Raw genomic sequence first — 126,482 nt, 5'->3', positions numbered from 1 at the left:
CACACCAGAGAGACCACACACCACACCAGACACCACACACCACACACACCATACCAGAGAGACCACACACCACACCAGAGACCACACACATACCACAGAGACACACCACAGAGACCACACCACACAGAGACCACACACACCACAGAGACCACACACCACACCACACCACACCACACCAGAGACACCACACACACACCACACCACACCACACCAGACACCACACACACACCACACCACAGAGACCACACACACCACACCACAGAGACCACACACACACACCACACCACACCACACCAGAGACCACACTACGTACACCACACAACACAGATGACACATCACATTACATACAACATGCACACAACACACTACATACACAATACACATACAGACCACACATCACACCAAACATGAATACACATCATACACACCACACACACACACACACGGCTTGGGGCAGAGGCACTTAGCATTCTAGAACCCCGTGAAGTCCTTGGGCCCCTAAGTTAGGCCGCATGTAAGTCCTGCTAAGGGGACCAGGTGCACAGATTTTGACTTGTCCAGAGTCCCAACAGAATGCAAAGGGTGACTGTGTGTGTGTATGTATGTATGTAGTACGTATGTACTGAGCACTAGGTGACCACACTGTGACACCCACCCTGCCCTGGTGACAACAGAACTGGTTTCCAGGGTGGCCTGTTAGTGGGTTCCTGCTGTGATGTCACCGCTACCCGACGCTGAGCTCACCTTCCTTCACCTCTGAGCAGTGGGCACCTGGCGGCCTCTATGGGCTGAGAGCAGATCCCTGCACTTGTACACCTGCCACATTCGAAAGCCGGGGGTCACAATCACACGTGGACCCACCATGCGCCACACCTTGGGGCCTTGTGTTGGTCTGTGCTGCCTTTCCATCCAGACATCATCTCAGGAAACAGAAACAAGAGATCAGAGCATTTACTTTTTATGTCTCTGGATCTCCAGCTGCCAGGTTTACTTGGCCAAGTATCAATAGATGATATAAAGTGGCTTCTAAAGAACTGGGGCCTGGCCATTTTCCCCACACCCCATGAGGGAAACTGAGGCAGCAAAACTCTTGGCTAGGCAGATAGCAAGCCCCGAGCTGAACATATGATGGACATAAGTGGAAAAAGTTAACAAAAACTTACTATCTTTTTTTCTCTAGAGCACTACTCAGCTCTGGTTTATGGTGGGGTGAGGAATTGAACCTGGGACTTAGGAACCTCAGGCAGGAGAGTCTTTTTGTATAACCATTATGCTACCTACCCCTACCCCAAAAGTTGATTTTTTGTTTTTTCAACATTTATGAGAAAGGAGAAGGAAAGCAGACCTTTACACTGGGACATGCAATACTGGAGATTGAACTCAGGATCTCATGCTTAAGAGTCTAACACTTACCCACTGTACCACCTCCAGAGCTGCTCTTAATCTTTTGGTTTTTGTTATTTTGTTAGTGGGCTGATACCTTGCACAATTTCACTGCTCCCAGGCCACTTCTTCATTTAGACAGCACAGCACAAGAGGTCCGGTGTGGTGGTACCTGCTGGTGGGAGTCCTACCCATGGTTTACCCCACCTAACTTCAGCCCTTTTTAAAACATGGGGACACTGAAACTTCAGATGAAGGAACAAGCTATAAGGAGTAAAGCAAAAACACTTTGGCAGTTCAGGGCTGGGCTTCCGGCTGCCTGTTAGCAAAGCCGAGATTTAATGGTTTCAGCCATGTGTTTAACCAAACTCCAGTTAGACACCCTGCACATTTACATGCTGATATTACAAAATATAATAATAAATTAAATATATATATGTATGTATAAATTTCTAGCACCCTCCCTCCTGGTCATTTGGTCCCTTAAGCTAGACCACATCTGATATTACTATTATTATTTTTTAAATGTTCTCTTACATTTATTTATTCCCTTTTGTTGTCCTTTTTTTTTTAATAGTTGTTATTGATGTCGTCATTGTTGGACAGGACATAGAAGTGGATAGAAGAGGGGAAGACAGAGAGGGGGAGAGAAAGACAGACACCTGCAGACCTGCTTCACCACTTGTGAAACACCTCCCCTGAAGGTGAGGAGCCGGGACTCAAACCCGGATCCTTGTGCCCGTCCTTGCACTTTGCGGCATGTGCACTTAACCCCGCTGCGCTACTGCCCAACTCCCCACACCTGATATTATTATGTGTTAATATATAAAATACAGGGCCAGTGGGATGAATAAACTCACTTGGATAATGTGCTGTTTTGCCATGTACATGACCCAGGTTCAAACCTGGGCCCCCACCACACTGAAGGAAGTTTTGGTGGTCTCTTCTGCTCGTTCTCTGCCTCTATCTTAAAAAAAATAAAGGGAGGCAGGCGGTAGTGCAGCGGGTTAAGCACATGTGGTGCGAAGCGCAAGGACTGGCGTAAGGATCCCGGTTCGAGCCCCTGGCTCCCTACTATCTGCAGGGGAGTCGCTTCACAAGTGGTGAAGCAGGTCTGCAGGTATCTGTCTTTCTCTCCCCTTTGTCTTCCTCCTCTCTCCATTTTTCTGTCCTATCTAACAATGACGACATCAATGGCAACAACAGTAATAACTACAATAAAAACAAGGGTAACAAAAGGGAAAAAATTAAAAAATATGACATTACAGTAAATATGTGTTTACTATATCAATTTTAGAATTATATATGATGTGATTATATATTTTTCATTTTATTTATTATTGGATAGAGACAGAAATTGAGAGGTGAGGGAGAGACAGATACCTGCAGACCTTCCTCACTCGCAAAGCTTTTCCCCTGCAGGTGGGGACCGGGGGTCACACACGGCAAAGCAGTGCACTGGCCAAGTGAGCTACTGCTGATGCTCCTTTTTTTTGCCCCCAGGGCTATTGCTGGGGCTCGGTGTCTGCACTACCAATCCACTGTTCCTGGAGGCCATCTTTTCCCTTTTGTTGCCCTTGTTGTTTATCAGTGTTGTCGTTACTATTATTGCCGTTATCATTGTTGGATAGGACAGAGAGAAATGGAGAGAGAAAGACAGACACCTGCAGACCTGCTTCACCACTTGTGAAGGGACTCCCCTGCAGGTGGGGAGCCGGGGGCTCGAACCGGGATCCTTACGCTTGTGCTTTGTGCCATATGCGCTTAACCCGCTGAGCTACCGCCCGGCCCCCTGACGCTCCTCTTGATGGCTAAGCAGTTCCGTTTTGTTTCAGGGACAGCATCCAGAGAGAGAACCAGTGGCCAGATGGCACTGTCTCCTGTGCTCTCCAAGGGACGCTCAATCAATGTGTGAGGTGGAGGATCCTATCCCTTGGCCAGGAATGAAAGACGGCAAGAGTGTCCCTGTCCTTCCGAAACACTAGCCCTCAGGTATCCTTTCTGGAGGCGGATGGCAAGGACCAGGGCACTTTCCTGAACCAGCAACAGTGCTAGCTTCTGAAAGCAGAAGCTACAGATACAGACGGAAACCCAGTCAGCAAGCACCACTTACATCCGAGGTGGCACTTCCCTCCCTCACAGCCAGGGATTATGGCTTTTGCCTTATCTCCTTCCTGATCTCAAACAAGGAGTAATAGTTCACCCACAAACCAGACTCAAGCATAGGCGGGTATATATAAATAGAAGGAAAAGAAAAAGGCCGCCGGGAACAGTGGATTCGTAGTGCTAGCAGGGTCCTAGTGATAACACTAGTGGCGGAAACAGTTAAGTGCTCTGGGAGGTGGCACAGTGGCTAAGGCATCGGGAGTCTCAAGCATGAGGTCCTGAGTTCAATCTCCCACAGCACATGTACCAGAGTGATGACTGGTTCTTTCTCTCTCTCCCTCATCATTTTTCACAAATAAATAGATCTTTAAAAAACAAACAAACAAACAAACAAACAAAAAAGTGAAAATAAACAACTCAGTCTAGGGATTGGCATGACAGTCATGGTCAGGGTAAAGTCCATTCTGAGGCCAATTCAGTGTTAATGGGGTATGGATGCAATGTAGTAAGACTCGGGTTGAGCCGCGGGTCAGGCGGGGCATGTGAGAACTATGGCGGTTAGCTTCAGGAGGGTGATGGCACAGAACCTTGGTGGGTGTGGTGTGGTGTGGTGTGGTGTGTGTGTGGTGTGGGGTGGGGTGTGGTGTGGTGTGTGGTGTGTGGTGTGATGTGGTGTGTGGTGTGGTGTGTGGTGTGGTGTGTGTGTGGTGTGGTGTGTGGTGTGGGGTGGGGTGTGGTGTGTGTGTGGTGTGGGGTGGGGTGTGGTGTGGTGTGTGTGTGGTGTGGGGTGTGGTGTGGTGTGTGGTGTGATGTGGTGTGTGGTGTGGTGTGTGTGGTGTGTGGTGTGTGTGTGGTGTGGTGTGTGGTGTGGTGTGGTGTGTGTGGTGTGGAACTACATACCCTGTAATCTTACGTAAAGCCTTGTGAGTTACTACTAACCACAAATTAAAACTGGCTCATAAAAAATAATTTAAGTGGTCCAGGAGATGGCGCAATGGATTCTCAACCACGAGGTCCTGAGTTCAATCCCTGGCAGAGGATTGAACCCTGTACCAAAGTGGTATCTGGCTCTATTTCTCCTCATATCTTTCTCATTAATAAATAAATAAAATCTTTAAGAAAGTAATTCAAGGGAGTCCGGTGCTAGCGAAGCGGGGTAAACACACATGGCGCAAAGCACAAGGAGCAGCCTAAGAATCCTGGTTCGAGCCCCTGGCTCCCCACCTGCAGGGAATCGCTTCACAGGCGGTGAAGCAGGTCTGCAGGTGTCTATCTTTCTCTCCCTCTCTCTGTCTTCCCCTCCTCTCTCCATTTCTCTCTGTCCTATCCAACAACGACGACATCAATAACAATAAAAAGCAAGGGCAACAAAAGGGAAAATAAATATTAAAAAAAATAAAGTAATTCAAGAGCAATTGGTTTCAGAAAATTCGTTCTAGGTGGCCCCTTTCAATTCCAGTTTATATTGGGTTGTCAGTCAAAGTCACACATTTTTTTAATTTATGATTTTTTGGTATTAACTTATTCCCTTTTGTTGTCATTATTTTGTAAAAAAATATTTATTCATTTATTTTCCCTTTTGTTGCCCTTGTTCAGTCCTTGTGCTTCGCACCACGTGAGCTTAACTGCTACGCTACCGCCCGACTTCCACTGTTTTATTGCTGTAGTTGTTGTTGTTACTGACGTCACTGTTGGATAGGACAGAGAGAAATGGAGAGAGGAGGGGAAGACAGACAGGGGGAGAGAAAGATGAGACACCTTCACAGCCTGTGAATGTTTGAACCACACATTTTTTCCAGCAAGATTATCACTGGGGCTCAGTGCCAGCACTACAAATTCACTGCTCCCAAGTGATTTTTTTCTCCCACAGCCCTATTTTTGATTTGATAGTACAGAGAGAAATTGACAGGGAAGATGAGAGGTAGAGGGAAAAGACACCTGCAGGCCTGCTTTACTACTTATAAAACACCCCTCGTAGGTGGAGATTGGGGGGAGTGCACGGTAATGTGTGCACTTAACCAGGTGAGCCACCACCGGCTCCCTTTTTCTGTTTTTCTAAGTCTCTTTCTACTTCCACTGCTACCTCTCTTGTGAAAAGTCAGAAATCTGGAACTATATATAAGTGTTAGCAACTAAACTCATTGAAACCAAGTTTCAGTTACACCTACCTGTGCATGCCCCAGGTCACTAGCCGTTTGTGGCTGCTCCTCTGAAGAGATGACTTCTCCACTCAGGGTCCAGGCCCCCCACCCCAATGCTGTGAAGATGCAGGCTAGGGACACGTTCTGCAGGGTTAGCTATGAGGACATCTTCCTGCCTTCCGTGGCCAGTTTCAGAGGGCTCTGTTGCCTGGCAAAGCATGGATAAGGTCAGCTAACAAACTCTCTGAGCCTACGGTCTAGAAGGAGGAAAAAAGACAGGGCAAAATCAGTTTATCTTTGTTCTTGTTACATTTTATTGGCATCACGTTCATCTCTTTACAGAAGAACTCGGCCCACACCCTAGAATGCAGACCGCTGGAAAAAGGGAAGTGCCTCTTTAAGCAAGCTACTGTGCAGGGGCAGGTCCTAGGGGCAGAACTGCCAGGGTTCCACACCAAAGAAACAGGTTAGTCAGTGATGGGCGGTGTGAGGATGGGGGTGGGAGAGAAATGTCTGCTAGACTAGGGATACCACGCCTTGAGGGGAGTGCCTTCTAGAACAAAGGTAAAATCACTAGGACAGATCTCTTAGGACTTTCCCTTCCCACTTAGATGCTGATCAAATAGGGGAGGTTTGAAGTATGGAGCAGAGGGGGAGAAAAAAGAAGAAACATGAATTTTAATTTCTGAAACAACAGCCATTTTTATCCATTGTACATACCACTGTATGATGCAAATCAATCTTTTGGAAAATTTAGATACAGAAGGAAACTAGATAATTTCCCCCTGGAGAGATGAAAAGCTTTTTGGCTCTTAAGTCTTTGATAAAAGGAGTACATAATTCTTGTATCTACTGTACAGAATACTGCCTCTAGCTGGGTTTCTGAACTCGGAGTCACTAACTCTTCAATCCAGACAGGGTTCCACCCTCCATCTTAGACGCCTGCATGACAGGACTTAAACACATAATCCACGAATTTCTTACACTAATTTATACATTTTTAATTGGTTGCATATATTAACATGTACTATAAGACTTTTTTTTTTCCTAAGAAGCATTACATAATAAATGGGTACTGTAAAAAGATCTGATTAGTTAAAAGTAACAAGCATTAACAGATACATACAAAACTCAGCCTGATCAGGCTGGGTGTGAGCCTGTAATGAAGCATGGGGCACCAGCCTTCCCAGTGGGAGCTTTCATAGGAGGGAGGGGTTGGGGGGTAGAAAGGGCACAAGACCATTAAAATTAAAAAAAAAAAAAAAAAAGCAAGAAAGAAAAAAATCGAAAGAACTAATTAGACACAAATTGACTGTAAACAGTTTTCTCTCTCCACTGGACAAAAAAGTATCACGTCTCTGATGCTGACTCTACACCAGAACGATTTCTACAGCGGTCTGTCAGGCTGCCATCCCAGGGCTGATGTGTGGGTGGACAGACCTCCTAGGCCAGGACAGGAGTCTGTCTGCTTGTATCTGGTGTGTGTGTGTGTGTGTGTGTGTGTGTGTGTGTGTGTGTGTCTGGTGGTGTTTCTTTTGGCAGCGGGGTATGAGAGATCACTCTGTTTTGTTTGGAGGAGGACGGGGCTTGTGTTGGAAGGCCTAAGTGTGTTCTTGGTTCGTGAAGGACTCTGCTCTGCTCTCGCTGCCCCTTCAGCAACTGCAGCTTTCAGCGGAGGCCTTAGCCCGGTCATTCTTGTCCAGTTTGATGGGTTCAGGAAATTCATTGTACAGCTCTACCTCTGTTTCCTAGGGAGAAGAGAGGAAAGGCCTTTTACTCAGTGCATGTGGGGACGCATTCCTGGGCTCAGCTCTGGTGCCTAAGTGGCACACGTTCACCTGGGCATTGAGCAGTGGAGACAGGGCCATGGCAGAGGAACTCCCACCTCAAAAGGCTGAGCAAGAAGACAGGTGTCAGCAGGAACAGCAGCAACTGACACTGAGCAGTGCAGGACAGAAGCCAATACACGCCACCAGACCAGGATCTGGTGCCCCAAGGAGCACAGAGTGCTCACAGATGCTTTCTGTATGGTCTCTTGCAGATGCCAACACAAAGAACTCAGGCTTTACATGGCCTGGACTGGAAGAAACTCTTAAGCATTTCTTTGTCTTTTTTTGCCTCCAGTTATCACTGGGGCTCCGTGCCTGCACTAGGAATCCACTGCTCCTGGAGGCTATTTTCCCTTTTGTTGTCCTTGTTATTGTTGCTGTATAGGTAGGACAGAGAAAAGTCTAGAGGAGGGAAAGACAGAGAGGGGGAGAGAAAGACAGATTCTTGCAGACCTGCTTCACCGCCCGTGAAGTGAGCTCCCTGCAGGTGGGGAGCCGGGGACACGAACTAGGATCCTTACACCAGTCCTTGCACTTCACACCATGTGAGCTTATTAACCTGCTGTGCCACCACCAGGCCCCTGTCTTTTCTTTTTTATATGATTGGATAGAGAGAGAGACAAATTGAGAGGGGAGGGATAGAGACAGAGACAGACAGCTGCAGCCCTGCTTCACCACTTGTGAAGCTTTCCCACCACAGGTATGCATTTAACCAGGTGCACCACCACCTTGATCCCAACCCTCACCTTTTTTTTTTTCTCTTTAACCAGAGCACTGCTCAGCTCTGGCTTACAATGGTGCGGGGACTGGACTCAGAATGTTAATCAGGTGATGCGGAGGTGGCACAGTAGATAAAGCACTGAACTCTCAAGCATGAGGTCCTGAGTTCAACCCCTGGCAGCACATGTACCAGTGTGATGTCTGGTTCTTTCTCTCTCGCCTATCATTCTCATTAATAAATAAATAAAATATGTATATAAAAAAAGAATGTTGATCAGTATTTATACAAGGCCACAGCCTGGGTGGCCTCTACACCGTCCAAGCAATCCACTTCCCAGTTTGCCTCTCATTTCTTTTTATTTTTAAGATTTTCCTTATTTATGAGAAAGATAGGAGAGAGAGAGAACCAGACATCACTCTGGCACTTGTGCTGCCAGGGATCAAACTTGGGACCTCATGCTTGAGAATCCAAAGCCTAATCACTGCGCCACCTCCTGGACCACTGCCTCTCATTTGTGTGGGATCATTCTGTTTCCTTTTTCTCCTAAATGCTGTAGGCTTAGAAAGCCTGAGGCAGGTGAATACGGTAGCGGAGGGACTGTGGTCAGTGGGACTCTCACTGTGTCAAGACGCCATGCCAGGTCCTGCCAGAGGAGAATCAAGGGCCACTGAACACTGAGCAGAGTGTCAGGAGTGTTTGAGGACCAAGAGGTTATGAACGGGATGTTTCAGCGCATTCAAAGTCCTCTAGTAAAAGTAACTAGTCGAGGGGCAGCAGCACACCGGGCTGAGCACACACAGTGCAAAGCGCAACAACAGCGCAAGGATCCCGGTTCGAGCCCTCGGCTCCCCACCTGCAGGGAGTCACTTCACAAGTGGTGAAGCAGGTCTGCAGGTGTCTGTCTTTCTCTCCCCCTCTCTGTCTTCCCTCCTCTCTCCATTTCTCTCTGTCCTGTCCAACAATAGCAACAACAATAACAGCAACAACAAGAAAGATGGCCGCCAGGAGCAGTGGATTCCTAGTGCAGACAACGAGCCCCAGGAATAACCCTGGAAACAATAAGTACATAAATAAAATTCAAATAGCTACGAAAGTAAAAACTTCTAGAAATTAAGTAATAAGGGGGGAGTCGGGTGGTAGTACAGCGGGTTACGTGCAGGTGGCGCAAAGCGTAAGGCCCAGTGTAAGGATCCCAGTTTGAACCCCTGGCTCCCCACCTGCAGGAGAGTCTCTTCACAGGTGGTGAAGCAGGTGTCCTTCTCTCTCTCCCCCTCTCTGTCTTCCCCTCCTCTCTCCATTTCTCTCTGTCCTATCCAACAATAATGACATCAGTAACGACGACACTAATAACTACAACAATAAAACAACAAAGGCAACAAAAAGAAGTAAATAAATTATTTTAAAAAAAGAAAGAAAGAATAGTGGGCGGGGCAGGGGGACTCATACCATAATGGTTATGCAAAAAGACTCATGCCTGAGGTTTGCAAGTCCAAGGTTGAATCTCCCTCCCCCTGCCACCGTAAGCCAAAGTGAGCGGTGCTCTGGCAAATAAAAGGAGATAATAGCTGGGGCAAGTGGTAGCACACCTGGTTAAGCACACACACTAAGCTGTGCAAGGACCCAGGGTTCTTTGGTTGTTTTTTTTTTAACATTTTTAAAAAATTATCTTTATTTATTGGATAGAGACAGCCAGAAATTGAGGCGGAAAGGGGTGCTAGAGAGGGAGAGAGACAGCTGCAACACTGCTTCATCACTCGTGCAACTTTCCCCTTTTGCAGGTGGGGGCTGGGAGCTTGAACCCAGGTCCTTGTGCACGGTAATGTGTGCGTTCAATCAGATGCGCCATCACCCAGCCCCCAAGGACCAGATGTAAGCCCTCGCTCCCCACCTGCAGGAGGAAAGCCCGCTCCAGCCGCGGTGAAATAGGGCTGCGGGTGTCTCCCCCTTTTCCTCCCTCTCAATTATTTTTTTTAGACTCATGCCTAATGTTCTGAGGTCTCGGTCTTTTTGTATTATTGTTTATTTTCCTTTTTTCCTTGCCCTTGTTTTTTATGGTTATTATAGTTATTGATGTTGTTATTGATGTTGCTGTTAGGACAGAGAGAAATGGAGAGAGGAGGGGAAGACAGAGGGGGAGAGAAAGACAGACACCTGCAGACCTGCTTCACCGCCTGTGAAGTGACTCCCTTGCAGGTGGAGGGCAGGGGGTTCGAACTGGGATCTTTACACTGGTCCTTGCACTTTGCGCCACGTGTGCTTAACCTGCTGCCACCCAACCCCCCCCCCAATTTTGTTCTTTCTCTATTCAATAATAAGTAAGATTTTAAAAATAAAATGTAAAAAAAATAAGGGGCCGGGTGGTAGTGCAGCAGGTTAAGCACACATGGCACAAAGCCCAAGGACCAGGGCAAGGATCCCGGTTTAAGCCTCCTCACTTGCGGGGGGTGGGGGTTGGGGTGGGGTGGGGTTGGGGTGGGGGGGTGTCACTTCACAGGTGGTGAAGCAGGTCTGCAGGTGACTATCTTTCTCTCCCCCTCTGTCTTCCCTTCCACTCTTGATTTCTGTCTGTCCTATCCAACAACAATGACGGCAATAACAACAAGGGCAACAAAATGGGAAAAATGGCCTCCAGGAGCAGTGGATTCATGGTGTAGGCCCCAGTGATAACCCTGGAGGCAATACATAAAATAAAATAAAGTACAACAGAATAAATGCCTATGCTGAAGCCCTAACCCCAATTGAGGTGCATCTGAATTAAGAAAGAAAGAAATGAAGGTTAAATTAGGTACTGAATGGGGACCTGATCTGACAGGACTTGTGCTCTTGTAAGCAAGACAGGCACAGGAAGAAGCACAGTGAGCAAGCTGGTAAGAGAGCTGGCATTTCAATTTGAGTCTCTCTCCTGGCCCTGTGAGAACAGAAATGTCTTCAAAATAAAAGGGCAGGTATTGGCAAAGCAGGCACCTTCCCAAGTGAGCTAGAATGAAATTCTGAGTCTAAACGGAAATTGGGCCAAAATAACCCAGGGGTGGAGGACCAAAGGGGAGACTTGCTTATCATAGTCAAATTCTTAAGTAAAGAAAGGCAGGCAAATAAAGGTCGTGCAGGCAAGGGCGCCACAGATCACCAGAACAGGCGGAGAGACCAGAAACAGGCTGCGTTATGCAGGGATACTAACCGCAGGGCAGCAAGCAGTCTCTGCTTCTTCACCGTGCCGCTGCTCAGCTCTGGGTTCTGGAGGTGCCAGGGATGAATCTAGGACGTTGGAATCTCAAGCATGAAAGTGGCTTTGTATAACCACTACGCTATCTTCTGGGGCCCAACAAAGGAGATATTTTCCTTCCTTTCTTTGCCTCCAGGGTTATTAATGAGGCTTGGTGCCTACAATACGAACCCACTGCTCCTGTTGTTGCCTTGTTGTTGTTATAGTTGTTGGGTAGGACGGAGAGAAACAGAGAGGGGGAGAGAAAGACAGACACCTGCAGACCTGCTTCACCGCATGGGAAGCGACTCCCCTGCAGGTGGGGACCTCAAAAGAACTTTTTCATCTACTGGGTAAGTGGCCTGTTTAACAGGGAGCTACTAGTATTCGAGACAACTAGTTACTCTCTAAAAGGTACTTGTAGCAAGCACTGCTTCACTACTTGTGAAGCTTTCCCCTGACAGGGTACAGGGGTCTTGAATCTGGGTCCTTGTGCAGGGACCTTTACCGTCCTAAGGCTAAATTAGACAACACATAAAATCTGAGATGACATATTCAACTGAAAATTTAATTAAAAAAACAGAAACACCAGGACCCCTGCTCTTTTTTTAAAAATATTTATTTTCCCTTTTGTTGCCCTTTTTTTTTTATTGTTGCAGTTATTGTTGTTGTTATTGATGTCATCGTTATTGGATAGGACAGAGAGAAATGGAGACAGATGGGGAAGACAGAGAGGAGGAAGATAGACACCTGCAGACCTGCTTCACCGTCTGTGAAGCGACTCCCCTGCAGGTGGGGAGCCGGGGGCTCGAACCGGGATCCTTATGCCGGTCCTTGTGCTTTGTGCTACATGTGCTTAACCCGCTGCGCTACCGCCCGACTCCCCAGGACCCCTCCTCTTAATCTCTAGCCTGAGGTAGGATTTTTCTTTGAAAAATTTCCTTTTTCCTTTTTCTTTGATAGAGATAGGAAGGCAGAAAGGCAGAGACGGTGAAAGACACTACACCACCACCGTTTCCTCCAACACAGTGGGCATCAGGCTTGAATCTGCTTTGTGTACATGGCACAGTAGCACATTATACACATTAGCTATTTTGCTGGCCCTTATTGTTATTAATGAGAAAGAGAGAGTGAACTAGAGCCTCACTCTGGGACATGCGATGCTGGGGACGCTGGGGATGGTATCCAGGACCTCATGCTTGAGAGTCTAACACTTTGTTCACTGTGCCACCATACAGCCCCTCTCCCCCGTTACTTTCCTCTCTATGGATAAAGGATATGTAACAAGACAACACAGTTGGAAAAATCAGGGGTAGATATCACAATGGTTATGCAAACAGACTCTGACGCCTGAGTCTCCAAAGTCCCAGGTTCAATCCCCTGAACCACCATAAACCAGAGCTGAGCAGTGCTTTGGTATATAAAAAAAAAAAATCACTTGCAATGTAGATGGAGTTTCAATTCACAAAGAGCTCAGGGGAACTGGCAGGTACCCAGACAAGTTCTATATTTTGGCATCTATAGCAGAGCAAATCCAGATGGCCAAGCCCCAAGAGAAGGGCTCAGAGAGACCAGCAGCCAGACGGAGGTACTGTTTGCTTACTGAGAGGGAGGCTAGACAGCTCTCATTGCTACAGGAGCTGAAGCATTACTGCACTTGGGAAACCAAACTGAGAGGCCCCCTAAAAACATGCCATCTAGGAGCTTATTCCTGAAAGGCTAGCTTTGTGGCCCTGAATCATTATATTAAGGCTACAGGGATAGCAACACTCAGACAGAAAAATTCTCTTTCTTCCTTCCTTTTTTAAAAAAAATATTTCTTTCTTTCTTTCCTTTTGTTGCCCTTGTTGTTTTATTGTTGTAGTTATTAATGTCGTTGTTGGATAGGACAGAGAGAAATGGTGAGAGGAGGGGAAGACAGAGAGGGGGAAAGAAAGACAGACACCTGCAGACCTGCTTCACTGCCTGTGAAGGGAACCCCGTGCAGGTGGGGAGCCGGGGGCTCGAACTGGGATCCTTATGCTGGTCCCTGCGCTTAACCCGCTGTGCTACCACCTGATTCCCCCCTTTCTTTCTATCAGAACACTGCTCAGCTCTGGTTTATGGCAGTGTGGGGGGCGATTGAGCTTGGGACTCAGGCAGGAAAGTCTCTTTGCATAACCACTATGCTAAACCCCCAACCCCAGAAAATTTTCAAGGACTAGAGTTTGAGTCCTCAGTCCCCACCTGCAGGGGAAAAGCTTTGCAAGTGGTGAAGCAGGGTTGCAGGCGTCTGTCTCTTTCCCTCTCTGCCTCTCCCTTTCTCTTGACTTCTGGCTGTATCTATCTAATAAGTAAATGCAGATAATAAAAAATAAATAAATAAAGGGGGTCGGACGGTTGTGCAGTGGTTTAAGAGCACGTGGAACAAAGGGCAAGGACCTGTAGCCGCTGTGTGTGTTGCCCATGCCTGTTGATACACACTTTATCTCTTAAACCCCACATAATATAATATAATATAATATAATATAATATAATATAATATAATGTAATGTAATGTAATGTAATGTAATGTAATATAATATTTCACACTCTGCCAGAGGACTGACGCTGCATCAAGACTGACCTTAACTCACTGGTCCTGGCAAAGCTGCCAAGTCAACTGAGCCTTTAGTTCAAACATGCCAACAAGAAATAATGCCTGGGAGTCAGGCAGTAGCACAGCGGGTTAAGCACACATGGCGCGAAGCAAAGGACTGGTGGTGGAGACCCCGGCTCCCCACCTGTAGGGGAATCACTTAATAGGCGATGAAGCAGGTCTGCAGGTGTCTCTCTCCCCCGTCTTACCCTCCTCTCTCCATTTCTCTCTGTCTTATCCAACAAGGATGACATCAATAACAACTATAATAATATTACAACAATAAACAAAAGGGAATAAATAAATATTAAAAAAAAAAAAAAAGAAGAAGTAACGCCTGTACCCAGGAGGTAGTGTAGTGGATAAAATCTTGAGCTATCAGGTGTAAAGTCCTGACTTCAACCCTTGGCATCCCATGTGCCAGAGTGATACTATAGTTCTTTCATTAACAAACAGATCTTTTTTTAAAAGGTTAACTCTTGTGGTCTGGGAGGTGGCACAGCAGATAAAGCACTGAGTTCTCAAGCATGATGTCTCGAGTTCAATCTCTGGCAACACATGTACCAGAGTGATGTCTGGTTTTCTCTCTCTCTCTTCTCCTATCTTTCTTATTAATAAATAAATAAAATCTTTTTTTAAAAAAGGTAACTCCCCCCCCACAATAAGGTAAACAACAGAAACAAGAGAGAAAAAGCAGGGACTAGGAGATGGCTTCGTATGCACAAAGCCCTGAGTTTCAACCCTGGGACCATGAGAGAGAGCTGCAAAGACAAAACAACTCTCCACGAATGGTGGAGAGTGCACTCTGCCCTTGGCATCCATCTCCTTCTCTGACGGGGGCTCAGCAGTAGAAAGTGCACATGCGACCTGGGTTTTATATCTGGCACAGTAAGAAAAGAACAGAAAAATGCAGGGAAACTTTCCTCCAGGAATTCCTAGGTCTGCTGGTAACCTTTTTGGTGATCAACTATAATTACTGCTAAGAACGATCAAAGGAAGTCCATCTCATTGCATTCTTATTTTACAGACAAGGGAAATAGGCTCAGATGTAACTAAAACAAAACAAACTAAACCACTTCATCCACTGACCCACAAGGTGACACAGTGGGTAAAGCACCGGATCCTCAAGAATGAGGTCCCGAGCTTGAGTCCCAGAACTGCATGTGCCATAGCGATGATCTGGCTCTCGCTCAAAATAAATAAATGTGTTTTAAAAACGGTTATGCTTGAGACTCTGAGGTCCCAGGTTCAGTTCCCAGAATCACCATCAGCCAGAACTGAGCAGGGCTCTGGTGTGTGTCTGTCTTTCTCATTAAAAAAAAAAAAAAAAAAAAAAAAAAAAAAAAATATATATATATATATATATATACACACATACACACACACACACTTTACTTATTACAAATGAGAACCCAGAATACCACTGTAGAACATGTAGTGCCAAAGCTCAAACTGGTAACTTTAGGCATAAAATCTGATGCTCTGCCAGCTGAGCCATTTCCCCAGATGCTAATAAAACCTATACAAATGAACAATCCTTTATATTATGATGGGCAACAAAGCTGGGATTCAAGTTCATCCCTCCTTAAATAGAAGGAACCCCTGAGCAGCTTCCTAGTGGCCTGATCTGATACAACACGCCCAGCTAACAAGGGTGGTCTCAGCTACAGTGTTCATTGCCCTCCACCTCTTAGATTATTCTCAAATAAGTGCATTACCTTTCCAGAGTTTTTCTAGAAACATGGAAAGGAGAGTGAGCCGGGAGAGCAGACTAAGGACCCGGAAGCCTGGCCGGAGCTAGGCAGACAGCCCATCACCAGGGGGAGCCAGAGAGCTGCAGAACCCTACCTGCTTAAGTGCGTTCCTTGCAATCGTCTGGAACGCCTGCTCCACATTGATGGCTTCCTTGGCACTGGTTTCAAAGTAAGGAATGTTGTTTTTGCTGTAGCACCAGGCCTGAGCCCGCTTTGTGGCCACCTGGAAGAGGAAGAAAGGTACACAGGCACTTAGAGGAGAGGCGGCAGGCACTGACTCAATCCTCCCCAGGAAAGACCAGAGCTCCTAGTCCAGAGGGAGCACTGGTGAGGGGACAGACTTAGGGGATGAACAGACCCGCACCCTGCTCAAGGTTACCAGCTGGTATGCAAACCTAAAGCCCTTTCTGTCTACAATCCGTAGCTTCTGACTCTTAGCTATTCTGAACAGCAGCTGGTGTAACGAGTAAGGATCCAGCCCAAGAAGAGCTGAGTCCTCTGTGGGGACCTCCCCACACAGGAAATGCCCTCCAGCTTGGTCTTAAAGCTGCCGGCCCTCCTTCCCTATTACTGCTAAGCTATGTCACCTGAGCCATGTGTCGCAGAATTCTGTAGTTCGCGTGACAGCCTGCTTGTCACATACTCCAGCTATGTGAGTGTAAACCAGAGCAGTTTTCCTCAAAATCCAAAACAACCTGTGGCACATAGGGAGCCCCCCACACCCCCAAGGCTGAGAGGCCATTTCAGAGTGACAGACTCTATTCCTTCCTTTAAAGTGCAGAAAGGAGATTGAGGCCCAGCAGGTAAGAAAGTCACAGCTGCTTAGAGATAACATCGGGATTTTCCCCCTTAAATTTATTTTAATGAGAGACAGACACACACAAACCAGACAGAGCACAGCTCAGCTCTGGCTTATGGTAGTACTGAGTGGAGACTGAACCCGGGGCACCTCAAAGGATCAGGTATGAGTGTCTTGCATAACCATTATGCCATCTCCCCAGTCTACAACGTAAGGATTTAGACCAGGTCTCTTAAGCAAGGTAGTTGGCTTGAAGGTTAAGTCACACTCCTATAGGAACTTTCCAGAGTAATTTTGAGTTCAGCAAAGAATGCTTTGAAATTATCAGGCACCCCAGGAGGTGGTGACAGGAGAGGAAGCACAGCAAAGAGCCAAGTGGTCAGTTACCATTTCCCAAGCTCCATCTGGGGACCAAGCAGCACTGTCATCTGATCCCAGAGCAGCTTCATTATTTGAGTGAAGTATTCCCAATTAAGAGAGAACAGTTTAATAATCTGCCTTTACCCTTAAGTGAAGAGCGTGCAGAATACCACATGGCCTCAAGTCAAGTCACCTCAGTGAGACAGGGCAACAGCCAGGACAGGCAACACTACAAAACAGACTTGCTGCTTTGATAGCATAATTTCTTTTCTTTTTTTTTTTTTAAGTATTTTATTTATTTTATTTTTGAGAGAGATGCAGAGAGAAAAAGACACAGAGAAACACCAGAGCACTGCTCAGCTCTGGCTTATGGTGGTGTGGGGGATTGAACCTGGGACTTCGGAGCCTCAGGCATGACAGTCTGTTTGCTTAACCACTATGCTACCGACCCCCGCCCGATAGCATAATTTCTTTCTTTCTTTCTTTCTTTCTTTTTAAATACTTTTTTTTGCTAACATTATTTTTTACTTTTGATCTTTATTTATTGGATACACAGCCAGAAATCAAGAGGGAAGGGGATGACAGAAAGAGAGAGAGAGAGAGACACCTGCAGCACTACTTCACCAATTGCAAAGCTTTCCCCCTGCAGGTGGGGACAGGGGGCTTGAACCGGGTCCTTGAGCATTGTAGTAGGTATGCTCAACCAATGCACCACCACCCAGCCCCGATAGCATAATTTCAGTGGGACACCATTTCGGATTTTCAGTGTTTCTTTTGCCATAGGAGAAAGCCAAGATGGTGTGCCATTACTTAGGTTAAGGGCGCAAGGGCCCACACCTAGTTAGTTATGCTTCCTCCCTACCCACAAGAGGAGTGCAGACACAAAGACATATGTGAGGTTCAGGCTTTTAAACAGCACCTGCCAGTAAAAACTAAACTAAGATGCCCTTTCAACTCCGCAGCCTAAGGAGGGTAGGCACAGACGTCCCCACGACAGACGTGACCCCGCATCTTAGCACTCACTTGTCTGTTCTCCAGGTCAATCTTGTTTCCCAGCACTACGAAGGGGAAGTTTTCAGGATCGCGGGGACTGGCCTGGATGAGAAACTCATCTCTCCAGCTATCAAGGGTCTTGAAAGTGTTGGGGGCAGTCACATCAAATACCAGGACGCAGCAGTCTGCGCCTCTGTAGAAGGCCACCCCAAGAGACTGGAACCGCTCCTGTCCTGCTGTGTCCCAGATCTGTAAGAGGCAAAGGCATTTATTCTCTGGGGGGTGCTGGAGAGAACACCAGGAGAGGGGAGGGCAGAACATGATGGGTAGGGGGTCACCTCTGGTGATTAGCAACTTCAGAACCAGCATACCCAAGTCAACCTTGATTGAATTCTGGGGCGTCAGGCATTTCTGTTATCTGGAGTTGAGTGCGAGTATTTACCTGGGTAAATACCGATTTAAAATTCAAACTGTAAACCGAAGATTTATGTACTCTGTGAACTTTCTGGGGTATGTATGTGTGACATAAATGCAGACAGGTGATTACTCACTGGACATCTAAATGTACACATTTTATTGTCTGTAAAGTTTGCCTTCAAAAAGACGAGTATATTGGGCCACGTGGTAACACACTGTTAGGTGGCCACATTACAATCCGCAGGGACCTAGGTTCAAGCTCCTGGTCCCCCTAAAAACTTCAAAGTGGTGAAGAAGTGCTATAGCTATCTACTATTTATCCCTCCCTCCCCCCCATTCACTCTGTCTCTATGCAATAAAAAAAAAAAATACATATATATATAAGACTGTTTTTTTATAATTTTCTTTTATATTTATTTATTTTCCCTTTTGTTGCCTTTGTTGTTTTTCACTGTTGTTGTAGTTATTATTGATGTTGTTGGATAGGACAGAGAAAAATGGAGAGAGGGGAAGACAGAGGGGGAGAGAAAGACAGACACCTGCAGACCTGCTTCACCACCTGTGAAGCGACTCCCCTGCAGGTGGGGGCTCAAAGTGGGATCCTCACGCCCGTTCTTGCACTTTGCGCCACATAATTTAACCCGCCGTGCTACCGCCCGACTCCCAAGACGAGTATGTTTTATTGATCGTATGCTTTAACTAAGAAACAAGTCAAGCAAAACACTAAAGATAGTAGTCAAGAGCAAGACAATGAGAATGTACTCTAGAGTAATTCAGTTTTTAATTCAAACAATAGCAGATACTAGTGGCCAGCTCAAAGAACCTCACATCATTCACGAACATGCTCAAGAGCAGAGTGACGTCCTTGGTGTCCTAGATCTCCTGCTGGCCCTGAGGATGGTCCAACAAGGCGGCAGGTTTAACAAATGCACCGAAGGGGCCGGGCAGTGGCACACCTGGCTAAGCACACACATCACCATGCATGAGGACCTGGGTTCAAGCCCTGTCCCCACCTGCAGGGGTAAAGCTTCATGAGCTGTGAAGCACTGTCGTAGGCGGCTCTATTTTTCTCTCCTCTGTTCTGTCAACTTAAATGAAAAACAAAGATAAGTGTGCCTTAGTCAGAAAAAAAGTTATTTACAGCTGACATGGTGTTTCAAGTGGTAACTAACTTCGTTACTGTGAGAAATCACTTAGCTCAGCATCATGAGAACCCAAGCCATCCCTACAGACAGACTTCAGTATCATATCCACATCACCAACCGAGATTCAACCCAGAAGGCCTAGGGTTCAAATCAAATGGAATGAACTGAGAGACTGGAGTTTTATTCCCAGAACCCAATGCTACAGAAGGAAGGCCGCAGACCTGCTTCACGGCTCCTGAAGGCCTTCCCCCTGCAGACGGGGGCTGCTGGCTTGCTCATGACAGCATGTGCAGTCAACCGGACACAGCGCCTGCAGAACCCCACATTTAAGACTAGACCCAGAGAGACCAAAGCAACACTTCACTCCAGCACTTAAGGAGCCAGGGATAGGACTGGAGGGCCCACCATGCAAAGTGCCTGCTCAAACTCTGCTGAGTCACCTCCCCGCGGAAGTAGAAAGCCCCGAGAAGTGCATAACTCCTCCCTCAACAATCTGCGACACTACCCCTCTACCCAGTGCTCAGCTAGGTGTGCGGTTTCTCTTTCCTTAACTGTGACAACACTACACTATGTAAACCACAGCTTCCAAATGTTACCTTTTAGGTATTCAAGCACAACCAAGATCCTTCAGTTGGTCCTTGCGCTTTGCGCTAAATGTCAACTTTTAAAGGAGCAGCAGCATAACTGGCACTTGACTCTCAGCCTTTGTGGTAACCAGCAGGGATGGACTGTGTTCTGAGAGAAACTGTTTGTATGACTTTCTGCCCCTGCTGAATACCTCTTCCAGCACCCTTACCATCTTTCTGATATATATATATATATATTATTTTAATGAGAGAATGAGAGAGACTGAGAGTAGAGCACTACTCAGCTCTGTGGTTTGTGCTGTTGCTGGGGATTCAATCTGGCTCCTCAGAGCCTCAGGCATGCGTCTTTTGCATAACCATCATGCTGTCTCCCCAGCCTACACACTTACCTTCTTAACAAAGATTCTACAAGATACACTTGAGGTAGAAGAAAAGTGATTTAGAATTAGACCCTAGTGTTAAAAATACTACCTCTAACTAGTATTTGGAAGCCAAGAAACAAACTGTGATTTAATATTTAGGAAAATATCAGTCAGTCAGTAACTGTTGTTAGGCGGGTGGATTCCTTGTGTTGTTCCAGAAGGAGCAAAAATCATGTATATTTTATTTTTTTTACTATTTATTTATTTATTCCTTTTTGTTGCCCTTGTCGATTTTATTGTTGTAGTTGTTGTTATCGATGTCGTTGTTGGATAGGACAGAGAGAAATGGAGAGAGGAGGGGAAGACAAAGAGGGGGAGAGAAAGACAGACACCTGCAGACCTGCTTCACTGCCTGTGAAGCGACTCCCCTGCAGGTGGGGAGCCCGGGGCTCGAACCGGGATCCTTACGCCGGTCCTTGCGCTTTGTGCCACGTGCGCTTAGCCCGCTGCGCTACAGCCCGACTCCCCATAAATAAGATATGAGTCGGAAAGACATATACTTTGCTCTCAACACCTCTCAGGGCCTGGTATTTATTTCTTTTTACTAGGAGGGTTATTGCTGGGGCTCAATGCCTGCACAATAAACCCAACACTCCCAATATTCTATTTGATTCTTTGCCCATTTTTAAAAAATTATTATTTTTTTTTATAGAGAGAGAGAAATTCAGGGATGGGAGAAGGAAGTGAGAAAGAGACGTCATAGCACTGTTCTACTGCTTGCGAAGCTTCACCCTGCAGGTGGGAGCCAGGGACCTGAACCTGGATTCTCACTCACAGTGATGTGTGCGTTCAACCTCAGCCCAACAACTACCGAGCCCACGGCCGTTTCAGCTGGCACAGGAGGGAGCTTTCTGGCTGTGTGGTAAGATTTTCTAGGGGCATTTTATACCCCATGATCCCTGATGATATTTGGTCCTTTTCTATCTACTATTGTTTAAAATTCACCCCTCTGCTATTCTTTGTCTCTTTTCTCTAGTTTGCTCAGCTTTAACGGTTTACTGTTTTCTCCAGCTGTGTTTATTCTGCAGTTTAACAGCTCATTTAGTTAATTTCAGTGACTTTTTTTTTCACTTCTTTAAAGTTCTAAGTTTTCCATATCCTCATTTATTAATGTCCCCTTTCATTAGTTTCTATTCCTTTTTTTAAAAAAATCTGTAGTCATTGTGGATATTTTTTGTGGTATATTATTTCCTCATGTGGCTGTGAGCTCATGTTCAGCTCTGAGATTGTCTACAGAGTGGCATTTATTTATTTATTTTTATTTATTTATTCCCTTCTGTTGCCCTTGTCCTTTTTATTGTTGTAGTTATTATTGTTATTGTCATCGTTGTTGGATAGGACAGAGAGAAATGGAGAGAGGAGGGGAAGACAGAGAGGGGGAGAGAAAGACAGACACCTGCAGACCTGCTTCACTGCCTGTGAAGGGAATCCCCTGCAGGTGGGGAGCCGGGGCTCAAACCGGGATCTTTACACCGGTCCTTGCGTTTTGCGCCACCTGCGCTTAACCCGCTGCACTACAGCCCGACTCCCGTGGCCTTTAGTTTTACGAAGAGTGACAGGAATGTCTAAATTCTTCCATACAGAGATTTCTGTACTGTACAAAGCATGAACTTGGAACATAAGCACAGTGCAGCTAAGGTCCTCCAACCAAGAGGCAAAGATGAAAAAGCCGCAGTTTTTTTTTCACACTCAAGCTCTGTCACTTCCTGTGGATAAGATTTTCAGTTCTGTTTTCACATCTTTCCAAGGCCCTACCTACATGGGTGTCTCTGTCCTAGGCGTTCTCAGTCTCACCTCTTCATCCTTTTTTGCCCCCAATGACTAAGAAAACTTTTTTTAAAAAAAGCAACCAGCATACTGGCTCAGCTCTGCCAAAGAAACATACACCCAGCCAAAAAGATCTATGTATGCCTATGTTCAGAGCAGCACCATTTGTAACTGAAGCAACCTAAGTGTTCAACAATAGGAGTGGCTGAGTAAGTTTTGGTACATATACACAATGGAATACTGCTCAGCTATTCAAAATAGTGAATTCTCCTTCTTCACCACATCTTGGATGGGATCATGGAAGTGAGATTAGCAAGAAAGATGAAGATGGGATGATCCCACTCATAGACAGAAGTTGAAAAAAAAAAAAACAGAAAGGAAAACACACAGCAGAATTTGGACTGGAGTTGGTGCACTGCAGCGAAGTAAAGGCCTCTGGGGTGGGGGGAGTGTTCAGGTCCTGGAATGTGATGGAGGAAGTAGGTGGGGGGTTAAAGTGTTATGTGGAAAAACCGAGAGGTGTTACATGTGTACAACTACTGTATTTTACTGTGGATTGTAAACCATTAATCCCCTCCTCCCAAATAAAATAAAGAAAAAAACAAAAACAGCACTGCTCAGCTCTGGTTTATGGAGATACTGAGGACTGAACTTGGAACTTTAAGAGCCTCAAGCATGTCAACCCTATGCCATCTTCCTACCTGGAGAAAAGCATTCCATCAGTTATGTCCTTGTAGTATGTTAGCGAAAAAGCATGACGAAAGCCCCTGGAATATCTGAATTATCACTAATTTTTAGTTTCCACTTTCCTATATTCTGGAGTTACCCCTCTCAAATTCCACTGATTTCTCTATTTATTGCCACTAGGCTTATCACTAGAGCTAGGTGCTGGAACTACAAATGCACAGCTCCCTGAAGCCATTTCTTCCTTTTTTTTTTTAAAAAAAAAGATTTTATTTATTTATGAGAAAGATAGGAGGAGAGAGAAAGAACCAGACATCACTCTGGCACATGTGCTGCTGGGGATCGAACTCGGGACCTCATGCTTGGGAGTCCAAAGCTTTACCACTGCACCACCACCCGGACCACTTTTTTTTTTTTTTTAATATTTATTTTATTTATTTATTCCCTTTTGTTGCCCTTGTTGTTTTTCATTGTTGTAGTTATTATTGTTGTTGTCGTTGTTGGATAGGACAGAGAGAAATGGAGAGAGGATGGGAAGACAGAGAAGAGGAGAGAAAGATAGACACCTGCAGACCTGCTTCACTGCCTGTGAAGCGACTCCCCTGCAGGTGGGGAGCCGGGATTTGAACCGGGATCCTTATGCTGGTCCTTGTGCTTTGCGCCACCTGCGCTTAACCCGCTGTGCTACAGCCCGACTCCCCACCCGGACCACTTTTCCTTTGTTTTTTATCTATCTATTTTTAAAGAATTTATTTATTTATTTATTTATTTATTTATTTATTTATTTATCAGAAGGGTAGGCAGAGAGAGAAAAAAAACCAGCCATCACTCTGCTACATGTGCTGCCAGGGATTGAGTTCATGGCTGAGAATCCAGTGCTTTAACTACTGCGCCACTGCCCGGACCACTGTCTGTCTTTCTTTCTATTTTTATTTGATGCCCTTGTTGTTTTTTTTATTGTTGTTGTAGTTATTATTGTTGTTGATGTTGTCATTGTTGGATAGGACAGAGAGAAATGGAGAGGAGGGGAAGACAGAGAGGGGGAGAGAAAGACAGACACCTGCAGACCTGCTTCACCGCCTGTGAAGCGACTCCCCTGCAGGTGGGGAGCCGGGGGCTCGAACCGGGATCCTCACACCAGTCCTTGCGCTCTGCGCCACATGAGCTTAACCCCCTGGCACCACCGCCCGACTCCCTTCTATTTTTATTTGATAGGAAAAGAAAAATTGAGAAGGAAGGGTCCCAGTGACAACCCTGGTGACAATTTTTTTAAAAAAAACACACTTCTACCCATGACCTATATCATTATTAAAATACGAAAGGGCCGGGAGTCGGGGGCAGCGGGTTAAGCGCACGTGGCGCAGAGCGCAGGGACCGGCTTAAGGATGCCAGCTTGAGCCCCCGGCTCCCCACCTGCAGGGGAGTCCCTTCACAGGCGGTGAAGCAGGTCTGCAGGTGTCTGTCTTTCTCTCCTCCTCTCTCCATCTCTCTCTGTCCTATCCAACGACGACGACATCAATAACAAAAACAATAATAAAGAAACAAGGGCAACAACAGGGCAAATAAATAAATAAAATAAAATACTTTAAAAATACATAAGGGCCAGCAAATAGCCCACTTGGATAGTGCACTGGTCACCATGTGCAAGGCCCAAGCTCAAGCCTAGGACCTACCACACTGAAGACAGTTTCATGCTGTGGTCTCTTTTACTCTTGCTCTGCCTTCTCCGTCTCTATAAATAGCAGCAAGAACAAAGGAATACAAATAGGACATTTCGCTGAGCCCAGTGCCTGCGAGAACTATAGGGAATAGCAATTGTATTTCTGTCAAAAGGTTTAGCTTCCTGGGGACACCATTTCACAAGAGAAAGGAGCAACTGCTGTGGAAGCAGGAATTCCAAAAGCCAGCCAACGTCTGGGCTCACTCTGAGTTGGAGACTTCAGGGTGAGTGCATGTTGTCACGAAGGCCTTGCAAGGAAGCAGGTCATATGCATGGACATGACTGTAAGAGCAACTGTGACTTGAGAGCTTTGTCAAAAGACAAACAGCTGAAGAATAGTTTAGACCCAGAAATACGAAGGCTTTCAAAAAAATCATTTCAAGTAATCAGTATTACTTTCATTCTAACCTTTGAAAAGGAAGTTCTTGGAAGATTAAACTAAAACACTAAAAAAAAAAAAAAAAAAAAAGACTGGCTTAAAAGAAACACAATTTTGGCAGCAACTGATAGGACAGATAAAAAAAAAAAAGGCAATTACTTTAACAGTTTTAATAAGAACCAAGGAGAGACATAAGGATAGTTATTGGCTTAAAATACTTAGAAAGGGACACATTAGACACTTTAGAGACATAAATTTAAGAGAAACAATAATAAAAAAAAAAAAAGGGAAGTTCTTGAGCAAGAAATGGCACAGTGTTTAACCCTCAAGCTTGGGGTCTTTTTAAAACTGTATTATCTTTACTTTATTTATTGGATAGAAACAGCCAGAAATCTAGACAGAAGGAGGTGTAAGAGAGGAAGAGACAGAGACACCTGCAGCCCTGCTTTACCACTCCCAAAGCTTTAACTCTGAGGATGGGGGCTGGGGGATAGAACCCAGGTCCCTGTACATTGTAACATGTGTACTCAACCAGGTATGCCACCACCAGGTCCCAAGCTTGGGGTCTTGAGTTTGAGTCTTGGCATTGCATCTGCCTGAGTGATGCTTTAATTATTTCTTTTCTCCTCATAAGTAAATAAACAGCAGCCCAAATATGGCTCAGTACATAAGCACTCGACCCTCACACAAGAGGTCTCAAATTCTATCACTGAGAGATATGGTGTTCTCGCTCTCATAATTAAACATTTATTTAAAATAATAAAAATCTTGGGGGCCAGGTGGTGGCATACTTGGTTAAGCATTCACAATATAGTGTACAAAGAAGGATCTAGGTTCAAGGCCCTGGTCCACACCTACAAGGGGAAGCTTCATGAGTAGCGAAGCAGGGCTGCAGGTGTCTCTCTTCTCCCCTCTCTACCTCCCCCTCTCCTCTCAATTTCTCTCTGTCTCTACCCAATAATAAAAAATAAATAATGTTTAGAAAATAAAAATCTTGTGGGCCAGGTGGAGGCGCGCGCCTGGCTAAAGCACACACACTACAGTGCACAATGACCTGGGTTCAAGCCCCTGCTCCCCACCAGCTGGAGGAAATTACATGAGTGCTGAAGCAGAGCTGCAGGTGTCTCTTTGTACCTCTCTCCATACCTTCTCCTCCCCCGTCAATTTCTCTCTGTCTCTATCTAATAAATAGATAAAATTAATTTTTTAACCTTAAAAATAAATGGGATGGGGGAGATAGCATAATGGTTATGCAAAGAGACTCTCATGCCTGAAGCTTCGAAGTCCCAGGTTCAATCCCTCACATCACCATATGCCAGAGCTGAGCAGTGCTCTGGGAAAAAATAAATAAGATATAGGTGTTATAAAAACATAAAAAAGGGAGTCAGGGGAGTCGGGCTGTAGCGCAGCGGGTTAAGCGCAGGTGGCGCAAAGCACAAGGACCGACATAAGGATCCCGGTTCGAACCCCGGCTCCCCACCTGCAGGGGAGTCGCTTCACAGGCGGTGAAGCAGGTCTGCAGGTGTCTATCTTTCTCTCCTCCTCTCTGTCTTCCCCTCCTCTCTCCATTTCTCTCTGTCCTATCCAACAACAACAACAACAACTACAACAATAAAACAACAAGGGCAACAAAAGGGAATAAATAAATAAAATAAATATTAAAAAAAAAAAAAAGGGAGTCAGGCGGTAGCGCAGAGGGTTTAAACATAAGGTTAAGCAAAGTGCAAGGACCAGAGTAAGAATCCTGGTTTGAGCCCCCAGCTCCCCACCTGCAGGGGAGTCACTTCACAGGTGGTGAAGCAGGTCTGCAGGTGTCTGTCTTTCTCTCCCCCCCCCCCCGTCTTCCCCATCTCTCTCCATTTTTCAGTCCTATCCAAAAAACAAAGACTTTAATAACAACAACAATAAAAAAACAAGGGCAACAAAAGGGAATGAATAAATATTAAAAAATTTAAAAAAAATAGGAAATTATTGTGGTCCAGAGGTGGTGCAATGGATAAAGCAATGGACTTTCTTGCAATGAGGTCCTGAGTTCAATCCCTGGCAGCACACATACCAGAGTGATGTCTGGTTCTTTCTCTTCTCCTTTCTAATAAATAAACAAAATCTTAAAAAAAAAAAAAAAAAAAAGGAAGTTGTTAAATTTGAACTTTGGAAATGCAACAGAAACATACTAAGATATCTTGTGCAATATTTAGTATATATTTATATTAAATCTTCTAACTTATTTCTCCCCAACCAAATTATCTGAAGAAATGTTGATTTACACAAGTGTCACAGGCATACATAGTCAACACACCTCACGGACCACCAAATTGTCATTTGTAAACTTACTTATATTAAACAATAATTCAGTATTTATCTAAAATTTGAACTGAACTGAGTGTCTTGTACCTGGCAACGTAACCCACAGTCACTTTTATTATTATTTTCCCTTTTGTTGCCCTTGTTGTTTTGTTGTTGTAGTTATTGTTGTTGTTGATGTCGTCGTTGTTGGATAGGACAGAGAGAAATGGAGAGAGGAGGAGAGAAAGACAGACATCTGCAGACCTGCTTTACCACCTGTGTAGACACTTCCCCTGCAGGTGGGGAGCGGGGGGCTTGAACCGGGATCCTTACGCTGGTCCTTGTGCTTTGCGCCATGTGTGCTTAACCCGCTGCGCTACTGCTCGACTCCCCCACAGTCACTTTTTATCTGCAAGTGGATCAGCGGGACTTAAAGAAAAGGAAGGGAAAATGCCTGGCCATAAAAAAAGAGTCAAGGCTGAATGAACTGTGGTGGCTGGCTAAGCTGGCAGAGCTGAAGCATGCACTTACCTGCATTGTAACTAGTCTGTCATCCACCATCACCTCCTTCGTCAGAAAGTCTGCTCCTATGGTAGCTTTATACTGGTTACTGAACTTCTTGTTCACATACTGGTTCATGAGTGATGTCTTGCCAACTCTGAAAAGGAAGAAAACTTATGAGTCCAAATCAGTTAGGAAGGACTAGAAACTGGCTCGGATACTTGCCCCTTTGAAGGAATCTGTGTCTTAAAGAACCACTGTCACAAAACAGTGCCAACAAACTTCCTACTGTTATTTTTCCCCTAATGGGGCCTCTGTAATTCCACAGCTCCTGGAAGGTTTTTTCCTCTTCTCTCTTTTCAATTTCAAATATTTAAAGAGAGATGCCAAGGCACCACGCCACTGTTTATGGGGCTTCCCCTGGAGCCAGGCACGGTGCTCCCACAGGGTGCTGAGGGCTCATCCCCGGCCCTCATGTATGGCAAGGTGCGTGCTCTCCAGGGTTACTTACAACACTACTCATTTCACAATGTACCTTCTCTTAGCCCAGGAGGTGCCACAGTGGATGAAGCCTCTTGAGTTTAACCCTTGGTATCGTATGTGTCAAATGAATGCTCTGGTTCTCTCTAAAACATATTTTTTTAATATTTTATTTATTAATGATAGGGATAGGAGGAGAGAGAGAAAGAACCAGACATCACTCCGGTACATGTGCTGCCGGAGATTGAACTCAGGACCTCATGCTTGAGAGTCCAACACTTTATCCACTGCGCCACCTCCCAGACCACTCTATTTTTTAAAAAAATGTTATTTCTCGGGGCCAGGCAGTTCTATCTGGCAACAACAACAGCAATAACAACAATAAAAATAACAACAAGGGTGACAACAAGGGCAACAAAATAAGAAAAGTGTCCTCCAGGAGCAGTGAATTCATAGTGCAGGCACCGAGACCTAGCAATAACTCTGGAGGCAAAAAAAAATAAAGTGAATACAATGAAATAATTAAAAAATGAATAAAATTCTTTAAAAAATGTAATTGCTCTGTGATACAGAGGTGGCGCAGTGATCAAGCTTTGGACTCTCAAGCATGAGGTCTTGAGTTCGATCCACAGCATGTGCCAGAGTGATGTCTGTTTCTTTTTCTCTCCTATCTTTCTCATTAATAAATAAATAAAATCCTTAAAAATAAATTTGTAAAAAAACAAGTAATTTCTCCTTGGATTAAAACTTGGAGGGCCCAGGTTCAATCTTCAGCACCATGATAAACAACCTAAGTGGCACTCTGGTAAAGATAAGTCAAATAGGGAGTCAGGCAGTAGCACAGAGGGTGAAGCGCAGGTGAAGGACTGGCGTAAGGATCCCGGTTCGAACCCCGGCTCCCCACCTGCAGGGGAGTCGCTTCCCAGGCGGTGAAGCAGGTCTGCAGGTGTCTGTCTTTCTCTCCCCCTCTCTGTCTTCCCCTCCTCTCTCCATTTCTCTCTGTCCTATCCAACAATGATGACATCAATAACAACAACAATAATAATTACAACATGGCCAACAAAAAGGGAATAAACAAACATTAAAAAATAAGGAAAATAAAAAATAGGGGCTGGGTGGTGGCACACCTGGTTGAGCACACATGTTACAGTGCACAAGGACCCGGGTTCAAGGCCCTGGTCCCCACCTGCAAGGGAAAAGCTTTGCGAGTGGTGGAGCAGGGCTGCAGGTATCTCTCTGTCTCTCTCCCTTCCTATCACCTCCTTCCTTCTCAATTTCCGGCTGTCTCTAGCCAATAAATAAATAAAGATAAAAAATAAAATCTTGGGGAAAAAAAAGTCTAAAAAGAAGGCCAGTTGATGGTGCACCCGATTGAGTGCATCTTACCATACACAAGGACCCATGTTCAAAGCCCCAGTCCCCACTTTTGAGAAGCTTCAGAAGTGATGACCCAGTACTGCAAGTGTCTCTCTTTCATTCTACCCCCCACCACCCTTTTAAATATTTTCTATCTACTTTCCTATGTATTTATTTTGCCAGAGCACTGATCAGCTCTGGTTTATATGGTGTTTCGGGGAATTGAACCTGAGACTTTGGAGCCTCAGGCTTGAGAATCTCTTTGCATAACCATTATGCTGTCTACCCCCTGCCCTTTCTAACTCTCTATCTCTCCCATACATCTCAGTTTCTGTCTCTATCCAATAAATAATAAATTTTCAAAAACTGTTTATAAGTTATAGTAAATATAATTCAGTACCACAACTATTAATGTTTTTGCCTTCAAGAAGGATGTCAGCCAATAGTCAGGTTCTAAAAGAAGCTTCAGCAACAAGATCACTCACTCCACCATTCTAAACATATCCCCATGGTTTCTATTCAGACCAAGGAAGTCCTGGCAGGAAGCCACTGGCTTTGAGCAGTCAGCTAACCTGTTGTGTCAAAGCAAACCAGTATCCCACCAAACCAGAATCTACTGCAAAGGAAGACGCTTAAGGATGTTTCTCTCTTTTTAAACAATTTATTATTAATAGACAGAGAAAAATTGAGAGGGGAAGGGGAGATAGTGACGGAGAGAGACAGAGAAACGCCCACAGCCCTGCTTCTCCACTAATGAAGCTTGTCCCCCCTGCAGGTGGGGTCCAGGGGCTTGAACTTGGGGTGCTTTCACAATTTACATGTACACTTAGCCAGGTGAGCTAGCCCTGGCAGGGATGTTTCTCAATAAGAACACTGATGAGTAAGACCAAAAGAAACAATGTGTGATATAGTGTGTGTGTGTGTGTGTGTGTGTGTGTGTGTGTGTGTATGCGTATGCACTAGTGACGTTGGTTAAGACAGCCAGGTGGTAGATAACATAACAGTTTTCCTCACAGCAAATAAAAAATATCACCTTCCTTTCTTTTTTATTTTTATTTGTTTGTTTATTTATTTTTCCCTTTTGTTGCCCTTGTTGTTTATTGTTGTAGTTGTTGTTATGATGCTGTTGTTGCTGGATAGGACAGAGAGAAAAGGAGAGAGGAGGGGAAGACTGGAGGGGGGGGAGAAAGACCTGCTTCACCACCTGTGAAGGGACTCCCCTGCAGGTGGGGAGCCAGGGGCTTGAACTGGGATCCTCATGCTGGTCCCTGCGCTTCACATGCAATTAACCCGCTGCACTATCGCCTGACTCCCTACTACCTTCCTTTCGTACAAAGAAATACATTCCTCTTCGTACACAGAGGACCTGGAGTCTAAGATGATGCTTTCCAAAACACGCCACTCATTGTAAGTTTCTGTCTCTATCCAATAAATAATAAATTTTCAAAAACTGCTTATAAGTTACAGTAAATACAATTCAGTACTACAACTAGTAATGTTTTTCCCTTCAAAAAAAAGGTTTGTGGGAGAAGCCAAGAAATTTGTCACCGAACCAGGTCAGGTGATTCTCTTCAGGAAGTTTGGTTGATACAAGATTAAAAGTAGTACCAGAGGAAAGTGACAGCAAAAGGAAGACAGCAAGAGAAAGGAAGACAAAGAGAGCAATCAAGAGGCCTGGGGCGTAGTTTACTGGCAGAGCATCTGCCTGGCTTAAGAGGGGTCCTTGGTTCACTCCCGCACATGTGCTGCCGGGGATTGAACTCAGGACCTCATACTTGAGAGTCCAACACTTTATCCACTGTGCCACCTCCCGGACCACTGGACCATTTAAATCTCTGTTGTGTCCCAAAGCAGCAGGAAGATTCAGGGCTCTAAATTCGTATATCAGGGCAGAAACTTGAAAATGTCAACAAAAGGTAAGAATTACAAGAGAGGGAGTTCAAGCCCAATTGTGTTGGTTAGTTCAGACTTAATGAGACACTTACCCAGAATCCCCCAAGATGATAACCTTCAGCAACACTTTCTTCCTAGAGGTCATCCTTCAAACTAAAAAAATAAATAAATAAAAGGAAAAATATTGTGAGTGCAATGGAAATACTGAGGTGAACATGACATAAACATCTACCATGAGAACAAGTACTAAGGGAGTCTGGCTGTAGCATAGCTGGTTATGCTCAGGTGGCGCAAAGCGCAAGGACCGGCGTAAGGATCCTGGTTCGAGCCCCAGCTCCCCACCTGCAGGGGAGTCGCTTCACAAGCGGTGAAGCAGGTCTGCAGTTATCTCGCTTTCTCTCCCCCTCTCTGTCTTCCCCTCCTCTCTCCATCCTATCCAACGAAGACAACTTCATTAACAACAATAATAATGACAACAATAAAAAACAAGGGCAGCAACAGGGAATAAATAAAATAAATAAAAAAGAACAAGTACTAATTAGGGAACAACGCAAAGTGAACTGGGATTCTGGAAAGCCTATTTCCCTTATTGTTCCACCACCCAAGGTTCGTGTCTATGTGCTCATGGAGGCTTCCCCTAGTTCTGCAGCACACGTATACCCTATGCGCCCCAGGGCCGCAAATGGGTCATGGCACAGGCAAGGCAGATGTTTGACCAGGTGAGCTATTTCACTGACCCCAGCAAGAGTTGTTTACTTTATTTTTATTTATTTTTTATATTTATTTTCCCTTTTCTGACCCTTTTTTATTGTTGTTGTTATTGATATTGTTGTTGGATAGGACAGAGAGAAATGGAGAGAGGAGGGGAAGACAGAGGGGGAAGAGAAAGACAGACACCTGCAGACCTAACTTCACCACTTGTGAAGCGTCTCCCCTGCAGGTGGGGAGCCGGGGGCTTGAACAGGGATCCTTATGCCGGTCCCTGCGCTTTGCGCCACATGCGCTTAACCCACTGCGCCACCGCCCGACCCCCAGTGTTACCTATTTTTTTAAATATTTATTTATACACTTTTGTTGCCCTTGTTTTATTGTGGTTATTCTTGCTGTCGTCGTTGTTGGATAGGACAGAGAGAAATGGAGAGAGGAGGGGAAGACAGAGAGGGGGAGAGAAAGACAGACACCTGCAGACCTGCTTCACCGCTTGTGAAGGGACTCCCCTGCAGGTGGGGAGCCAGGGGCTCAATCCGGGATCCTTACGCCAGACCCTCTGCTTTGTGCCACATGCGCTTAACCCGCTGTGCTACTGCACGACTCCGTTTTTTAAAAGAACTTTTTTTTTTTTTTTACCAGAGCACTGTTCAGCTCTGGCTTATAGTGGTGTGGGGGACTGAACCTGGGACTTTGGAGCCTAGGCATGAGAGTTTGTTTGCATAACCAGTATGCTATCTCCCCTCCGCCCAAAATAACTTCTTAAAAAGAAAGAACCAGACATCACTCTGGTACAAGTGCTGCTGGGTATTGAACTCAAGACCTTATTTGTGAGAGTCCAGTGCCTTATCCACTGCGCCACATGTTGTTTTTTGGTACTGTCACTGGGGCTTCCTTAATACAAGCTGTCTTTTTCAGATAGAAAGACATAGGCACTGGGGCTGGGCAGTGATACACCGGGTTAAGTGCACATAATACAAAACATAAGAACCAGCACAAGGATGTCGGTTCAAGACTCCAGCTCACCACCCGCAGGGGGGTTGCTTCACAAGTGGTGACGCAGGTCTGCAGGTATCTTTCTCACTCACTCCCTCTCTATCTTCTGCTCTTCTCTCAGTTCTCTGTCCTATTCAAAAGTGGAAAGAAGAAAAAAAATCCGCCAGGAGAGGTAGATTTGTAATGCTGACACCGAACCCTAGCAATAACCCCGGAGGTTAAAAAAATCAAAGTATGGGGCTGGGCGGTAGCGCAGCAGGTTAAGAGCACATGGCACAAAGTATAAGGACTGGCATAAGGATCTCGATTGGAGCCCCCAGCTCCCAGCCTACAGGGGGATCTCTTTGAAGGCGCTGAAGTATGTCAGCAGGTGACTTTCTTTTTCTCCGCTTCTTCCCCTCCTCTTCCATTGTCTGTCTGCCCTATACTAGATAGATGGGGGGAGGGTTAGCACCAAAGCTTCCTTCAGTGTGCTAGTGGCCAGGCTGTAACCTGGGTACTGCTCATGAGAACGTAAGCACTACACAAGTAAGCTATCTTGCTTGGCCACCCAAGTGTTTTTTTGTTTGTTTGTTTTTGCCACAAGGGTTATTGTTAAGACATAGTACATACACTATGACTACACTTCTCCTGGATTTTTAAATTGTTTACTAGATAGAAATTAGGAGGGGAGGGAGTTGGGCGGTAGCGCAGGGGGTTAAGCGCACGTGGCATGAAGCGCAAGGACCGGCGAAAAGATTCCGGTTCGAGCCCCCGGCTCCCCACCTGCAGGGGAGTCACTTCACAAGTGGTGAAGCAGGTTTGCAGGTGTCTATCTTGCTCTCCTTCTGTCTTCCCCTCCTCTCTCCATTTCTCTCTGTCCTAGCCAACAATAACTACAACAACAATAAAAAAACAATGGCAACAAAAGGGAAAATAAATATTTTTTAAAAATTAGCAGGAAAGGGAAAATAGAGAGGGAGAGAGGAACCTGCAGCCCTGCTTCCCCACTTGTGAGGCTTTCCCCCTGCAGGTGAAACGAGGGCTCGAACGGGATCCCTTGTGCACTGTAACCTGTGCGCCCAACCAGGTGCACCACCACCCGGTCCCCTAAGTTGCTTTTTAAGTCAGCAGAGAGGTATAACCTCTATGATCCATTATCCGCAGTCTCCCACCACTCTTACCTTGCTCTCAGGAACACCCTGACCATGATACCACATTTTGAGTTAGAGAGTTGGGATATGTTTCAAGTTCATAGAATGGGAATTTAAAAAAAGGGAAGAAAAGCTGCTGAGGATCTTTGCAAAGGAACTCATGGACGATTTTTAAACTGGAAAAAGGCATTTGCTTTTATGGGTTGAGTTTCAGCTTCAGGGGTACCCCACGTTCTACTAACCGAAGACTCTAAATGCAGGGTACCCCGGCTTCAGGCTTGTCTCTTCCTGCAAGTCTGCACGTGCAGACACCCAGCTCCCCTGTGTGGCACCTATGATGCTGAGCCTTGTTCCCATTTGCCAAACTCGAGCCAGACTACGCCCAGAGCGGCTGGTGATGCCCAGATGGTTCCTAGCACCCAGACCTCTATTCCACCCCAATAATCCTAGAAACTACCTGACGATGCAGACTGGAGGCTCCCTAGGTCACCACCAGAGCAGGTGTATACACCCCAGTAATCTCAAATCCTAGTAGTTTCTCCCTCCCAAGCAACTGTCTACCTTGGTTTCCATTATAGCGTTTTATTACTTTCAATTTTTTTTTCTTGCACTTGATAGGACAGAAATTGCAAGGGTGTGGGGAAGGTACAGAGGGAGAAATGCCTACAGCACTGCTTCACTGCTCATGAAGCTATCCACCTGCAGGTAAGGACCGCAGGCTAGAAACCTGGGAGCATATGCACTCAGCCAAGTGTGCCATCACTCAGACCATTCGTTCATATATGAGAGAGAGGACAGAGATAAAGAGCAGAGTACCGCTCACCTCTGACTTACGGTGGTAGTTTGGGGGATTGAACCTGGGACTTCAGAGGCTTATGCATGAATGTTTTTTGCAGAACCATTATACTGTCTCCAATGCTCCACTATAATCCTGATGTCAAGTATTCGAGAATTTACAGGCATTCATAGCTTTTACTTTTTAAACATTTTCTTCTTTTTAAAAAATATTTTACTTATGAGAAAGACAGGAGAGAGAGAGAACCAGACATCACTCTGGCATATGTGCTGCTGGGGATCAAACTCAGGACCTCATGCTTGAAGAGTCCAAAGCTTTATCACTGCGCCACCTCCCGGACCACAGAATTCATGGCTTTTATAAAAAAAGAAGTCCATATTGGGCAAAGTAATGCCATACAGAAATGCCTTGGACTTCTATCTATGGAAACTTCTTCAAGACACAGCAGAAAGTTTTATTAGATTCACTCATAAGATCATCACAGACCTGGCTTCTGAGCAGGGCTAGAGTGGGAACAGCTTGCCATCTGTTCTTGCTAGGGTCCACACAGGGGACTCATCAGGTACAGGAGACTATATGGCTAAAAACCCCCAGTCTCAGAAACCCAGTCTCTCTGACAGCTTCACTAGCTGTGCAGGAAGAGTCCACTCACACACAGGAACCACTGTGCTCGGTGAAGCCCGAACTTGGGGAACCATCAGAACAGATCCCTGTGGAAATGCAATTAGCAACCAGGAGACACTGTACCAGGAGCAAGACTGCCCAGCAACAGATGATTATGACTTGATAAGGTTGCCAAGTTAACAGCTAGAAAGTTAACCTAAGGTCAAATTCTCATACAAGGGATACGGCAGGTACTGTTTAGGGGTGGGATTACCAAGTCAACGGAAGGATTTTCCAAAATTCCACTGTTGGCGTGGTTAGCAAGAAACTAGGGCTTCAATAAGAAAAACAACTACTTTTCTGAGACAAAAAGAAAAATTTCCAATAGGAAGTCTGAATGTAAAGATGTGAATTTCCCCTATTTAAACAGTTCCAAATAACTTACAGAAACTTGATAAACTAAAACACACAAAGGTATCCCCCCAAAAAAGAAAAGATCCCCCCTCAGGTAAAAACACTTATCAGTGTTGGGAAACATGTTATAAAAGCACAATATTAACAATGTGGAGCTAGAATGGAACTGAAAAGAAGACAGCCTCCTGAAACGAGTGATTTTACAAGGATAGCATTTTTTTTAAACTCTTTTTTTTCTTAAAGATTTTTTATTTATGAGAAAGATAGGAGGAGAGAGAAAGAACCAGACATCACTCTGGCACATGTGCTGCCGGGGATTGAACTCTCGACCTCACGTTTGAGAGTCCAAAGCTTTACCACTAGGTCACCTCCCAGACCACTCAAGGATAGCATTTTAAGAGTGGCAACCACAAAACCGGTGCCAACTAAGAATCTTACATCTCATTTTCCAAAAGATTCCCAAATGAGTAAAGATTTAAAAGTAGAAATGGCTATCCATGAAGCTGAAAGATATACACACATATTTTTTCTGGATTGTGAGATTATATATTTTTAAAACCTATTCTGTTTTAAGAGCCCCTAATTCTTATATCTTTTTATTATTAGACAGACAGAAATTGAAAGGGGAGAGGGAGATAGAGGGAAAGAGGCAGAGACACCTGCAGCCCTACTTCACCACTCATGAAGCTTCCCCCCTGCCAGCGGGGACCAGGGGCTTACACTGTAAGATGTGAGTTTCACAAGGTGTGTCATCACCTGGTGCCCAGGGCTTTTGTCTGTTTTTAACCAGAGCACTATTCAGCTCTGCCTTATGGTGGTAACAGCGGGGTTGGGTGGTAAGGGGGAGATTATGGCGGTTTGGGATTGCACCTGGGACTTTGTAGCCTCAGGCATGAGCCTTTTTGCATAGCCATTATGCTATCTACCCCTGCCCCGGTTTTTAAAAATTTATCTTTTTTTTTTTTAAGATTTTCTATTGAATGGAGACAAAGGGAAATTGAGGAGGGAGGGAAAAGAGACACCGGCAGCCTTGCTTAACCACTTATGAAGCTTTCTCCCTGCAGGTGGGGACAGGGGCTTGAACTGGATCCTTGTGCACTGTAATGTGTGCCCTTAACCAGGTACTCTACCGCCCGTCCCCTTAATCTACTTCTTTTAACTAGAGCACTGCTCAGTTCTGAGTTATGATAGTGCTGGAGAATAAGCCTGAGGTGCTGGAACCTTAGTGGTAAAAGTCATTTTCCAATATCCACCCCCCACCTCATATTCTAAAGGCTCCCAAACCTTTAGAATAAAAGCTTTCTCCTAAAACCTTTCTAGGGGCTGGGTGGTGGCATACCTGGTTGTTCTAAAGGCCTGGGTTTGAGTCCTCTGTCCCCACTTGGAGGGGAAAGCTTTGCGAGTGGTGAAGCAGGTCTGTAGGTGTCTGTCTCACTATTTCCCCCTACTCTCTTCATTTCTGGCTGTCTCTATCCAATAAATAAAGATAATAAAAAAGTAAAACCTGTGTGTGGTCCCGGAAGTGGCACAGTGATAAAGCGTTGGACTCTCAAGCATGAAGTCCTGTGTTCGATGCCCGGCAGCACATGTGCCAAAGTGATGTCTGGTTCTCTCTCCTCCTAGCTTTCTCATTAATAAATAAAGTAAAAACCTTTCTAGAACATACAATCAGTGGGGAATATGTTATGCATGTACAAACTATTGTATTTACTGTTGAATGTAAAACATTAGTTCCCCAATAAAGAAATAAAAATACAAAAAAGAATATACAGTCAGAATCTATGTCTGCTAGCAAACCAAAACTCATCAGTGTGGTTGGGAATTACTTTTTTTTTTAACTTCATTTTCTTTGATAGGACAGAAAAATTTAGACGAAAACAAGAGAGGGAGAAGCACACTTGAAGTACTGCTTACGGCTTGTGAAGCATTCCCCCCGCAGAACTCAAGCCCCTGTGCACCATAACACATGCACTTAGCCAGGCTGGTCATGCACACCCCCTCCCCCCATTTGGAAAGAATTCTTTGTAAGAATGAGTAGTGTTTGGAGGAAAACAAAAAGTTTGTCCCCAGAGCCACTGTTGGTGCTGTGCCCGCATGATTGCACTGCTTCCAGAGGACTTTACTTTTTTTAATTCTTTTATTATTGGATAGAGACAGAAATTAAGAGGAAGGGGTAGAGTGGGAGACAGACACTTGCAGCCCACTTCACCACACGTGAAGCTTTCCCCCTACAGGTGGAGACGGAGGCTTGAACTGGGGTCCTTGTGCACTGTAATGTCTGCACTCTACCAGGTGTGCCACCACCCGGCCCTGAAAGGTAGCACAGTGGTGTGGACTCTCAAGCATGAGGTTCTGAGTTCAATCCCCAGCTCCACATGTACCAGAGTGATATCCGGCTCTTTCTCTACTATCCTCATGAATAAGTAAATAAAATCTTAAAAGTAAATAAACAAAAAGGTGAGAAACAGAGGGGAAATTAGAGAAATCCCAGGGCAGAGGGTAGATAGCATAATAGTCATGCAAAAAGACTCATACCTGAGGCTCCAAAGTCTCAGGTTCAATCCCTGAAGCGCCATAAGCCAGAGCTGGAGAGAGAGAGAGAGAGCGAGAGAGAGAGATCCCACACACAGCACTGCTCCAAAAGCTTCCCCTGTGCAGTTAGGTGCGCTCGTACTGGCCAGGGTGAGTGGCCTCCTGGGCCACTGGAATAAACTCTTAGCAGCACTCCACAAGCTCAACCTATTCTTACCCTCAAGTATGTTTCTCATGCAGTTAAGAGGCAGAGTATTATTCTGTTAGGTGGAAAGTAGTACTTTCCTGGTTTCTTAATCAGAGGAGCCAGCCAACTAGCGGTAAAGAGAATAAGGTAAAGATGATCAGGAATGGTGTTCCAAGCTCTGGGCAGGAAAAGGAAAGGCAATGAGATCTTGGGAGGCCTGCTAGAGAAGACCAAAGTGTATGTAGTGAATGGTGGTGAGAACAAAGGACTGGGTCTGGCAGAAAAGAGACGGGTGAGAACACTGAAAGCTTGGATTCTTGGGGAAGAATTTTGTGTGCTGCTCAGAAATAGGGTGACTTTGCTCAAGTGAAGGTTCTTGAGATTTTAGGGAGTCAACAGTTAAAAGGAGTTTGAAAGCTAAGTGTTAGCACGGACATCACGTTAACAGTGCAAAATTATAGGAATGAAACCAAACCAGGTGTTTATCATGCCCAAGGCCACACCACAATCATAACAGTGCCTCTGACTCAGGCAGACAGGCCAACTTTAGGAAGCCACTGACTTGAGGTCAGTAGCTACTTTCTGTGATGTGTGTGTCTGACATTATCATCATGGCACAAAATGTTTCCATTAATAAATGTTGAGGCAGTTAAACCAGCTCATTTTCTGTAATTCAACGCATCTGGTGTTTCCAAGTTCACCGTCTGTAAGCAGATCCTAACTGATGACTTTGCTACTACCATTCTGTCCCTGTCTTCTCCCATTCCTGTGCTTACCAAACTTGCATAAATTCACCCACAAGCACTTTCTGCTGGTGGTACTAACGGGGTGCAGATCTTGCCTTCACATGATGGCAACTGCACTGTAATCTTTTCTCACTGTACATAATCTTGCCTCGTTTTAACTACATTCCCTTTCCCCGTTATGAACATCAGGAGTGCAGATTTCAGAATATGGACAACCCCACACTAAAAATTCCTATATTGCTTGCTACTTGAGGTTTTATTCCTTTTTCCTTCTTGCACTGGTCCCCAGGGTTATTGCTAAGGCTCCATGCATACATGTCTCTCTTGCTCTCACCACAGGTGTTTCCATGTGGTGGTTGGAGACCCAAACTTAGGTCCTTGTGATGTGTGCTTGCCGGGAGAGCTAGCTCCCAGCCCTATGTTTACTTCTAGTTAAGACATGAACCTACATGATCTTACTTTTTTTCCTTTCACACACTGGGGTCTACTGCTGGCAGATTCTTGCCCCCACCACCTTGAATTTCAGTAACAAATGTAGAAGCAAGTAAACACAACACTGCTCCACCACTCACACCAAGCTCAGTGTCAACGCATCTTGACTTCATCCAACGATGGCGGCTCAGACTTGGAGTCCTTGAACAATCTGAATGTGCGCTTTACCAGTTTTCTTCCAGAGCCCACATATAAAATTGTCAGCATATTCTGGCCACTCTCTTGAATGTGTTACTATACAGTGGTAAAAGTATGACTACCCTAAGCAGCCTTGCAATGTACAAATGGCTTCCAGTATAGTTGATTTCCACCGTGGCACCAGCAGCTGAACATCTGTCCCTGTCCTTAGGTCAAGGAGGCTTATTATGTGCACTGTTTGTCGGAGTCAAACATTTTAAGCTGTTTGCATCTCTTCCCCAGTTTTAGCTAGACAGTGAGTTATTTCTTTTAATATTTAGACACACAAGGTCTAAATAGTGCACTGGAAAGGAATTATCAAAGAGACACCATTTCAGAAGTATAGGCTTCTGGGCAAATCCAAAAGCACTACTCTCAACTTCCAACCATGCTGGGAGGTGGGTGGCAAGGTGGTATCAAACAGACAGCACATGTTTTGCATGTATAAAAGGCCCTGGTTTTGATGACTGGCGCTGCTCTGGTATCTCTCTCTACACAGAGGCAAGGGTGAGGGGTAAGGATTTTGACCAGCAAGAACCTGTCCGTGACCAGGTTGTGAAGTGGGTAGAACACTAGACTTTTGTGTGTACAGTGAGTTGAATTTATCTTTTGACGACTCCATGCTCTGTATATTAGAAGACCCAGTAATCATCTTGTCTTCAAAATTTAGGAGCTTAAATTAACAGTTTATTTGTTGACAAGGTTTTTTTTTTTTTTGGGGGGGGGGGCGCATCTGAAGTCACCTACTGTGTTGGTTGTCAAGCTAAACAGTGCGGTCTGTGGCAGGCAATCTCTTTTTAACTCTCCAAATTAGGAGCCCAGACCATGCAACAGCACAAAATAACCACCACTTACTGGCTGTGCTTATGCCCAGCACATTACACTTACTGTTGACACCCAGCTTTCACAACATGCCTGCAGGTAGACAGCACACAGGTGTTCACTTGGTTCTCACTAATTTTGAGGTGTGAGGTGAGTACCTAATCCAGATTATAACTCCCTTTATCTAAATTATTGTATTTGTGTTACCACCAAAATCCAAAGGGTATTCTGTGCTTCATAGTAACTCCCAGGAGATAATAGTGTACAAAGTAAGCCTAGCACGAGTTGAGAACCTGAGGCCAAAGGACAGGCACACGGAGCTTATAGTGCTGTTCCCACCAGTGTACACGAGACTTTCCCACAATAATTTTAGCTGCAATGCATACTTTCAGTAGGCTGGGTATATGTAAGAAAAATGAGAATGTGTAAATTAGTGTCAGGGTTTAAGTTTCTTGCCCTATGTGTGTATATTTGAGTTTGATCCCCAACAAAGCCCCCAATAAGTATGAATCTGCTGTTATTAATATATTCCAACAAGCTGTTAAGGTAAATGTACCCAGATTAAAACCTAGTAATCCTATCTCTGGTTGTCTATGATAATTAGTCTTGTTTTACTGTGGTTTGAGAAACATCTAATATTATCTTTAAAAAGTAGGACTAACTTTAAAAAATGCTATAGTTTTGATAAGACCAGGCAACTTCTTTTAATTCTAATTGTTTATTAAATCAATTAAAATTAAACTGTTTTATCTATGAAAATGTTTAATTGTACTTAACTTTTGCACAAAGAAAATTCCAGGCCCATATCGTTTTACAGATCATTTCCCCAAACACTTAAGAAGAAAAAAAAAAGAAAACAATTCCATACATAGTCTTAAAAATTAAAATGAAACTTGAACAAGAAACTAGTCTGGAGTGAAAGCAGCCAGCTCAAGTGTTACATCTCTGGGCTAGGGTTTGCATGTTACAGCGTTATTTGTTACAGCTGGAGAGTTACAGCAGGTGTTGATTCTGAGCTTCCGAACTGCAGTTCAGAAGACACAGAGGCCAAAAGCACTTGAACTGTGTGTTCAAGTCCCATGTGGAGAGCACATTTTTAAAAAAGACATTTATTCAGCATCAAGATCAGACTATTACATTTAGCAGTCAACAGCATGGGTGCAAAAGAAAATCTACATTGAAACACTTTTGTTGGAATGCTTTACACTTTCCACAGAACAGCAACTAAAATACTAACTTGTTATACAATCAGTCACAAACACAGTCCTCTAGGGTTTTTTGTTTTGTTTTGTTCCCCCCACCCACCCCACACAGAAGAATATTGTCTAAAACATGTTTTCTTTATAGTAGCTAGGCCCTGTACTCGGCTGAGTTCACAATCTGTTGTAACCTGTAGATTCCTATCACTTCTCTGGCCCTTCTCTCCTAACTTCTCCTGGCAATTAATTAAAACCTTCTGCCACCGCCATAACCACTGCCACTGGAACCACCATAGCCACCTTGGTTTCGTGGCTTGGCAAAGTACTGACCTCCAACACCATAAGGGCCAGAGCTTCGACCTCCAAAGCTTCCTCCTTTCATGGGCCCAAAATTTGAGTACTGATTGTAGTAAAAATCATAATAGTTTCCTCCACCTCCAAAGTAGCCTCCATCATGGCCAAATCCATCATAGCCATCCCCACGGCCACCATATCCACCACCACCTCGACTGCCACCAAAGCCACCTTCACCACTAAAGTTTCCTCTATAACCAAAATTGTCGTTCCCACCAAAACCTCCTCCATAACCACCACCATAGTTCCCCGAACCACGACGAGCTCTTTGGATGGACAAAGCACTAGCCACATCTTGCTTAGATAAGGCTTTCCTTACTTCACAGTGGTGGCCATTCAGGGTATGGTATTTCTGAATGACGATCTTGTCAACAGCATCATGGTCATCAAAGGTGACAAAAGCAAAGCCTCTCTTCCTGCCACCACGATCGGTCATGATTTCAATCACTTCAATCTTCCCAAACTGCTCAAAGTAATCTCTCAGGTGATGCTCTTCTGTGTCTTCTCTAATGCCGCCGACAAAAATCTTGTTCACAGCCAGGTGAGCACCAGGTCTGTGAGAATCTTCTCTGGATAGAGCTCTCTTGGGTTCCACAACGGTTCCATCCACCCTGTGCGGTTTGGCATTCATGACTGCATCTGCCTCTGCCACGGTGGCATAGGTGACAAACCCAAAGCCTCTGGAGCGCTTGGTGTCTGGGTCTCTCATGACCTCACAGTCAGTGACCGTTCCCCATTGCTCAAAATGGCTTCTCAGACTATCGTTGGTGGTATCAAAATTTAAACCTCCAATGAAGAGCTTGCGCAGCTGCTCTGGCTCTTTGGGAGACTGAGACTTAGACATGATGGTAGGTAAGGGAGAGAGCTTTGTGATGCTCACTGAGAGGCTGGCTTGACAGCTGAAGTAGAGATCTTAAGAGATGCTTACACAGCGGCGAGATTCACAGGTAGAAAAGTTCTTGGTCGTTGTTCGGTCACAAAATGGCAAGACCAGGTAAGTTCTTTTAAAATAAATTTGAGAGACAAAGGGAGAAAGAGATAATAAGAAGTTGGATTCCTACCCCACAGGAATTTAAGATGGAAAAGAAGAAAGTCAGAAAAAGAGCAGAATTTTCAACAAATGTTTTTACTCAGCCAATTTCTCAAAGGCACTGCTAGTGGGTCTTGGAGGAGGCAGCTGGGACACCCTTTGCAGACAACTTTTAACATGTCATAAACTGAAGGAGAGGTATAGATATATCGATATATGCTGGTCACAGAAGGCAGGTTTTCTGGATGGACAGGGATCCTATGTAATGAGTAAGTAAGGGACAGCCAGCCAGTTGGTAGCACAGAGAATAAGGTCACACAGGTTTGATCCCCGGCACTGCATATGCTAGAATCATCTTGCTCTTTTTTCACTTCCCCTGCTTTGGTTTTTAAAATAGCAAGTATAGGGAAATTAGCTACACAGAGATCTCAGATCAAACTGCTTTTCTTTTTTTAATTAGTGGATCCTTTTGATCGGGCTAAAAGGTGCTGGGGAATCAAACTTGGGACCTCTCATATACAAATAGATTTCTTATCACAATGCTTCAGCAATTGTCTCCAGGCTTAGTGTCCTATCTGGGGAAGGCGGATGTATTTCACCTGGAGAAATACTCAAAAGTTAAGACAATGTGGTGTTACACATGGTTTTTTAAGTTTTTTTTTTTTTTTGGGGGGGTAACGGGTGTTAAAGCAACGGCCACTTAAAAGCCAGGAAATGTTCTGCAAGAAAGAAGAAATCGACAGATTGCCTTAAGTTGAAAATAAAAATGTCACCGAAGTTCAAAGCCCAAGAGAGAGGCAAAAGAAAATAGTGTTATTGATAACAATATACAGAAAGCTACAGAGTTAACGGTAGCAGTATGTCCCACGGACAGGGTAACAAAAGACTGAGATTGAACATGCTTAGAAATCCCATAACAAGATGGTATAGGCACCAAGAGTGTGAGAGGTAGGTGGACCTGGCCATACCCTTCAAGAAGTACCCAGAAACAGGGAACCTAATCCTCAAAAGGGACAGTGACAAGATTATTAAATCTGGGAACAAAGGGGATGAGTGGATGGCTTTAACCAGACAGTTTAATGTGGGATTATCAAGGCAGTTTGGGTGAGCTCAGGATGGTGCTGGTGTCCTAGCAATTGAGATAATGCTTTTGGAACTGAAAGCAGAATCGAGCAACTGGTCAGGACAGCTACTATTTACTTCCGTGCTCAGCAGGCCTTTCTATAGGCAAATATTTAAGCCGTCTTTCCCTTTTACTAGTCTCTGCCTTGGTTTTATTATTCTGTTCCCTGCCTAGAGTACCTTCTGTGCCCTGAAGGTTAGTTCTTGATTTACCTTCACTAAACAATGTTTTAGAATAATCCTAAATAGAAGGACTATATTTGGAAGGCACTAGGGTTGTCTATAGTCATTTATCAATTTCCCCCCTCACGCTACCTTCATCAAAAAGTCCCTAACCTCCCTACTGCCCAAGACAGATTCAAGGTCCCCTGCCAGTTTCCATGCCTACACATGTGGTCCAGGAGGTGGTGCAGTGCATAAAGCATCGGACTCTCAAGCATGAGGTCCTGAGTTCAATCCCTGGCAGCACATGTACCAGGGTGATGCCTGGTTCTATGTTTCTCATTAATAAAATCTTTTTTTTAAAAAAAGAAACGCCTGCACTGTACAGATCAACAGGGGCTTTATGTCATTGTACCTACCCACTATAGCTCACTCGAAGAGGTGGGGCAAGAGGAAAGCAGGCTATCCCTTTCACGGATTAGAGAATTGTTATTATTTACCAGAGTACTGCTCAGCTCTGGGTTATGGTCGTACAGGGGATTGAATCTGGGACTTGGGAGCTTCAGGCATGAGAGACTGTTTGCATAACTATTATGCTATTTACCCCTGCCAGGGTGGAGAATGAAGTGCAGGGCTCTGCTATGGGGACTAGCCCTCAAAGAGACTTTATTACTGAACCAGAGGTCTCTAACAAAATTCTGCCTCTTTATTGTTAATTTATTTGCCACCAAGGCTTTTTGTGTGGCTGTGATTTCATCCCTCTTCAAGGCCTTCCCTTTTAAAAACTGCGGGGCTAAAGGGGGAAGGAGGCGGGCGGGGGGGGCCCACAACACTGATGCACTACTCATGAAACTTTCTCTGGTGCTGTGCACGGCACTCCCAATTGGTACTAGAGGATCAAACCAGAGCCCTCACACACAGTACAGTGTGCACTCTATTTGGGTGAGCTACCTCCCAACACCCCCATCCCATAACATGTTCTATTCATTAGATATGCGTTATACAAACCAGAATACCACTACAGTAAATGTGATATCCTGGATGGAGCCTGGAGCCTCACTCCAAGCCCAGTGCTCTAGGACAGGTTCAAACCCCTGGCAGTTAAGCAGCATCAATTTCTCTTGGTCATTTCCTATTTGTCTATCAAAGAAATAAAAGACCTGCGGACAGGCCCGGAGAGGGGGAGGATTTTCAATAGTAGTGAAGCAGATCTGCGGGTGCCTCTTTCTCCCTATCTTCTCCTCTCCTTCCCCTTTCAATTTGTCTGTCCTATCCAATTAAACACAAAGACAAAAAGCCACCAATACTGGTGGACTATCTGCAGGTACCTAGTCCTAGCAATAACCTTGGGGGCAATTTTAATGGGGGCCTGCAGGGGAGACATGCCAAGATAGTTCAGTAGGCAGAGCAATTTTACTACGCTGGAGGGCTCAGGTTTGAGTCTGTCACCACAGGAGAGTACCATGCATGGCACATGGGGAAGATCCATGAACAGTTCTGCGGTGCTGTGACTTGTTACCTTCTCCGTCTGAAATTTAAAAGGGAGGGGAAAGCCCTCTGGGGAGTAATGGAATCATGCTAGCACAGGGCCGTGGGGAGGGCAGGAGTGGATGGGGGCCGGGATGGGGTGGGGTGGGGTGGGGTGAGGTGGGATGGGGTGAGGTAAGGTGAGGTAGGGTGGGGTGGGGTGGGGGTAGAAATAGGGCTGTAAGATAGCTCACCTGGTAGAGTGCACACTTTACCACGTGCCAGGACCTGGGTTCAAGCTCCCAGTCACCACAAAGGAGACCATGCAAAGGGAAGCTTCACGAGCGGTGGAGAGGCGCTGGTGTCTCTCCTTCTCTCTGTCTCTCTCTGTCTCTCTGTCTTTCACCCTCTATCTGGAAAAAAAAACAAACAAAAAAGAGTCGCTGGAAGTGATGGTATTTTGCAGGCACGAAGCCCCAGCAGGAAGAAAGAAAGATAGACAGATATGAAAGAAAGACCAGAGCATAACTCAGTTCTGGATTATGGTGGTGCCGGGGAGTGAACCTGGGTCTAAGGACTTTTTAAAAAGATTTTTAAGGAGTTGCCCAAATATTTAATGAAAATCTTAACTCAGCTCTTTCTGTACAGAGAAGTTTACTTTTATTTGGTTTCTGCCAATGTAATGAAGAAATATTTAAGTATTTCCTTGACAATCAACCCTTAGATAATCTCTTCGCATATTTGTCCATTAAAAAGTATCAACAACAAGAATCAGACTAAGTAGAAATCATACAGGATGCATAAGTAACAAACTGTTATTCCCTCAGCACCACATATGCCAGTGAAGAGCTGTTTGCTCTAGTCTCTCTCATTAAAAACAAAATAAAACATTAAAAAATAATAATTAGTGGCCAGGAGTATTGCTTACCTGGCAGCTCAGTAAGATCTTACCATGCGTGAGGCCGTAGGTTCAGCCCCAGCTCCACATGGGAGCACCACAGATGGCACCAGGGTAGTACCACAGGTGGAACAGTACTATGGCATCTTTCCTCTGAATCCCTCTCTCTCTCTCTCTAAAAGAAAGAGAAAACTGGCCCAGGAAAAGATGTGCTCAGTGTGGTGTCAAATCTGCAAGGTCTAGGCACAGCATAAAAAATACTGTTACTGAACCAAGACCTGTTACATTTATTTCAAGGGCGATTTAATTACCTTAGTTGGGAGGAGAGTTAGGTAAGAATTCCTTCAGGAAGAACCAACTGAACCTGGATCTGAAGGAGGAAAAGAGAGCAAAGAGTTGTCCTGGCAGAAAGAACAGCACATGCAAGGCCTTTAGAGCGAACAAAAACCAGGAGATGGCTATACCATGAGACCTAGTAGGCTATACGAAGGTTAATGCAGTGGTTGGAGACCTTTCCCTGCATGCCTGTGTTGGGGGAGAGAGAGAGAGAGAGAGAGAGAGAGAGAGAGAGAGAGAGAGGGAGAGAGAGAGTGTGTGTGTGTGTGTGTGTGTGTGTCTGTGTCTGTGTGTTTTCTCATTCGTTCTGGAATAGCAGGCCTTACAGTGAACCAGATAAAGACTATAAAGACTATGGTTATAAAGCACCTAGGCGGAAATGGTGTCATTTGTAGAGGACATTGTTTAGAACTGGACTGGACTGCACTGGACTGGACAACAAGAACTTGCCAAGGAAATCACTTGGGCTTACATTTAGTGGGGAACTGAGCAAAAAGGGAAAGAAATCATGTCAGACAAGTATAATCTAGTGTGACCTTGACATAAAGAAATGACTTCTAATGCTCAGTGCTTTTAAATGGCAGGCTCCAGCAATTGGCATGTTAGCTCAATTGGTTAGCGCGTAGTGCCAATAATAAATGACAAACTCCCTAATGTGTAAATGGGTGCATGGTTGACCCAGACAGAAATACAGATGTGGTAAAGAGTCTAACAACTTTCACTGCAGGGAAACTGTAAACTAGAACCCAGCCCTGGGACAGAGGTGGCATGGAGTAGTGAGGAGGACCAGTGGAAATGTCTTCCCTTATGGAATGTTACACTCTGGCAAGTCCCAGAACTACGACTTTAAGAGATACAAGGACCTGTTGTATTTTCAAATTCAAATTTAACTGTTTGTATGTTACAGTTTACAGGAAAACAGTAAAAATTAGTAAGTCAGACAAATTTTATTTTATTCCTATAAAGTCCAACACTAGAAGGTCTGGCATAATCAAATCTTTTTTTTTTTTAGTTTTAATTTTTTTGCATTATCTTTATCTGGTTCTCTCGCTTTCTTTCTCATTAATAAGTAAAATCTTTAAAAAGAGAGAGAGGGAGAGAGAAACAGAGACATCTGCAGCCCTGCTTCACCACTTGCAAACTTTCCCCCCTGAAGGTGGAGACCAGGGGGCTCATACCTGAGTCCTAGGGTGCTGTATATATCATATGCGCTCAAAGCAGGTACGCCATCACCTGGCCCCAATCAAATCTGTTTTTAAAATTGGGTTGTACTTTATGACTTAAATCTACCAACAGATGCTGGTACTCAAATGGGGTGTCAGCATTCACTGGACACGGAGGGCAGTATGAAAAGTTGTGGTTGGCTGTCCTAACCTTCTAGAGTTTGCTGCCTAGCCATTAAGCTGACATTACTACCATATAGCACTTTAGGATTTTATGAGGGGATGGGGTGGGGATGACACACTCAGGAAGAATACTGAACACTGTCAAAAACAAGACTAGATAGATGGCTGTCCACAAATGCCTAAAAATGAGCGTTCAGAACATTAAAATTAACTGGTGTTTTTCAATCCCTAGCATGCTTCAGAGAAATCCCCAGAAAGTACAGGGAAAGAGTTAAAAGGACTTAATTGAGAAAGAGCAAGAGTGTGAAGTGTCATGGCTGACAAGTGGCTCAGTGGTACATGTGGGTTTATAAGACTAACATGCATGAGGTCCTGAATTGATCTCTGGCACCACGTGTCAAGTGTTCACTGGATGTGTATGTGCAAAATACTGAGACGTGTTCCAGTTTACGGTTCTCCTTTAATGGTTCTAGTCAAAGATTCTTCAGGAACTTGAGGTCACAGCTCCCACTGCATGATAACTAGAAGCAGAAACTCCCAAACTCACAGGGTAATGACTAAGTGGCTATACCCAACACCAAGGAAAGAAAAATGCTAGAAATGTACCTAATTTAGGTAACCTGCTTCCAAGGCCTGAGAAAATACCACAGTGGTTTAAGCAGACTTTTATGCCAGAGGCACTGAGAGGCCCCAGGCTTACCTCCAGCCTCCAAAATAAATCGAGTGTTTTTGTAAAAGAAAAGATGGAGGAGGCTCGGGGGAATGGCCAACCCTTCACAGGATAGGTGATGGAACAGTGGGCTAAAATCATGGGTCTGGGGTCACTGACTAGAACAGCATCCAACCCTATCTCAAAGCCAGCTGTTTGCTTTTAACTGTTCCCGCTTTCCAACAGCGATTAAGAATCCTCACAAGTGACATAGATTTAACAGTGAGATAGCAGCATTCCACATAGCACATCCAGTACATAAAGGCTTTTCTAACTGCAATTTTTTTTTTGGGGGGTGGGGGTTTTGTCTGTAACAACTATTTAGCCTCAAAGATTTCACTATCCCAGTCTCTCATACTACTTGACAATTTTTTGCTATGCCCGTATGTCTAGTTCACTGAAATGTTTGATGCCCTACTTATATTTCTAATAGCCCAGACTTGAACGTTGCCTAGCATCATCTATGTATCAGCAGTGATGTAATGGCTCATACATTCACTGTCATTTGAGCAAAACATATGGCCTGGCCAAGATCAACAGAAGGAGAATTACTAAGTAGGCGCTGAGTAACTAGGTGACTTTTCCCATGTGCCGATTTGTTGTATGCTCCCACTGCTTTTCAGGGATATCACAGGTGCACAATCCCTAAAATTATGGGCTACTGTTCTTGGCTCTACTGTGATTGCTGGACCACTCAGACTAAATATCCTGTGCCCCTGACATTCCTGTTCTCAGCCTCAAGCATCATGTCCAATCACACGGCCCTACTTTATTCAGGAACAGTTGTCGCTGCTAACATACTAAGTTCACATACTTGTTGAATGCAAAGTATTACTAAGGTAGATACTTGGGTTGATCTAAAGAAAACTGAAAACACTTTTACTTTGGAAGTAGTCCGCTGTAATTCTCTATAAACTTTTAGTTTCCTGACACTAAAATAAAAACCTCAGTGGCCAAACTCACCACCGCTTACTGGACATGGGATTTTTTTTTTTTAATTCCTTTATTGGATAGAGACAGCCAGAAATCAAGAGCAAAAGGGGTGATAGAGAGGGGGCAAGAGAGACCTACAAAACTGCTGCACCACTTGCAAAGCTTTCCTCCCTGCAGGTGGGACCAGGGACTCAAACCCAGGTCCTTGTACATTGTAACATGTGCATTCAACCAGGTGTGTCACCACCCAGCCAACAAGGGATTCTTTATTCTAGAAATTAAAGCCAGATAATCGAACAAAATCAGAACACCTTAAACTCAACTATAACGGGTACTCTGAAGTCATTTTTTCCTCCAATTCTTAACATTGCCACCAGGTTCATTGCTGGGACTCACTGCCTGCATTACAAATCAAATGCTCCTGGTAGGCATTCCCCCTTTTAAACTAGAAATTTAGAGGCAAGGGGGAGAAAGACTAAGACACTTGCAGCACTGCTTCACATATTGTGAAGCTTCACCACACAAACATCCCATATGTGGAGGCTTAGGGTCATGAACCTCAAGTAAGCTAGAGATGCCAAAGCCCAGGTAATGTGCTCCGTGTTGCATGCACTATGAAAACAAGTAAGTTGAACAGAAAGGGTAGGTTAGATGAAAACAAGTATGTTCCTCTCCTGCCTAGTGAGAGGGGTGGGGACTAATGTAAGACAGATGCAATCAGAGCTGTTTTTATGTTTTGTTCTCTTTGAAAAAAAGTTCAAATGAGAACAGGAGGAAAGCCTAACTGGAGGCAGTTTGCCAGTCCCATCTTGACACAAGCTGAGGCCAAAGGCCAGGCTACAGACTTCCCCACCACCCTGACACTGCTGCTATTCTCCAATGAATGCTCTACATGCAAGGGGGTTCTAAATTTTAGTGAAAGACTCTTCAATGGCTGCTGGGTCTCCAGAGCAGTCTTTTTTTTTTTTTTTTAAATATTTATTTATTTTCCTTTTTTGTTGCCCTTGTTTTTATTGTTATTGTAGTTATTGTTGTTGTTATTGATGTTGTTGTTAGGACAGAGAGAAATGGAAAGAGGAGGGGAAGACAGAGGGGGGGAGAAAGATAGACACCTGCAGACCTGCTTCACTGTCTGTGAAGTGACTCCCCTGCAGGTAGGGAGCCAGGGGCTGAAACCAGGATCCTCAAGGTCCTTGCACTTGGCGCCACGTGCGCTTAACCTGCTATGCTACCGCCCAACTCCCCAGAGCACATAAAGCTATTCAATCTGGAAGACTATTTTCTACAAAAACTGAGTTTTGGTGTTAACTTTTGCATTATCACCTCTGCAGAGAATAAAATCAAAGGAATAGAAAACGGTGGTTGTACATTGTTATCTCTCTTCAACACTGGAAACGGGGGTTAAGAGTTGGTGGAGAGTAAGCTAGAATAGCAGACTCATATCCAAGGGTCTATGGCATTTTAATCCCTAAACATGTCTTCCAAAGCAGACACAAGGAATACAGGTGTACAGTAAATTCAGGTTTCTAGGAAATTGCAACTTAAATGACATATACAGAAACCAAGTTCTCCATGTCGTTTTATCTAATGTTCTTTTATTATAACATTGACAGGGAGGATCTCAACACTGGGAACTGTGACAACGTATGCACTCTCATTAACTTAGGCTAGAAATCAATCTTCTAAGATTTTGTACCCTTTTTTTATCCCCTCTCCAACCTTTTTCGTCTCTAATACATCTACAGCAAAAACCTATCTGGGCGGCTAGGACACACAAGGTGAACATGGACATAAGTATTTTGCCACCCCTCCGGGATATAAATTTTATTAGCTTTAAGTTAAAGAAGTGTTATTAGGCACCAGGTAGTGGTGCACTTGGCTGAGCGCTCACACTATAGTGTACAAGCACTTGGGTTCAAGTCCCTCTCTCTGTCAAATCTATGAAAAAAAAAATTTAACAAAGAAAAAGTATTATATTTTATAAATTATACTGTAGCAAAACATGTAACACAAGATTACATAAATCATTTCTGGGGGCCTCTATACCTACACAACTCTACCTTCTTTCTGGGAGCTTAAACCTGGGTCTTCATGCATGGTAACATGTGTGCACCACTGCGTGAGTCATTATTCAGACCCTGAGGTGTTTACTTAAAATCACACCTGAAAATAATGGGTTAAACATGGCTTTGAGTCCAGGGGAGGAATATTCTACAGCAAACCCTTCATCCTTCCAACTGAGCAAGAGCATAATAAATGTCTATTCGTGATCACCACAGATAAGCAGGCGTCAGCATAAATTAAAAGTATTAAATGTGTGGCCCGGGAGATGGCGCAGTGGATAAAACATTGGTCTCTCGATTATGAGGTCCAGACTTCAATCCCCGTATACCAGAGTGATGTCTTGTTTTTTCTCTCTCTCCTAATCCTCTCATTAATAAATAATTTTTTTTTAAAGTACTAAATGCCTGATTGCTTTCCAGTAATAACTAAATTAAGAATTATTCTTAGGGGCCAGATGGTTGTGCATGTCGCCTAGTGCACGGTCATGGGGGTCAGTCATCTTCTCTCCCCTCTTCTCCATCAAAAAGAAATTGAAGTAGGTGGGGAATGGCTGCCAAAGTGGCCTCGCAGTGCTAGCAACGGGCCCAAGCAATAACCCTGGTGGCAAGGGGAGAAAATACTCTTCAGATATTTTATAATATAGTGAGTTCTGTATGATCAGGCCCTATTCCTACAATTTAACTGAGACTCGTCTAAAAACTGAAATATTCTCTCATGCCTAAGACTCAGGTTCAATCCCCTGCACCATCATAAACCAGAGCTAAGCAGTGTTCTGGTTAACAAAAAGGGGGGGGACCTGAATTATGGGCTAGCAGCTATATTATTCCAAGTCATGGACCTTGGTTTCAGGGTCTAAATGGGGGAGAAAAATCTTCACCAGAGGACTTTTTTAAAATATTTATCTATTCATTCCCTTTTGTTGCCCTTGTTTTATTGTTGTAGTTATTACTGATGTCTTTGTTGTTGGATAAGACAAAGAGAAATGGAGAAGAGATGGGGAAGACAGAGAGGGGGAGAGAAAGACACCTACAGACCTGCTTCATCACCTGTGAAGTGACTCCCCAGCAGGTGGGGAGCCAGGGACTCAAACTGGGATCCTTAGGCTGGTCCTTGCGCTTTGCACCATGTGCACTTAACCCCCATGCTGCCGCCCGAGAGGAAATTTTCTTACTCAATTGATCTTTCTATTCTATCCTCCAAATACGAGACAAGCCTATCTACAGTGGAGAGCAATCTGCTCACTCTACCTGAGTCAAAATGTTAATCTCACTAAAAAAAATCCTTGGGGTCTGGGGGTTGTGGCATGGTGCAAAGCAGAAGGACCTCAGTTTCAGCTCTGGGCCCCCACCTGCAAGGGGGTCGCTTCACAAGCAATGAAGGTCTGCAGGTGTCTATCTCTACCCATCTGTCTCCCCTCCTCTCTCAATTTATCTTATCCAACAACAGCAGTAACTAATAATAATCATAACAAGGGCAATAAAAAGGAGGGAACTGGCCTCCAGGAGTAGTGGATTTGTAGTGTACACACCGAGCGCCAGTGACAACTCTGGAGGCCAAAAAAAAAAAAAAAAAAACTCATGCACTAACAGTGCTTAGTCCAGTGTCCAGCATCCCTTTTTCAGTTAAGGTGACACTTAAAATTTACCTTTACATCAGGATAGATGCGAAAACCTATGCTCACATACAAGTTCAGCTATTTAGGTTGAACAGGAAGCATGAAAGGACAGAATGCCACAAGTTGCACAATACTTTGCTTATTTCAAAGGCTACTGCATTACTGAGGAACAAAACACAAACTCCGCTTGAAGACTTTGGTAATATAAAGACCCAGCTGCCCTGTAAGAATACACAGCTTGCCTCAGTGCTATCACTGGTAAATATTTAAGGGAAGAAGTACAGGAAAGGGGAGGAACATTCCTAACGACTAGGCTGGGTGCACGGCTTTCTGATCGAATGGCAGTGCACTTGCTGGGGAACAACTATAAAGATGTTTAAAACATGGTCACTTCATTTTATTCCTCTAGTTAGGACAGGTGCTTTAGAGGAGTTTCCTTGTTACTGCACAAAACTTCAATGTAACTATGAAATCGTATTTCAATATTAGAGATCTGTCAATTAAGGTGTACTCTAGCTTTCACTTTGGAGGTGTTTGGGGGGAAAAAGATATTGATCTTAAAATTCCTCATTTGTAAGAATATCAGCAGGCAACCATCACCATTTCCAGCATTTTTTCATCGTGGCAAACAAAAACTATACTGATTAAGACACAGTTCTCCATTGGGGGGGGCATCATACAAACTTGAAATTTAATGCTTGGCTCACTTCACATGGCATATCTTCAAAGTTCATTAGTACTATAGCATGCATCAGAACTTTCAACCCTGTATATGGTGAATAAGTTATGTAGATACCATAGTTTACGCATCCATTTACTGATGAAGACACAGATTATTTGTTTGACTGCTGTGACCAACAGCAGGAGTAAGAATAAACTTAACAATCAATCATGTCTACAAGAAGGAAATTCCATAAAATCCCAAACTATGAACAGCAAAACAGCTCGTGGATGGTGAGCTACTTTGCCATGTTCCCAATCCAGATTTGAGCCCAGCCCCCACCGGTTTGAAGGAAGCTTCAGGTGTTGCGGTTTCTTTCCCTCTCTCTCTTGCTTTCTATCTGCAAGTCAGCCTGGAGCAGTGAAGTCCTGGAGATGGGGGAAAAGAAAAGAACAACAACAAAAATCAATGTATGAGTATCTTGTTTGAGATTCTAGTTTCAAATCTTCAGAGTAAATGTCTAGTGTGAAACCTCTGGACATAAAGTGACTGTACACTGAACTTTCTCTTTTGAGTAGAAGAGAGGCAGAATAACTGAGGGAGAGACCACAGCATCAAAGTTCTAACTGTTGAGTCATCATCTCCAACACATCTGCACTTTTTAAGGAACTACCAGAACTGCTTCCCACAGCGATCGTACCATTTATATTCCCACCAGCAGTACATGGGGGATCCGATTTCTCCACATCCTTGCCAAAAGAAGGAGCTACAAGTAATTATGTTCTTGTTGATTTGATTTCTATTTTCCTAATGTCTAACATTATGTTATACATTTTATATACATACTAACCATTTGAATATCTTTGGGGGAATGTGTATTTAGATCCTCCATTTTAATAACACTGTTCTTGAGTTTCAAAATGTTTAAATATTCTGAGTATTAATCCCTTATCACATTTTGTTAGTTCTAAAGCCATTTACCTCCTGCACTTGACATTTTTCCCAATCAAGTTGCTTGCTCTCAACTTCAAAGTATCAGGCAGCCTTCTGTGTACTATTAGTGAATATTCTCACATTTCCTAACGGCCAGGAGACTCACTCAGTAGTGAGCATACCTTACTATGTATAAGCCTCAGCACGGCATGAGAGCAATACAGTTAACAGTGGAAATTACATGGATGGTGGGAGTGCTGCCTCCCTCTTTGACCATATGAAAATTAAAAAAGAGAGAAAGAGAGGTAGGTAGGTCCCGGAGGTGGCACAGTATATAAAGTATTGGATTCTCAATCATGAGGTCCCGAGTTTAAGAATAAATTCTTTAAAAAAAAAAAAAAAAGGATGAAAGTACCAGCCCAGGAGTGGTGGAACTGCACATGTTGTGAAGTCACGGCACAGTAAACCTAAGTAAACAGATGTGCGGTTATGGGGCTAAACTGTGGCACACCTGGTTAAAAGCACGGCACCACACGCAGGGACCCAATTCAAATCCAACCTGCAAAGGAAAAGTTTCATGAGTGGTAAAGCAGGGCTGCAGGCATTTCACCACCCCACTTCTCTTTCACTACCCACTCCCCCTTCCTTCTGAATTTCTCTGTCCTAGCAAATAAAAATTTTAAAGTTTGAAAATGTTCAAAAGATGTTTAAAATATGTAGCTGATCTGACATAAGGTACAGATTAAGTTATGCTATTTGTGTTTATTAGGTTTAATTCTTTGATTCTGGGGGGGTAAGAGTCAAAACAAAGCAGTTCACAGTTCATTAGTTCTACATAGGACTTACTCAAATGAGATAAAAGCTTGTTTTCAAGGTGTCCTGTACCACTGGACTTACCCAATATCATTACCTATCCATACAATACAAAAGAACACTGTCCTGACATCTATCAAATATTTCATACTACACCATCCCTTTTTGCTGGCTCCTTATGCCTTAGGCAAACAGATTTCTCTAGGACAGGAACTTTGTAGAATCCCCCCCCGCCCCGTTAAGATTCTAGACACATCAAAACATCGCTTTATCTTCCATATTCCATCCATTTGTCTTTTGATGCCAGAAATCAAAGGAGGAACCTCCAGTACAAGCTCTTTACTTTCAGTCATCACTAAAGCCACCAGAGTCCCAAGTGGAGTTTTTCAAAAGCTGCCACCTCTCTAATGATCAAATACTGAAATAGAACCACAGCCACAGGACTCGGCCCTTACAGAAGACTATTCTATGCATGATTTCATGCAAAAATAATTAGCTATACCTTTAAAAGACACCAAGCAAGAGAAAAAATAGCTGGCAGTCCCAGAGTAATTTCCTGTGAAAAGAACAGTAGTTCTTCCCAATTTATACTAATGTTCTTTCAAAAGTCCTACAACCTAGGACTGAAAAAATCATCTCCATCTCTGAAAATAAATTTCCTCATGTTACAAGTAATCCCCCCGCTGCCACCCAAAAAAAAAAAAAAAAAATCAGAGAAAAGGTTTCACCACATCCCAACCTTTTTTTTTTAATTACACTGGGGCTTGGTGCTGTCACTATAAATCCACCACTCCAAGCAGCCATCATCCATCCCCCTTTTCTCTCCTTTATCTTTTTTATTGGACAAAAGAAATTGAGAGGGGAGAAAAAGATGGAGACACCTGCAAACCTCATGAAGCTTCACCCCCTGCAGGTGGAGAACGGGGACTTGAACCCAGATCCTTGAGCATGTTACTATGTGTGCGTAACTTTGAAGGCACACCACTGCCTGACCCCCTCATGTAGTGACAAACAGAATCTGCACCTTATGTGATTAGTGACAGAAAGCATTCACCTGGAGTGAGCTTATGAAATAACTGTGGGGTTGGGAGAAGACAGCCCCACAGTTTGCAAGTTATGCAAAAGACTTCACATCTGAGGCTCCAAGGTCACGAGTTCTATCTGCAGCACCCCAAGCCAGCACTGAGCAGTGCTCCTGTCTGTATCTGTCTCTGTTATCTTTCTATCTCTTTCATTAAAAATAAATGAACTGAAGGGACAGATAGTATAATGGTTATGCAAAAACACACTCGTGCCTGAGGCTCCAAAGTCCCATGTTCAATCCCCTACACCACAAGCCAGAGCTGAGAGTGCTGACTAAAAAAAGTTAGGGGAGTCAGGCTGTAGTGCAGCGGGTTAAGCGCACGTGGCGCAAAGCACAAGGACCGGCATAAGGATACCAGTTCAAACCCTGGCTCCCCATCTGCAGGGGAGTCGCTTCACAGGCGGTGAAGCAGGTCTGCAGGTGTCTATCTTTCTCTCCTCCTCTCTGTCTTCCCCTCCTCTCTTCATTTCTCTCTGTCCTATCCAACAATGACGACAACAACAATAAAACAACAAGGGCAACAAAAGGGAATAAATAAATAAAATAAATATTAAAAAAAAAGTTAGATCCCAGTTTGAGCCCCCAGCTCCCCACCTGCAGGGGGTCACTTCACAAGTGGTGAAGCAGGTCTGCAGGTGTTTTTCTCTCCCCAACTTCCCCTCCTCTCTTGACTTCTTGCTATCCTATCCAACAACAATGTCAATTAAAATGGAAAAAAATGGCCTCCAGGAGCAGTATTCATAGTGCAGGCACTGAGCCCCAGTGATAACTCTGGAGACAAAAAAGAAAAAAACTATTTTAATGAAGTAACTACGCTTAAGTATTGCAAGAAAGGAACACGAAGATAGTAACGCATGAAATGCTTCAAAGTGATATAAACATTAAATTTAAGAGCTGGAGGTGGTGGTCTGGGAGGTGGCACAGTGGATAAAGCACTCAGAGAATCACACCTAGTGTGATTCTCAACCGTGAGTTCTATTCTAGTTCTATTCCTGGCAGCATGCGTAACAGAGTGATGTCTGGTTCTTTCTCTCCTCCTGTCTCTCTCATGAATAAATTCTTAAAAAAAAAAAAAAAAAGCTGGAGAAGACAGCATAATGGTTATGCGAAAAGGCTGCATTGACTCTAAGTCCCAGGTGCTAGCCCTACCAAAAGGTAGACACTACCAAAAGCCAAAACTGAGCAGTGTTCTGGTAAAAATAATCAATGGGGTCAGTCAGTGGCACACACCGGGTTAAGCACACTTCATACGAATTGCAATGAACCACGCAGGGAACCCAGTTCAAGCCCCCACTCCCAACCTAAGTAGGGTCACTTTCACAAGAAGTGTAACTGGTCTGCAAGTGTCTCTATCTCCATCTTCCCTATCTCTCTCAATTTCTGTTGTATCCAGTAAAAAAATGGGGGGAGGGAGTGGCCACAAGGAGCAGTGAATTCCTAGTGGGGCACCCAAGGCCCAGTAAAAACCCTGGGGGGGGGGGCCGCCAAAAAACACGCGCGCACACAAAATGAGAATCTTTCTTAAATTGTCTCTGGGAGGGAGTCGGGCGGTAGCGCAGAGGGTTAAGCGCAGGTGGCGCTCGCTAAGCATAAGGATCCCAGTTCAAGCCCGACTCCCCACCTGCAAAGGAGTCGCTTCATAGGCGGTGATGCAGGTCTGCAGGTGTCTGTCTTTCTCAACCCCCCTCTGTCTTCTCTCCATTTCTCTCTGTCCTATCCAACAACAACAACAACTATAACAATAATAATAAAGGGCAACAAAAGGAAATAGAGATAAAAGAAAAAAACAATTTAAAAAAATTGTCTCTGGGATAGGAAAGGCCTACGTATAAGAAGAAACCCAGTGGTCCGGGAGGTAGCGCAGTAACTAAAGCAGTGGACTCTCAAGCATGAGGTCCTGAGTTCCATCCCTGGCAGTAAATGTCATCAAAGTGATGTCTGGTTCTTTCTCTCTCCTGTCTTTCTCATTAATAAATAAATAAAATCTAAAAAAAAAAATACAGAAAAAGAAGACAACGGTTATCTGTGGTTCCAGAAGTTTCTGCATCAACCAACCCAAGTCAAGAGAAACAAAATAGTTATGTTTAAAATACTCAAGTCACTGTTCTTGGCTATATAGTTCATAACTCGGGTTAAAGAAAAACCTTGTTCACAAGGGGCTTTAAAGGAAAAGAGGCAACTCACACCAGGTGGTGATGCACCTGGTTGAACGCACATTACAGTGCGCAAGAACCCAGGTTCAAGTCCCCGGTCCCCGGTCCCCACCTGCAGGGGGAAAGCTTCACAAGTGGTGAAGCAGTGCTGCCAGGCCTCTCTCCCTCTCCCTCTCTATTCCTCCCCTTCCCTCTTGATTTCTGGCTGCCTCTACCCAATAAATGAAGATAATGATAGTAAAAGATAGGAGAGGGGCCATGCAGTGGCGCACCTGGCTGAGCGCACACTTCAGACTGAATAAGGGCCCAGGTTCAAGCCCTTGGTCCCCACCTGCAGGGGAAATCTTCATGAATGTTGAAGCAGAGCTGCTGGTGTCTCTCTCCTTCTCCATCCCCCTCCTCTATCAAATTCTCTCTCTATCCAATAATAAATAATTTTTTTTAAAAAAGGAGAGATAGAGGGAGTTGGGTGGTAATGCAGTGGGTTACGTGCACGTGGCGTGAAGCGCAAGATCCGGCATAAGGATCCTGGTTCGAGCCCCTGGCTCCCCACCTGCAGGGGAGTCCCTTCCTTCACAGGTAGTGAAGCAGGTCTGCACGTGTCTATTTTTCTCTCCCCCCTCTGTCTTCCCTTCCTTTCCATTTCTCTCGGTGCTATCCAACAATGACGAATTCATTAACAATAACCACAACAAAAGCAACAAAAGGGAGTAAATAAATAAATAAATAAATGAGAGAGAATGAACTAGACATCACTCTGGTACATGTGCTGAAGGGAACCTCATGCTTGAAGAGTCCAGTGCTTTATCTTCTGCGCCATCTCCCGTACCATGCAAAATAATTATTTTTAATTATGTACTGACAAGGAAATAGTTATTATTATTTTTATTACCACCAAGCACTGCTCAACTCTGGCTTATGGTGGTATGGGGTATTGAACCTGGAACTTGAGAGCCTGAGGCATGAAAGTCTCTTTGCATAACTATTATGCTATACCCCCACCCAAAAAGTTATTAAAAAAAAAAAAAAGCAAATTACAGCAGGGGAAGTAGGTTAATGGTTATACAAGTCTTTCATGCCTGAGGTCCCAGGTTCAACCCCCAGCACCACAATAATTCAGAGCTGAATAGTGCTCTGGTCTTGTTCTGTCTCATTAAAATAATTTATCTTTAATCTTTTAAATGTTATTTATTATTGGGAACAGACAGAAAAATTGAGAGGGGACAGAAAGACACCTGCAATTCTTCACCACTCATGACTCTTTCCCCTTGCAGGTGGAGACCAGGGGCTTGAACCCAGGTCCTTGCACACTGTAGTGTGTGTTTAACTAGGGGACCATGACCCGGCCCCCTTTAAATAATTTAAGTATTTTATTTATTTTATTTTTGAGAGAGATGCAGAGACACACAGCAAGAAACACCAAAAGCACTGCATAGCTCTGGCTTATGGTGGTGCAGGGGGATTGAACCAGGGACTTCCGGAGCCTCAGGCATGAGAGTCTCTGCATCATCATTATGCTATCTACCCCCACCCTAAATAAATATTTTTTAAATCAAGTTAGTGGTTTGAGAAGTGATTCACTATATCTGCATGTATAATGGCCAGGATTGTGCTACACTAACTGGAGCAGTAACCTACAGTGTCTCTCATAAAATAAATCTTCCATGTATGGGAGTAGCACCCAAATTATTCAGGTCAACAGAGAACCATTCACTTTAAACCTAAGACACTGTTTCAGCAATTTAGATGTGAGTTCTTTTAAGGAAAAACTCTACCAATAGTGAGATCACCCTTGACCTTCTAAAGAAATTAAGGGGCAGGGCTCTGTGAAGGTGGATGGCTTTTCAAATGGCTAAGAGGCTGTCGGTTAGGATATTGCAAAAGTCAGGGGCAATCTCAAGAGTATGAACATAGATAGGCTGGAGAGACAGCAGGCTCATGAGGACTGTGTGTGCAGCCCTGGTTCAAGCCCTCCACTAAGTGCTGTTGTGTCTCACCTTCTCTGAATTAAAAAAAATAAATAGCACTGGTTACCAGAGAGAAAAAAAAAAAGGGAGGGAGGGAGGTTAGTAGGATACACATTCCTAGAGATAGCTGAGTGCATGAGTCGACACATCTTACAACACAAAGTCCTGGATTCAATCCCTAGCGCCACACAGAGCATGGCGCCATGAACATCACCAAAGGGAACTTCATGGACAATGAAGAGGTCTTTTGGCAGTCCTCTCCTGCCTCTCCCCTCTATAAGGACACAGAGTAAACTGAGCCAGGGAAGCAGCTCAGACACATGGCAAATGTGGAGTCCTGGATTGATCCCCAACACTAAATAAAATTAAGATAAAATAAAGTACCTGTACAAAGTTCATGATCAGTCAAAGGTAAGTTAAACATCAACTAATACTAGTCAGCCAGAACATGCAAAATAGACCTATTCTAGCATGAGTAGAAGGAAATTCAATTTTTAAAGAACTCAAAAATCCACAGCAGTTTGGGAGGTCATGCAGTGGCTAGGGCACTAACAATGAGAACCCAGCTTTGATCCCCGTATCACATGCACATGTTCTGGGTGGTAGAGATAGCTTAATGGCTATGCAAAATGGTTTTCATGCCTGTCCGAAGGTCCTAAGTCACAGGCTCAACCCTAGCAACACCTATTGTCAGAGCTGAGCAGTGTGTTCTGGTGGAAAAAATTAACTAATTTACTTATGGTAGTAGTGCTCCTGGTTGAGCGAGCACGTGTTACAATGTGCAAGGATCCAGGCCGGGTTCAAGTGCCTAGTCCCCATATGCAGAAGGAAAGCTTTGTGAGTGAAGCAGTGTTGCGGGTGTCTCTCCCTAGTATCCCTTCCTTCTTGATTTCTTTTTCTTTTTTTTTTAAATTTATTTATTTATTTATTTTTCCTCCTCCAGGGTTATTGCTGGGCTCGGTGCCTTCACCATGAATCCACCGCTCCTGGAGGCCATTTCCCCCCCCTCTTTTGTTGCCCTTGTTGTAGCTTCGTTGTGGCTATTATTATTGCCCTTGTTGACCCAATTCGTTGTTAGATAGGACAGAGAGAAATGGAGAGAGGAGGGGAAGACAGAGAAGGGGAGAGAAAGATAGACACCTGCAGACCTGCTTCACCGCCTGTGAAGCGACTCCCCTGCAGGTGGGGAGCCGGGGGCTCGAACCGGGATCCTTACGCCGGTCCCTGCGCTTTGCGCCACATGCGCTTAACCCACTGCGCCACCGCCCGACCCCCTCCCTCTTGATTTCTGATTGCTGATTGTCTCTATGGAAAATACTAAATCATGGATGGAGGAGATAGCACAATGGTCATGCAAAGAGACTCACTCTCAAGCCCGAAGCTCCAAAGCCCCAGGTTCAATCCCCCCACACCAATATAAGACAGAGATTATTCGCACTCTGGTAAAAATAAATGAATGAATAAATAAATAAATAATGGCTGGGTGGTTGCACACCTGGTTTAGGACCATGCTTCAAGCCACCCACTTGCAGGAGGAAGCTTCATGAGTGGCGAAATCATGGTGCAGGTGTCTCTCTCCCCTCACTTTGTCTTGTCAAACGAAACAAAAAAATTTTTTTCCCCTTGAAAACTGATTCCATGAGGGCATAGGACTACCTGCTCATTAGACAGAGCCATTCTGCTTTCCCAACCCCCCCAGTGCCTGTAAGTATAACTCACAGGCAACAGACTCAACCCATGACACATTTTGTGCTTCCCTCCAACTCTATGGTTGTTGACCATGGTAAGTAAACAGGCTGCAAGACCAAAAAAAAAAGAAATCTGGGGGGAGATGTGGACTAGCCAGAACTTTCAAGTACTGTTGGTGGAAGTGTAAACTGATGAAACAACTTTCGAAACTGCCTTTGCATACCGTCAAAGGAAAATACACTTTTTAAATTTCTGACTAGAAAGCTAGTAAGCACCAGCACAGCATATGTCAAAGTGGTGCTCTTAGGTGGTATCTCATGAAATGAGCAAATAGTTCTTCAAAAGCAATGGTGTCTGGTCTCCACCATCTTGGCATTTTTGGTGTCAAAGAACCTGGAGTTTCTGAGCTGCTAGGCTCTGTAGTCAGCTACTTCATGACTCCCTTAAAGAGTGAAATTACAGGCAGCGGGTTAAGCGCAGGTGGTGCAAAGCACAAAGACGGGCATTAGGATCCCGGTTTGAGCCCCCGGCTCCCCACCTGCAGGGTTGTCCCTTCACAGGGGGTGAAGCAGGTCTACAGGTGTCTTTCTCTCCCCCCCTCTGCATTTCTCTGTCCTATCAATAACAACAATAAAAACAAGGGCAACAAAAGGGGAAATAAATAAATATAAAAAATTTTAAATTAAAAGTGAAACCACATGGTCCAGGAGATGGCGCAGTGGATAAAGTGCTGGCTTCTCAAGCATGAGGTCCTGAGTTCAATCCCTGACAGCACATGTACCAGAGCGATGTCTGGCTCTTTCTGTCTCCTTTCTCATAAGTAAAACATTAAAAAAGAAAAAGTGAAACCACAGGAGTCGGGCAGTAGCGCAACAGGCTAAGTGCACATGGTGCAAAGCTCAAGGACTGGCACGAGGATCCTTGTATGAACCCCCGGCTCCCCACCTGCAGGGGAGTCGCTTCACAAGCAGTGTAGCAAGTCTGCAGGTGTCTATCTCTCCCTGTCTTCCCTCCTCTCTCCATTTCTCGCGGTCCTATCCAACATCGACAACATCAATAACAACAGTAACTACAACAATAAAACAAGGGCAACAAAAAGGAATAAATAAATATTTTTTTAAAAAAGCGAAATCACAGAACAGCCTCTGGGAATGACTTCCACAGCACCATGTTAAAAATGGATTTTATGGGGCTGGGTGGTGCCGCACCTTGTTGAACACACATTTCAATGTGGAAGGACCCAAATCAAGTTTCTGGTCCTACCTGCAGGGAGAAAGATCACCAGTGGTGAAGCAGGGCTGCAGGCGTCTCTCTCCCTCTCCTCTCAATTTCTATCTTTAACCAATAATAAAAAAAATATTTTAAAAAACTATGGAAAATATATATTGGTTGAGCCCCCAGCCCCCCACCTGTAGGAGAATTGCTTCACAAGCGGTACAGCAGGTCTGCAAGTCTCTCTCTCTCCCCGTCTTCCCCTCCTCTCTCCATTTCTCTGTCCTATAGCCAACATTGACGACATCAATAACAATAAATCAAGGGCAACAAAAGGGAATAAATATATATATGGGCTGGTGATAGCGCACCTGATTATGTACACATAGTACTAGGTGCCAGGACCCGCGCTAGAGTCCCCATTCCCCATCGGCAGTGGGGATGCTTTACAAGCAGTGACCCAAGTCTACAAGTGTCTTTCTCCCTTTTCTGATTTTTTGGCCTCCAGGGTTATTGGTGGGGCTCAGTGCCTGCACTGGCAAACGCTAGAAGAAGTGCCTGCACAACGAATCCACTGCTCCTAGAAGCCATTTTTTCCCCATTTTGTTGCCCTTGATGTCGTCTGCGAAGGGACCCCATGCAGGTGGGGAGGTGGGGGCTCGAACCAGGATCTTTACGCCTGTCCTTGCAGTATGTGCCACATACGCTTAATCGGCTGCGCTATCGCCCGGACCCGCTTTCTCCCTTTCTATCTTCCCCTCTCAATTTCTCTGCCCTATCAAAAAAATGAGACAAAAAAAGTGGCGGATTAATAATATTGGCACTGAACACCAACAATAACCCGGAGGCAGAAGTGAATTCAGTACTTTGTCCAGTATCACCTCCATGGCAAACAAACCTTATTCTGAAACTGGATACATCAAGTTCTTCACCTGTCACACTAAACATTTGAAAAATAGTTTCTTGATTCCCATCAGTCACTGAGAAGTCTGGAGGTCAAAGATCTAGGAAGGTGTCTGGTTAATCTTCACATATTAACTCAGTCTCATTAAAACCAATCACTAAAGTATACATTCATGGGAAGAAAGTGAACACTCTGATCTTCCAGTTAATTAATAAAATCAGAGAGAAGTGCCATTTTAAATAAAAGGTACTAGGAGAAACTTTTACGGAGTCAAATGTTGAGGCCTCTAAAGTAATAGTGTTTAAGAGGCACTGTGCTGTGTTCCAGCAGACCTAGATTAGAATTCTAGTAGGCGGATCATCTGACCACCCAGCCTTCAGCTTTCTGATGCAGAAATAAATGCTTACCCTCCAAGCCTATGGAGTTGTGAGCACCAAATAAAACCCTATGGAAACTGTAAGCACCACAAATGTTAAAAAGCATTTAAAGGTAAGTATGTGCGAAGGTTTCTACAGAAACACCAATAATGCTCTTTAATACATTTAAGAGCAGCTCTTGCAGCCTAGAAGGTGGCATCGCAAATACAGGGCAACTGCCTCATGCCAGGCCTGCAATCCCTGAATTGTGTATGTTGTAGTACTCTGCTTCCCCTCTCTCCCCTAAAAAAAAAGGGGGGGGAGCATAATGGTTATTCAAATAAATTCTCATGCCTAAGACTCTAAAATCCCAGGTTCAATACCGAGCACCAGCACAGCCAGAGCTGAAACCCCGCCAGATAGTCCAGCACTATTTGGGGGTCCTCAGATCTCAGTGTATGGATGTCGTTTTCCACTAAATCTATGCTGTTAGCAGCTTTGGTTGTGGTTTTATTTATTATAATCTTCATTTATTGCATAGAGACAGCAAGAAGTTAAGGGAGATGGCGATGATAGAGAGGGAGAAAGACAGAGAGACACTTGCAAAGCTTTCCCATGCAGGTTGAGGAGTGGGGGCTCAAACCCAGGCCCTTGAGCACTGTAACGTGTGCTCAGGCAGGTGTGCCACCACCCTGCCCATTTTGGTTTTATAGTACACATTTACCATGCATGAGGACCTAGATTATAGTTCTGGGCCACTACACAGGACATCCTGCAGGAGCGAAGTCAAAACTCCTTCTTCCACTGCTTTTATCTCTCCCTCCCCTCTAGAGGAAAGAAAAAAAATGGCTGCCCGGAGTGGTGAGATCATGCAGGGTGATAACCCTAGTGGCAGTGGTGGGGAGACACACACAACACAGAGAGAGGAAGAAGGGAGTCCGGCAGCAGCGCAGCGGGTTAAGAGCAGGTGGCACAAAGGACCAGCGTTAAGGATCCGGATTCAAGCCCCGGCTCTCCACATATAATGGAGTAGCTCACAGGCGGTGAGGCAGGTCTGCAGGTGTCTGTCTCTCTCCCACTGTCTCCCCTCCTCTCTCCATTTCTCTGTCCTATCCAACAACAATGACATCAATAACAACAAGAACTACAACAATAAAACAAGGGCAAGAAAAGGGAATAAATAAATATAGAGAGAGAGGGAAAGAAAACCACCACAGCACTTCCTCCCACACAGCAGGGCCAGGCTCAAGCCCAGGCTGTTAGCATGCATGGTAAAGCAGGTACACTATCCAACTGCACTGTTTTACCAGCCCCATCACTTGTTTTCAAGGCTAAATCGTTGTGGGGCCAGGAAAATAGCTCACTTACACAGGTATGCTGCTTTGCCATGTATGCAACCTCAAGTCCAAGCCTGGCCCTACCAAGCTGAAGGAACTTTGGTCCTGTAGTCTCTTTCATTTGCTATACTTGTCTCTATCTTAAAAAAAAAAAAAAAAAAAAAAGTAATGTATATTATATACTTAAAATAACCTATCATTATAGCTTGGACTTACACTTTCAAAATTAAAACCTCAAAAGTTAATCAATTCTTGGGGAAGCAATTACAGAAGCCAGACCTTCCACCTTCTGCAACCCACAATGACCTTGGGTCCATACTCCCAGAGGGATAGAGAATGGGAAAGCTATCAGGGGAGGGGATGGGATATAGAGATCTGGTGATGGGACCTGTGTGGAGTTGTATCCCTCCTATCCTATGGTTTTGTTAATGTCTTCTTTTTAAGATAATTAATTTAAAAAAAGATAATTCTTAAAATTGAAGTTGCACACAAAAGTAAAGGTTGGACACCAATGACAACTATTTACCATGCATTTTCTAAAGTATTTCTAAACTGAGCTGCCTCTACTTGAATGGGTAGGGGAGAAGAGAAGTACCTTTACTGTATCTGGCAGCAATCCCACTAAAGCACATTTTCAGATCAGCAAGTTTAGAAGTCCTAATACTGCCGAAGTCCCTGGTCCTAGGGCATCAGGAAATGGACCACAAAGTCAGTCAGACTGATCTCCAGAGAAGTTATGACATCACCAACAGAGAACCCTGGGCAAGGTTTGAGCTCCCTACGTTAAGATCTGCCTCTCCAGACAAATGAGTAAGGCCAATACTGTATGTCATCACTGGAACCAACCCCCAGCTTTCTTCCTCCCCCAGAGACATTTTCCAAGTAGCTATTCTTAAATTTGGAAATCACAGCCTAAGAGTACTAAAACTGGAACTAGCTGGAGACACTGCTAAAAAACCTGATCTGATTTCACCCAACACACTTTTACCTTTGATTGTCAATTACATTGACCACAACCACCATTAAGAAATCTCCAGGGGTGGGGGGGGATAGTATGATTATGCAAAGACTTTCCTGCCTGAGGCTCCAAGATCTCAGATCTCAGGTTCAATCCCCCACACCACCATTCGCCAGAGCTGAGCAGTGCTCTGGTAAAAGTAAAAATATATTTTTTTAATTTCAAACATAAATGCAAACTAGTTTTCCACATTTGGTGCCATATGTGGGGAAGGAAGAAGTGGAGGAAGACATGCGAGCAAATGTCTAAATTTTGACACGGAGCAAATCGTTTCTTTAGCCAACTACAGTTATTAGAGGGCATCAACGAGTGTCTGACAGCACACAGGAATGGGCACCTAAGCATGCAACGGGCACCTCAAGTAGGAACCGAGGGTAAACAGAAAGCCAGTAGCCACAAACATCGGGGAGGAGGGAAGGACAGTTAAATTTCTAAAGCTTTATTCTCCTTCCGAAGATGAGATCAATAAGGGAGAACTGAGCAGTGCTCTGGTGAAAGAAAAAATGTGGCTTCACTTGGCAGAAATTCAATTCAAAGTCAGTTCACTATGGAGGAATGCTGACTATGGAGTTTGGGGGTTTAGTTGGCACACACTTGCCAGCTCTAGTGTAGAACACATACGTTCTTCCCCCCCAAAATAGTTGCTTACAGTTACCTGAAGATATATACTAATCAAACTATTTTTAGAGTGCTGTCTACATTCCACTCTCTTGTTTACTCATGTAGTTCTACCACAAATCCAAAAGTCAAATCTACTTTTAAACAGGGAGGACAGCTGTGGGACATGGTTTTTACCTAGCATGATACTGGTACTGTGACTGGTAAGCACTACATCAATTTTTTAAAATATATTTATTAATGAGGAAAACAGGAGAAAGAACCAGACATCACTCTGGTACATGTGCTGCCAGGGATTGAACTCAGGACCTCATGCTTAGAGTCCAATGCTTTATCCACTGCACCACCTCCCAGACCACACAGAATTCAATTTTTTTCTTAAAGGGGCCAGGTTGTGGTACACAGTAAGTGCCCAAGGACCCAGGTTCAAGTCCCTGGTCCCCACCTGCAGGGGGAAAGCTTCACAAGTGGTGAAGTAGGGTAATTTCTCTGTCTCTATCCACTAAAAAATTAAAAAATAAAAACACTAAAAAAAAATTTTTTTTCTCCAGGGCAGGGATAGATAGCATAATGGTTATGCAAAGAGACTCTCATACTTGAAGCTCCAAAGTCCCAGGTTCAGTCCCCCACACCACCATTAGCCAAAGCCAAGCACTACTCTGTTTTTTTTTTTTTCTTTGATGGTAGGGCGGTAGCCCAGTGGGTTAAGAGAACATGGCATGAAGTGCAAGGACTGGCGCAAGGATCCGGGTTCAAGCTCCCGGCTCCCCACCTGCAAAGGGGGAGGGGGGTGAAGCAGGTCTGCAGATGTCTTTCCTCTCTCCATTTCTCTGTCCTATCCAACAGCAATAACATCAACAACAATAACAACTACAACAATAAAACAAGAGCCACAAAAGGGAATTAAAAAAAAAAAATCCAACATGCCAAACATGCCTTTGCTCAAAAAACACTAACACCTGCAGTGCAAAACAGCATTTACATGGACCCTTCCCTAAGTGAACAACGAAGCCACTAAAGCAAAGTGCTGAAAAGTTATTCTTCCAGGGATAGGACCAATTAAGACACTACAGCACTTTTATTCTTTTCAAAACTAAGTCTAACAAATGCTGTTAAATTTACCAAGACCTACAAGTCAGCCAGAATACTAGTCAGGATTGCTACAAGAAAGAACTCTTGACAAATTCATCAGCCAAGCTATACCACAACAGAATTCCTGGCCATGACCACTCAGCATCTGAAAATTTCTTGAAGACGAGAACCATGCTTACCTCCCTGAGTCAATCCCCAGTAATGACTGATACATGGAAGCTACTAAAAAACATCTGGTGAATGAGGAAGAGCTCCTCATTACTCTCCTCTAAATAAAAACATTAGTTAAGGCTACCATACTTATTACTCATTCACATACAATTGAGTAGCAAAGTTCAAAAAGAAAAAAAAAAAAAAAAAACGGACACAACAGGGTGGTGAGTACTAAATTTTAATTTGGACAGGATATTCAGATGAACTCATTTCCCACTTCTTAGACCCAAGTGAACAAGCTCTCCCAAGTCTGAAGAGACAAGTACTAATAAGAGAATTTATTAATCCAAGGATGGGAAATCATGTGGCTAATCAGCTGCTCGAGTCACAAGAGACAAGAGGCTGTTCGTTCAGAATCCAAAGAGAAGTTACAGGATTCTCAACAGAAATTAAGAACCAATTGGCTGGGCACTCGTGAACTAAGGTTTTAAGAGGCTTTCCACAATGTTCGGGAGACAGCACACCACACCACACAAACAGAAAGCCTTACAATGGTGAAACAGTACTGTGATGTCTCACCCGCTGTATGGAGGAGAGGGCATATGCTCAAAAGGAAATTAAAAATAGAGAGGTTCACACTGCAAGATCATGAAGTCTAACTCACTTAGAAAAGTAACAAAATGATTTCAAACCTCGGATAAATTTATCACAATTCAAGAACTCAACCTATACATAGGTCCCGTGGCATAAAAAAAAAAAAAAAAATCCGTTCCAGGTCACAAGTGCAAACAGTATTTGCTATTTGATGGCTTTTAAGACTGAACTACGAAGGCAGAGGCGCGTTGAAAGGACAGCGGCAGAAAGAAAAGCGGACAGACAGACAGCTGGCGGCCACAGTCCATCACACACGAGGGGTATCCGGAGGCCGCACACCTGGGCTTAGCCCTCCTCCCCGGCCACCGTTACTAGCTGCGTGACCCCGGGACAAAGAGCCCAAACTCTCAGTTCGGGTCCCGAGACATACACAAGGGAAGGGAAGGGAAGGGAAGGGAAGGGAAGGGAAGGGAAGGGAAGGGAAGGGAAGGGAAGGGAAGGGAAGGGCGCAGCACTGGGGCCGAGAGGCCAGCGTGGTGGGCTGCCCAACGGACAGAGGGCGCCAAACGTCTGTTCGCCGCTGCTGTTCCCAACGTCCCACTGTCCCCTACCGGGTGGGCGTGGGGCAGGGTCGCGGCCGGGCGGGATGCGGACACACACCTCCCCTCCGATCCGATGAGCTCGGCGTTGGGGTTTTGTGTTGGTTTGTTTTTTTCGGTCTGATTTTGGGTTTTTCCTTTTTAGTTTACGTATTTTGCTTTTTCAGACAGAAACTGAGGCAGAAGTAAAGGAAGGCCCCACAGCACCCAGGCTTCCCCCAGCGCGGATTCGCGCGGAACAAAGCGGGCCCCCTCCCGGGTGAGCTATGGGGCCCGCCCGGCCCCGCCAGAAGTTTGGGGGGGGAAAAAAAAAAAAAAAACTTGAGGCGGCGAGGACGGGAGCCCGCTCGGGACAAAAAGCGCCCGGCCGCCCCCCGCCCCCCGCCGCGTCTCACTCGAGCGCGAGCGAGCGATCGCGGCGGCCCGGACCACGTGACCTGACGCGCCGCCAGGCCGCGGCGGCCGTCCGTCGGGGAGCCTCTCTCGCTAACGGGGCCCGGCTTTCCGGCCGAAGGGACCGACGGGAAGGCGGCTCGGCCCCGGGGGCCTATCCCCGGAGCGTCCACGGGCGGCGGCGGAGGTCGGTCCGGGCCACTCGGTCGGCCCGCCGCGGCCCGAGGCCTACACCCCTCCCCCCGCCCAGCCCGGCGGTCACCCGCGTCAAAACCCGCCCCGGCGCTCCGGCTTCGCGGCCGCCGAGAAACGAGGCGTCGGGGGGCCGAGAACCCCGGGGCGGCTGCCCGGCCTGAGGGGACGCCCGACGACCTCTGACCCCTCCCCGGCGGGCGCGGCCCAGACCCGCTCCCCTAGCCCGCGAGGCCCGGGCACCCGGCCCAAACCGGGGCCGACGCGAGGCCCGGCGGCCGAGGGGCTGCGGCGGGGGAGGGGAAGGCGGCCAGGCCGCCGGCCGGGCCGGGCGCGCTGCTCACCGCGGCCGCTCCGCTGAGGGCTCCGGGCCGGGCGCGTCGCGAGGGCTCCCGCCGAAGAAGAGGTGCGAGGGGAGGTGGGGGGACGGGAGAAGTGGAACCTCGGGTACCAGTGAGCTCCTCCGCTCGCGCCAGCCGCCTACGCCGCCGCCGCCAACGCCGCCAACGCCGCCGCCGCCGCCGCCTTTATGGCCAAGACTCCGACTCCGCTCCCACTTCCGCCGCCGCCGCCGCCCCGAGCGGAAGTGCTCGTCACGAGACGCCGGACGCCGAGGCTGCGGAGAGAGGCCCCGCCTCCACGCCGCGTCACGCTCCGGCCGCCTGGGCGCGGGCCGGCGCCACGTGGTGCAAACATGTCTGCCCCCCCGGTGGCCGCCGCCATGTCGGAGACGCCGAGCGAGCCGGGCGGCACCATGTTGGACGCACAGACGGTCGCCTCAGCCATTCTGAGGGCCGAGGAATGCGGCGGGGGCGAGGCTGAGGGTAAACGGGGCCTTCCAGCAGCCTGCCTTTCAGGAGCGCGCTCACTCCGTCCACCAGCCGCCCCACTGTGCGCCCCAAGCTCTCAGAGCGAATAAAGCTTGTGCACAGAATGGCTTTTTCATTTCTATCTTTACTATCATTATTTTTTCTTAACGCCAGAGCCCTGCTCAGCTCCGGCTTATGGTGGTGTGGGGGATTGAACCTGGGGCTTGGGAGCCTCAGGCAGGAGAGTCTCTGCATCAGCATTATGCTGTCTGCCCTCCGCTATTTTTTTTTTTTAATCGCATTTTTATTTACTGGATAGGAACAGCCAGAAATTGAGAGGGGAGGGGGACAGATACCTGCAGCCCGGCTTCACCACTCGCGAAGCTTTCCCCCTGCAGGTGGGGACCGGGGCCTCGAACCCGGGGCCTTGCGCGCTGTGATATATGTGCGCTCAACCAGGTGCACCACTACCCGGCCCCACAGAATTGTTTTGGATTTTGATTTTTTTAAAAAAAAACTGTAATGACTACAATAATCAGATTTTTTGTTTTGTTTTATTGATTGATTTATTTATTGGATAGAGAGAAGTCAAAGGAGAAAAGAGAGAGAGAGAAGGAGAAACAGGCGAGCCACCGCCCAGCCCTCAGAATTGTTTGTTTGTTTGGGGGAGGTGTTTTTTGTCCTCACTGGAGCTTCACTGATCTATAATGAGTTTTTTAGATAGAAAAAGAGAAGAAAGACCAGAACACTGGAGCTTCCTTTTATTTATTTATTTATTTATGTATTATTTCCCTTTATTTATTTACTTATTATTTCCCTTTATTTACTTTTTTTTTTTTTTTTTTACACCAGAGCACTGCTCAGCTCTGGCTTGTGGTGGTGCAGGGGATTGAACCTGGGACTTTGGAGCCTCAGGCATGAGAATCACTTTGCATAACCATTATGCTATCTACCCCTGCCCCCTTTATTTACTTTTTTATCTATTATTGTTTATTTTGACCAGAGCACTGCTCAGCTCTGGCTTATGATGGTGCGGGGACTGAAACTGCGTCTTTGGAACCTCAGGATGCGAGTTTCTTTGCATAACCTTTATGCTGATCCACCTCCACCCTGAACCTTCTTCCAGTGCTGTAGAAACTGAATAGGACCAGAGTCACACATACGACAGAGCAAGCACACTATCCCAGTGAGCTATCTGACAGATGATGCCCCCAGAAAACTTTATTTATTTATTTATATTAATCAGAGTACTGTTCAGCCCTGGCTTATGCTGGTGCTGGGGATTGAAGCTGGGACCTCAGAGCCTCAGGCATTAAATGTTCTGCATAACGATGATACTCTTCCCTACCTGAGACCTTAATAGTGAGAAATGAGATTGCAGGTGTCTGACAAACCTAAAAGACTCAGGAAAGACACCTAACCTAAATTTACTTAGCATCCATTGTGCCCCTATTTTGCATCTCCACTTATCTTCCCTTTGGTCACTTAAGGAAAGAGTATTTTCACCATTCTGCGAGAGGGAACTAGGACCCAGTACAGGTCACCCGGCCTGGCTACTTTGACTAAGAAGTAGAGAGATTTGCACCAAAGACTTTCTGATGCCAAGCTGATCTTTGTAGTACACTGCAAGTTACTGCACAAACTGAGTAGCAGAGTTGTGGAGAGACAGAGGTAAATTCAACATTATGAAGGGCCAGGCTGTGGTGGTGCACAAGGACCCAGGTTCAAGCCCCTGGTCCCCACCTGCAGGGGGAAAGATTTAGGAGTGGTGAAGTAGGGCTGCAGGCGCCTCTGTTTCTTTCCCTATCTCCCCCTCCCCTCTCAATGTCTCTTTGTATATATATATATATATAGAGAGAGAGAGAGAGGGAGAGATCTTTTCTAAAAAGATTTTATTTATTTATGAGAAAAAAGAGAAACAAAGAGCCAGATCACGCTGGTACATGTGCTTCAGGAGACTGAAGTCAAGGCCTAGTGCTTGAGGGTCTAATGCGTCATCCACCGGGTGGGGGGGCGCCTCCCGGACCACCTCTCCCAATGGCTGTCTGTCTTCCTCCAGTAAATAAAATGTAAAAAGAGCTCAAGGTCTCTGACCTGGGCGTTAATACAGATTCGTGGGCCCTACAGGTTCGTCTCAGCAGTAGAGAACGCGGGAATGCGGGACTCGGGCGGGGCGCCGGCACACTTGGTCGAGTACATACGTTACAATGTGCCAGGAACCGGGTTCCAGCTCCCAACCCCCACCTTCAAGAGGAAGTCTTCACAAGCAGTGAATAGTGATGTAGGTATCTCTGTCTCTCTCCCTCACTGTCTCCCCTCTTGACTGCTCTCTGTCCCCTATACAATAAGTAAATAAATGGACGGTTTTTTAAAGTGTATGTTTTCTGTTTATGAGGCCGATTCTGATCCCCAGCACCACAAGGAAGCACCATCAGCAGTACCAGGAGAACTCTATGAATGGTGAAGTATTTTGTTATTTCTCTCTCTTTTTTTTTTTTTTGCCTCCAGGGTTATCACTTAGGCTCTGTGCCAGCACTAGGAATCCACTGCTTGTGGAGGCTATTTTCCCCATTTTGTTGTCCTTGTTATTGTTGTTATAGATGTCGTTGTTGTTGGATAGGACAGAGAGAAATGGCGCGAGAAGAGGAAGACAGAGAGGGGGAGAGAAAGATAGACACCCGCAGACCTGCTTCACCGCCTGGGAAGCGACTCCCCTGCAGGTGGGGAGCCGGGGGTTCGAACCGGGATCCTTACGCCGGTCCTTGTGCTTTGCGCCACCTGCGCTTAACCCGCTGCGCTACCGCCCTCGAACCGGGATCTTTACGCTGGTCCTAGCACGCCACGCCATGTGCGCTGCACTACCGTCCAGTCCCCTTTTGGTATTTCTCTTTCTCTGATACTCCTTCTCCTCCCACCCCCACCCCCGCAAAGATATAGAATGGAAAAAAGGTGAAGGAAGGAAGGAAGAAAGGAAGGAAGGAAGGGATGGAGGGAGGGAAGGTTGTAGAGGTCACATAACAGTATCACACATTTGTGAGCCCTTTTCATTTCTTGGGGGGAAAAAAAAAACTTAATTTTTTAAAATATTTATTTATTTTCCCTTTTGTTGCCCTTTTTTGTTGTTGTAGTTATTATTGTTGTTGTTATTTGATGTCGTCATTGTTGGAGAGGACAGAGAGAAACGGAGCGAGGACGGGAAGACAGAGAGGGGGAGAGAAAGACAGACACCTGCAGACCTGCTTCACCGCCCGTGAAGCGACTCCCCTGCAGGTGGGGAGCCGGGGGGTCGAACCGGGATCCTTACGCCGGTCCTTGTGCTTTGCGCCACGTGCGCTTAACCCGCTGCGCTACAGCCCGACTCCCAACTTATTTTTTTTTTAACATATTTATTACTGAATAGAGATAGAAATTGAGAAGGGTGGGGGAGTCGGGCGGTATCGCAGCGGGTTAAGCACAGGTGGCGCCAAGCGCAGGGACTGGCTTAAGGATCCTGGTTCGAGCGCCCGGCTCCCCACCTGCAGGGGAGTCGCTTCACAGGCGGTGAAGCAGGTCTGCAGGTGTCTGTCTTTCCCCCTCTCTGTCTTCCCCTCTTCTCTCCATTTCTCTCTGTCCTATCCAACAGCGAACAACATCAAGAACAACAATAATAACCACAACAGTAAAACAAGGACAACAAAAGGGAAAATAAATATATTTAAAAAGGAAAAAGAAATTGAGAAGGGTGGGAGAGATAGAAAGAGACAGAGTGACACCTGCTTCACCATTCTTGAAGCTTTCTCCCTGCAGGTGGGACCAGGGCTGTGAACCCAGGTCCTTGTGCACTGTAATGTGCTTAACCAGCCTGATCCCCTCCCAAAATCTTTTATATTAGGGCTGGGAAAATACCATAATGGCTATGCAAGGAAAAAAAGACTTTACTGTGGTCCGGGAGGTGGCGCAGTGGATATAGCATTGGACTCTCAAGCATGAGGTCCTGAGTTTGATCCCCAGCAGCACATGTATCAGAGTGCTGTCTGGTTCTTTCCCTCTCTCTTCCTATGCCTCTCATTGAGAAATAAAAATATTTTTTTTAAAAAAAGACTTTACTACCTGAGGCTCAAGTCCCCACTGAGCACCACCATAAGCCAAAACTAAGCATTCTTTCTTCCTATTCTCTTCTCTTCCTCCTAATTTTTTAAAATATATACATTTTTATTTATTCAGTGGGGAAAAATAGGAAGAATACCAGTAACCAGAGTATCCTCCATACTAGAGATTCAACTCAGAATCTCAAGCTTGAAAATCCAATGCTTTAGGCTAAGTAAGCAGTTGCTTGGTTTAAAAGGAAAGAAAGAAGGGAATCAGGCGGTAGGGCAGCGGGTTAAGCACACGTGGTGTAAAGTACAAGGACCAGCATAAGGATCTGGGTTCGAGCCCCGACTCTCCTTATGTAAGAGAGTCACTTCCCAGGCGGTGAAGCAGGTCTGCAGGTGTCTGTCTTTCTCTCCCCCTCTCTGTCTTCCCCTCCTCTCTCCATTTCTTTCTGTCTTATCCAACAACAACAACAATAACTACAACAACAATGAAAAACAAGGGGAACAAAAGGGAAATACTCTCTATCCCTCTGGGAGTATGGACCCAGGGTCGTTGTGGGATGCAGAAGGTGGAAGGTCTGGCTTCTGTAATTGCTTCCCCGCTGAACATGGGCATTGACTGGTCGGTCCATACTCCCAGTCTGCCTCTCTCTTTCCCTAGTAGGGTGGGTCTCTGGGAAAGCGGGCTCTCTCCATTTCTCTCTGTCCTATCTAACAACGATGACATCAATAACTACAACAACAATAAAACAATAAGAACAACAAAAGGGAAAATAAATAATAAATCAATCTCTGCCCTAACAAGGATGACATCAATAACAACAATAATAATAACTGCAACAATAAAAAACAAGGGCAACAAAAGGGACAATAAATATTTTAAAAATTAAAAAACAAAATAAGAGAGAAAAGTTGTACCCTGCTTTTAGGACAGAAGTGTACCCTACCAAGCACTAAAAACAAGCCATGTTTTAGCATTCTCTCTGCAGCTGTTCTGCATGACTGATGAAGTTCTCTGGGGTTTACCAGTTATTCACGGCCAGCCTTCTCAAGGGTCCCTCCTTTTGCAGTTTTATTAATCCAAGAATCCCTTATTGGCTGGCCCTCAGTGACTGTGCTAACCTTCTATTTGTGCTTACTTTCTCCGACTCCTAGCAGCCAGGCTAGGAATGTCCGAGGTACCTGTGTCTTGGAGCAAAATACACTTCAGTTCTCCTGGTCTTCATTTCCTCATTCTGAAATGGTATAGCCCCAACCCCCTCTGAGTTGCTGTGGGAATCAGATGTGAAAGTAATTTTGCTAAGTATTCCAGTGTAGGTAGGGACTGATAAGTTGTTGTCAATTACTGGATGAAATAAATCTCTAACGGTGGCTCCAGGCATTTTTCTGCTAGAGAAGGTAAAGGAAACAAAACTTCATTCATTCATTGAAAATTAATCAATCCTCAATTTCCAGGGAAACCTAGGAAGACAGAAGAACCAAACTTTTTTTTTTTTTGCATGTGTGTGACAAGGAGGACACCCACCAAAAGACAGTCACACATCACACTAGCTCTTCCTCTTGTCATGATGATGCTCCGACCAGAGGCTCTTTCTAGAACTTCCCTGCACACAAGGCTGCATTACAGCCCTCTGCCCACAGAACCTCACTCTTTCAGGGACCTGATCCAAGGCAGTGAGGGTCGGTGATTCAGGTCTGGGTCTTTTGAGGGTGGAGGGAGGCAGATAGGTTGGAAGAAAGAGGTCGGGGCCCTGTGATGGCATACCCAGTTAAGCACACATGCCCAAGGATTTAGGCTCGAGCCCCGGCTGCCCACTTGCAGGGGGACACTCCACAAGCAGGGAAGCAGGGATGCAGGTGTCCTGCGTCCTCTCTCCCTCTCTCCCTATCTACCTCCCCTGCCCTCTCTACCAGGAGCAGTGGATTCCTAGTGCCCGCACCAAGCCTGAGCGATAACCTTGGAGGCAAAAAAAGAAGAAAAAGGAGGAGGAGGAGGAGGAGGAGGAGGAGGAGGAGGAGGAGGAGGAGACGAAGAAGGAGAAGGAGAAAGATGTCTCCAGGCCAGGAAACTAACTCATTTGGAGAGTGTGCCGTTTTGCTATGCGAGCAACACAGCTTCAATCCTGTCCTCCACTACATTGGGACCTTCAGAGCTATGGTTTCTTTCATTCTATCTGCTGCTCTGCCTATTCTGTCTCTGTCTTGAAGGAAGAGAGAGAAAAAGAGAAGAGAGAGAGAGAGAGAATAGGAAATAAATAAATAAACAAATAGGATTTCTCCCTCTAGAGAAATAACCCTGGAGACAATAATTATTATATGTATGCCTAATTGTTATTATATAAACATATAAATAAGTACCTTTTAAAATTATTTATTTATTCCCTTTTGTTGCCCTTATTGTTTTATTGTTGTAGTTATTATTGATGTCATTATTGTTGGATAGGACAGAGAGAAATGGAGAGAGGAGGAGAAGACAGAGAGGGGGAGAGAAAGATAGACATCTGCAGCCCTGCTTCACCGCCTGTGAAGTGACTCCCCTGCTGGTGGGGACCAGGGGCTTGTACCTGGGTCCTTGTGCACTGTAATGTGTGTACTTAGCCAGGTGTGCCACCACCTGGCCTGTCTTCTCTCTTTTCACGTAAGCAACTTCCTTTAAGATGAGTCTAGCAGGGAGTCAGGTGGTAGCACAGCGGGTTAAGTGCACGTGGCGCAAAGCGCAGGGACCGGCGTAAGGATCTCGGTTCCAGTCCCTGGCTCCCCACCTGCAGGGAAGTCGCTTCACAGGCGGTGAAGTAGGTGAAGTAGGTCTGCAGGTGTCTGTCTTTCTTTCCTTTCCCCCTCTCTGTCTTCCCCTCCTCTTTCCATTTGTCTCTGTCCTACCCAACAATGACGACATCAACAACAACAATAATTACAACAAGGGCACCACAAAAGAACAAATAAATAAATATTAAAAAAAGAAAAAGATGAGTCTAGCAAGGAGAAGTGAGTAAGCACACCATTACAAAACTGGATTAAGCTCTACAACAGCAGCTGCTGTAACAAGCCTCCAACTGATGGTGCCAAGGATCTCCAACCAGGTTGCTTTCCTCTGTATGTTGATTTTGGTTTGGGGGGGTCATTCTGCTTTGTGACACTACCTCCCCAAAGGTCGTGGCATTGTCTAAGTTCGCTGTTAGCTGAGAAAGGACTGTGTGAAGACAGAAGATGAGTTTAAATGTTTTGGTGTGCAAGTGACAGATGTCACTGCTGCTCACATGGCTCTGGCAAAAGCCAGTCATGCAGCGTGCCTGCATGCAAGAGTAGGGTGGGGGTGGAGTACAGGGCTAGGTGACTCCCTAGCAGCAACAGCTAAGAGGAACTAGGGAATACATGTAGGCAGCTTCCACCTCAGTCCCAGATCCAGCGTGCTAAGTACTAGAGGAAACAGAAGAGCTAGCTTGATCCACAAGAGACACCTGCCGTAGGAGTCCAGGAGACAGAGGCGTCAAGAAAGACTTCCCAGAGGAGGCAGTGTTGAAGATGACTGAGTAAGGATAAGGAAGGATGATGAGTAACAATCACCTGAGCAAAGGGAGAGGGAGACCTTTTCCAGCAGAGGGCCAACCGCATGCAAAAGTTTGGTGAAAAGAAGAGGGAGCATGTCATAACTCATTCCAGAAACACAAACTCAGTGTTGCAAGAGCCAGAGGGCAGGAAACAGGAGCAGCAAGGAAGCCCAGGCAACAAGACCAGCTCAGGGGAGGGAGGCTGCCCGTGCTTCCCCTCCAGGCACTGGCTGGGCCTCTGCCTGCCTATCTGTATTGACAGTGGGGGTCCAAAATCCAGAGCAAAGAGCCTCAAGGATTTGACACTTGAATTAGAAACAAGCACTGGTTCACAAACATGTCCTGCCCTGGAGTGAACAGAGAAGTGGCAGGACTGGCTCCACCACAGTGGTTCCTCCTCCTCCCCCACCCCCACTCGGGAATCTGAAATGGTGAGGAGATGCACCACACAGAGGCCCATGAACAATTTGGGTTTCGCCCCTTCCTAACTATCACCAAACGGGGAGGGGGAGTTTCTACAGGATATAGTTATTTATCATGCCAGAGCACTGCTGAGTTCCGGCTGATGGTGGTGCTGGGATCGAACCTGGAACCTTTGGTGCCTCAGGCATAAAGTCCTAGTTAATGCTCCCCAGGATAATGGCTGGGGCTCAGAGTCTGGATAACTCCACTATTCTTGGCTATCACTTTCTCCCCTTAGGTGTTTCTTTCTCTCTTTCCTTTGATAGACTGAAAGACAAAGAGATTAAGAGGGAGAGAGAAATAGAGAAAGTGAGAAGATTCCTTTCTGCTGGTGGGAACTGGGGGGCTTGAACTTGGGCCCCTGCATGTGTGCTCTCTACTGGGTGAGTCATCACCAAATCCCAGGACTGATTTCCTTTTTTCTAATTTTTGTAAATTTATTTTTATTTTTATTTTTCCCAGAGCACTGCTCAGCTGGTGCTAGAGATTGGATTTGCAGCCTTGGGGCCTCAGGCCTGAAAGGCCTGACAGTAAAATACAGTAATTTGCACATGTGTAACATTTCTCGGTTTTTCACATAACACTCTAACCCCCTATCTAGGTCCTCCCCCACCATCACATTCCAGGACCTTAACACTCCCTGCCCCAGAATCCTTTACTCTGGTGCATTACACCAAACTTTTTTTGCCTCCAGGGTTATTGCTGGGTCTCAGAGCCTACACTAGGAATCCACTGCTCCTGGCAGCCACCTTTTTTCCATTGTTTTTGTTGCTGTTATTATTGTTGTTGTTGCTGCTGCTGCTCTTGTTAGATAGGACAGAGAGAAAAATTGAGAGAGGAGGGGAAGACTGAGAGGAGGAGAGAAAGATACCTCCAAAGCTGCTTCACTTGTGGTGTGTGTGTGTGGGGGGCTGGTACCAGGATCCTTGTGCGGGTCCTTGTGCTTTGAGTTACGTGTGCTTAACCCGGTGCACTATGGCCCGGCCCCCATACCTAACTTTTTAAAGGTTTATTTATTTATCTATTTATTTATTTTAAATATTTCATTGATTGATTAATGAGAGGAATAAGAGGAGAGAAAGAAGCAGACATCACTTGAGCACATGTGCTGCCAGGGGATTGAACCAGGGACCTAAGGCCTAAGAGTCCAACACTTTATCCACTGTGCCACCTCCTGGACCACAAGATTTTTTTAAATTAATTAATTAATTAATGTCTTTATTTGGAAGAAGGGGGAGGGAGAAACAACCAAATATCACTTTGGTACTTGTGCTGCTAGGGATCAAGTTCTAAACCTCAAGTTCATTCACTACACCGTCTCCCAGACTGACCAGGAATTCCTGTCAAAGAAGAGTAGGTGGACCGCAAGCGAATGGCCAGGTTCAGTGCTGGTCCTGTTCTCTGCTTTCCTGCACAGAAAGTAGGAGAGGAGGGTGCAGTGGAATTAAGTGCAAACCTTCTTGAGTGAGGCTGGTGTGCTAGAGTTTTTCAGAGTTAAGGGGCTAGTCTGGAAGGCATCAGGCCTGAGCCACTGTGCTAGCTGTCCATTGCAGTAGACTAAAACACTCCCAGATTTAGTGCTATAAACCAAGTCACTTACTATCTCAAAATGTCTATGGCCTCAGAGTTCAAGGACAACGTATCAGAATGATTTATCTCAAGGTTGGGTGGGACTTAGACTCATCTGAATGTTGGCCTGGGGCAGGGAAATCTTCTTCCAAGCTACTCACTGACTCACTTGCAAGGCTGGCTGGAACTTGGCTGGAACTGACAAATGGAGGTCACTTATGACCTTCATGGGCTGGAGAAATAGCAAATGCTTATGCAAAAGTACTGTCATGCCTGAGACACCAAAGGTACCAAGTTCATTGCTTCACACCACGATAAGTCAGAGCTATGTAGTGCTTTATTCCCCCCCCCCTCTCTCTCTCTATATATATATATATATATATATTTTTTTTTTTTTACCAGAGCACTGCTCAGCTCTGGCTTATATGTAGTGCAGGGGACTAAACCTGGGACATTGGAACCTCAGGCACTAGAGTATCTCTGCATAACCATTATGCTATCTACCCCTGCCCACAAATGAAATATATTAGAGAGAGAGAGGAAGCGAGAGAGGAAGGGATCAAGTAGCTCTCTGGCATAAATAGGACCAGTGATCAAACTCTGCACTATGGCGGGGAGGGGTCACACCAGGACCTCTTTGTCTCAGGCAAGAAAGTCTGGTGCTACCACTATTGTTACCTCCCCGACACCTCATGTACATATTTTTTAAAGATTTTACTTATTTATTAATGAGGAAGCTAGGAGAGAGAAAGAACCAGACATCACTCTGGCACATGTGCTGCCGGGCATCGAAGGCAGGACCTCATGCTTGAGAGTCCAAAGCTTTATCACTGTGCCACCTCCCGACCACACTTTTTTTTTTCAGGGGAAGACAGAGAGGGGGAGAGAAAGACAGACACCTGCAGACCTGCTTCACCGCCTGTGAAGTGACCCCCTGCAGGTGGGAAGCCGGGGCCGAACCTGGATCCTTACGCCGTCCTTGCGCTTGGTGCCATGTGCGCTTCACCTGCTGCGCCACCACCCGGCTTCCCATGTTTGTTTTTTTTTTAACATCTATTTTCAGTTGTCTTGAGTATAAGCCTGTTGGGCATATGGTAACTCTCGTTTTAAGGTTGTGAGGAGCTGCCAAACTATTTTCTAAAGCTGCTGCATCACTTCACAGTCCCAGCAGCAATGTCTGAAAGCCACGGCATCTTGATATCCTAGCCAACATTTATTATTGTTTGTTTGGTTTTGCTTGTTCTGCTTGTGTAGTTACTGGAGTAGGTGTGAGGTGCTTTCCCATTTGATTCGATTTGTATGTCCCTGATGACTAATGAGTTAATCATTGGTTATAGTTTCAGGTGCTTGTCGTCCATCTGTGCATTCTTAATTTTTTTTAAAGACTTGTTTATTTCCTTGTTTAGTGATTCACTCAATGAAAGAACCAGAGCATCACTCTGACAGTTCTTAGAAACGCTTTATCAAGTTGAGGATATTCCCTTCTATTCCAACTTCATGTGTTCAATTCATTTTATTTATTTATTTATTTATTTATTTATTTATTTATTTATTATTGGATAGAGACAGCCAGAAATTGAGAGGAAAGAGGTAATAGAGAGGGAGAGGGACAGACACCTGCAACCCTGCTTCACCACTCGCAAAGCCTTCCCCCTACAGGTGGGGACCAGGGGCTCAAACCTGGGTCTTTGCTCATCTTAACATGTGCGTTCATCAACCAGGTGTGCCAACACCTGTCCCTTTCTATTCATTATTATTATTTAGTCAAGAAAGAGTATTGAATTTTTGTCAAATACTTTCTCTGCCACTATTGAGATGACTTTTTTTTTTTACTAGAGTATCTTGTTCATGTTTACTGTGGCGCAGGGGACTGAACCTGGGACTTTAAAGTTTCAGGCAGGAATCTTTTTGCATAACCATTATACTACCCTCTTTTTTTTATTTTTTATTTTTTTTTTACTACCCTCTCTTATTTACTTATTTATTTATCTTTTTTATAAGGTTTTATTTATTTATTAGTGAGAAGACAGAAGAAGAGAGAGAAAGAACCAGACATCACTCTGGTACATGTGCTGCTGGGGATTGAACTCAGGACCTCATGCTTGAGAGTCCAATGCTTTATCCATTGTGCCACCTCCCAAACCACACTTATTTATTTATTTATTTATTTATTTATCTTATATATTTTTTCCCCAGAGCACTTCTTAGGTCTGGCTTATGGTAGTACAGGGAAAAGAAAGAAAGAAAGAGAGAGAGAAAGAAAGAGAAAGAAAGAAAGAGAGAGAGAAAGAAAGAAAGAAAGAGAAAGAGAAAGAGAGAAGAGAGGAAAAGATGTTAGAGTCTCAGTCATGAGGGCCAGGCGGTGGCACACCTGGTTGAGTGCATGTTACAATGTGCAAGGACCCAGGTTTGAGCCCCCGGTCCCCACCTGCAGGGGGAAAGCTTCGTGAGTGGTGAAGCAGCAGGGCTGCAGGTGTCTCTCTCCCTCTCTAGCTCTCCCTTCCTTCATGATTTCTGACTCCTTTATCCAATAAATAAGATAATTTTGAAAAATGAAAGTCTCAGTCATGAGAATCTGTTTTTCATAGCCACTGTGTTATCTCCCACATACTCATATTATTCTATTAATATAGAGTATTACACTAAGTGAGTTCCATAGGTTGAACTAACTTTGCATTCCTGGGATAAACTGTAGTTGACCATGTGTTTAATCTTTTTATACACTACTATATTCAATTTGCCAGTATTTTCTTAAAAGTTTCTAAGTTTTTAAAAAAATATTTTATTTATTTATTTTTCTTTTGTTGTTGTTGTTGCCCTTGTTTTTATCACTGTTGTGGTTATTATAATTGTTGTTGATGTTGTTGCCGGATAGGACAGAGAGAAATGGAGAGAGGAGGGGAAGACAGAGAGGGGGAGAGAAAGATAGACACCTGCAGACCTGCTTCACCGCTTTTGAAGTGACTCCCTTCAGGTGGGGAGCAGGGGCCTTGAACAGGGAACCTTATGAGGGTCCTTGCACTTCGCGCACTGTGCGCTTAACCCGCTGCACTACAGCCCGACCCCCAAGGATTTCTAAATACAATCACAAAAGATTGATCTGGAGTATATTGTTGGCTTTTTGTCTGGCTTTTCCCAGAGCACTATACAGCTCTGACTTAAGAGGGGTAGGGGGTGCTGGGGGTTGAACTTGGGACTTAGGAGCCTCAGACATGGAGATATTATTACATAACCACTCTGTTATTTCCCTCCACACAAACCTTATTCAGTAGTTTCGTTTTCCTCTTCTTTCCTTTTTTTTTTCTTACTGGAGTACATCTCTGCTCTGGCATATTAGTGGTAATAGTGATGCTGGGTGTTGAACTGAGACCTCAGGGACATCAGGCATAAGAGTCTGTTTGCTGGGCAGGGGTAGCTAGTATAATTAATGGCTGTGCGAACAGACTCTCGTGCCTGAGGCTCCGTCAAGTCCCAGGTTCAATCCCCCGCACCACCCTAAGCCAGAACTGAACAGTGCTCTGATGAAAAAAAAAAAAAAACAGTCTGTTTACATAACCATTATGCTATCTCCCTCCTTCTGTGAATTTTCTTGTGATACCACTAGTTTTGGCTTTAGAGTAATACTGAGGGGCCTCATAGAAGGAATTTGAAAATGCCCTCACATTTTTGTTGTTAAAAAGTGGACATTGGGGGCCGGGCGGTAGCGCAGTGGGTTAAGGGCACTTGGTGCAAAAAGCAAGGACCTGAGTTAGGATCCTGGTTGGAGCCTCAGGCTCCCCACCTGCAGGAGATTCGCTTCACAGGCGGTGAAGCAAGTGTCTTTCTCTTCCCCTCTCTGTCTTCCCCTCCTCTCTCCGTTTCTCTCTGTCCTTTCCAGCAACAACAACAACAACAACAGCAACAACAACAGCAACACGACAACGCGTCCAGGGACCCTGGAGCTAGCTGCGGGCACTGTGAATCCACTGCTTCTGGAGGCCATTTTTTTCCCATTTTTATTTGGATAGGACGGAGAGAAATTGAGAGAGCAGGGGGAGATAAAGAGGGGGAAGAGTCAGATAGACACCTGCAGACCTGGACAGAGATTTTTTTTTTAATTCCTGGAACCAAAAAATCTAGTGTTTGCTCATGGTGTGTGTGTGTGTGCGTGTGCCCGTGTGTGTGTGCCCGTGTGTGTGTGTGTGTGTGTGTGTGTGTGTGTGTGTGTGTGTGTGTTAGGACAGGCTTTCAGTGCATAGGCAGGCACTTAAAACTTTGCCTTCAAGTCCTGCTTGTGCAATGCTTCAAGCTTAACCAAAGGTAAGAACTGTGAGCCTTCTAGATTCTCTCCTGGGCAGACATACACAGGTCCCTGACACACAGACCAATGTGTGAATATGGCTTTCCAGATTCTCGGAGCTGTACCAAAGCTTTCAGACCTTATGGACATTTATTACCTTTAAAATTTTTTTTTTTATTTTTCCCTTTTGTTGCTCTTGTTGTTTTATTGTTGTAGTTATTATTGTTGTTATTGATGTCATCATTGTTGGATAGGACAGAGAGAAATGGAGAGAGAAGAGGAAGACAGAGAGGGGGAGAGAAAGATAGACACCTGCAGACCTGCTTCACAGCCTGTGAGGTGTGACTTCCCTGCAGTTGGGGAGCCGGGGGCTCGAATCAGGATCCTTAAGCCAGCCCTGTGCTTTGCGCTATTCCCTTTTTTTTTTTTTTTAACCAGAGCACTGCTCAGCTCTGGCTTATAGTGGTGCAGGGGGATTGAACCTGGGACTTTGGAATGTCAGACAAGGGAGTCTCTTTGCATAACCATTATACTATCTACCCCTGGCCCTTAACTTTTCCTTTTAAATGTTTTGATTTTCTTTCTTTTAAAAATTTTTTTTATTATATTTTCCCTTTTGTTGCCCTTATTTTTTATTGCTATTGTTATTGATGTTGTCATTGTTGGATAGGACAGAGAGAAATGGAGAGAGGAAGGGAAGACAGAGAGAGAGAGAGAGAAAGACAGACACCTGCAGACCTGCTTCACCAACTGTAGGTGGGGAGCTGGGGGCTCGAACCGGGAGCCTTATGCCGGTCCTTGTATTTTGCGCCACCTGCGCTTAACCCCTGCGCCACCGCCCGGCTCCTTTGATTTTCTTTCTAAGGTTTGTTCCCACTCTCATCTGCTGCCTTCAGCCATCAAAAAGTTAAAACATCTGACTGTAGTTTTTTTTTAAGTTATCTTATTTATTCACTTTTTTCAAAGACTCTCTTTTTTATTTTTATTTTTTCTTTTTTATTTAAGAAAGGATTAATTAACAAAACCATAGGGTAGGAGGGGTAATTTTATTTTTTAGAGAGATGCAGAGAGAGATGCACACAGAGAAACACCAGAGCACTGCCCAGCTTTGGCTTATGGTAGTGCGGGAGATTGAACCTGGGACTTTGGACCCTCAGGCATGAGAATCTGTTTGCATAACCACTATGCTATCTCCCCCGCCTGACTTATTTATTCTTATTTTTAGAACAAACAAATTAGAAGAGAGAGAGCAGAGCCCATCTCAGGTCCTGGATTGAAACTAAATCCTGATTATATATATTAAAAGATTTTATTTATTTATTAATGAGAAACATAGGAGGAGAGACAAAGAACCAGGCATCACTCTGGTACATGTGCTGTCGGGGGTCGAACTCAGGACCTCATGCTTGAGAGTCCAATGCTTTTTCCACTGTGCCACCTCCCAGACCACATGATTATATTTTTTAATGAACCCTAAAAGGAAGACTTTTCACTTTGGACAAGAAACAAAAGTCAAGCCAAATATGATTAGTTTTGCAACGAAGGGTCCTTCAGGGTACCACCAGATAGGATGACAGTCATTTTGGAATGAGTACTTGAAAGACTTCTAGCTCCATTCTTTTCTCTTTCTTTCTTTTTTTTATTCAGGTAAATTAAACTTTTATTTTGAAAACAAAATATGTTAGGAAAAGGAGAGAGAAAAAGAAACAGCACTGAAAACTGCTCACATTAGTCCCAGGATCCTTACTCTGGTCCTTGTGTTTTGCACCACCTGCGCTTTAACCCACTGTGCTACCGCCCGACTCCCAAGTTGTTTTTTTTTAACAGTTAGTGTTGACCTGCAGAACAGGGGATAGAGTGAGGGCAACTTAAAATATCACAAAATAGGCTAGGGAGATAGCTCAACAAGTTAGAACACAGGATTTACATACTGAGTCCCCCGTGGCCCCAGGTTCAACCCCCAGCACTATTATAAGTCAGAGCTGAGTGGTGTTCTGGTCTCTCTCATTAAAATAAATAAATAAATATTTTAATAGTTTATTTTATTAATTTTTTAAATTTAATTATCTTTATTTATTTATTGAATAGAGACAGTCAGAAATTGAGAGGGAGGAGGAGATAAAAAGGAGGAGAGATAGAGAGACAGCTGCAGCCCTGCTTAACCATTGTGAAGCTTTCCCCCTGCAGGTGGGGGACCAGGGGCTTGAACCTTCATCCTTGCACATTGTAATATGTGTCTGCAGTTGTCTATCTTTCTCTCCCCCTCTCTGTCTTCCCCTCCTCTCTCCATTTCTCTCTGTCCTATCCATTAATGAGGACATCAATAACAACAACAATAGTAACTACAACAATGAAGCAGTAAGGGCAACAAAAGGCAATAAATAGAGGATCTGGTGGCAATAAATAGCATATGGTGCGAAGCGCAAGGACCGGCGTAAGGATCCCGATTCGAGCCTCCAGCTCCCCACCTGCAGGGGAGTCTCTTCACAGCGGTGAAGCAGGTCTGCAAGTGTCTGTCTTTCTCTCTCCCTCTCTGTCTTCCCCTCCTCTCTCAACTTCTCTCTGTCCTAACAAAGAACGACATAAACAACAATAACCACAACAAGGCTACAACAAGGGCAACAAAAGGCGGCAAAAAAAAAGGCCGCCAGGAGCAGTGGATTCATGGTGCAGGCATGGAGCCCCAGCAATAACCCTGGAGGCAAAAAAAAAAAAGGAATAAATAAATATTTTTTTAAAAAATCAAAAAGAGAGGGAGTCGGGCTGTAGCACAGCGGGCTAAGCGCAGGTGGCGCAAAGCACAAGGACCGGCATAAGGATCCCGGTTCGAACCCAGGCTCCCCACCTGCAGGGGAGTCGCTTCACAGGCGGTGAAGCAGGTCTGCAGGTGTCTATCTTTCTCTCCTCCTCTCTGTCTTCCCCTCCTCTCTCCATTTCTCTCTGTCCTATCCAACAACGACGACAACAACAATAATAACTACAACAATAAAACAACAAGGGCAACAAAAGGGAATAAATAAAATAAATATTTAAAAAATCATTAAAAAAAATTAAAAAAAAAAAATCAAAAAGAGAGACTAAGGAGATAGCATAGTGGTTATGCAAAAAGACTTTCATCTGAGGTATCAAACATCCTAGGTTCAGTCTCCCACATCTCATAAACTAGAGTTGAGCAGTCTTCTGGAAAAAAAATTAATTAATTAACAATAGTAATAAAAGTTCAATTAAAAATGAAAATATAGAAAACAAAAAAGCTGAGCTTTTTTCAAATGTTTCTAAGTACTTTACAGTATAATCTTAAAACTGTCTAGTCTATTTCTTAGTTCATTTTTTTTTAATTTTTAAAAATTTTTTATTTACTTTATTTATTTTCCCTTTTGTTGCCCTTGTTGTCTATTCATTGTGGTCATAGTTATTATTGTTGTTGTTATTGATGTCGTCATTGTTAGGACAGAGAGAAATGGAGAGAGGAGGGGAAGACAGAGCGGGAGAGAAAGAGAGACACTTGCAGACCTGCTTCACCACTTGTGAAGTGACCCCCCTGCAGGTGGGAGCCAGCCACTCAAACCGGGATCCTTATGCCGGTCCTTGCTCTTTGCACCATGTGCTTAACCCTCTGCGCTACCGCCCAACTCCCCATTTCTTTTCTTTTTTTAAAGAATTTGTTTATTCATGAGAAAGGAGAGAATGAAAGAATCATACATCACTCTGGTACATGTGCTGCTGGGGATTGAATTATCTAGTGCCACTTCCTAGACCACTTCAGTTCACTTTTTTTTTTTTAAGTATTTATTTACTCCCTTTTTGTTGCCCTTGTTTTTTTATTGTTACAGTTATTATTGTTGTTGTTATTGATGTCGTCATTGTTGGATAGGGCAGAGAAAAATGAATAGAGAAGGGGAAGACGGAGGGGGGAGAAAGACACCTGCAGACCTGCTTCACCACTTGTGAAGCGACTCCCCTGCAGGTGGGGAGCCAGGGGCTCGAACCGGGATCCTTACGCTGGTCCTTGGGTTTCGGGTCACCTGCGTTTAACCCACTGCACTATTGCCTGACTCCCCACTTTAGTTCACTTCTATGTGAATTTTTATTATTTTTTTATTTGGGGGACTATTTGTTTATAGCAAATACAGTTGTTGGTACATGCTACATTTCTCAGTTTTCTTTTTCTTTTTGCTTCCAGAGTTATTGCTGCCTGTATTACGAATTCACTGTTCCTTTGGCCATTTTTTGATTTTTTTTTTTTTTTGTTTTAGAGGATAGGACAGAGAGAAATTGAGAAAAGAGGGGAAGACAGAGAGGGGGAGAGAAAGAGACACCTGCAGACCTGCTTCCCCGCTTGCAAAGTGACTCCCTGCAGGTGGGGAGCCAGGGGCTCCAAAAGGATCCTTGTGCTTCTTCTGTGTGTGCTTAACCCAGTGAACTACTGCCCAGCCCCCATTTCTCAGTTTTCTGCAAAGCACTCTCACCCTTAGCCTCACCCTCAGGTCCTTCACCATCTTGCACCAGGATCTGAAAAACCCTCGTCCCTCAACTGTCCGGTATTCTATCCTATGAATAAATTATTATCCATTTAATGACCTCTTTGACCCCCCCTGATCTTAGGTATTTCAAAGGCTTTAGGGGTATGTCAGAGCCAGCTTGCAATAATTCTCAAAAGTGTACACCTCTCCCCAATTCCCTTTTCAGTGAAATCCCATCAACAGTCTAAAACCGGCTGTGGTGTCAATGTTTATAACAGCGACATGGCAGTAGTACAAAATGTCTTCTCCCACCTCCATTAACCATTGACCACTGACCTAACTATACGTCACTGGGGGCAGGCACTGTCACGGTGTCTCGTCAGGACCATATGGTTTTCATTTGTGTATGTGCTTAGACTCAGCAGAAGGCAGTAGTAGTACACTGTGGGTGACTCGGATTTCTTTGTTCCCTTTGTGTATGTGCTTCTTGGAGTGATTGATTTCCCAGTCTGAGTACCATTTTAGAATCTTTCTTGATTTAGTTTAACTTCAACGTGTATTATACATTGACACATGACTGTCATTATTTTAATGACTGCAATTTTCCTTTGGATGAATGAATCATCACTTCTTTAGTCCCTCTCATGTTCATTGTTAGGTTACTTCTGATCTCTTTCAGTGATGACAGCTCTGTGTAATAGCTTTCTGTACCTTGCTAGAATGCCTCTAAAGCTGGGGACAGGCTACTTGCCAAAAGAACACCTGAGACAGAGTTAAAAGAAAAGACATGTGACCAGCTAGCTCATTAATTCCTTTAAGTAGTGAGTATCTTTTCAGTGTCCAAGTCTAGCATCTGTCACAGGGCTCAGGAAGAGCACTGGCCTGGGTCTCACATTAAAAAAAAAAAAGTCCTCCGAGGGGGGTGGGCAGAGGTACACCCGGTTGAATGCCCACGCTATCATGTGCAAGGACCCAGGCTTGAGGCCCTGCCCTCCACCTGTAGGGGGCACACATTAGGAGTGGTGAAGCACATCTACAGGTGTCTTTCTCCCTCCTTCCCTCCCTCCCTCCCTCTCTCTCACTCCCCTCCCTGTCTCAATTTCTCTCTGTCTTGTCATATAGAAGTTTCATACTGATCCAAGAAGGATGACAGAGGACCTAGTGGGGGTTGTATTGTTATAAGGAAAACTGGGAATGTTATGCATATACAAGCTATTGTATTTACTGTTGAATGTAAAACATTAATTCCCCAATAAATAAACAAAGAAAGAAGTTTCATACTGAGTTGGTGAAATAGCTTACTTGGATGGTACACTGGTTACCATATGTCCACAGGTAGAAGCCTGACACCCACTGCATTGAAGGAAGCTAAATACTATGTGCCCTCTCTCTCTCTCTCTCTCCTTCCCTCTCCCCCTCCCTCCCTCTCTCTCTCCCTCTCCCTCTCCCAGAACACTGATCAGTTCTGGTTTATGGAGGTATGAGGATTGAACCTAGGACTTTGGAGCCTCAGGCATGAGAGTCTCTTTGCATAACCATTATACTATCTATCCTTGTCCCTAGTTTCTCTCCTTCATTCTTCTTTCTCTTTTACATTAATTAATTTATTTGATAGGACAGAGAGAACTTGAGTGGGAAAGGGGAGGTAGGCATCTACAGTACTGCTTCACCACTAGTGAAGCTTCCCCTCTACAAGTGGGAACTGGGGCCTTGAACCTGGGTCCTTGCTCCCTATAAAGTGTGTGCTTGGGACTAGGCAGTGGTACACCTGGTTAAGTGCATGTGTCACCATGCACAAGAGAGCCACCACAAAGCCTCCACTTCTTGGAGTGCCTGAGCAACTGGTCTGGGTCATGGGCAGGCATTCACTCTACTCATTGAGCTATCTCTCCAGGCCTACTGTAACTTTAAATTGTACAAACATTTTACCCCCACCTCCTACAGCCCAGACTTAACTGGGTTCTGCTGTGACCATACATAGTTATAAGAGAATCTGAGAAATGTAGTGTTTGAGGGCAGGGGAGATAGCCTAATGGTTAGCAAAAGACTTTCATGGCTGAGGTTCCAAAGTCCCCAGTTCAAACCCCTTAAGCCAGAGCTGAGCATTCTGGTTGTTCTCTGTGCACCTTTCTCTTTGTGTCTCTCTGTCATTAAAGATAAAAAAGTAGGGGAAGTCAGGCAGTAGCGCAGTGGGTTAAGCGCATGTGGCACGAAGCGCAACGACAGACAGAAGGATCCCAGTTTGAGCACCCGCTCCCCACCTGGAGGAGAGTCGCTTCACAAGCGGTGAAGCAAGTCTGCAGGTACCTATCTTTCTCTCCCCCTCTCTATCTTCCCCTCTTCTCTCCATTTCTCTCTGTCCTATCCAACAACAACGACATCAATAACAACAACAATAACTACAACAATAAAACAACAAGGGCAACAAAAGGGAATAAATAAATATTAAAAAAGATAACAGCTTTAATAAGTAAGTAAATAAATAAATAAGTAGGGAGTTGGGCAGTAGCAGAGCGGGTTAAGCGCATGTGGCTCAAGGCGCAAAGACCGGCGTAAGGATCCCGGTTCGAGCCTCCAGCTCCCCACCTGCAGGGGAGTCGCTTCACAAGCGGTGAAGCAGGTCTGCAGGTGTCTGTCTTTCTCTCCCCCTCTCTGTCTTCCCTCCTCTCTCCATTACTCTCTGTCCTATCCAACAACGACAACAACAACAATAATAACTACAACAACAATAAAAACAACAAGGGCAACAAAAAGGAAATACATATTTTAAAAAGTCTTTAAAAAAAGCTTTAATATTAAATAAGCAAGGGTGGGGGTAGATAGCATAATGGTTATGTAAAGAAACCCTCATGCCTGAAGGCTCCAAAGTCCCAGATTCAACCCCTCCACATCACTATAAGCCAGAGCTGAGCAGAACATTCTTTCCACTTTTTTCCCTTCCAGATAGAAGGCAAAGACAGAGAAGGAAAGAGAGGTAGAGAGGAGGAGACACTACAGCCTTGCTTCATCACTTATGCAGGTTCCCCTGTGCGTGGTGCTCTCAAGTGGTGCTCAGGGTCTTGATCGTGGGCTCTTGGGCCATGGGAAAATGTGTGGCCTGTTGGGTGAGTCAGTCACCACCTGGCCCCCAAATTGCCAGTTTTCCACCCCTTCCCTCACAACACATACACTTGGGAATGGAAAACAAGAACCAGAAAACTGAACTGACTTTTCACAGTGACATGGCCGCCAGTGGTGAGTAAACAAAGTTGAGGTTCAGTCTTGATCACTGTCTTCTTCACCCTACTCCCACCCTCACCTTATTTGTCATCTACAGGCCCTGAAAGGCTTAGAGAAAAGCGTGAGTAGTTTTGAAGAAGTGAGAAATGATTCCAACCCACTTCTCCTTGGTGACTGTGGTCTCTCACCGGATCCCAGTTCCCTTCTGAGAGGGACTGGCCTGTCGTCGCAGGGAGAGCTCAGATCTGCCCAGCCTTGATCTTGATTCATGCAAAGGCCGCCTCCAAGGAACAAGGTGAGAGGGAGCAACCGCCTTCTCCTTTGGGGTAGGGCCAAAAGCAGGAAGGGCATGTCTGACTCTCTTCCTCTGAGCACAGGACTCTGGGTCAGAGGCAGTTAATGCAAGAGGAGTAGTCCTAAGCCAGTCTGCCTGAAGAGTCAGTGGCCATCAGTGTGCCTCATGACAGCAATTCTCCCCTGCCCAGCATGTGAGCTGGGGCTTCCCCAGAAGTCAAACAGCAGGGAGAAGGTCTGGGCATGGCTACAGCCTGCAGTTCTTCCTCTAACCCAAACCATTCTGTGGTTTGTCGTCTGCATTAGAGACTTTCACAGCAGCCTGAGAACCAGTACCCAAGCATCTTCTAGCACTTCAGGTAGGAAGAAAGACATGCTACTAGAGCAAAGGAGACAGCATAATGGTTCTGAAAACGACTTTCATGACAGGTGGGGGTAGATATCATAATGGTTCTGCAAAGAGACTCTCATGCCTGAGGCTCCAAAGACCCAGGTTCAATCCCTGCACTACCAGAAGCCAGAGTTGAACAGTGCTCTGTTAAAAAAAAATAAAATAAAATAAAAACCTTTCATGCTTGAGGCACCCAATGTCTCAGGTTCAGTCTCTGTCTCCAGCACCATCATAAACCAGAGCTGAGCAGTGCTCTGGTAATAAATAAATAAATAAATAATGCTCTCATGACCAAGGCTCCAAAGTGCCAGGTTCAATTGCCTATACCACCACTAGTCAGAGATGATCAATGCTCAGTTAAATAAATAAATAAATAAATAAATAAATAAATAAATAAATAAAAGGAGCCGAGTGGTGGCACACCTGGCTGAGCACACGTTACAATGCACAAGGGCCCAGTGTTCAAGCCCCTGATGTCCACCCGCAGGGAAAAAGCTTCACAAGTGATGAAGCAGGTCTGCAGGTGTCTGTCTTTCTCTCCCCCTCTCTGACTTCCCCTTCTCTCTCTATTTCTCTCTGTCCTATCCAACAACAATGACATCAATAATAACAACAACAGTAATAACTAAAATAATGAAAATAACAAGGGCAACAAAAATGGAATAAATAAATAATATTTTTAAAAAGAAGTAGAAATGTTTTTGGTTTTTGAAATATTATTTATTTATTTATTCCCTCTTATTGCCCTTGTTGTTTTTAATTGTTGTCATCGTTGTTGGATAGGACAGAGAGAAATTGAAAGAGAGGGGGAAGGACAGAGAGGGGGAGAGAGAAAGATAGACACCTACAGACTTGCTTCACCACTTGTGAAGTGACTCCCCTCAGGTGGGGAGGCAGAGGCTCGAACTGGGATCCTCCCACTGGTCCTTGCACTTTGTGCCATGTCCGCTTAACCCGCTGCACTACCGCGGACTCCAGAGAGCAATAATTTAAACCTGGGACCTTGCCCATGGTAATATGTCCACTTAATCGAGTACACCACCACCCATCCTCTGTCTGGAATTAAAAAATATATGTGTGGGAGTCGGGCTGTAGCGCAGCGGGTTAAGCGCAGGTGGCGCAAAGCACAAGGACCGGCATAAGGATCCCGGTTCGAACCCCGGCTCCCCACCTGCAGGGGAGTTGCTTCACAGGCGGTGAAGCAGGTCTGCAGGTGTCTGTCTTTCTCTCCCCCTCTCTGTCTTCCCCTCCTCTCTCCATTTCTCTCTGTCCTATCCAACAACGACAACAACAATAATAACTACAACAATAAAACAACAAGGGCAACAAAAGGGAATAAATAAAATAAATATTTAAATATATATATATATGTGTATCTATTTATGTCCAGAAAATAGCTCACCCACTAGAACTTGAGCCCTACTGTACATAAAAATCCCTGTGTTTTTTTGCCCTGGTATCAAATGAGAGCACTATGGACAGTGAATGGGGGCTCCATGAATGTGGCGTCTCTTCTCTCTTTCATAAATAAGTTAACAGATATATAAAGAAAAAGAGTTCTTTCCCCCCTGAATTTTTCTGTCTCTATAAATAAAAATATTTTTAAAAGATGAAAGAAGAAGAGAGCAAGAAGAAGAGGAGAAGGAGAAATAAATAAAGAGAAGTGGTCTTGTGGTCGGGGAGGTGGCGCAGTGAATAAAACATCGGACTCTCAAGCAGGGGGTCCTGAGTTCAATCCCTGGCAGCACATGTGTCAGAGTGATATCTGGCTCTTTCTCTCTCCTCCTATGTTTCTCATTAATAAATAAATAAAATATTTAAAAAAAAAATAAAGAGAAGTGGTCCAGGAGGTGGCACAATGGATAAAGCATTGGATTGTCAACCATGAGGTCCTGAGTTTGATCCCAGGCAGCACATGTACGAGAATGATATCTGGTTCTTTCTCTCCTATCTTTCTCATGAATATAAATTCTTAAAAAAAAAAAAAAAAAGAGAGAGGGAGTCGGGTTGTAGCGCAGTGGGTTAAGCGCAGGTGGCGCAAAGCACAAGGACCGGCATAAGGATCCCGGTTCGAACCCCGGCTCCCCACCTGCAGGGGAGTCGCTTCACAGGCGGTGAAGCAGGTCTGCAGGTGTCTATCTTTCTCTCCTCCTCTCTGTCTTCCCCTCCTCTCTCCATTTCTCTCTGTCCTATCCAACAACGACAACAACAATACTAACTACAACAATAAAACAACAAGGGCAACAAAAGGGAATAAATAAATAAATAAAATAAATATTTAAAAAAACTAGTAAAAAAAAAGAGAGAGAGAGAGAAAGTGAAGAAATAGCTACCAGGAATACTGGATTCCTAGTGCTTGCACTGAACCCCAGTGATAAAATCAGTGGTAATTAAAAAAAAAAAATCCAGACTAAAATTGGTTAAAGGATCTTGAACACAAGATGCAATGCATGAACCTAGAATTAATCTTGGACCGGGAAAAACGAAGTCCATTTCTAGGACCACGAAAGAGCCTGAGCATGGGCTGTGTTGGGTAACGGTATTGTGACAACGCTAAATTTCCTGATTTTCGTAACTGTATTCTGGTTTTGTAACAGAACGCCTTTGTTCTTAGGAAGTAACTCTGAAATTAGGGACAGGGGAAATATGTCTTTTTTTAATCGCCTTTTGTTGCCTTGCTGTTTTTATTTTTTATTTTTTATTGTTGTTGTAGTTATTGTTGTTACAGATATTGTCATTGGATAGGACAGAGAGAAATGGAGAGAGGAGGGAAAGACAGAGAGGAGGAGAGATAGATAGACACCTGCAGACCTGCTTCACCCCTTGTTAAAGGACTCCCCTGCAGGTGGGGAGCCAGGGGCTCGAACCAGGATCCTTATGCCTATCCTTGTGGTTTGCGCCATGTGGCTTAACCCATTGCACTTAACCCGTTGTGCTACCTACCACCCGACTTCTGAAATGTGTCTTTAATACACAATCAGGTGGTTAGAGAGAGAAATGACTAATATATGCATAAATAGTGACAGTACAGGCTAAAGTCAAAAAACACAATACAGAGAAAGGTATAAAATCTCTCCCAGGCCTTCTGTTACTGTCTTTGCCCTAAGACTACCTTACATCCAAAGTAAATGAAAACCTGCAAACAGGGTAGTCAATTCACAGGTGGTGAAGCAGGTCTGCAGGTGTCTACCTTTCTCTCCTTTTCTCTGTCTTCCCCTCCTCTCTCCATTTCTCTCTGTCCTATCTAACAACAACGACATCATCAACAACAACAATAATAATAACTACAACAACAATAAAAAACAAGGGCAACAAAAAAGGGGAAAATAAAATTTTTTTTTAAAAAAGTCATTAAAAATTGCAAACACATATACAGATATGTAGCCTGTAGGATTTTGATTTCTTTAAAAACAAGGTCACAAATAGAATCTTACTCTGAGATTTATTATTATTATTATTATTTTTAAATATCTTTTTTTATATATTTATTTTATTTATTTATTCCCTTTTGTTGCCCTTGTTGTTTTATTGTTGTAGTTATTATTGTTGTTGTCGTTGTTGGATAGGACAGAGAGAAATGGAGAGAGAAGGGGAAGACAGAGAGGAGGAGAGAAAGATAGACACCTGCAAAGCTGCTTCACCGCCTGTGAAGGGACTCCCCTGCAGGTGGGGAGCCGGGGTTCGAACCGGGATCCTTATGCCAGTCCTTGTGCTTTGCGCCACCTGCGCTTAACCGGCTGTGCTACAGCCCGACTCCCTATTATTATTATTATTAAGAGGCTTGGAAAACTAGCACAGTGGCTTATACAACAGGCTTTCATGCCTGAAACTCTGAGCTCTCAGGTGCAATCTCTGACATCAAGTAATGCCAGGCTTGCTTTGCGGGAGAGAGACCAGGAGCTCGTGGCGGCGTGGTAATACAATTCTTTATTCATGCGGAAGCTCCAGAGTCAGATGTGAGCACAGTGGGTTAAGCCGTGTGGTGCCAAACCACAATGGCAGCCTCCCTCCCACTCTGTCTTCCCCTCCTCTCTCCACTTCTCTCTGTTCTATCCAACAATGACAACATCAATAACAACAATAAAACAACAAGGGCAACAAAAGGGAAATAAATAAATAAATAAGAATAAATAAATAAATAAATAAATAGAGGCCAGGTGGTGGCGCACCTGGTTGAGTGCATATGTTACAGTGTGCAAGGACCCAGGATCAAGGCCCTGGTCCCCACCTGCAAGGGGAAAGCTTTGCAAGTGGTGAAGCAGTGCTGCAGGTGTCTCTCTGTCTCTCTCCCTCTCTATCTTCCCCTTCCCTCTTGACTTCTGGCTGTCTCTTTCCAATAAAGATAATTAAAAAATAAATATAAATAAATAAATATAAAATAAAAAGATGTCTGATGAAATAATAGTGTGTCATTAAAAGAATTGTGAACTTAAAAAAAAAAAACCACCAGGAGGGGGTGCAGTGATAAAGCTTTGGACTCTCAAGCATAAAGTCCTGAGTTCGATCCCCGGCAGCACATGTGCCAGAGTGATGTCTGGTTCTTTCTCTCTCCTCCTATCTTTCTCATAAATAACTTAAATCTTTAAAAAAAGAAAAAAAACAACACCTAACAAATAACAGGTTGGAGAGAGCTAACTAGGTAAGGTATCTGCACTGTCATGCCTGCAGTTCCGATGTGAGTTCCAGCACCACATGGGGAGTGTGTGGCAATGCACAGAGCTCTAATGTTTCTCCCTCTGTCTATCTGAATGAAAAAGTGGCCCAGAGAGGTCAAACTGCACATGTGACAGATCCTGGTTACACACACACACACGCACATACGCACACGCGCACGCGCGCACGCACACGCACACACCTACAATGGTTAAAATAAATGGAACTGAAGGACTGTAATGACTGTAAGGACTTGTGACCTTAGGCTGTCCCTCAGAGAAGTCAGTCTTTGGCTTGTTTATTTGGACAGCTCTAAATAGTGTCTCTCCTGCTATTTCTGGATCTATGAATGATCCATTGACTTCCTGCTGTGTGTGAGGATTGAATTTACTTATACCCTGCCCTCTTCAACTTGTTCCAACATTTATTTATTTATTTTTATTGGGTAGAGACAGAGAGAAATTAAAAAGGGATGTGGAGACAGAGAGGGAAAGAGACAGAGTCACCTACAGCCCTGCTTTACCACTTGTGAAGCTTGTCCCACTCCCCACAGGTAGGGACCGGGGGCTTGAACCCAAGTCCTTGCACACAGTAATGTGTGTACTTAACTAGGTGCACCACCACCTCACCCCCTTGAACCAATTTTTAAATGATCTTTTTTTTTTTTTAGTCCTTCTTCTTACTTTGGATTTTCTGTTTATTTTTTTTCTTGTTCTGTCAACTGTAGGCATTGTCTAATTACCAGTCTTATAATGCTTATGGCAGAAACTCTTCCTTTCACCTCACTCTCCCCCTCTCTGTCTTCCCTTCCTCTCTCCATTTCTCTCTGTCCTATCTAACAACAACGACAACAATAAAAAACAAGGGCAACAAAAGGGAAAATAAATAAATACTAAAAAAAAAAAAAAAGTTTTCTCTTGTCACTGGACCATGAATTGTGTCCTGTTGTCCCAGTGGCATCAGCCTCATCTTGGATGCAATGTTTCAGGTCACTGGACACTGGCTCTGAGTCAGTTCAGAAATGGGACTAAAGGGCTGGAGACAAGTTGGGGTAGAGGGCATATACTTTCCATATGTGAGGTTGGAACCCCAGTACCACACGGGAGCTCTGTGGACAGCACCAAAGGAATTCCAAGGATGGTGGGGTGATGCTTTGGTACCTTCCCACTTTGCTCCTTCTCTCTCTCCTTAAGTTAAAGAATTAAAAAAAATTTTTTTAATTAATTTTATTTTTGAGAGAGATGCAGAGAGAGACACACACACAGAAACACCAGAACACTGCTCAGCTCTGGTTTATGGTGGTGCGGGGGATTGAACCTGGGACTTCGGAGCCTCAGGCATGAAAGTCTGTTTGCATAACCATTATGCTGTCTCCCCTGCCCAAGTTAGAGAATTTTAAAACAGAGGGGCCAGGCAGTGGTGCACCAGGTTAAACACACAGCATGAAACACAAGGAACCGTGCAAGGATCCTGGTTTGAGACTCTGCTCCCCACCTGCAGGGAGGTCGCTTCACAAGCAGTGAAGCAGGTCTGTGTATCTTTCTCTCTTCCTCTCTGTCGTCCCCTCCGCTCTCAATTTCTCTCTGTCTTATTGGACAAAATGGCCACACAGCAGAGGATTCCAGTGCAGGCACCAAGCCCCAGTGATAATCCTGGAGGCACAAAAAGAAAAAAAAAAAAAAGAATTTTAAAACTTGGAATAAGAAGAGTGGGTGGTGGCACACCTGGTTGAGCATACATGTTACAATTCTCAAAGACCTGAGTTCAAGCCCCACGTCCCAACCTGCAGGGGGAAAGCTTTGCAAGTGGTGAAGCAGTGCTGCAGGTGTTTCTGTCTCTCTCCCTCTCTGTGTCCCCTTCCTCTTGACTTCTGGCTGTCTCTATCCAATAAATAAATAAAGGTAATTTAAAAAAAAACCTGGACTAAAGAGAATGCTTGGTGGTGTTACACTTGTGTGACCCCCTTAGTTTAATCCCTGTAATCATATTTTTAAAAAATGGCCATCATCTGGGAGGTGGCACAGTGGAAAAAACTGTTGGACTTTCAGAAGCCAGGTGGTGGTGAACTTGATTGAGCATACATTTTTTTTGTAATTTTATTTATTTTCCCCTTTGTTGCCCTTGTTGTCTTCTTTTTATTGTTGTTATACTTATTATTGCTGTTGTTACTGATGTCATCATTGTTGGATAGGACAGAGAGAAATGAAGAGAGGAGGGGAAGACAGAAAGAGGGAGAGAAAGACAGACACCTGCAGACCTGCTTCACCACTTGTGAAGCGACTCCCCTGCAGGTGGGGAGCCGGGGGCTCAAACCAGGATCCTTACGCTGGTCCTTGTGCTTTGCGCCACCTGCACTTAACCCACTGTGCCCGACTCCCTTAAGCACACATCTTACAATGCGCAAGGACCTGGGTTCAAACCCCTGGTCCCAATCTTCTAGGGGATAGCTTTGCAAATGCTGAGGCAGTGCTGAAGTGTCTGTCTCTCCCTCTTTCTTTTTCCACACTCCCTTCTCAATTTCTCCCTGCCTCTATCCATTAAATAAAAAAATTAAATAAAAAATGTAGGGGCCAGGTGGTGGCGCACGTGTTGCAATGCACAAGGACCCAGGTTGGAGCACTCGGCCCCTACCTGCAGGGGGAAAGCTTTGCAAGTGGTGAAGCCATGTTGCAGGCGTCTCTCTGCCTCTGTCTCCTGTTCTATCACCCCTTTTCCCTTATAATTTCTGGCTGTCTCTATTCGAAAAATAAAGATAATTTTATTTTTATTTAAATTTATTTCTTTATTGGGGAATTAATGTTTTACATTCAACAGTAAATACAATAGTTTGTACATGCATAACATTCCCCAGTTTCCCATTTAACAATACAACCCCCACTATGTCATTTATCACCCTTCATGGACCTGTATTCTCCCCACCCAGCCACCCCAGCGTCTTTTGCTTTGGTGCAATATGCCAATTCCATTTCAGGTTCTACTTGTGTTTTCTTTTCTGATCTTGTTTTTCTATTTCTGCCTGAGAGTGAGATCATCCCATATTCATCCTTCTGTTTCTGACTTATTTCACTCAACATGATTTTTTCAAGGTCCATCCAAGATCGGCTGAAAAAGGTGAAGTCACCATTTTTTACAGCTGAGTAGTATTCCATTGTGTATATAGACCACAACTTGCTCAGCCACTCATCTGTTGTTGGACACCTGGGTTGCTTCCAGGTTTTGGCTATTACAAATTGTGCTGCCAAGAACATATGTGTACACAGATCTTTTTGGATGGATGTGTTGGGTTCCTTAGGATCTATCCCCAGGAGAGGAATTGCAGGGTCATAGGGTAGGTCCATTTCTAGCCTTCTGAGAGTTCTCCAGACTGTTCTCCACAGAGGCTGGACCAATTGACATTCCCACCAGCAGTGCAGGAGGGTTCCTTTGACCCCAATAAAGATAATTTTAAAAAAGAAATAAAATATTTAAAAATGTTAGGTTCTCAAGTATGAGGTCCTGAGTTAGATCCTGCTAAAACATATGCCAGAGTGAAAGTCTGATTCTTTTTCCTCCTTATTTTCTCATTAATGAATAAATATCTTAAAATAGAAGTGTCCAGTGTTTAGTTTGCTACTTCTTTGGCTAATTAAAAATTATTTAGGGAGTAGTCTGGGAGGTGGTGCAGTGGTAAAGCTTTGTACTGTCAAGCATGAGGTCCTGAGTTCGATCCCCGGCGGCACATGTGCCAGAGTGATGTCTGGTTCTTTCTCTATCCTCCTATCTTCCTCGTTAATAAATAAAATCTTTAAAAAAAAAAATTAAGGGGGCCAGGCGGTGGCGCAACTGGCTGAGCGCACATGTTATAGTGCACAAGGATCCAGGTTCGATCCCCCGGTCCCCGCCTGCAGGGGGAAGGCTTCACAAGTGGTGAAGCAGGGCTGCAGGTATCTCTCTGTCTCTCTCCCTATCAACCCCTTCCCTCTCAATTCTACCTGTCTCTATCCAATAAATAAATAAAGATTATTTTTTAAAAAAGAAAAGAAAAAAATTATTTAGGGAGTCGGGTGGTAGCACAGCGGGTTAAGCACAGGTGGCCCGAATCGTAAGGACCAGCTTAAGGATCTCAGTTCGAGCCCCCAGATCCCCACCTGTAGGGGAGTCACTTCACAAGCAGTGAAGCAGGTCTGCAAGTGTCCGTCTTTCTCTCTCCCTCTCTGTCTTCCCCTCCTCTCTCCATTTCTCTCTGTCCTATCCAACAACAACATCAATAACAACAACAATAATTACAACAATAAAAAAGACGGGGCCGGGTGGTGGCGCACCTGGTTGAGTGCACACATTACAGTGCGCAAGGACCCAGGTTCAAGCCCCCAGTCCCCACCTGCAGGGGAAAAGTTTCACAAGTGGTGAAGCAGTGCTGCAGGCGTCTCTCTGTGTCTCTCCCTTCCTCTCGATTTCTGACTGTCTCTAACCAACAAATAAATAAAGATAACACAAAAATTAAAAAAATTTAAAAAATTAAAAAAAAAGACAAGGGCAACAAGAGAATAAATAAATCGTTTAATTTTTTTTAAAATTCATTTTAGATAGAAACAGAAATTGAGAAAGAAGGGGGGGGTAGAGAGGGAAACAGAGGTGCAGCACTGCTTCAAGACTTGTGAAGCTTCTTCCTCCATGCAAATGGGACTAGGGGTTTGAACTCTGGTCTTTGTGCCTGGCAACATGTGAACCTTAGCAGATGCACCACAACCTGGCCCCTGGGTAATAAAAATTTTACCTGTACCTGGTTAGCCATAGTGACCCCTTTAGGGGGCTTGTACCCATCTTGTAACAATATTCAGGATGAGTGACAGCATCTCTGAATGCTGGCCCTCCAATATTAGCATAGGTCTCCGGAGGCCCAGCCATCGCTGTGACTGGGGAATCCACGCTGTCCATTCCCATTCCTGTCACAGCTCCTTGTGGCTGAACAGGACTGAGTAGCCCAGTTCTGGCAGATTCTTGTCTACAAATGGAAAATGCTGATGTGGGCTTCTGAGCCTGCAAGCATCCACATGACGGTGTGATTGTCACCGATGAGATCGTAAAGGTACCTCCAGACTTCAGGATATATATATCCTGTCCTCCTTTTGATTTTTTCCCTTTTTATTTATTATCAATCTTTTTTTTTTTTTTTTTGCATTGCGACCTTGTACATGTGTGGTTTCACCACTCTGAGCCAATAGAAACAAAGAGACAGAGTGAGAGATACCACAGCACCAAAAATACCTAATTTTTCCCTCTTTCCCTTCATTTATTTCTGACTTTTTTTTCCCTCCAGGGTTATTGATGGGGCTTGGTACCTGCACCATGAATCCACTGCTCCTGGCGGCTATTTTTTTTTTCCATGGTTGTTATTATTGCTATTATTATTGTTGTTGCTGCTGTTGATGGTAGATAGGAGAGAGAGAAATGGAGAGAGGAGGGGAAGACAGAGAGGGGGAGAGTAATACAGACACCTGAAGACCTGCTTCACCGCTTGTGAAGTGACTCCCCTGCAGGTGGGGAGCAGGGTCTCTAACCAGGATCCTTGCGCCAGGTCCTTGTGCTTCAAGTCATGTGTGCTTAACCTGGTGCACCACCGCCCGGCCCCCTAGTCCTGAGTTCTTTTAAAAAAAAAAATTATTTATTCCCTTTTGTTGCCCTTGTTGTTTTATTGTTGTAGTTATTATTGTTGTTGTTGATGTTGTCGTTGTTGGATAGGACAGAGAGAAATGGAGAGAGAAAGGGAAAAGAGAGGGGGAGAGAGAGACAGACACCTGCAGACCTGCTTCACCGCCTGTGAAGCGACTCCCCTGCAGGTGGGGAGCCGGGGTTCGAACCGGGATCCTCATGCCGGTCCTGTGCTTTGCGCCACGTGCGCTTAGCCCGCTGCGCCGCCGCCCGCCCAACTCCCCTCTTCCTGATTTCTAATGCATTCTCCCTTTAGTTCTTTCATTTCTTCCAGTGTCAATCAGTTTAGCCGGTGCTGAGTATAAAGAAGAAGCGTCAGGCACGGAGGTTCGCCAGTAACATCTGGCCTCTTTGTTTTTCTCTTTTCTCCCCCAATTCTAGTCAGTGCAGGAGACTCCTCTTAGGCGCTTGTTTCCTCATCGCCTCCCAGACCATGACCTCCTTGCCCTCGCTTGAGCCCCTGGAGCTTCCAAGATTGGAGGTTTTTTTTAAATTTTTTAATTTCTTTATTGGGGAATTAATATTTTACATTCGACAGTAAATACAGTAGTTTGTACATGCATAACATTCCCCAGTTTCCCATATAACAGTACAATCCCCGCTAGGTCCTCTGTCATCCTTCATGGACCTGTATTCTCCCCACCCACCCACCCCAGAGTCTTTTACTTTGGTGCGATACGTTTTTTTTTTTTTAATATTTATTTATTTATTTATTTATTCATTTTACCTTTTTGTTGCCCTTGCTGTTTTTTTATTGTTATAATTATTATTGTTGTTGTTATTGATGTCTTCGCTGTTGGATAGGACAGAGAGAAACGGAGAGAGGAGGGCGAGACAGAGAGGGGGAGAGAAAGACAGACACCTGCAGACCTGCTTCACCTCCTGTGAAGCGACTCCCCTGCAGGTGGGGAGCCGGGGGCTCGAACCGGGATCCTTACGCCGGTCTTTGCTCTTTACGCCACGTGCACTTAACCCGCTGAGCTACCAGCTGACTCCCACGTTGTTGTTTTTTTAAAGACTTTATTTACTTATGAGAAAGATAGGAGGGAGAAAGAACCAGACATCACTCTGGCACATGTGCCACCGGGGATCGAACTCAGAACCTCATGCTTGAGAGTCCAAAGCTTTATCACTGCTCCACCTCCCAGACCACTGTTTTTTTTTTTAACCAGAGCACTGGTCAGCTCTGGCTTATGGTGGTGTGGGGGATTGAACCTGGGTCTTCAGAGCCTCTGGCATGACTGTTTGTTTGCATAATAATTATGCTATCTACCCCCGCCCAAGACTGGAGTTTTATGTGGAGGCTCACTTTCATTTTAGTTGAATCAGGAGCATCTTGCTTATCTGTCATAGCAGCTGTGTCTGTCCTGAGCGCCGAGTCCTCTACCCAGCAGCCTCTGCGTGGAGGATGGAGCGTGTTGGTGGTAGCGGAAGATGCCATCCCACCGAGCCTGGAAGTGTAACATGGGCATGTGCTTACACAGTGATCACAAATCACTACCCATGCACAGGGGAAGACTGAAAGAACAGAAAACATCAACATTCTGAGTGGGGGAGCAATGGATAAAGCCGAGAATCCTCAAGCACAAAGTTCTGAATTTGATCCCCAGTGTTGTATGTGCCAGAGTGATGCTCTGATTCTCCCCAACCCCACGTAGCATGAATACATATTTAAAAAATTTAAATACAACTTCTTTTTAAAAATATTAATTTATGTGGTCCGGGAGGTGGCACAGTGGATAAAGCACTGGACTCTCAAGCAGGAGGTCCCAAGTTCAATCTCCGGCAGCACGTGTACCAGAGTGATGTCTGGTTCTTTCTCTCTCTCTCCTCCTGTCTTCCTCATGAATAAATAAAATATTTTAATAAAAAAATACTAATTTACTTATTTATTTCCTTTTGTTGCCCTTTCTCACTCCCTTTCTTTTTCACACTTGTCCTTGATCCCTTTCTTTTTCTTTTTTTAAGATTTTATTTATTTATGAGAAAGATAGAGGAGGAGAGAGCAAGAACCAGACATCACTCTGGCACATGTGCTGCTGGGGATCAAACTCAGGACCTCATGCTTGAGAGTCCAAAGCTTAACCACTGCGCCACCTCCCGGACCACGATCCCTTTCTTTTTTTAATTTGCTTCCCCCCCTTTTGTTGCCCTTGTTGTTTTATTGTTGTTGTAGTTATTAACGTTGTCATTGTTGGATAAGGACAGAGAGAGAGAAATGGAGGAGAGGAGACAGAGAGGGGAAGACAGAGACAGACGCCCCTGCAGGTGGGCAGCCGGGGCTCAAACCCAGACCCTTCTTCCTCCTTGCACTTGGCCCCATGTGCGTTTAACCTGTTGCGCTACTGCCCGACCCCTCTTTCTGCCTTTCTGTCTTCTTCTCTCAATTTCTCTCTGGCCTGGCCAATGAAGTGGGAAAAAAAAAGTCACCAGGAGTGAAGTAGTAGTGCCAGCACCAAGCCCTAGTGATAACCATGGAAGCAAAATAAATAACACCAGAAGCTTTCTAGACTTGGAAAGCTGAAAGAATAATGAAAGTCAACCAGGGAGACAGTATAGTGGTGATGTAAAAAGACTTTCATGCCTGAGCTTCTGAGATCCCAGGTTCAAGCCCCAGCACCACCATAAGCTAGAGCTGAGCAGTGCACTGGCAAATAAAATAAAATAAAATAAAATAAAATAAAATAAAATAAAACAAAACACGGAGCCAGGAGTTAGCGCAGTGGGTTAAGCACATGCGGCTCAAAGTACAAGGGCCAATGCAAGGATCTTGGCTTGAGTCCCCTGGCTCCCCACAAGCAGTGAAGCAGGTCTACAGTTGTGACTAAGTCGTGACTACCATGAAAGGCACATAAACTGCTGTTTTTATTACATGATAGTAACTTAAATGCACTAACAACTCCACCCTGACCAGCCGACATCTGTCTTTTAAAGGACCAGAGACCGACTCACTTCAGGTCCTGAATCACGTGCCGTGAAATGCCAGTCCTGACTGCTGTCATCATGGGGAGGGTCCCATAGGTGCATGCAGCATCTCTGTCAAGAACTGTAAAGGCTCCGAGAAGCCCTGCAGCCCAGAAACATAGCAAGTGTCAGCCAGAGGAACTTTGTTATGACAGACGCTTGGACTCCTGGATCTCCTGCTCCTTTGTTCTGCTACAGCCCTGCTCAGTTCAAAGTAACCGTGTGCTCAGCTTAAGGACTCCTCCGTCTCTCACATTTGTTGTAGCCAAAAAGGACCAACCAGTTGACGCGGTCCCAGGTAATGAGGTAGAAGTGGAAGTCTCTGGGTGGAGCTTCCTGGTGGAGCTCATATCCAGTAAAATGGGCTGAGTCAGCAAGGATGGATTGCCATTTGCCCTTCTCCCTTTGCCTGAAGGACGGATGTCACAGAGGAGGCGGTGCAGACACCTTGGGACCCTGAGCCGACAAGTATGAGAATAAGAGCCTCTGGTTACAGACAACAAAGTGTAAAAGTAGCTTCTGTTTCTGAAGGCTTTACCTTCAACAAAAGACAGAAGAAGCCTGGAGTCTTGGACAGCAGAAATCCAAAGGCCTTTCCCCAAAGAGAAGTCAAAAGCCTGAACATGTCACCTTTATCAGCATCATCTGCCAGTTTGTGACTGACTGTGGGTTCTGAAGATGAGAATTCAAGAGCAGTCAGGCTGTGGAAAGGCTGGGTCCTCGGAGCCAGGACAGCCAATTGAAGGCCACCAGGAGATGGGGTAGGTGTGTCGGGAGCTCCAGAGAACATCTGGTCTGGGGACACTTTCACCCTGAAGTCTTTTTTTTCTTCCACTCTGAAGACTCCCCCGCCCCAGCTCCGGTTTATGGCGGGGTGAGAAGATTGAAGCTGGGACTTTGGGGGCTCAGGTCTGAGAGTCTCTTCATATAAACATTATGCTGTCTGCCCCGTCCCTTCATGTAGTAGGTAGTGGGAGATTTTACCATGTGCGAAGACCTGGATTTAAGCCCCCGGTCCAACCTTACAGGGGAAATCTTTGTGAGCGGTGAAGCAGTGCTGCATGTGTCTCTCCCTGTCTATCCCCGCTCTCAATTTCTATCTAATAAGCAAAACAATAAGTATTTATTATAATATATATGAGAGAGACCAGGGTACCACTCAGCTCTAGCATAGAGGATTGAATCTGGGACCTTGGGCATGTAAATCCTATGTTTTTTTTTTTTAATCCTTTGTTAATGGTCTTTTGTTCCTCTTTGTCCTTAGGATTTTGTGTTTTTATTGCCATAAGGGATATTGCTATGGCTCGTTGTCTGCACAAAGATTCCACCACTCCTGACAGCCATTCTTTCCTTCCTTTTTTTTTTTTCCTTCCTTGATTTTTTTTTCTTTCTTTTTAATTAGTATGACAGACGAAAATTGAGGGGTAGGGTAGGGTAGGAAAGAGAGATATCTAGGATGGGGGTAGATAGCATAATAGTTATGCAAAGGGGAGTCCGGCTGTAGCGCAGCGGGTTAAGCGCAGGTGGCGCAAAGCACAAGGACCAGCATAAGGATCCCGGTTCGAACCCCGGCTCCCCACCTGCAGGGGAGTCGCTTCACAGGCGGTGAAGCAGGTCTGCAGGTGTCTATCTTTCTCTGCAGGTGTCTATCTGTCTTCCCCTCCTCTATTTCTCTCTGTCCTATCCAACAACAACAACAACAATAATAACTACAACAATAAAACAACAAGGGCAACAAAAGGGAATAAATAAATTAAATAAATATAAAAAAATAGTTATGCAAAGAGACTTTCATGCCTGAGGCTCCAAAGTCCGAGGTTCAATCCCCTATACCACCATAAGGTAGAGCTGAGCAGGGCTCTTGGGAAAAAAAAAAAAAGGCAAAGAGATACCTGCAGCATTGTTCTACCACTAGTGAGGCTTCCTCGTGCAGGTGAAAACACGGAGCTTGAAAACAGGTCCTTCTATTTATTTTTCATTATTATTATTGTTATTATTATTATTATTTACCAGAGCACTGCCTAACTCTAACTGAGGCTGAGATGGTGCTGGGACTAGAACCTGGGACTTCAAAGCCTCAGGCATGACAGTCTCTTTGCATACCATTATGCTATCTACCCTCACCCCTGAAAGCATTTCTTTTTTATTTATTTTTGTTGCCCTTGTTGTTTTTTATTGTTGTTGTAGTTATTGTTGTTACTGATGTCATTGTTGTTGGATAGGACAGAGAGAAATGGAGAGAGGAGGGGAAGACAGAGGGGGAGAGAAAGACAGACACCTGCAGACCTGCTTCACCACCTGTGAAGCGACTCCCCTGCAGGTGGGAAGCCAGGGGGCTCGAACCGGGATCCTTATGCCGGTCCTTGTGCTTTGTGCCACATGTGCTTAATCTGCTGCGCTACCACCCGACTCCCTCTTTCTTTTTTTTTTTTTTTTTTAGATTTTATTTATTTACTAATGAGAAAGATAGGAGAAGAGAGAAAGAATCAGACATCACTCTGGCACATTTGCTGCCGGGGATCAAACTAAGGACCTCATACTTGAGAGTCCAAAGCCTTATCACTGCACCACCTCCCAGACCACATCTTTCTTTCTTTCTTTCTCTCTCTCTTTCTTTCTTTCTTTACCAGAGCACTGCTCAGCTCTGACTTTTGGTGGTGTGGGGTATTGAATCTTGGACTCCCTGAAAGCATTTCTAAATATTATTCTCAAAAATTCCCCTAACCCACTGACTAGGTGGAAAGGAAGACAAGGCTTATCACAGAACCTGGTGGGACAAGAGATGTCATGGCCCATGATGCACAATGACTGTATTGAAATGTCTTTCTAATGACTTCAAATGAGACACGAGGTGTCACAGTGATTAAGTTGTTGGACTCTCTAGCATGAGGTCCCGAGCATTATCCAGGCTTATGCCAGGCTGGTGGCATCTCTTATGCCAGGCTGGTGATGTTCTGGATCTCTCCCTCTCCCCATCTAATAATAATACTAACAATACTATTTTTAGTTTAGAAATATAAGCACATATTTGATAATAAAGCCTGAGGAATGAGCCTCAGGAACAGTGACAGAGAGATGAAATAAGTTCCTCCCAAGAGTCAGCTAGCAGAACAGGCATTAGCTGGCACACAGGCCACACCTCCTGAGGAGACTGTCATTTCCCCAAAGGAGACAGGAAGCCTGAGACCCCAAAGGCAGCGGACCAGCCATTTCTTCAACTTCTCCTTGTAGGTTTCCTGTGTTAACTGTCCTGCTGTGCTGCCTGTCCCTGTGCCTTGACCAGAGAAGTCCTGCCTGAGTACTGGGTTAGTTCTTTCGCTCTGAGGCGAAATGTTTCAGAAGTAGAGGCCCCTTATGGAGTTGTTATGGAATCGGAGGCCTGATGAAGTTCACAAAGAGCTTTTCATGTTTCCAATGACTATGTTCATGCTGACCCTGTGAAGGTTTTGATGCAGTTTATTAAAGCATCAGCACATGCTAAACTTTTTGTTATGTGTCCTCAGAGTTTTTTTTTTTTAATTTTTACATTTATTTTCCCTGTCATTGCCCTTGTTGTTTTTTTGTTGTTGTAGTTATTGTTGTTGTTATTTGATGTCGTCATTGTTAGATAGGACAGAGAGAAATGGAGAGAGGAGGGGAAGACAGAGAGGGGGAGAGAAAGACAGACACCTGCAGACCTGCTTCACCACTTGTGAAGCGACCCCCCTGCAGGTGGGGAGCTGGGGGCTCAAACCGGGATCCTTACGCCAGTTCTTAAGCTTCGCGCCATGTGTGCTTAACCTGCTGCGCAACCACCCGAGTCCAAAGCTTTATCACTGTGCCACCTCCCAGGCCACTGTTCTCAGAGTTTTAAGCAATAACAACCAGTATATTTTTAAAGTCCTCATAAAGCCTTAGAAGTGAAAGTACATTTAAGCAAGCAACCAAAATTGTCATTGCTACTAACCGATTTTTTTCTTTTTTTTTTTTTTTTTTAACTGATTGTACCTGGGCATAAGTTCTACAGGCCAAGCTTTCTCCCTGATCCAAGAACAAAAAGATCTCCTGTTCCTTCTGTCACATATAGCTCTGTACTATTCTTACTCCTGCTCCCCAAACAAAGCAAAAGAAAACATCTTTCAACAGGGCTTGGACCCTGTGTAGCAAGTACTGCAGCACTAACCTTGAAAATGGCATACTTGCAACATGAACCTCATAAATATTTGTTAAATATTTGTTAAATATTCTGATTCTGGGACCGGGAAGTGGCACACCAGGCTGAGCACATACATTACAATGGGCAAGGGCACAGGTTCAAGTCCCTAGTCCCCACTTTCTGGCATGAGAGGAGGGGAAACATCAGGAGTAGTGAAACCCTGCTGCAGGTCTCTCTTTCCTTGTCTATTCCTTCTTCCCTCTCAATCTTTTTTTTTTTTTAATATTTTTTATTATCTCTGTTTATTGAATAGAGACAGCCAGAAATTGAGAGGGAAGGAGGAGCTTGAGAGGGAGAGAGACAGAGACACCTGCAGCCCTGCTGCACCACTCTTGAAGCTTCCCCCTGCAGGTGGGGACTGGGGGCTTGAACCCAGGTCCTTGCGCACTGTAATGTGTGTGCTTAGCCAGGTGCACCACCAACTGGCCCCTTTCCTCTTAATTTCTATTTTTATCCAACACAAATAGTTTAAAAGTTATGAATATTAACAATAAACAAACATCCTGGTTCCCGCAACCTAGGAGGTGGTACTGCTACAGCTCTGGTCTTACAATAACGAAGTCCCAGTTCGGTTCAATCGTCAGCGTCACACTGGAATAAAATTCTGCTCTCTCTCTAGGGAGTCTGGCGGTGGCGCAGTGGGTTAAGCGCACGCACGTGGCGCAAAGCGCAGGGACTGGCGTAAGGATCCCGGTTTGAGCCCCCGGCTCCCCACCTGCAGGAGAGTTGCTTCACGGGCGGTGAAGCAGGTCTGCAGGTGTCTATCTTTTCTCCCCCTCTCTCTCTGTCTTCCCCTCCTCTCTCCATTTCTCTCTGTCCTATCCAACAACAAAGCAACGTCAACAATGGCAATAATAACCGCAATGAGGCTGCAACAACTAGGGCAACAAAAAGGGGAAAAAAAAAAAATTCTGCTCTCTCTCTTCCGCTCTCTCATAAAGATATATATATATAATATATATTATATATAGTAATATATATTATATATATAACGCCCTGATTCCAGATGGTAAAAAATTCACTTTTTTCTCATCATAAATTCTCCCTTTATAACTTTATAAAAGAACTGTGTATCTTTAAACCATGTCTAGATGTTTTAAAGACTCATTTTTTTTAAATTTGTAAGTTAATTTTAGACAATATAATTTTCTTTCCTTGGTTTCAGAAAGTACACTAGTTACTAAGTTTTTCACATATATCCAATAAATGATTTCCCTGTCAGTTTTGCCAAATCAGGTGAAAACCCCTTGAGTGTTAGGGAGTGTGTTTGACTTCACTATTCCTGTACTGAGGGGAATGTAGATTTACACAGTTGTCAGAAGGACCCACTTCTTCAAAATACATGGAAGTAGGATATTCACAAGGCTCAGCTTTCTAATTCCTATTTCTCATCTTTTCATTCATATTCTGTTCGTTCGGGCAACCAGACTTGCGAATTTCCGAAGCCTTTGCGAGTCTGCACAAACTGCTTTTTTGAAAAAGCACACAGACAATGGCACATGCGTGCACGCTTTCCTGTGCGCTGCTTGCTTTGTTTAAAGAGAGCGAGAGCGCGCGCAGGGGGTAGACAGCATAACGGTCATGCAAAGAGGCTCTCCTGCCCGAGGCTCCAAAGTCCCAGGTTCAGTCCCCTGCACCAGCAGAAGCCAGAGCTGAGCAGGGCTTTGGTAACAGCAACAACAACAACAACAAAAAAAAAAACCGTAAATCGCCGCTGGCTTGCGCCTTGCTTGCTTTGATTCATTTCATCTTGGAGTCGTTTTCCAGAATCAAACAGGCCGCTCGGCTACTAGCAGCGACGGCAGGCCGCCCCGGGAAGGCCCCGACGACGTGGCGGGACTCTCCGTCCCCAGGAGGCCCACGACCGCGCCGCCGCCGCAGACAAAGGCCGACCGTGAGGCCAGCGCCACGTGGGGCGGCGGGGCGGGGCCGTGTAGATAGGGGCGGGGCCTGCAGGGGCGGGGCGGGGCAGATAAGGACGGGGTCTGGAGGGGCAGATAGGGGCGGGGCCTGGAGGGGCGGGGCGGGGCCGGCGGGGCAGATAGGGACGGGGCCTGGAGGGGCCTGGAGGGGCGGGGCCTGGAGGGGCGGGGCCTGGAGGGGCGGGGCCTGGAGGGGCGGGGCGGGGCCTGGAGGGGCGGGGCGGGACCGCCAGGGGGAGACACTCCGCCCTCCCGCCTCCATTTTCCCGTCCGCGTTGGCGCGCGCGGTACCACCCGCCATCTTGTTCCTTTGGGCGGCCTTGCCCAGTCAAGAAAGAACTAGAAACCCCGCGGCAGCCATCTTTAACAGTTAGCCCGCGCCGCCATCAGAGCTCGCGGGACTACATTTCCCAGAAGCACGAAGGGCCTGTGGTGCGTTATGCGTTCCACGTGACCTCCACAAAAGAAAGCGGCCATCTTGTACGGCAACCCTCCTCCATTTTCCCGACCGGCCTGCTGACGTCACGAGGCAGGCGCCCGCCCAGGCCGGCGACACACGCGCCCTCTGGCGGCGGCAGGACCGTGGTAGCCACGCCGGCTGTTGTGACCTGGCGGGAATTCTGCTTCCGGGTTTAGCATCAGACGGTTGAAACGTCACGTCCGGCGAGGAGTGCGCCTGAGTCAGTGTGCGCCTGCGCGCTGGCGGACGGGCTGGGGCGTGGGCTGTGGGGGAGGGGGGGGGCCCGGCTTTTCTCAGGGCGGGACGGTGCTTTGTTTGGAGTCTCCACCGCTGCCAACCAGCCACCTCTTTCTTGGGCGAATCCTGACTCGCCTAACCCCTTGCGCTTCGTGGTGCTCGAGGGGGCGCGGTGCCGCCGTCGGGGTGGAGTGTCGTTCCTTGCACCGGCTGAAACCTTTGCCGGAACACCCTGGAGCATTCTGCGCGCTGCAAATCCCCCCAATCGCAAAGACCCCTCGGAAGAGCCTGGTGTTGAAGTCACACACACACACACACACACACACACACACACACACACACACACACACACACACACACACACACACACACACACACACACACACACACACACACACACACACACACACACACACACACACACACACACACACACACACACACACACACACACACACACACACACACACACACACACACACACACACACACACACACCACAGCCCTTTGTCCCGGCTCTTCTCCCCACTCCCTGCCAATGAAGTCACTTCCCCTGGGAGGAGACTGGGAGCCCTTCGGGTGTGTGACCGGCGGGAACAAGGACAAGCTTCTCCCTGGAAGAAGACATCCTCGCCCACTGCCGAGCTGTCAGCGCAAGACGACGGGGAGGAGGTCATGGCGGTCCCTACCAGGTTGCGCCCATCGCTGCACCAGCCTGAAAACAACAACAGTCACCTCCAACAACAATAGAAAGACAGGGGCGACAAGAGGGAAAATAAACAAATAAACAAATAAAATTAAAAAAAACAGCAACTGAGCGGGGCGGAGCGACGGGGGCCGGAGCACTTCCTGGTGTCCCGCGCGCCCAGGGCTCCCGGGGACACCGCAGACAAAGGCGGCCGCGGGGACGCTCCTTCCCGGGCTGTTGTGTGCTCAAACCCTCAACCCCGGAGTGACTTAGGGGCTCACAGAAGCAAGAGCCCCTTACTAGTTTGGGGGAAATCTGAGGACACCCTCCAATTCAGATGGAGCTGATGTCCTCCTGTTTTTTTTTTGTTTTTTTTTTCTCCTCTGCCAGCTATTGTCGGGGTTGGTTTCTGCACAGATACTTTATTGCTCCCTGCAGCTTCTCCCGCCCTTTTGACTTTATTTAATTTTTTTAAAAGAATTTATTTATTTTTAAATATTCATTCATGTATTTATTCCCTTTTGTTGCCCTCGTTGTCTTCTTGTTGTAATAGTTACTATTATTGTCGTCGTTGTTGGATAGGACAGAGAGAAATGGAGAGAGGAGGGGAAGACAGAGAGGGGGAGAGAAAGACAGACACCTGCAAACCTGCTTCACCGCCTGGGAAGCGACTCCCCTGCAGGTGGGGAGCCGGGGGCTCGAACCCGATACTCATGCCGGTCCTTGTGCTTTGCGCCACCAGCGCTTAACCTGCTGTGCTACTGCCCGGCTCCCTAAAGATTTTATTTATTAATGAGAAAGATAGGAGAGTGAGAAAGAACCAGACATCAGTTTGGTACATGTGCTGCTGGGGATTGAGCTCAGGACCTCATGCTCGACAGTCTAGTGCTTTAGTCACTGCGCCACTTCCCGGACCACAGTGACTTTATTTTTTTGTGCGTGGGAGATTGAACCTGGGACTTTGGAGCCTCAGGCATGAGAGTCTCTGCACAAGTATTATTATTTATTATTTTTTAAATTTATTTCTTTATTGGGGAATTAATGTTTTACATTCAACACTAAATACAATAGTTTGTACATGCATAACATTCCCCAGTTTCCCATTTAACAATACAACCCCCACTATGTCATTTATCGTCCTTCATGGACCTGTATTCTCTCCACCCACCCACCCCAGAGTCTTTTACTTGGGTGCAATACGCCAATTCCATTTAAGGTTCTACTTGTGTTTTCTTTTCTGATCTTGTTTTTCAACTTCTGCCTGAGAGTGAGATCATCCCATATTCATCCTTCTGTTTCTGACTTATTTCACTTAACATGAATTCTGCCCTTTTTTTAAAAAAATTTTTTATTGTCTTTATTGAATAGAGAAAGTCAAAAAATGGGGCCGGGTGGTGGCACACCTGGTAGAGCACACATGTTACAATGTCAAGGACCCAGGTTTGAGTCCCTGGTCCCTACCTGCAGGGGGAAAGCTTTAGGAGTGGTGAAGCAGGGCTGCAGGTGTGTCTCTTTCCCTCTCTGTCTCCTCCTACCCTTTTGATTTCTGGCTGTCTTTGATTTTTTAAATTTAATTATATATATATTAATATTTATTTATTCCCTTTTGTTGCTCCTGTTTTATTACTGTGGTTATTAATGTTGTCGTTGTTGTTGGATAGGACAGAGAGAAATGGAGAGAGGAGGGGAAGACAGAGAGGGGAGAGAAAGATAGACACACCTGCAGACCTGCTTCACCGCCTGTGAAGCCACTCCCCTGCAAGTGGGGAGCCCCGGGGGCTTGAACTGGAATCCTTATGTCGGTCCTTGGGCTTAACCTGCTGCGCTACCACCGGACTCCCTGTTTGAATTTTTAATTCAAAATAAGTAGGTGGCCGGGCAATAGCGCACTGGGTTAAGTGCACATAGTGCAAAATGCAAGGACGGGCCGGGCAAAGATCCCAGTTCAAGCCTCCAGCTCCCGACCTGCAGGGGAATTGCTTTTGCAAGTAGTGAAGCAGGTCTGCAGGTGTCTATCTTTCTCTCCCCCTCTCTGTTTTCCCCACTTTCTCTCCATTTCTCTCTATACTACCTAACAACAACAAAAGCAGTAGCAACAACAACAATGGTGAAAAGAAGGCTGTCAGGAGCAGTGGGTTTGTAGTTCCAGCAGGGAGACCCAACTACACCCCTGAAGGCAAAAAAAAAAAAAAGGTGTGTAAATATTCAAAGAAAGAAAGACAATTTAGGTGGGATATGAGGGCAAGGGAGACCCTTACACTCTTTTACTTTACTTATTTGTTTTATTTGATAGGGCAGAGAAATTGAGAGGATGGAAAAGAAAATAAGAAGGGAGAGGTATTTAGAGAGAGATGCCTGCAGCCCTCCTTCATCCCTTGTGACGTTCCCTCCCCTAGGTGGGGAACAGGGGTTTGAACTCAAATCTTTGTGCACTGTAATATGTGGACTCAACCAGGTGTGCCACCACCCAACCCCCTTATTCTTTTATTTTAAAGGCCTATACTATCTAGGGCTGTGGCAATATTTCACTTGGATAGGGTCTGCTCTGCCAGGTGAGCAGCCCCAGGTACAAACCTGGCCCCCAACCACATTGAAGGAAGTTTTAGTACTATAGTGTCTTTTCTCTGCCTCTCTGTTTTTATTAAAGTGATAATAATAAAGGCCTATTTATTAGCATGAGAAAGATGAAAAAGAGAGTGAGAAAGAATCAACACATGATTCTGACACATGCTCTGGTGTTCAAACTCAGGACCTCATGCTTGAGAATCCAGTGCCCTAGCCACTGTGCCATCTCCCAAGCTCTTCACATTAATTTTTATTGTATATTTTGGTTAGGAAACTGGAGACTTTGGAGCCTCAGACATGAGTCTCTTTGCATAACCATTATGCAATCTACCCCCACCCTTTGAATTAGATTTCCATCTGTTGACTCTAAATAAACTTTGGCTGGCATAGATAACGAGAGGAATTCAAGCACTAAAGAAGATAGTCACTCCCTTCCCCACCCAAGCCCTCAAAAAGAATTGTTCTGAACATTTTTTTAAAACATTTCCCTTTTGTTGCCCTTGTTGTCATAGTTATTATTGTTGTCCTTGTTGGATAGGACAGAGAGAAATGGATAGAGGAGAGGAAGACAGAGAGGGGGAGAGAAAGACAGACACCTGCAGACCTGCTTCTCCGCCTGTGAAGTGACTCCCCTGCAGGTGGGGAGCTGGGGGCTTGAACCGGGATCCTTGCACTTTGTGCCACATGCACATGTGCTTAACCCATTGCGCTACCGCCCAACTGCCTTTTTTTTTTTTTTTTGTACTACAGTAGAGCTCACTCTGGCAGATGGTGGTGCAGGGGATTGAACCTGAACTTCAGAGCCTCAGGCATGAGAGTCTCTTTGCATAGCCATTGTGCTATCTCCCCACCACCACATTTTTCTTTATTATTATTATTTTTTACTTTGCTTTTTTAATGTTAAAGATTCTGATTATTACTGTTGAATGTAAAACATTAATTCCCCAATAAAGAAATAAATTAAAAAAAAAGATTCTGATTATTGTGGTTCGGGAGGTGGTACAGTGGATAAAGCACTGGATTCTCAAACATGAGGTCCTAAGTTCGATCCTGCAGCACATGTACCAGAGTGATTATGTCTGGTTCTTTCTCTCCTCCTATCTTCCTCATGAATATATATATATATATATATATATATATATATATATACTTAAAAAAAAAAAAGAATAAGTATTACACCAAAGTAAAAGACTCTGGGGTGGGTGGATGGGTGGGGAGAATACAGGTCCATGAAGGATGATGAATGACATAGTGGGGGTTGTATTGTTAAATGGGAATCTGGGGAATGTTATGCATGTACAAACTATTGTATTTACTGTTGAATGTAAAGCATTAATTCCCCAATAAAGAAAAAAAAAAAGAATAAAGGACAACAAGGGCAACAAAAAGAGAAAATAAATAAATAAATAAATAAATATTTTTAAAAAAAGAATAAGGGGGAGTTGGGTGGTAGTGCAGTGGGTTAAGCACACATGGTGCAAAGCACAAGGACTGGAGAAAGGATCCCAGTTTGAGCCCCAGGCTCCCCACCTGCAGGGGAGTCGCTTCACAGGTGGTGAACAATAACTACAACAATAAACCAAGGGCAGCAAAAGGGAATAAATAAATATTTAAAATGAAAACAGTGCTCTGGTAAAAAAGAAAAAAAAGAGAAAAAAAAAAGAGAGAGAGGGAGAGAGAAAAACAGTTGCAGCACTGCTTCATCACTTGTGAAGCTTACACCCTGTACGTGGGTACCAGGAGCTCAAACCTGGGTCTCTGCACATGGTAACATGTGCTCAACCAAGCATGCTACCACCTGGCCCCAACCTACCTACTTGCCTACTTGCCTTCCCCTTTTTCTGTTTTTTGTTTGTTTGTTTGTTTGTTGTTGTTGTTTGCTTTGTTTTTTTTTATACCAGAGAACTGCTTAGCTCTGGTTTATGCTGCAGGGGATTGAACCTGGGACTTTAATGCTCGGGCATGAGAATCTTTCTGCATAAGCATTATGCTGTCTACCCTTCTTTAGTGCGGTGGGGGGGCCCAGACTTGTAATTGGAGCCTGGGTTGTATAAATGCCAAAGCAACACACTATCCAAGTGTGCTATTTTGGTGGCCCATTAATAATGAATAAATTGGGCAGGGGAGACAGCATAATGGTTATGCAAACAGATTCTCATGCCTGAGGCTCCTAAGTCCCAGGTTCAGTCCCCCACACCACCATAAACCAGAGTTGAGCAGTGCTCTGGTGTTTCTCTCTCTGTGTCTCTCTCTCTGCATGTCTCTGAAAAAAAAAAAATTTAATTTTAAACAATGAATAAATTAATTAAATAACCAGACTAGAGCATTGCTCAGCTCTGGCTTATGGTAGTACTAGGGATTAAATCTGGAAACTTGGAGCCTCAGGCATAAATGTAGTTTTGCATAACCACTAAGCTATCCTCCACCAACCTGTCCAGGTTGTAGTTATTATTATTATTGTCGTCATTGTTGGATAGGACAGAGAGAAATGGAGAGAGGAGGGGAAGACAGAGAGAGGGAGAGAAAGACAGACACCTACATACCTGCTTCACCGCCTGTGAAGTGACTCCCTTGCAGGTGGGGAGCTGGGGGCTCAAACCGGGATCCTTATGCCGGTCCTTGCGCTTAGTGCCACGTGCATTTAACTCGCGGCTGTACCGCCCACCCCGCCCCCACTTTTTTAGGGAGGGTATTAGTGGTGTTAGTGGTTCTTGTTTTCAGTGTTTGCTGTTGGTCTTTTTGCAGGTGTTCTGTGCTGCGTTTTAAACTCTACCACTGCACTCTTCATCCCTTTATCATTATTAAGACTTTATCTGTAAACCTCCACAGTAGTTATCTGAATTTGTTGCAGCAAACCTCCATATCTCCTTTTAGTTTTTTTAAAGAATTTATTTAGTTATTCATGAGAAAGATAGGAGGAGAGAAAGAACCAGACCTAATCACTCTGGTACGTGTGCTGCCGGGGATCGAACTCAGGACCTCATGCTTGAGAGTCTAGTGCCTTAGCCACTGCGCCACATCCCCGACCACTCTTTTTAATTTTTTTGTGAACATCTCTGTGGCCATAGGTCTGACGTCTTCTTCACGAGGTTTATATCTCTGTTGAATCGGGGGTTTTCTTCAGCTGCTATTTTGGTCCAACATTGTCAGTTGAGTGATGTTGTATCCCCAACATGTGATTTTCTGTGACTGCACTGAGGCAGCAGGAGGCAGGGCCCTAACTGGAACCAGATGGTGACATCAGAGGCAAGGAGACTAGTTGGAACCAGGTCTGTTGTACGAGGCATGGACCAAACTGAGTTTGATTTGAACAGGTATGGGACAAACCTGGCATGATGAGGCCTTGTTGGAAGCAGGTGGGCTGAAGCTGAGCAGGCTGAAGTGGTCCCTGTTCAGCCAGGAATAAGCTGAACCTGGAAGCCATCCCATATGCAGCCATTCTGCAGCTGGCGGCCAGGACAGAAGCAGAGCCCGCGTCGGTGGCAGTACCTGGAATTGTTGGTGATGAAGGTCCAGTAGGATAGATAGCTTCAGCAGCATAATCTTTGTGTGGTCCGGGAGGGGGTACAGTGGATAAAGCACTGGACTTTCTTTTTAATTTATTTATTTATTTATTTATTTTTTATTTTTTATTTTTATTTTATTTTATTTTATTTTTGCACTGGACTTTCAAGCAACAGCATAATCCTGGCTGGCTGATGTAGAACTGAGCAGGGAATGAATTTTTTTTTTTTGGAGAAAATTTTTAATGCCTTTTTTTAAAAGTCACTTTTAAAAATAATTAATTAATTAATTAAAATGTATCTTTATTTATATTTATATATTTATTAATTTATTTTTTATATTTATTTATTTATTCCCTTTTTTGCCCTTGTTGTTTTATTGTTGTAGTTATTATTGATGTCATTGTTGTTGGATAGGACAAAGAGAAATGGAGAGAGGAGGGGAAAACAGAGAGGAGGAGAGAAAGACAGACACCTGCAGACCTGCTTCACCGCCTGTGAAGAGACTCCCCTGCAGGTGGGGAACCGGGGGCTCGAACCGGGATCCTTACCCCAGTCCTTGCGCTTTGCTCCACCTGTGCTTAACCCGCTGTGCTAGCGCCCGACTCCCTAAAAATACTTATTTATTCCCTTTTGTTGCCCTTATTGTTTTATTGTTGTAGTTATTATTGTTGTCATTGTCGTTGGATAGGACAGAGAGATGGGTAGAAGAGGGGAAGACAGAGAGGGGGAAAGACAGACACATGTAGACCTGCTTCACCGCCTGTGAAGCTACTTCTGTGCAGATGGGGAGCCGGGGGCTCGAACCGGGATCCTTATTCCGGTCCTTGAGCTTTGTGCCAACCGAGCTTAACCTGCTGTGCCACCTCCCGACCGACCCCCGTTCCTTCTTTTTTCATTTTCTGTTGCTCCCAGTAGCCATCTCCCCCACTTTTTTTTTTTCTATTTTTATTTTCACAGAGAGAAATTAAAAAAGGTGGTGGGCAATGTGTCCTGGAGCCCTGCTTCCCCAGAGCCCCACCCCACTAGGGAAAGAGAGATCTGGGCGTATGGATCGACCTGTCAATTCCCATGTTCAGTGGGGAAGCAATTACAGATGCCAGACCTTCCACCATCTGCAACCCACAATGACCCCTGGGTCCATGTTCCCCGAGGGATAAAGAATAAGAAAGCTATCAGGGGAGGGGATGAAATACGGAGTTCTGGTGGTGGGACTTGTGTGGAGTTGTACCCCTCTTATCCTGTGTTTTTTGTTGGTGTTTCTTTTTTATAAATAAAAATTTAAAAAAAGAGGGGGGGACCAGAGGAACCTCCACTGGGCACAGAAGCAGGCAGCCCTGGGGCTAGGCAGCCAGGAGATCAGAGCACAGCTGTGGTAACAGCCTCTAGGGTATGTTTGTTCTGATTTAAAAAAAAAAAAGGTGGTGGGAGTAGATAGCATAATGGTTATGCAAAGAGACCCTCATACCTGAGGCTCCAAAAGTCCCAGGTTCAAGTCCCCACACCACCATTGCTCATAGCTGAGCAATGGTCTGGTTAAAAAAAGAAAAAGATACCCACCTGCAGGGGAGTCGCTTCTCAAGTGGTGAAGCAGGTCTGCAGGTGTCTGTCTTTCTCTCCCTCTCTCTGTCTTCCCTTCCTCTCTCCATTTTTCTCTGTCCTATCCAACAACAACGACAACAGCGACCGGCCTAAGGATTCCAGTTTGAGTCCCCGATTCCCTGCCTGCAGGGGGGGTCGCTTCACAGGCGGTGAAGCAAGTCTGCAGGTATGTCTTTCTCCCCCTCTCTGTCTTCCCCTCCTCTCTCCATTTCTCTCTGTCCTATCCAACAACAACCGCATCAATAACAACAACAATAATAACTACAATAATAATACAAGGGCAACAAAAGGGAATAAATAAATAAATATTAAAAAAAGAAAAAGAAAGGAAATAAAAGGGGAGGGGAGAGAAAGACAGACACCTGCAGCTGTGTTTCACTACTCATGAAGTGCTTCCCCTACAGGCAAGGAGCAGGGCTTTGAACCCAGGTCTTTGCACATTGTAATGTGTGCACTTAACCAGGTGTGCCACTGCCTGGCTCCCTCTCTACCTTTTCTTTTTTTTTTTTTTAATTGTTGTAGTTATCTTGTTGTTATTGATCGTCATTGTAGGATAGCATAGAGAGAAATTAAGAGAGGAGGGGAAGATAGAGGGGGAGAGAAAGATAGACACCTGCAGACCTGCTTCACCGCTTGTGAAGCGACTCCCCTGCAGGTGGGTATCTTTTTCATTTTCTTTTCTTTTCTTTACTATTTTTATTTATTTAATTTATTTTATTTAATTATTTTTTTCCCAAGTGTTGTCTCTTTTTTTAAAAATTTCTTTATTGGGGAATTAATGTTTTACATTCAACACTAAATACAATAGTTTGTACATGCATAACATTCCCCAGTTTCCCATATAACAGTACAACCCCCACTAGGTCCTCTGTCATCCTTCATGGACCTGTATTCTCCCCACCACCCCCCCCCCCCAGAATCTTTTACTTTGGTGCAATACTCCAATTCCATTTCAGGTTCGACTTGTGTTTTCTTTTCTGATCTTGTTTTTCAACTTCTGCCTGAGAGTGAGATCATCCCATATTCATCCTTCTGTTTCTTTTTTTTTTTTTTTTCCACCGCCCAATCTCCATATCCCACCCCCTCCCCCAATAGCTTTCCCATTCTCTATCCCTCTGGGAGCATGGACCCAGGGTCATTGAGGGTTGCAGAAGGTAGAAGGTCTGGCTTCTGTAATTGCTTCCTCGCTGAACATGGGCGTTGACTGGTTGGTCCATACTCCCAGTCTGCCTCTCTCTTTCCCTAGTAGGATGGGTCTCTGGGGAAGCTGAGCTCCAGGACACATTGGTGGGGTCTTCAATCCAGGGAAGTCTGGTCAGCATCCTGATGATACCTGGAACCTGGTGACTGAAAAGAGAGTTAACATACAAAGCCAAACAAATTGTTGAGCAATCATGGACCCAAAGCTTGGAAAAGTGGAGAGGAAGTATTAGGGAGGTACTCACTGCAAACTCTAGTATACTTCTGCTTTCTTACTTTGGTGCCATACTCTAAACTCAGTCAATTTCTGCTTTGCCTTTCTACTTCTTTTTTTTTTTTTTTACATGCATAGCATTCCCCAGATTCCCATTTAGCAATAAAACCCCCACTATTTCATTCATCATTTTTCATGGACCTCTATTCTCCCCACCCACCCACCCACCCCAGAGTCTTTTACTTTGGTGTAATACTCCAATTCCATTTCAGGTTCGACTTGTGTTTTCTTTTCTAATCTTGTTTTTCAACTTCGGCCTGAGAGTGAGATCATCCCATATTCATCCTTCTGTTTCTGACTTATTTCACTCAACATGATTTTTTCAAGGTCCATCCAAGATCGGCTGAAAACGGTGAAGTCACCATTTTTTACAGCTGAGTAGTATTCCATTGTGTATATATACCACAACTTGCTCTGAATGACTCTGAAAATGTCCAATAGTTCTAGGTTATCTATCTCTTCATTTAGCTCCCTTATGTCTTTACTGATTTTCTTCCTGGATGATCTGTCAAGTTGAGATAGTGGGGTGTTGAAGTCCCCTACTATGATTGTGTTACTATTAATATATTGCTGTAGCTCTTTCAGTAGAAGTTTGATGTATTTAGATGGCTTCTCATTGGGTGCATAGATATTAATAATTGTTAAGTCCTCTTGATTGACTGATCCTCTGAGCATTAAGTAGTGTCCATTCCTATCTTTTTTAATCTTATGTATTTTAAAGTCTATCATGTTAGATATGAGAATAGCTGTTCCTCATCCTTCTGTTTCTGACTTATTTCACTCAACATGATTTTTTCAAGGTCCATCCAAGATCGGCTGAAAACGGTGAAGTCACCATTTTTTACAGCTGAGTAGTATTCCATTGTGTATATAGACCACAACTTGCTCAGCCACTCATCTGTTGTTGGACACCTGGGTTGCTTCCAGGTTTTGGCTATTACAAATTGTGCTGCCAAGAACATATGTGTACACAGATCTTTTTGGATGGATGTGTTGGGTTCCTTAGGATCTATCCCCAGGAGAGGAATTGCAGGGTCATAGGGTAGGTCCATTTCTAGCCTTCTGAGAGTTCTCCACACTGTTCTCCACAGAGGCTGGACCAATTGACATTCCCACCAGCAGTGCAGGAGGGTTCTTTTGACCCCACACCCTCTCCAGCATTTGCTGCTGTTCCCTTTTCTGATGTATGATATTTTCACAGGAGTGAAGTGATATCTCATTGTCGTCTTGATTTGATTTCTCTGACAATCAGAGACTTGGAGCATTTTTT

The 126,482-nt window shown here is 44.9% G+C and overlaps 2 protein-coding genes across 8 annotated transcripts; both read right to left on the bottom strand.

Annotated features, from left to right (window-relative positions):
• Positions 1–5,920: 5,920 nt before the first annotated feature.
• On the bottom strand, positions 5,921–72,729 carry RAB7A (RAB7A, member RAS oncogene family). Of its 5 annotated transcripts, none has more exons than XM_060180328.1 (7): positions 72,603–72,654; positions 55,387–55,472; positions 31,635–31,695; positions 27,844–27,970; positions 17,936–18,154; positions 15,848–15,976; positions 5,921–7,378 (listed from the first exon to the last, which is right to left on the bottom strand). In XM_060180328.1, exons 3-7 carry the CDS (start codon positions 31,685–31,687, stop codon positions 7,283–7,285), a joined length of 624 nt encoding a protein of 207 aa, XP_060036311.1. In that variant the 5' UTR covers positions 31,688–31,695; positions 55,387–55,472; positions 72,603–72,654; the 3' UTR covers positions 5,921–7,282. The 5 variants fall into 5 exon arrangements, with proteins under 5 accessions (XP_060036311.1, XP_060036310.1, XP_007531684.1 ...); XM_060180327.1 differs by lacking the exon at positions 72,603–72,654 and adding an exon at positions 72,496–72,548; XM_007531622.3 differs by lacking the exon at positions 55,387–55,472 and having other exon boundaries at positions 72,603–72,729.
• On the bottom strand, positions 41,848–72,653 carry LOC103121119 (heterogeneous nuclear ribonucleoprotein A1-like). 3 transcript variants are annotated; one of them, XM_060180324.1, is made up of 3 exons: positions 72,603–72,653; positions 55,387–55,472; positions 41,848–43,702 (listed from the first exon to the last, which is right to left on the bottom strand). In XM_060180324.1, exon 3 carries the CDS (start codon positions 43,543–43,545, stop codon positions 42,595–42,597), a length of 951 nt encoding a protein of 316 aa, XP_060036307.1. In that variant the 5' UTR covers positions 43,546–43,702; positions 55,387–55,472; positions 72,603–72,653; the 3' UTR covers positions 41,848–42,594. The 3 variants fall into 3 exon arrangements, with proteins under 3 accessions (XP_060036307.1, XP_060036306.1, XP_007531683.1); XM_060180323.1 differs by lacking the exon at positions 72,603–72,653 and adding an exon at positions 72,496–72,546; XM_007531621.3 differs by lacking the exons at positions 55,387–55,472; positions 72,603–72,653 and adding an exon at positions 46,737–46,880.
• Positions 72,730–126,482: the final 53,753 nt, after the last annotated feature.

The sequence above is a fragment of the Erinaceus europaeus genome, chromosome 21, assembly GCF_950295315.1.
Source record: "Erinaceus europaeus chromosome 21, mEriEur2.1, whole genome shotgun sequence".
NCBI classification, from domain to species: domain Eukaryota; kingdom Metazoa; phylum Chordata; class Mammalia; order Eulipotyphla; family Erinaceidae; genus Erinaceus; species Erinaceus europaeus.
Note: the sequence above shows the minus strand (reverse complement) of the source record. Positions and strands in the feature narration are given on the sequence as shown.

Coding starts and splice junctions, on each gene's coding strand:
- RAB7A (XM_007531622.3), bottom strand. CDS start 31,687: ATGACCTCTAGGAAGAAAGTGTTGCTGAAGGTTATCATCTTGGGGGAT. Junction 27,971..31,634: donor ATCATCTTGGGGGATTCTGG/GTAAGTGTCTCA, acceptor CTTCCTTTTCAG/AGTTGGCAAGACATCACTCA. Junction 7,379..15,847: donor CAAGGAACGCACTTAAGCAG/GTAGGGTTCTGC, acceptor TCTTCTCCCTAG/GAAACAGAGGTAGAGCTGTA.
- LOC103121119 (XM_060180324.1), bottom strand. CDS start 43,545: ATGTCTAAGTCTCAGTCTCCCAAAGAGCCAGAGCAGCTGCGCAAGCTC.